Source organism: Cydia pomonella, chromosome 6 (genome assembly GCF_033807575.1).
Source record: "Cydia pomonella isolate Wapato2018A chromosome 6, ilCydPomo1, whole genome shotgun sequence".
NCBI classification, from domain to species: Eukaryota; Metazoa; Arthropoda; class Insecta; order Lepidoptera; family Tortricidae; genus Cydia; species Cydia pomonella.
Genome location: NC_084708.1, coordinates 21005358 through 21134753, shown reverse-complemented (window position 1 = coordinate 21134753; position 129396 = coordinate 21005358). Strand labels below are relative to the sequence as shown.

Genomic DNA, 129396 nt, shown 5'->3' with positions numbered 1-129396 from the left:
ATCGTAATATTGGCGGTAAGTAAACTTCGAATGATCGTTACCTCGAATGATATTATATAACTAGAGTGTCTAGAGTTATAATATCATTGGTTATGTCAACAATAAAAGCCCACAGCGAAAAAACACGAAAAACGCCCGCTTCTTGCGTAGTTAAACCAATATATACGTAATTATGCTAATACCGGTATACCGATTTCGGTTTTCGCGGTAGGCCCCCTGTTCCTGAGTTCCGTGACAGTTTTAAGACCATTTCAAAAGCAAACTAGTCAATAGAGATAATTAGCTTAATAGTCAATAACTAAACTACCAAGTCCAATAGGTTATACATATAAGTTGAATAATGATTAGATATTAGGTACTTGTATCCGCGCCGTGTCCCTTGCAAGTGGCTTAGTAATCGGACCACGCGTGGAGCGAGGTCAAGCGTCCTCGTCGGTGGCCCTGGATCCTGATAACGTTCAAGCTGTTTGTTAATACTTGCCGGTTCCTTGCCTTAGGGAGCAAACACCTGGAGACACTTGGAAACTACAATGTTGCGGTTCTTCCCACGTGATAAACTAAAATGATGTGCCGAAAATATATGTTACTATCAGAAGCAAACTTGGTACCTATTGATTAATAGAATCAGGCGTTACTTTGCGGAAATCCATGCTAATTAAAGCAAGAAATATTACTTTGCTTATCCGCGAGAAAATAACGTGTTAGTCAATCAGTGCTAACCCGTTATACTTACTTGCGTATTTTTACATGTAATTACTGTTACCACCCTCCCACCCACAAAAATAAATACGCAAATAAATATAACAACCCATCATAGACCAATAGTGGGACCGGATTTTTGCCCTATAAGTTTCGATAATTCTAAAGAGTGAAAAGTGATGTTTATCTGGTATGGGACATATTTTTAAGCATATTTGTAATATATGAAGAAAATTTAGAACGAGCGTTAGATATAAATAAGGTATTTATGTATTTTTATTGATGAATTTTGAATATTGAATTAAAGTACAAAATTTAAGCATCGTCTTTTATAATATGTATGAGGCTTTATGCTATCAAATTTTTAGAAAAAAAATCAACGTGCTACTTTGTCAAACTCAAATTTGCTTATTATTTTGTCAATATTGAATTAAAGTTTGAAAAATCCACAATATCATATCTAAATTCTTAAGTTAATAGGCAAGGCAAAAAATTAGAAGAATAGGATATGTGCTTTACAATTAATATGCGTTTTTTGTCCTGTAAGATCTAATATTGAATTAAAGTCCGTAGAGATAAGTCTATTACTATAAAATAATATATGCAGCCATTTTATGGAAAGGTAGAAATATCTGTGTGTAGCTTGCATTGTAATAGTAAAATCAACTTAAAAAGGCGCGAAATTCATAACCACGCCGCGCTGGTCCGTCAACATGTCGGCTCGGCGCGCGGGAGCCTATCGTAGCCGACCTAGTGAGCGATAGATACCTCGCCCCGCCCGCGCCCCCCGCTCAGCTTCGCAAGCGCTGTTTGTCTTTTCTTTCAAATCATTCATTTGTTTGTTTATCGTGCACATAAATTAGATGCGGACATTACATGAATTTAATTATAGAGTAAAAGTTATTATGACTTCAAAATGAGTGAAAAATGTTTGATATGTGTACTGTACTGTACTGACTTAGTAACAGAGAAAAAACGAGGAATTGAGCAGTTAATAACTGCGAGCAAATAATCTTTCTTGGTGATGGGAAAGTTAAATATTTCTACGGGAAGGAGGAACTAGGTTTCCATAAAAAGTGTAGATTATACATTGAGTCGAAGGCTATACCGGCGTACAAAAGACTAATGGAGGTGGCATCAGAGGGCTTACCGCGAACCACGTTCGACGCGTTGCCTCCCTGTCATACTTACGTACGAATTTACAAGTGCGACAAAGAGGTAACACGTCGAACGTGGTTCGCGATAGGCCCTCAAATGTACAGCCAAGTGACGATGATGAAATAGTACATTACGATACAAGTGCGAAAAATAGGAAATTCGAAACGAGTGGCGATAAATTAAAACACGACCGAAGGGAGTGTTTTAAATCGACACGAGTTGCGAATTACCTATTCGCACATGTATCGTACAAAGTTTTACAGTACATATGGGGCTACTTTATAGCACTAGTGCGAGAAGTAGCATATTACGTTACTGTGTCGAACATTTAAAGGGCCATATGTACTGTAAAACGTTGTACGATACATGTGCGAATAGGTAATTCGCAACTCGTGTCGATTTAAAACACTCCCTTCGGTCGTGTTTTAATTTATCGCCACTCGTTTCGAATTTCCTATTTTTCGCACTTGTATCGTAATGTACTATTACAGTACATATGGCCCTTTAAATGTTCGACACAGTAACGTAATATGCTACTTCTCGCACTAGTGCTATAAAGTAGCCCCATATGTACTGTAAATTACATTTTCAAAACTTTTGTCTTTTGTTACCATTGTGTTAGCCGCCTGTACTTACTTTCAACATATATTAGTAGTTTATGTTACTGCTACATAATAAAATGCATTAAAATACACGAGTGTGGGCTTAGGAAACGAACGAAGTGAGTTTCTTAAAAAGATCACACGAGTGTTTTAATGCCTAATTATCTTATACCTTTAAACGAGCAATTCTTGTATATATATATTTCCGGGATCTCGGAAACGGCTCTAACGATTTTGCTGAAATTTGGTATATGGGGGTTTTTGGGGGTAAACAATCGATCTAGATTAGTCTTATGTTTGGGAAAACGCGTGTTTTCGAGTTTTCATGCGTTTTTCTTTCGACGCAGAATATGGTCGCTAATTTCGTGTTGCCGGCCACTGTCCGTCTGGTCCAGCGGGTTAAGACGCGGACTGCTAAACGAGTGTTATGGGTTCGAATCTCGCCTGGTGACTAACTTTTGTTTTTTTTTATATGTTCAATTTTATATATAATTTTTTAATTTTTATTGTTTTAGACAAGTTTAATTTAGTAAAAGAATGTAGTTAAGATTATCACCTATACACCACCATATTACAATAAATAGTTAGTTATAACCGAGCAAAGCTCGGTCGCCCAGGTACTGTATAGTTATTGCAGGTAGTTCGCAATCACATTTTTAGCACAGGCATTATAAGAGAGGTATGGACATTGTAAATGTCATCTGGCTCTGTGTGGTAGGGCACAGCACAGCGGATGTCATTCCAGATCTAGAGCAGAACCCAACTGGGGAAGTACCTCCACCTTACAGAAAATCGCAGCCAAATAACACTAGACCCTACTCATAGTGTTGTGTTCCTGCCGGTGAGTAAGGTTGCCAGAGCTCAATGAGGGGTGGGAGGGTGTTAGGGTCGGCAACGCGCATGTAACTCCTCTGGAGTTGCAGGCGTACATAGGCTACGGATACTGCTTACCATCAGGCAGGCCGTATGCTTGTTTGCCACCGACGTAGTATAAAAAAAAAAAAAAAAAACACAGTTTAAATATTTCATACTACATGTGCTAATTATTTGTCTCAGTGTAAACAAAAATATATCATAATTATGATATCAATTTTCAAATTCAAAATGGCGGACATGTTTTATAACTTATTTTAAGAAATTATGAGTAGTTTAAGACTTTAAAAAGCAAGAAATTGTTTCTTGCTTCTGTTTGTATATGTATCATGTAGTATTTGATGTTTTCATTATTTTTGAAAGTCCTCAGGGTGCCGATTACGAAAATGACATCCATTATGGAACCCAAGATGGCGGACATTCATTTTTCTTAAAAATCGGTATGGGTGTCATCTCCGAGGTTCTTCGAGGTTCCGATTACGAAAATGACGTCCATTTTGCAATCCAAGATGGCGAACATTATTTTTTCTTAAAAATCGATATGGGTGTCATCTCCGAGGTTCCTCGGGGATCCGATTACGAAAATGACGTTCATTTTGAAATTCAAGATGGCGGAAATTATTTTTTCTTAAGTCGATATGGGTGTCATATCCGAGGTTCCTCGGGATTCCGATTACGAAAATGACGTCTATTTTGAAATCCAAGATGGCGGACATTAATTTTTCTTAAAAATCGATATGGGTGTCATCTCCGAGGTTCCTCGGGGTTCCGATTACGAAAATGACGTTCATTTTGAAATCCAAGATGGCGGACATTAATTTTTCTTAAAAATCGATATGGGTGTCATCTCCGAGGTTCCTCGGGGATCCGATTACGAAAATGACGTTCATTTTGAAATCCAACATGGCGGAAATTATTTTTTCTTAAAAGTCGATATGGGTGTCATATCCGAGGTTCCTCAGGATTCCGATTACGAAAATGACGTCTATTTTGAAATCCAAGATGGCGGACATTAATTTTTCTTAAAAATCGATATGGGTGTCATCTCCGAGGTTCCTCGGGGTTCCAATTACGAAAATGACGTCAATTTTGGCGGTTCTTGTTGGTGCAGATTTCAAAAATAGAGACCATTTTAGAATTAAAGGTGGTTTGGTTGATATCACGGCTACACACATCGACACCCATTTCAAAAAGTAGCGTCCGCCATATTTATTTTCAAAATAGATGCCATTTTTGAAATCCACACCCCTAAAAACCCAGAAAACAACACCCATGACGACTTTTTCAAAAAAGTGACGTCCGCCATCTTTATTTCCAAAATGGACGTCATTTGTAAAATTAGTACACATACATCATACAACATGAAAACTAAAAACATTTCCATCCTCTTTTGGGCAGTTGTGTAAGTCTGTGATAACCCTAGGTAGGTACGGAGACCTTGAGCGGTGTCGGCATTTACGCAAACATCAAAGGCGTCGGGCCACTGTTACTTTTTACACTGTGCTTTTAGTGTGTAAACGAAAACGTCACATGATATATCAAAAGAAAAGTTATTTTATCTTATACCTTTAAACGAGCAATTCTTGTATTGTATATATAATTATATTTCTGTGATCTCGGAAACGGCTCTAACGATTTCGCTGAAATTTGGTATATAGGGGTTTTGGGGGGTATACAATCTATCTAGATTAGTCTTATGTTTGGGAAAACGCGTGTTTTCGAGTTTTCATGCGTTTTTCTTTCGACGCAGAATATGGTCACTAATTTCGTGTTGCCGGCCACTGTCCGTCTGGTCCAGCGGGTTAAGACGCGGACTGCTAAACGAGTGTTACGGGTTCGAATCTCGCCCGGTGACTAACTTTTGTTTTTTTTTATATGTTCAAGTATATATATAATTTTTTAATTTTTATTGTTTTACACAAGTTTAATTTAGTAAAAAAAAAATGACCTATGTAATAAGAGAAATCGACAATAGATGGCGTTACTCTGTGACAAGTGCTGTAAGGTTAAAATCGATTGTAAATAATAATAATTGTCAGTTCACATTTTACTTTTTAAGTTTATGTACATTATCACCACCATATTACAATAAATAGTTATAACCGAGCAAAGCTCGGTCGCCCAGGTACTATATTACTAACTGTACTAGGTTGCCTTTTTAACAAGTTGGTCCAGGCCATGGTTGCCTACATTTTATATAAAAATCGGTTAATCTAGGCGACCATTAACTGTACCAATTTTTTTAATACGGCAACTTTCAAATAAGCTTTCATTTGATATATCATATGATGAAATAACAAACAAAAAAACTATCCGTACGCAATCTTACAAGGCAACCTACTTGAAATGTATCACTGTGAATTTTGTCTTACATTTATTTCTTATCAGAAATAAATAACATGAGGGTGCACATACCTTATAACGTATCTCTATATAACTATCGGTTATCAATATTAGCATTAGCGGTTAACAACAACATTCCCCTTAAAACAAATAACTATCGCGAGGAAAATACCAGGTCCAAACATCTGAAAAAAATCGGGAAAGAAAAGCTGCAACTGGCTTTTAAAATGGTACAAGGAAGGGTGGTCATCTGTATGAGAATGTGTTTTTTTTGTCTCTATTTGACCCAATGGTTGACTGGTAGAGAATGCCTTTTGGCATTAAGTCCGCCATTTGTGTTTTTTTTTTGTTTGTGCAATAAAGTTTAAATAAATAAATAATATTCATGTAACGCGATAACGAATTCTACGTGAACGAAACCGCGGGCAATACCTATTATAGTAACAACAAAATAACAATTTTCTATTGCTATTAATTTAAAACACGCTTTAGGATTTTTTTTGATGGACCGTAGACGCAGTCAAGGGCAGCCCGCTCCCCACTACCGTTGTTCGCTGCCTCCTGCCACAGCGCGCGGCGCGCGCAAACTTGCCGCGCGTTTGAAACGTAACGTATTTATATAAGCAAGGAATGCATACATATCAGTAATGAGTGTCGCCGTGATTTTATATTTCTAAATTTTTGTTTAGTAACTGAGATCATTGTTGATGATCGATTATTATTAACTCTACAAACTTTAATTCAATATTAGCTATACTGCTTAACCTGAAATCAATATCTAGACAAGCACATTGTCTACATGTCTAACTTTTTACTCGAATACTAAGTTGATCGATAATATCGTAATTTTGCAATATCAGCAACTCTAATTCTATATTTACAAAATAACTCGTGTTTTTACGTTTACCAGAAAGCAGCTGTTCCAGATTTCTAAAAACTGAAAATTGTACATAAATTGAAGTGTTATTCGATATGCTAAAGTTTTCTGTAACTTTAATTCTATATTTACTTAGTTATTAGCAAAAATTAAAATATTTAAATATAACCGAAAGCTCAACCTTAAAATTTCTAACTTTTTACCAAAGTATTATTTAACATACTCCCAATGACATATCAAAAAAGAAAAAACTTTAATATTATCGAAACCCATTTTTGTTCAACCGCTGGTCTATCACCAAAAGTACAAAACTCGACACGTGTTTCGCCTCTCTACGAGGTAGTTGTTGTTGTTTTTAAGCAAAGTAATATTTCTTGCTTTAATTGGTACCTATTGGACCCTGTAGAATCTGTCATATTTTTAACACTCAAAACAATAAGAGGTGTTATAAATAAAATGTCTATGGTATCGTAGCTCCCAAATCGAGGAGCCGATTTGATTGTGGTTTTATAAGTAGGTATTTGAATAATTATTTTCCTATAGGGATGTTTATATATGCAAGTAGTACTACTTGAATAATATTCTGGCTAGTCAGTAATGGCATTTTCACCACACCAGCTGGTAAAGGCTCCCTTGATTATTCAAAAACTCATAAGAAAGTTGCATTTTATCCACATGTGGGCAAAGTAATCAGACGCAAATTTTGAGTTGTTTCCTTATGTTAGCTGGTAGAATTGACTTTTACTGGTAGAATGATGATTTTGATACTTAATGAATTTAATTTGGATTTGATTGGATTTTGTTTAATATCTTACAGTTAAGAGGCTGTCAACACCCAATGTCCTTGAAATTGATGTTACTTAAACAGTTTTTTAAGAAAGACTATTAGTTTTAGTCAAGTAAGAAAAATATATGTTCATATTAATTATATTTCAAAGACCGTGGTTGTACTCGATACACGATTGAACGAAATCGGCTCGATAGAAAATAATTGCAAAGATTGGTCTTAACATCACAATTAAACGGTTTTATGTCTTTATTGTTTTGACTTATGGGTCTGCAATTAAAATCACAATTTCAAAACATTTATATCTAAACCGTGGTCGAGTTAAATATTACACTAATAATCCACTTTTTTTATTTAAATATTTTTCTTATTATTCCCTTGCCCAGGCTCAGTAACATGCGACAGTGCTATCTCATTTACTCCGATACAAATAGACAGTGTGCGCGCTTTAGGTATTGACAGCCTCTTAATATTTTCTTCGGGTTGGTTGTGATGAAAATTTTTGTTATTGGTACCTTTACTATTATTAGTAAGTAAGTACTTTTTTAAGCACCTACTCATACACTTCTTCTCTACTGCCAGTAATAAATATTTAAGACTGTTCCTCAGCAGCGATCCAGTCTACAATTGGTTTACAAGTACACAATAAAATTGTTTGAAACTATTTTAAACCTCGCGCCTATTTTCCACCACAAGTGGTTTAAAAAGCGTTTTGTTTCACCTTAAAACGGAAATGCTTCTTGCAAGAAATGTTTTTGTCCCATCTCTATTATAGGGCATTTGTGAATGAAAAATACGCTTCCTATTTTTTAATTAACAGAGAAAAAGGTACTTCCTCAGTGAAGTTATTGTTTAACTAAGATGGGTCGTATATTCACAATAGACCGCGATTTGCCTTCACCCTAGTTTTTGACATTGAAAGAAACTGTCGAACTTTTTCAAACGATTGTTGTCACGCGCCGTTAACACTGCCAGATGCGAATGTCCGTCCGCCCCCACAAATAGCAGTGGAGGGCAATGTCATCGTGAACTAGGTCGCATGCTATTGTTTTGTTCTGCCGCGCGACGTCTAGCAAAACGTTTGGTTTCACACACCGCACGTCAGTTCGCCCGCGCCAGCTGAGATTGACAGAACTGACGTAGTGCGTTGTTTGGTGCGAACTGCGAAATGTCATCTAATATAATTAGCGAAAAGTTGCAGATAGATACGAAACTGAACGGTTTGAGTGCTTCGTTTAGTGATAAAGGTCTGACGCCTCTGAACGGTCGGTATAAAGCTAAGAGTTTGTCGAGTGATAAGTTGAACGAGTCGAACGCGGATCGGGCGGCGATCCTGGACGATGTTGAGGCTCACCACGTCGCGGAGAAGTCAGAAACTCCTGGGTGTTTAGTGCAAAATAAAGTGATGGATCAGGAAAAACATAATGGGAACGGGTAAGTTTTCAGCCCTCTATTTCTAGACAGAACGGTTTTAGGTCACCTTGGACCTTTGACATTTTAAAAGTTAGAGTGAGTGACCGATAAAAACAAATAATAGTACTTACGTTTCGCGAGAGTCGAGATCGCATGGTGTGTGTAAATTTACTGCCTTTTTGTTGATTTATAAGGATCTTTGGTGTGTACTCATCATAAAAGACTACCTACTTTATTTTAGTATGTGCCAATTTGATTACTTAATTCTTAAATCATATCTGATAAGTTTATACGTTACTTAGAAGTACTACGTAAGGAAGGCTAACATATTGAGGGTAATATTTTGATGATGCTACATCAACATCATAAATCATAATTATTTTAGATTAAAAAAATTAACATATTATAACAGGTCACTCATATACTGTAAGTATATATTAGAACAATTTTAGAGTCAATCTTTGACTTAAAAATATGTGAGTGACCCATTGTAACATACATAATACTAGTGAACCACCCTGGCTTTCCACGGGTTACACAAAACCTTAACACATTGTACACCTAACCCTTCCCCAAGAATCACTGTATTGATAGGTGAAAACCGTATGAAAATCCATTCAGCAGTTTTTGAGTTTATAATGAACATACAGACAGACAGATGCCGCAGGGGACTTTGCTTTATAAGGTCTAGTGATATCCGGGCAACTGCACTATGCAAAAATATATTTTTCACTTGTCAATACCCCAAATATTATTACTTACAACTGATAAAATTACTAGCAATCACTACATAAGTCTGTACAGTATTTTTTTTAATAAGGACCTTTTTACTGCAGTATACTACGGGTAATATCAGCAAATTTATGAGCGCCGATGCAGTGGAGTTTGTCTAGCTATACACACATATTTTGTTTATTCTAACAAATCTTACACATGTAGATCAGACAACTCAGTAATGGGAACGACAATAGTAATGTTTAATCTAGTTTATTTTGATTGTGCAATAAAAATGTATGAGACTAGGCAAAAGTATATAATCTCTTCAAGTGACATGTGTAATTTTTGAGTTATTGGAATTTCAATCTTATTTCAAAGAATCAAATTTGAAATTTAAATGACATACAAGTAATTGGTCGGAAGTCGACGGTCTACCACTCCAAGGGATAATAAAAAAAATATCATAGGACATTCTCACACAAATCAACCTAGTCCCACAGTAACTCAATAAGGCTCATGTTGTGGGCACTAGACAACAACATATATAGGTAGATAAATATTTTAATACATAAAAAATGTCCATAACTTAGGAACAGATATTTGTGATAATGATAAACACCGATAAATAGGGTATATTTACTTCTGCTACATAGGCACGGTCACTGCTGACAAGGCTAGGCTGACAAACAAAATTATTTGTTTATCAAGTCGGGACCGTGGCTTAATAATTTTTTTTTTTTATATTAATGTTAATAATTATTTAAAATATTCATATGATTACATATTTAATTAATATGTAATGTTATATTATGTGTTGTTTGCTTGAGTCTTTATTTAGACACAAATAAACTATTTCTTTCTTTCACATAATATTCATTTCATCAAAAACTTATTGTTGAAGAAGTTGTCTTATTCGTTGAAAGACCTATCCAATGACACCTCGCACTATAAGGTTAATGCGAAAAAAAAACGTGACTCGCAATCTATGCTCATGGAATGACCCCTATCGACCCCTTTAAGACATGTGCTGTGTGTCTGTGTGCACACCGGATGCATGTCCATAGACGTGCACTTGCGCGTTGTAATATACAGATCTTCATGGGACGGCACAGCGCTTTTTTTGGGGTGTTTTATAGGAATTTAGACGGCTCCATCTATCATATCCTAAGAGTGACGCCGGGATGGCGCGGAGGGACATCCCGGGGGAACAACACACCGTTTGCATGACGTGTGCGTGCACGGCTCCAACATTTTAGCGCATTTCTGCATACCTCCGACGAGCTAAGCTTGATGCCCAAATACCTTTTGAAACACTGAAAGTCGTGCCATTGAACTGATTGCAAATAAATGTACTCTCCAAACAGTAACGTGTTTGATATGGGTCTGACATTCGCATCTCTGCAATGCAATAATGCATGAGAGCACAATTATTTGTAATTTGCATTATGATCAGTTTATTGCCTGTGGTTATTGTAAGCATAAGGCGGTAGCTGAGCGGTTACGCGTGTGGACTAATAGAGGAGGTCGTAGGTTCAAATACGTCTAATACGAGGCCAAATGAGTATCCCGAAACTTAATTAATTTAATTACTAAATGATTTTCGGTGATGTAAACACATATGTAACACATCAAATTTGCCAGCTTACTCTGTTTGATTTAGAACCTGAGATGTGATGATAACATTGATAACATACCCCACCGACTCGCTGCCGCTTGAGACTTTCATGAGAACTCGCATGAGACTTTCATTACATCGCGGTATTTGTTCGGTCAGCTGAACTGGATGTAACCTCAATAGTCCAATCCGCAATGTAACTACGTAAAAACTCGCATGCGAGTTCGCGCGCCGTCAATGAGCTCGAAGCAGAGTCATGCGAGCTCGCAGTGCTATTTTACCTCAACATCGCTTCTCCCTTATAGTCTTTTCTTTCTAGTCCTTGTTGCAGAAAATGCAGGCTGGAGCTGCCACAAGAATCAGAGGATCAGAATCAGCAATGGGAAGCGTTGTATTGTATGTTGGTGACGACTCTGTATTTGATCCCTGCTCGCGATGAACTGTAATGTAATATACAGTTGCATACGCTATTGTCTTAGATCGTTGCTGGTTTCAAAACAGTATATTAATGAGCAAACGTTGCACACGTCTACGCACGTCAAATGCATTCAAGTTAAACAATACAAAATATTGTGAAAACAGTTGAATGTATTTTAATATTTGTTTGTTAACATTTTATATTGTACTTTATATTTTATCTCCTATCACTTATGGCTCTGGTTATCATTTTGCGATCCCCCATGGATCCACTATATTGTAAATATTCCAAAAAGTGAATCGACAAAAACCCCATATATTTGTCAAAACTGCTCATAACACACACACACACACACACACACACACACACACACACACACACTAGAATCGGTTAAAGCTCATCAAGACGGAGCGATAATATACCAAAAGATTGCAAGGCATCTTACGATATAGTTTACGTTCCATTTGACAGAGTCCACACACGAATCTGTTATATATATTTTGGTATCTTCCGATATCTTATAGCAAGGCAAATGATCGTCAATTAAAGCTATTATATCTTCTTTTCATCCCGTTACCCTCTGCTGGGGTGTAGGGCTCGAATCATGTTGTTCCATTGACTCCGGTACTGGGCAGCTTGGGTAACCTCCTCCCACCCTCCCCAATACACGTAGCTCTTGCTCCACAGAACGGCGCCAAGTAAATTTAGCTCATCTTCATATTATTTTATGTAACATCCGAAGTCGTGTCAAATAATGAGGCATTTCTGTGAAAAGGTTTCTGTAGGTATTGATGAAGTTACCGCATAGGCCCTGTACCCCTAGTGTAAATATTTTCGACAGCGAAACGTGACGTACGCGTTTGCGTTAAGTGTCATTTTGTATGAGATTTTTGACTTTCCAAAACGTCCCGCTTGGCGCGCTGTTCAAAAACCCATACAAAATGAGACTTAACGCAAACGCGTACGTCACGTTTCGCTATCGACTAAATTTACACTAGGGGTACTGATAAACAGAAATTGTTCTATTTACCGTAAGTAATACGCCAAAATTGGTTAAAAGACTTAAAAGTGAGAATAAATTAACCATTTATTTATTAAAGATATTAAACTCACAAATTTTGGACACATTTTGGACCCGGGTATGTCCTTAAACTACGTCCAAAAGAGAGGCATGGGCATTATGAATGTCATCTCGCTTTGTGTGGTAGGGCACAGCACAGCAGATGTCATTCCAGATCTAGAGCAGAGCCCAACTGGGGAAGTACCTCCACCTTACAGAAAACCGCAGCCAAATAACACTTGACCCTACTCATAGTGTTGTGTTCCTGCCGGTGAGTAAGGTTGCCAGAGCTCAACGAGGGGGGTGGGGTTAGGGTCGGCAACGCGCATGTAACTCCTCTGGAGTTGCAGGTGTACATAGGCTACGGAGACTGCTTACCATCAGGCAGGCCGTATGCTTGTTTGCCACCGACGTAGTATAAAAAAAAATGTTACATTTAAAATCAGATCAAATGCTGCTATCCATTAGGGCAGGGGTCATCAAATGGCGGACCGCGGTCCGTAAACGCACTGCCGACCTATTACTTTACTTTTAAAATATTAACGTTTATAATTTATTTTTATTGTTTATGTTTAAATATATTTAATTTGATTAATTTAATAGCCATTAAAAATATTTTAACAGTATTTTCAATCGTGGTTGAATGCTGGATAGGCCTTCGATGCCTAACCTGTCAAATAATGACAATATGGCGGACGAATGTTTGAAAAGTCACCGTATTTAAGAATTATTTCGCTTTAATTAGTTTTTTCTTCGCAAGTGTGATGAAAAACATTGTGTGCAACTCCAGGGGTAAAAATATTGCAATTATTGGTCTTTAATTCCCTCCCTTCAATTACCGCCCTCGTTTCCAAAATTTCACTTACCCCCCTCGTTGCACAATGTACTATTAAAACTGTTATTTATTTACCTTGATTATTTTTAACCTACACATGCGTGAAATAATAAATTACATGTAAATGCTATACAAATAATTATTATCTTACTGTTCATGATAATATTTGACACTGAGACTGTATGACTTCATCATGTTTACCTGAATTACGACAGTAAGGTGTCCTTTTATGTTATGTTTAATATTGTAATATCACTACACGGTATTCGAATTCTTTAAATCGTTGATGAACATTGCAGGAAATATAAAACGTACTTTGTATCAGGTATTTCAGCCCAGTTCTGTACCCCTAGTGTAAATATTTTCGACAGCGAAACGTGACGTACGCGTTTGCGTTAAGTGTCATTTTGTATGAGGTTTTTGACTTTCCAAAACGTCCCGCTTGGCGCGCTGTTCAAAAACCCATACAAAATGAGACTTAACGCAAACGCGTACGTCACGTTTCGCTATCGACTAAAATTACACTAGGGGTACTGCATGTAGCATGTTAACCTGTCAACACAGTCAATCTGTAAAGGGTCGACATTGTCACCTTTGCCACCTTTCAAGTTACAAGTATCCATAGGCTACGGTATCAGCTCTCCATCAGATAGCCGTACGTTTGCTTGCTAACATCGTGGTTTAAAAAAAAACTTGTCGTGGGATCTATCAAAGTGTATGTATTGCTCATCTGGTATTGTGTAGTCCTAGCCCTAAGTATGCATGTTGCATGGTAGACTTTAGAAAATTGTAATAGTCTTAGTTTAACATTATTATTTAAGGCTGTTTTTATTAATAAGCGGTGGTGGCCGAGTGGATATGACGTCTGACTTTCAATCCGGAGGTCGTGGGTTCAAATCCTGGCTCGTACCAATGAGTTTTTCAGAATTTATGTACGAAATATCATTTGATATTTACCACTAGCTTTTCGGTGATGGAAAACATTGTGAGGAAACCTGCATACATCTGCGAAGAAATTCAAAGGTGTATGTGAAGTCCTCAATCCGCATTGGGCTAGCGTGGGGACTATAGCCCGAGCCCTCTCGAACATGAGAGGAGGCCTGTGCCCAACAGTGGGACGTATATAGGCTGAATTATTATTATTATATGTAAGGCTGTTACTAACACGTATATGGGTAGAAGCGCTGGTGGCCTAGCAGTAAGAGCGTGCGACTTGCAATCCGGAGGTTGCGGGTTCAAACCCCGGCTCGTACCAGTGAGTTTTTCGAAACTTAATGTACGAAATATCATTTCATATTTACCAGTCGCTTTTCGGTGAAGGAAAACATCGTGAGGAAACCGGACTAATCCCAACAAGTCCTAGTTTACCCTCTGGGTTAGAAGGTCAGATGGCGGTCGCTTTCGTAAAAACTAGTGCCTTCGCCAAATCTTGGGATTGGTTGTCAAACGGACCCCAGGCTTCCATGAGCCATGGTAAAAATGCCGGGACAACGCGAGGCAGAAGAAGACTAACACGTATATGGGTTATGCATGAATTAAATGATTATTTAATTATTTTTTTTTATTAAAAAAAAAAACACTAAACACGTGTGCACTGCCTGGGATTGAACTCGGTTATCATTTATCTAAACTAATCTACTAATCCTTATGTTAGCCATACTCGAACATGTAGTAGCCGTATCTAATCAGATAATGTGCTTATTATCGTGTAGTATTAATTAGTTTAATTACAAATCTTTCATCTTTTAAATGTACCTTAAATAATAATGTATTGTAAAAATAATTAACTAATTAGTACACGATCTTTTTAGGGTTCTGTCTATGAAAAAATAATGTAACATACAGATTATTAGGATCAAAAAAATTGCTCAAAACAAAAGCATAAAATACTAAACAATATGATATTATCGAATTACTCGTACTTAGTTGTCGTCAGATTTACGAAGGATTTAATAATAATCTTTCTGGATAATTTAGTAATATTAAAATATCGATGGAATAATTTAATGGTATAATATCAATTTTATTCAGATTAAAAACCCCTTTTTATTGATACTATGTTTAAATTTTGATCAATTAAAATCGACGAAAAAACGTAACCACATCAAATTTAGGTCTTAAACACGATTGATACGTATAGATGTCTATGTAAAGGACAGGAGGTACAGTCAGGAATAAAATCATATACCAAAATAATTAGAAATTTCTTATCCTATATTAAACGAATCTTTGCCCAACGTTTATCGCTACTCGCCCTATAATGAAAATGATGTACTTATTCTTTGAAACCAAACGACTTATTCTGCGAACGTCTCAATGTAAACAGACTAAGTTCAAAATGTTCAAATCCAGAAAGCGTTAACAGACATAAATTTTTCCAATAGGGGTTCCCATAATTCAAAAAAAGTTTTAAGAGGGAAGAATATCTTTGCGATCCTAACGAAATAACGGTACTTTTTATATGAAATGTTCATTTCTTTTTTTTTATACCACGTCGGTGGCAAACAAGCATACGGCCCGCCTGATGGTAAGCAGTCACCGTAGCCTATGGACGCCTGCAACACCAGAGGTATTACATGCGCGTTGCCGACCCTTTAAAAACCTGTACACTCCTTTTTTGAAGAACCTTGATTTTGATGTCGATGGCTTCAATAATGTTTCAGGTTTATAGGTTTCGCTTTAAAAATAATTGCAAATATTGGAAACATGAAACTTATAAACCTAGTTTTTCATTGTGTTAATAACATACTAAGATATCATGGAGAATAGAAAATACTTAGAAGTGGAAAAACATTTTCTATTTTTGTATTGGACGAGTTCATGGCATACTTCCCTCTTAATTGCTTTTACGCATAAGCTAAGCCTTATCTTTACGTATTTACTCTAGAAATAAAAACTTTAAATACCTATGCATCAAAAATGAAAGCAAATTTAAACGCAAGATTTTAGATAATGTACCCCTAATGTAAATTTATTCGATAGCGAAACGTAACGTACGCGTTTGCGTTAAGTCTCATTTAGTATGGGATTTAGAAACAGCGCGCCAAGCGGAACGTTTTGGTAACTCAAAATGAGACTTAACGCAAACGCGTACGTCACGTTACGCCATCGAATAAATTTACACTAGGGGTAATGACAACTGCAGGGGTATTATGGATGGGTTTATTCACAGTATTAAATAAGTACAATCGCATGACATGATGGTGTTACCGTAGGTATGTGTTTTCAGAAAAAAAGTTTACCATTTACTTTTTTCTAAAAAAAACGAGGACTATCGATTAAAACAAAGAAAAACGTCTCTAGTTTTTCATGCCAATTTTGGATATTCACACGTTTCGCATTTTAACATACACACCAAGTTATTGTATAGCATTAAGTTAAATTTGAATTCTTATTTTAAGTGAATATTGTATATTCTTATGAGAATAAATGTCTTAAACCATAAAATACGATATGTATCTGAAAATGCGTCACAAAATTATTTCGGTAAAATTTTTGCCATTTTAAATCGATAGTCTGCGTGATTCTGAGTAGAAATAACTTAAAAGTTGGTAGAAATAACTCAAAATGGTTTTCGGTTCGAAAAAAAAAAGTAAATGGTGCACTTTTTTCTGAATAAGTTCATGCGATTGAAAGAGACAAAATCTGTCCTTATCACGCTGACACGTAGACAAATAGGACCATCATATCCTTACTGGCGTCATTCAACTATTTTAATCCAAAACGAATTATGTACACAATTGGAAAGAATTTTAATAGGTACAGAAAAAAATACGATTTTCTATTTTAGTGACATCCGTTCTTGAATAAATGAGACGGTTATTGTTCAGAAATCATCAGAATTGAATTAAGCCCTAAAAATTTAACGTGTTTTCGATAAAGCGCCTAAGCAAACAGACGGGACCCTAATACAACATGTTTACAGTATAATCGGCTCCTATTTGCACATCGTAATGTTATCTCCAATGCGAAGGAGTGCCCGGTAGGTGATAACCACTCAAAGTATTCTAGATAACGACCCAGTAATGGTTGGAATTAGTTCCTATCGTGCGCTTAGACTAAAGTAGTAGTAAAATTCAAGCTGTATTAGTGATATACTACTGTTTTTCCCTATTTACTAGTTAAATAGTATTAGAACCTACGTTGGGTTGTGTTCAGTGTGTGTTCGAAGTGGCATTAGGATCCAAGGATGTCTGAAGATAGCAAGCCGTTGATACAGTGAGTTTGCCTAGCTTTTCTATGACACGTGTCTGTTGCAATAGATGTAATAGGAATGTAATATTTTTGGTTGTTACCGTAAATACTGAAATACAGAAGACGCTTAAAGTCAACAAATACTTTGAAAAAGAGGTTTCGCTAAAAAGTGTCTTAACTAGCTACCATGATCGAAAAGTAATTATTTGTTGAGTAGTATCTATATATTTGCAGACTTGATAGTAGTTTATTCGTGTCGATATGTATAAGTGAACTAGGTGACAAATAGTACCGCAACACGTGTTGGCAGCAAAGACCACGCGACTTTATTTGTAACGGAGACCCAAATTATTCTGACTTAGTGACATTTCGACGTATTTTCATTTTGTTGTTTTTTTTTTTTTTTTTTTTTGCTTGTTTGTTTCATTTTGCCTCGTGTTTCTCTTATTCTGTACAATGCAATCGTAATTTCACCGTATGGCCTAAAAATCTTGACATAAGAAAACATATGGTATTTTCGTAACTTCACGTAAAATTAAATATATTTTCTCTGTCCCAACATTTTGAGTTTTCGTATTTAATCCGCCGCATGATGAGCTCAATTCAAGAACGAAATAAAAATCGGCCCATTTAGGTTTCTTGATATTTTCATGTTCAGTGTCCTAAATGTTTTAATCAATACTAGATTAGGAGTATTCACCAACCAAATAAAATTCATGTACCAAATCGGTTGGGTTTTTTTTTTTAAATGGCGGCATCTGTTCAGTCAATGTTAGACGCCTGTAGAATAATGTGGATTGTACATTCGCGGCAGATTTTACGACACATACGCTATTGTCTTCTGATCTCTATGGATAGGTCTATGCATTGTGTATTATTAGTGCATGTTATCTAGTGAAAAGCATACTAATTATATATGCAGGTTACTTGTCATTGTACTAGATATGCGTTGGATCTAGGACCTAAATTGCCTTAATAGGAAAGATGTGTAACGGGGAGAGCTCCGAGGAATTGTTACGGTCATATCTTCCGTCGCACGTTTCGCGCGGCGCACCATATCTTTTATTTCCTTCAAATTTGCTGGCTATACGCCTTAAAGGTATCTTATAGACCGCGGGCCAGGAACTATATCGTCAGTCATCGCCTCCCGGGTGATACTTTATCAGAGGATAGTTTAGGTGTTATAATGAATTTAAAAAAGCGCCATTCGTTGATGTAAAAAAAACAGTCAGGAGGCGACTTCCGATTGATATTGTGTCAGATAAGTTTAGATGCTATTATAAAGTAAAAAAACCGTCAGCTGGTCACATGAACGTGTAATAAGTTTTTGGCAAAATTTTCATTTTTGATACAAGCTTTTATCGCTGACTGTACTTTTTTCCATAGGCAACTAATAGTCATCGAGACAATTCTAAAAACCCCAAACACAATAAGATTGCGTTGTTTTTTGGCTACTTCCTGTCTCCATCATCAGATCAGCTTGATGGTACCATAATATTGCATTGTCACCCGACTTACATATGGATGCAAATTTTCAGCTTCATCGGAAACCAGGAAGTGGGTCAAATTTAACTTGCAAGATTTGTCCTATACATACTAACAGGGCAAGTTAAATAAAAGCTTGTAAAAAATAAGCGCCTTACCACTTATGTACGCAAAGTAGGTAGGTAGGACTATGCGTAATGCGTAATCGGTGTATTGAAACGCCTGAGGGAATGCTTCATGCAAAGTTTCATGAATTTGTTATCACTACCATAAAAACGTAAAGCGCTTATTTTTACATGTTCATGCTTATGTTCTTTCTACCGCGACACAACCGGCGGACATAGCACAATAGCATCTAAACCATCATCTGACAAAGTATCAAACGGGAGGCGAAGACTAAATTTATTTTTTTACGTGTTTCGGTGGCTGTGATACCTCAACCCACCAACGGAGCGGCAGCTGACGTCCACGAAGGTTCATCATACATAGCCGTTAACCACTATACGAGTTATCGCCCGGGAGGCGATTGATCATGGAATTCTGTTCCTGACTCGCAGTATATTATAACAATTATAATTTTATAGCAAACATAGCTAGGACCACAGACCACCGTTACTTAAGACACTGCTTGGTCACTAAAAAGCACATTCACACACACATTTGTACGTATAAAGTACTTATACTGCATTATTTTGCTTGCTAGTGTAGTTAAACTAACGACGAGACGAGAAGAGACGAGATTGAAGGTGACTCGTGTCAATACTGTGGAAAAAGCCTCTGAATCTTGACAGAAGATAACTATCTAGTACCTGGGCGACCGAGCTTTGCTCGGTTATAACTATTGATTGTAATATGGTGGTGTATAGGTAATAATCTACATAAACTTAAAAAGTAAAATGTGAACTGACAATTATTATTATTTACAAGCGATTTTAACCTTACAGCACTTGTCACAGAGTAACGCCACCTATTGTCAATTTCTCTTATTACATAGGTATTTTTTTTACTAAATTAAACTTGTCTAAAACAATAAAAATTAAAAAATTATATATAAACTTGAACATATAAAAAAAAACATAAGTTAGTCACCGGGCGAGATTCGAACCCGTAACACTTCTTCGTTTAGCAGTCCGCGTCTTAACCCGCTGGACCAGACGGACAGTGGCCGGCAACACGAAATTAGCGACCATATTCTGCGTCGAAAGAAAAACGCATGAAAACTCGAAAACACGCGTTTTCCCAAACATAAGACTAATCTAGATAGATTGTATACCCCCAAAAACCCCCATATACCAAATTTCAGCGAAATCGTTAGAGCCGTTTCCGAGATCACAGAAATATATATATACAAGAATTGCTCGTTTAAAGGTATAAGATAAATCTAAATCTAAACAAAAGCCTGAAAAGCGCTGTAGCCACTGTGTAGTAACAAAACTAAATAGGTACCTACATTCTGAATGAAGAAACCTTTTAGTAGACCTTATATCATTGCTAGCATAAAGTTCAAAATGCTCACTACCTTCATTGGTACTCTTAGTTTTATATGAAACTGTAAGAAAACCCGTTGCAACGAATCGTAAATAAAAGAAAGACAGATGCGTGTTAAATCGTAGTCGTTAATATTCATTTCGTGTTGTGTTGGGTGTCGCGTGGTACATTACTAATACTCATGTAATACATTGTATTACATGTTTCAAATGATTTCTAATAAACTTTTCATTACAGACGCGAATTTTCGAGACGTACACTCAGCAAAGCAATTAGCTTGGCACCCCTGCATTATAGATGGTATGACCGTACCTATAGATGTGTTATACCGCATGCCCCCGTGAGGGACAGAACATACACAATATGACAAAATTAAAAATACGTTTTAATATTCCTAATAACACACTAAAAACAACCTACGTAATTGTTCGGGTAATTTGTTGCCCACTATAAACCATACTAAATTTTACGGTGGGGAATAAAAAATGAAACTGTGACAAGGACAAACAATAATAACGCTTTCTCTGCTACTCCTACTGAAAGATACATAGGAATAGGACTATCCCGGTCAGTTCCCCCCACCACTCAAGCCCAATCCATACTAAATACTAGATTCATGTCCTGCATTTTTATATATGTTTTTGCGGATTGTTGTCCACGAAAGCAGATTTCGGGGGGGTTTGTGAACTTCTAGTTTCAGAAGGTATTTATAACATGGCATTTACCCTTGATTAAAACGTACTTGATTAAATCAGTATAAAATCATACGAGTATATAGGCATTTTGAATTGTTTTGAAAAGTTTTCCTGATTCGTGAAACGTTGGACTTATTTCTGAGTGATCTGAGTAACGATTATGCAGTAGGTAACTAGGTACCTGCATATGCAGTTATCGATATTGCACATAAAGAATTTAAAATACCAATAAAAACAACAACCACACAGCTGAGTCTATTGTGACTAGTGTGAGTCATGATCATGATCAAACTTTAGATTAAGTCGAACAGCCAGACAAAGTTACGACGTCTACATTTTATACCTACATGAAATTTTCCTATGCCACTCTTATGCTGGTTTCACACGTGGACAGAAGAGTAAGTGAGCCAGTGTAGTGGACAGAACAGTATTAATACCATTTGAACGCGCTGACCGAAGCAGAACAGTACCTACTGTCAAGATAGCTATGACAGCCGGTCTGTTTCTTCGGGACAGTTGCCTTCTTCCAACACATTTTTGATTGACTGACTGCGGCTGGCCTAGTGTTTATTTTGCGTTTCAGACGACAGTATTTGTGCTCTGAGAAAATTAGTATAAATATTCACTATTTGTAACTAGATATAGCAAGCGAATCATAAAAATATTGACGTCGTCTGCTTCGGCGCGGTCCGTTTGTACTAATTGCCTGATCTAAGTTTGAACGTCCACCGTCTTCCTAATTGCTCTTCCCTATACTGGCCCCGTGTAAAATCGGTATTACATCTCTGATTTAGTGCATATCCTAAAGTAAAGAAGTTTAGGTAAGTATGTCACTTATAATAAAGAATTAAGCTTTCTTTACCCAAAGCTCGTAAAAAAGTATGGACTGCCTTACTTTCATGCTTCATCAACATCATCGTCATCATTTGAAAAATTGTGATCAAAGGCTTATATATTTTTTCCGTAAGTTAAATATTGCAAAAAACTGGCTTCTTGTTTCATCTTTAATTTTGATATCTGATTGGCGGCCTCGTTCATAACATAAATCAAGAATGCGAACGATGGTGCGGCTCGCCTGCTCGCCTCTTGTTCTTTTTGCCTCCTGCCGAATTTCTCCGAAGTATCGACCACCATCGGCGTGTAATTTATACCTTTTCCTCATGCTTGTAGGATAAAACGTTATCATATTTATATGCCGTGTTTAATAAGGCGCTTGTCACAAAGTTTTTTGAAATCTTTCTTATCAGTACCCCTAGTGTAACTGTGATCGACATCATAACGTGACGAACGCGTTTGCGTTAAGTCTCATTTTGTATAGGATTTTGAGTTTCCAAAACGTCCCGCTTGGCGCGCTCTTTCGAAATCCAATACAAAATGAGACTAAACGCAAACGCGTACGTCACGTTTGGAAATCGAATTTATTTACACTAGGGGTACAGAATCAAAAACTGACAATGTACTTTTGCTTGACGTCGACTAAAACATCAAAAGTCGAAACAGAGTGAAATATTCTAATGCCGCGCAAGACGACATACAAAATGTAGTTTTAGCCAATTAAAACTTTTATTGCCTAATTACAACCTTTTTTTAAATAGGAAATTTTGTAATGGATACTATTCAAAGCTGCGGGCGTTTTATATCTATGGAGAAGGGATGACTTTCGCGATATGCGTCAGGCATTGTCAGTCAGATGACCGTTTCTCGAAGTCAAAAAAGGAACTGTGAGAGCTTTGTCTATATGTCTTTGTCTATATATTCTGCCGCTGGTAATATGTACGACTTAGTACGACTTAGCCCAGAAGTGTAGGTCTTGACCTGTATTTATTATTTAATATAATGACAACGTACGATACTAATTATATAATCATAATCATTACCTTGGTGCGTGCACTTACGATAAAGAGTAAAGTCTATAATCTATGAATTATATGATAAACACTCTATACTTATTCATACTTATGATATAATATTATAAATGCGAAAGTGGACAGACACACTTTGTTACTTTTTCACACGTAAACGAAGGGCCGGATTTAGGGGAGGGCAACCGGAGCTACTGCCTCGGGGCCTCCATAAAAGAGATTTTTGGAAAATTTACCAATTTTACTTGGAAAATAATTTGGGCCCAGGGGGCCTCCACTCCTTTATTGCCCGAGGCCTCCAGACGTCTAAATCCGGCATTGCGTAAACGGCTGAACTGTTTTAGTTGAAATTTGGTATACATAGTTTGAGTCCCGGGACGGACATATTCGCATACAAAAAATCATCCTATAAGGGGGTTAAAAGGCGGATGTAAGTTTGTATGGGGAATCAATCCGCTGCTGTACCCGATTTAGATGAAATTCGGTCCGGAGATAGTTTGAGGCCCGGAGAAGGGCATAGGCCCCGTTCCATCGGCGGTAAAAAGTACCAACAGAATAGTAGGTAACATATTTATGACCGAAAGCTAAATTGTTTTCTATAAAATGTCTTCTTTTCTGATCTGCATTTCTGGGACTTGACTAATGGCTAACGGAGTACGCGGACTGGACAATACAATACCTATGCGGTATTTTGTTTGCGAAAAAACCTGCGTTTGGTCCTGCTCCGTTGACAGTTGACACCATTTTGTAATCAATGAACAAAAGCACGATCGTACAGTCGAGTACACAAACATCTTTACAAACCGACGTTGCAAAATATTTATTTGTTTTACAAGGATGCAAAGTTTTTGTTTAACCGCTCGTGCTAATATTGCTATCCGAGCAAGCGAAAGATCCCAAAATTGAACCACGAGCGTAGCGAGTTGTTTGAAATGTGGAATCTTGAGTAACTGTAAAATATCAAACAATCAATTCAAAATGATTGTTATTAAATATGTATCATTCACAATCGTCATTTAAAAGTCAATTCTACCAGCCAACATAACGAAACAACTCAAAATTTACATTTGATTACTTTGCCACACATGCGGATAAAATGGAGGGGGTAAGTGAAATTTTGGATACGAGGGTGGTAATTCTCGACAACCGCAGGCTGGAGGGAATTAGAGACCCGAGTTTGCAATATTAATGCTTCCGGAGTTACACACTATGTTTTTCATCACACTAACTTCAAATACTAAATTTGAAGCTAAATAATTCTTAAAAGCGGTGATATATCAAATATTCCTCCGCCATTTTGTAATTTCTTGACAGGTTAGGCATCGAAGGCACATACCTATTCGGCATTCAGCCACGATTGAAAATTATGTAAAAATATTTTAAACGGATGTTATATTAATCAAATAAAATAATTTTGATAGTTCAAGGGTTAATTTTATGGGTTTAGCCGCAGTTTGTCGACCCCTGCCCTAAGGCGTGTGAAGCGCTTCAAACGATGAACACATAGCACATATTTATCTCCGCGATAAGTGCTCAATCTCAAGAGGGTAGGCTGAGAGTTCGTTGACATGGCTCCGACCTTATTAAGGACATATACACTGCAACGTGTACTGATATCGATAAACAAATAATTGATAAGACATTCGGAATTTATCGAAATAGGTTTTTGTAGCGCATGATTTTGTTGAGTAATATTCAATTTTATGTGAATGCAGTAAGGTTAAAAGTGCTGTGACAGAAGTTGGGACATGTTTAAATCTAGCAGTGTAGACTCCATGTTACATGAACAAGCAATACAAACATCCGTTTTCTTTGTCACTTGCCAGAAATTTCAATATATGGTTAAAACTAATGTTCGCAGAGTAGCCGTGGTAAAGGCAGACCGAGAAAGAGATGGCGGGACGACCTGGATGCGTTCCAGCGGGACTGGCGGGATCTTGCTCAGCACTGGGAGGATTGGAAAGCGAGAGGGGAGGCCTTTGTCCAGCAGTGGGACATACAAATAGGCTAATAAAAAATATGTCTGCGAAAAACTTTTACATATTAGTAACGTATTTTTTTTAATTTAATTTTAGAGACGCTGAAAATAAAAAATAACCTTGTGTGATCTTGGAATTAATCATACTGACCTAATTATACATAGAGCAAGAAAGATAATCACAAAACAATGAATCTACACCTCACTGCATCTGAACGTTTTTTCTACCGTATCTACAAAACTTACTAAAAAAGTTTAGCTACCTACCCAATCATGTTTTTGCACATGCCTTATCGACTTAAGTAGGAAATAGGTACAGTCACTTGCAATAATATCGTACACAAAAAAGTATATATATATGGTAATATTGCATAGATCTAGTATTTTTCTACAGATATGTAACACGCGTGCGCTTCTGTGAGACAGAACATATCGCAGTGCGACGAAATTAAAAACACTAAGCTTCCTGACAACATACCAAACATAACCTACTTACGTAATTTGGTCGGGTTCATTGTTACCCACCATAAACCATTTATGGTTGGGAATTTAAAATAGTAAGACTGACAAAGAATAATAACGCTTTCTCTGCTACTCCTACTGAAAGATACATAAGACTATCCTGTTCGGTCATTTCCTCCCTCCACTCGTGTCTAACCCCGGTTTTCTGCGTATAATTCGTTGAAGTTGAACCGTTCTCTCTCATCAAGTCATAATCATCTCAAATTGCGACCACATTGCATTGCACCCCCTTAAGAGATGGATTCCCGAATAAAATGTCCTTTTCCGGGTTATAAACTATTTATTACACTAAGCGCCACTTGCACCATCCCACTAACCCTTGGTTAACCGGTTAAACCATTAACCCAGTGTCATATTATACTAGTAACCATGGTAAATCCAGGTTTAACTAGTTAACCCCGAGTTAGTGAGATGGTTCAAGTGTCCCTAAAGGTCACAGCTCATTAGAGCCACCCGGCACCCGACCCGCACCGCCTCACCTCGAGCGGTTAGTATTCTTTAAATGAATTTGTATGGCCATGCGCTCACTACATAAACTCAGAATTCATAGAACATAAGAGCGAGCGTGACATATATTTTTGGCCGCTTCATTTTGTTTTGTATTATTATTTATTATATTGACCGTACTTAATTACCTATTCGAACTGTTGCGTAGTTTTTAATCTTGACGCATTGGTAGGTAATTACCTACCAGTATAGGTATTAGCAATTAAAATAGGGCATGTGTATTCTAGGTCATATAACTAAGAATGCAATAGATTAGATTAGGAAAATGTTACGAAACTTGACGCTTTTAGTTGTAGAAGTAACTACATCACGAACGGAGTCCGTTTAAAGGGAATGCTTGTGTTAGTGCACAAAATAGATCGACCAATTTAGTTGCGGTTTTCTGTGAAAGATTTTCCATACACCGACGATACTTTAGTATGTTTTAAGTCGTCAGATTGTGCCGTTATCTTAGTACCTGTGGTACCTAGCCCTATTCGAAGGCAAAGTTTATGAGTGTGCAACTTTTTTTTTTAGTTGCTAGGTACCTATAGTTCGTTTTGTTAGCATTAGAAAAAAAGGTACTTAAAAAACCTTTACATGTCTTTTTTATTGAAAAACGTTTTTTTTTAATCACTAATTATTACTTATGAAGCAACAGAATGTATGTATATGATCGTATATGATTTATAATTGTTACAATTTCGCCGTGACTTATTTTAGAAAAATGTTTTTCAATTGAAAGACTCGTCAAAATCGCTTACCTTCTTTCTAATGTTAAAAAAATGGCCTGTACTCTAAACATTCTAAACTCAGTCCAGCCAACAATTGCGCACACAATTCATTCATACTTACCTACGAGTCAACTAGTTCTAAATAGCCCCCATTAAATGCAATAAACGAATTAATGATAGGACTAATAAAGCCTTTACCTATGTCCCTGATCGCACTGAAAAGCAACAACAACTTAACTGACATTGTTTTAAGCATAAAATACCACTGTGCCAGTTGTCAATATCGTATTTTCGTGGCAGCCGGTCGGGCGATTGCCTTAAGGGGGTCCCTAACGCCAATGACCTTCGATCTGAATCCCTTAGTTTTCTAATGTTTTTTTGTGGCTTATTATATTAACAGCAACAGCTGTAAGCAATATAGTAAACCATATTTACTTCAAAGTTCACTGTCTTCGAGATATTTGGCATCAAAGTTGAACAATTTTAGGCCAATAAACTGGTTTACTGACCATAACTTTTGTGTTAATTAGTTTAAAATTAAAATCTCTGAGGAGTTTTTAGAGACGTCAAAGACGAACCCAAATGTGTAGATTTTGTACATGTAAAATCCTCCACAGCAATCTAATAACGAAAAAGTGTTTTTTAGACAATGTTTAAAAAAATATATAAAACAATAAGTGTTCATTTCTTTCAAAATCCGGCAGACTAGAATGGAGATAAAAGATTGAAGAACCGATGGCCGTTTTTCTTATAATTCTATCTTTAGTGCAAATGTAGAAGCACAGATCATATGTAGAAGTAACGACTCAAAACTAGTCAAAAATCGATGAAAACCGCGGGGAGACCCTTAAACGGTTGTTTTATGCGATAAACGGCGCGTTAAACGCATGCGAATCGTGCGATCAACGGAATGTAGGAAAAAATACCTTTTACATTAGATAGGTAAGTAACTAAAGCTGGACATATGTACACACTAGGGTATGCCAGCGCAGTTTTGTCAACTGCACAGGTAAAAAGGAGCGTGTGTGGCATTCGACTGCAATTTCCTGTACAGCTTTACCTGTGCAGTTGAACTGGACATGCAAAACTGCGCAGGCATACCCTAGTGTGTATGGCCAGGGCACCCAACGCCGATGATCTAGGAGACGATATTATTTTTGATAGATCTTAAAAAAATATCTTTGTTAAGAAATCCCTAGAATTAAACTGATTAATTATTAAATGCTGGAATAATTAATTAAACTGATTAATTATGTAAGACGGCCCAATTCTTTAGTTTGACTACTTTCAAAATTTCATACTTTTATAAGTGTATATGGGTTCAAATTTTGCGTCTATATTCGCTCTAAGACCATAGACAAAACTACAAGGTCACAAACATAAGAAAAATAAAATTAACGATCTGCCGTGCAGATACCTTAGTCGTAAGTACTAACACATACAGAGCTCATAAACTTAAAAAAATGCCATTTTAATTGAGCTCGATCATCGCTTTTAGTTCCCCCACTACTCACTTACACACCAATGTCACGTGTATCGTTATTGTATTGCGTTACGTTACATTGTATTGTCAATATATTATCTGCATATCGTGCGGCCCACTGCTCTAATTAGAGTGAAAGCGAAGCCCGAGCGTAGCTAAAGGCTCGAAGGGTTCCGTGTTGTGAAATAAATTATGAAGCAAACCATAATATTTATTAACAGTACATTAAAAAAAAAAAACATATGTTTGTTTTATATTTTTCGCACTTGTATCGTAAATAACTATTAATATTTTGAAAAAATCTTGGGAAGTTGTTAGAAATGATAATAGTAAAATAGAGTCAGACCAAGATAAGTTAGCAGCGATTTTGAAGGCCCAGACTCTATGAAATTACGACATTTACTTGACACTTACTCCGTCTGGGCTTTCAAAATCGCTGCCAACTTATCTTGGTCTGACTCTATTTTACTATTATCATTTCATACAAATATATGATGAATACTGCAATAAAATACTGTGAATTACAATAGGAGATTCAGCGTACTACTAAAAAAGATCTAATACAAAAATGAAATTGACTATACATATATTTAAAAAAAACCTCTATAAGAAAACCATTGCATGACACAATTTTTTCTCATCGCTCGGTAAACTAGACTACATAAAGTATTTAGATGGGAATCACTTACAAATAAATAAACAAAGTTCTACCGTAAAAACATAGAGGTGATGTATTATTGGCCGGTACTGTACATACTCTACTGAAGGACAACAAAACTTAACTCTAGCAAACATTGTCTTTTGTACGCGGCCAGTTTTCATAATATATGTGACTCAAAATGTCACATATTTTACCAATTACCAAATATTCGGCAATTCGGCCGAGAGCGTAGCCGAATATTCGGTATTCGGCCAAAAACCTATTCGAGGCATCTCTACTCTTAGGCATTCTGGCCTGGGTTGGGCTAATTACACATGTCTTGAAATGTTCGGAATACATGTTTTTAAGGCATTTAAAATAGTGTTATGATGCATTTTTCTGTATAAAGATTTTTGTTATACTCAAGTAACTCACACTTTTTCCTCACGGGACCTTAAGAAACGCATAGAAAAACGTCGGATGCGCTCGAACGCGCGCATTATGGGTGCGCAAGGCTGTAACGTGATTATCACACTGATGCGGTTCCGCACGCCGCTCCGGTGTGCGAGGAAGACAGCGCTATGTGAGTATATAGCGACGTCCCGCTCGCACGCCAGAAGGGGTGTGCGGCACCGGATCTATACAGATTCCGATCTGAGTACTTAGTCAAAAAAGTGCATGTCAACATTGTCAACCTCGAGTTACTAGAGTACCCGTACCATGAGTCACTGACAGTGTCAAAACTGACATATACGATATCGAGAACGTAATTTACTTTCTATACGTCTCGCTCGCACTTATATGCGAGTACGAGCGAGATGTATAGAAAGTAAGTTACGTTCTCGATAGCGTTTATGTCAGTGCCGAACTGGTGGTAGTCACAGAGGATAGCATCTCGTTTTGAGTTAGGAAACTGATCATTTGACAATAAGTAAATATGACAATTTATGACAATACTGTAACTATAATAAATATTTACAGTTCGAGTAGGACTCGAAATTATCCAGATAATTATAGTATTTGATCAGGTATGGATGGAGCTTTATTTATTTTCTTTGGCTTCTTTGATGGTAAAAAATATGATAACCATTGAAATTAAAATTTTTGGTTATTAGCAAATCGATAATCAGGTATAAAAATCATGATAATTATCCTTTCGTACCCTGTGCGAGTGAGGCAATCCTCTGTATGATCTTCTCGCTCGGACCGTTCGGGCCTCCTATCACGGGTCTTGCTCATTTATAAGGGTCAATTTTATAAACAAATAGTGTCGTAGTAATATTTTTTTAAGCGTATTATTATTTTTAGCTAGGTCTTATCTCTGGGAAAACGTGCATGTTTGAGTTTTTATATGTTTTCCGAGCAAAGCTCGGTCTCCCAGATATTATTAAAGAAAAAGTGACCAAAAGCTGCAGTGGCTGAGCAGTGGGCCTCAGGCCACTACTAGTTAAGGCGTTAGCCACGTAAACGGCCACTGTACTGGAGGGCTTGATGACATCTATTGCAGTTTATAATTTGTGTTAAAGGTCCCACTTTCTCGCTTACCATAATTGATGAGGATGAGATTTGTTTGTATCTTTATACGAATAACCTGTCAACTTGTCAAGGGCCTTAAGCGACAACGTCGTCCCACGTTGTCGCTTAAGGCCCTTGACTTATGCTGGCCGCGGACACGTTTATATATAGTAGTGTGACTACTTAAAAACGAATCATAATTGTTAATTAGTGACAGTACTATCCGGTTCTAAGTATATGCCTGCATCTAACGTGAAGACCGAATTAAGGTTCGGCGACACCACCGCTCAATAAACGGTGACAGACGGAATGGCAGTGTCCTGCCGTCAGCGTACCGTTTTTTTTGCATGCCCTCCACATAGCTGCTCAAAATACGCTGACGGTGCCAAATCGCAGTGACGTGCAAGGCTCGGCAACCGGTTAAATTTCCAAACCGTTATCATGTACTTGGCGCAAAACCTTTTAATTTCGGTTTCACTTGAAAAACCGTTGTTTTTAAACCGGTTTTTAACAATAAAAACCGTTTTTAGGGTTCCGTAGCCAAATGGCAAAAAACGGAACCCTTATAGATTCGTCATGTCCGTCTGTCTGTCCGATTCTGTCACAGCCACTTTTTTCCGAAACTAAAAGCTATACTGTTCAAACTTGGTAAGTAGATGTATTCTATGAACCGCATCATGATGTTTACACAAAAATAGAAAAAAACAATAAATTTTGGGGGTTCCCCATAGAACTGAAACTCAAAAAATCTTTTTTCATCAAACCCATACGTGTGGGGTATCTATGGATAGGTCTTTAAAAAATGATATTGAGGTTTCTAATATCATTTTTTTCTAAACTGAATAGTTTGCGCGAGAGACACTTCCAAAGTGGTAAAAAGTGTGTCCCCCCCCCCGTAACTTCTAAAATAACAGAATGAAAAATCTAAAAAAAAAATATGATATACATTCCCATGCAAACTTCCACCGAAAATTGGTTTGAACGAGATCTAGTAAGTAGTTTTTTTTTCATACGTCATAAAAATTAAAAAAAATATTTTTTTCATCAAACCCATACGTGTGGGGTATCTAGGGATAGGTCTTCAAAAATGATATTTAGGTTTCTAATATCATTTTTTTCTAAACTGAATAGTTTGCGCGAGAGACACTTCCAAAGTGGTAAAAAGTGTGTCCCCCCCCCCGTAACTTCTAAAATAACAGAATGAAAAATCTAAAAAAAATATATGATATACATTCCCATGCAAACTTCCACCGAAAATTGGTTTGAACGAGATCTAGTAAGTAGTTTTTTTTTAATACGTCATAAAAATTAAAAAAAATTTTTTTTCATCAAACCCATACGTGTGGGGTATCTAGGGATAGGTCTTCAAAAATGATATTTAGGTTTCTATTATCATTTTTTTCTAAACTGAATAGTTTGCGCGAGAGACACTTCCAAAGTGAAAAAATGTGTGAACCAGATCTAGTAAGTAGTTTTTTTTAATACGTCATAAATGGTACGGAAACCTTCATGGGCGAGTCCGACTCGCACTTGTTTCCTATATCGGTGTCTATGTTTACATGGTACAACACCAGGCCTTTGCTGCAATTCCGTACCGTCACCGCGGATTTTTAAGCAGCGGTGTGGTCGATCCTTTATTGGTATGGGCGCGCGCACCGTTGTAAACATAGCAATCGGGCGCAATCAGCCAAACGTTTACGCGTCTACCTACCATCATGCAGTTAGCGTAATGGCCACGTGCGGGGTAATGGGGACCAATTTATATAAAATTTACAAATGTGTTGGAAAATTAATCGGTCGTAACTCATGTCTGTGTCGCGAATATCGCGAACCGGCTTACAGTTGCAAACGTCATGGAGTAGATGGCGCTAGTAGTCACGTTTAAATAGGCGGTTATCACACTGCCGCCGCATTTCGTTGCAAAGTGCGGAGCGACGAATTCACATGCAACGACGACGTTACGATGGTGCGATACGATATGTAATAAAATCCGTACGGTACCTACTGCGGAGCTTGTGTGACATACCCTGCGGCTCGCACCGCCTCTCCGTCCTAAAGCGCAAATCGTCGTGCGATTCGCACTTTCGTACGGAGGGGCGGAGCCAGTATGTTATACCATGCGGTTTTTGCATACAAATCAAGAGTCTACAGTACAAAGTTTAAAACCGCAGCACCGGACGTCGCTGCGAAGTGCGGAGCAGTAAATCGATGGGAGCTGTGTGATAATGATAACCGCCTTTTTCTAACTGTGCTTCTACCCTACTCAGCCAATAGCGGTATTCAAAATTCATTACAAACATTTACCTTGGGTAATTGCTTTGCTGAGTGTCATATAAGGTCCGACCGAGAACGCTTTTTTTGTCTCGGCCGAGACCGAGACCGAGACCGAGATTCAATTGGATTCTCGGCCGAGACCGAGACCGAGACCGAGAATTTATAAAATAGAAAAAAAAGACGAATTTTGCACCAAAAATGTTTTATAATTGAAATTCAACGATTTATCAGAAAAAAGTTATCATAATCAATCCTTAACGCTATTAAATATGTAGTATTTTTAGGGTTCCGTAGCCAAAATGGCAAAAATGTAACCCTTATAGTTTCGTCATGTCCTTATGTCTGTCTGTCTGTGCGTACGTCACAGCCATTTTACTCAAAAACTATACGATATATTTTATAACCTTTGGAACGTAGGTGTACATGTATTGTGTAAGTCGCTTCTTAGTTTCGAAAAAAAAATTGTAAAATATATTTTCAAATATATACTTCATATAAACGTAACAAAAATTAAAAAAAACATGTGGCTCATCATTAGATAGGTATTTAAAAATACATAGAGGTTGCTAAAAACGTTTTTTTTGATTAAGTAACTTTTGGAAATAATCGCTCCAAAAAAATTGTGTGATCCCCTCTAACTTTTGACGACGACAGGTCTGGCCTAATGGGTAGTGACCCTGCCTATGAAGCCGATGGTCCCGGGTTCAAATCCTGGTAAGGGCATTTATTCGTGTGATGAGCATGGATATTTGTTCCTCAGTCATGGGTGTTTTCTATGCATTTAAGTATTTATAAATATTTATATATTATATATATCGTTGTCTAAGTACCCTCAACACAAGCCTTATTGAGCTTACTGTGGGACTTAGTCCATTTTTTGTAATAATGTCCTATAATATTTATTTATTTTGAACTGGAAGAGCAAAACCATTTAAAAATATCTGAATAATAAAGCTTAATAAGCAAATAATTTTTCAGGAAAATTATTTTGAATATGGTCGGTTAAGACATTTAAGAGTCATAAAAAAACTGATCTTCTTATTAAAACGACGAAAGTGCCACTAACGGCTTTTTGTATTGTATGAAGGTACGGAACCTACCATTATGGGTCTGACACACACTTGGCCGGTTTTCAATACGGATGTGGACAAAGAGAGGTACAAATAACAATAATCAAAATAAAGAGTTCTATATTATAACCAAAATATCCGCCACAGGTGTCGTTTTGTACTTACCTACTGCTTTGCGTTTTGCCGTTAACACAAATATATTCAGTATCAAAATATCCAGTGTCATCTTCTACTCACAACAAAAAACATCCCGATAACAATATACACTTATTTATTCATCAATAACCACAAAACGAAAAGACCCAAATGAACTAGTCATTACTTGCAACCGCGCCTCTCCGATCCCAACACTTAGTATTTGATAAGTAATTGGCTTAAAATGTGGGTACGAAACCAATCAAAATCACAAAAAACGTCACACCGAGCGGGCGATGCAACCAACGGGTGGCTAAGCAACGGGCGCACGTGCGGGGAAAATTCAAATTCACCAATGATAACTCATTGCCTATTCTCGGTCTCGGCAAGAATCTCGGCCCATTTTGGCCGAGAGCCGAGACCGAGATCTCGGCTCGATTTTTGGCCGAGAATGCCGAGACCGAGACCGAGACCGAGATCTCGGTCGGACCTTAGTGTCATATCAGGTTGTCATGGAAAAGGCTAATAAAAGAACTACCTGAATATTGCTTCACAGACAAGAGCACAGCTCTTAAATTTATGATGATGATGCTTATGCTCGAAGTAGGAAGCAAGGCTCGGAAACAGTTTTTTAAAATACCGGTAAATACCGGTTTATTTCGGTTTTCTTTCGAACTTTTATAAGAACGCGAACGTTTTCAGAATTTTATTGTAACCTAAAACCCGGTTTATTCGACGAGCGACGCAATGGCTTGTCGGCCTGGTGGTGTGCCACGTAAACATAGACACCGACATATGAAGGAACCGGTTTTTATTGTTCTAAACCGGATAATTTGTCAAGAACTGTTATCATAAAAATATGATTCAAATATCATTCTGATGTCATTGTACGCTCGAATTGGCCAGTTAGTTGCTATGCTTGTCTGCCTAATTAACTTGTAGTTCCGGGTTCTGATCTGATCCGGGACACGTGATGAGTACGAATCTTTGTTAATGAGGTTTTGATGTTTTTCTGTGTTTGTTTACCTATTACATAATATAACCGGTGTTTTATCGAAATAACACTTGCTCTCAAATTTGCCTTAATATCATTTTGACCGAATGGTGCTACTATTCTCCGGAAATAATTTTTTCCAAGTTGCGAGTTCTGCCATTCGCAATTTTTACCACTTAATTTTTCCTGAATAGCTTTCTTTCCCGGAAGCATTTCTAACCATTCGTATAATTTCCTATTATATTTATTTTCCATTAGAAGGAAAATAAGCCATTGAAAAATAAATATAATAACAGGAAAATATACGAATGGTTGGAAATGCTTTGGGGAAAGGAAGGAGAAAAAATAAAGTGATAAATTTTGGGAATGGAAAAATCACTTGCAGTAAAATTCGATTTTCGGGAAATAATCGCCACTCTCCTTTGACCAACCAAGAATCCAGTTCATTCTTAAGTTCAATTCAATTTTAACGTTTTTGATATTGCTGGGTAATTCCAAGTAGGCCAAATGTTAAAATGCTCCGTACAAACTAAGAGATATATATAACTAAATACGTATAAGCGGTATGAGATAAATAAGGTCTCCGAAAAAAACGGGCCTCGAAAACTCAAGAAAAAAGAATATCGAATAGATGGCGACATACATTTGGCCTATACTCAAGTAGATTGTGACACCGTTTGATATTTTACAAATATCAGTGAAAGAACATGGGCTAAATAGCCATTCTAAGAGTTTTAGTCCTGTGTCTAAAGATTGCAGTAAATTGAGTTGACTACAAAATTTACTTTGACAATACGCCTGTATACTCAATTTTCTTTGGTACAAGTGTTACAACAATTGCTATATGCTATGTCCTAGTGCAGGGATCGGCAAAATTTTGAAAAGAAGAGCCAACCGCAGTAGAAATCACTAGTTTTGGGAACCTCAGATAGTCGCAAAACGTATTTTTTCTTGGTCTGGGAACGTCAAGTGTTAATATTTTGAGTAGCTTGAAGAGCCGCAATTGTTCCTCCAAAGAGCCACATGCGGCAAGCGAGCTGCGGTTTGCCGACCCCTGCCCTAGTGAAATATGTCAACACTTTCAGTTTCCTCGTTGCGCCACTAATGTTACGCGCCTACCTAGACACAGTGACCTCTTGTAGCCTTGAGTTCTATTAACAACGTGCGCGCCAGTGGGGCCAATGCGCCTTATTGGCTATTTAACAGGGCTCACTAAAGTTCTTCTCTTTTTTCTCCTCGCCACTACCCGTTATGCGGGTTCGGCTTACGGTAACAAGACATTTTTTTTAATGTTCATTGTTCATGTCATCAACTGACGGTCTTTCCACCGCGTGTAACTGGCTGACTATTTTTTTAATTCATAATAGCATCAAAACTATCATCTAACAAAGTGTCAGCCGGGTGGCGATGACTGACGATATATGCTCCTGGCCTGCGGTCTATGTACATAGTGTGATATCTATAAATTATTGTACATAAGTTGGTGTTTGGAAATACACATTCATTTAAAAGATTTAACCTACCATGTATGGCCGGATTTTATCGTGTACAATATCTAGAAGTATCTTAAAGGTACTATATTTCTAATGACTTCTAGCATCTTCACATGTAAATTACTTATTGTTATGTAATGTACGTTGCCAGCCGTTTGCCTTGCAAAGCGCACACAACTGTACTTATTTTACTAAAGTGGTTGGGGAAAACAGCTTGTGATGCTAGCCCTTAAACTGTATGAGGTTGTTTAAAAGAATCCAGTCAACCACCAAAGAAATTACACTAATTATTATACCTTTTCGCGTTGAATCCCTGTGACAGCTTATTTATGTATAAGTCAAAGTCAAAATATTCTTTATTCAAATAGGCCTAGCAACAAGCACTTTTAAATCGTCAAATTTTACAAATATCATCTTAATCTTAATATCAGAGCAATTTATTGATGCAGTTATTATTGTTCTAAAAAAAACATTGAACTATTATAGATATGGTAAACTTAATAATAAGAATTTCACAAAAGGATCGTCAAACATCAAAATTGTATAAAAATACTAGTCTAGAACCTTTCTAGAATAAAATCTAAATGTCAAAAAATACGGTATATATATACATTAAATTATCAATTTCATCATTAATAACATTATAGGCGTAGCTGTTACGTAAAATGATTGCAGTCATTTTTTGGATGTTTATCACACTAATTTATTTAAAATTAACATTGCATTGGACAAGTCGCATTCATTTATTTTCTAAAATAACATGTAATCAAAATACGCTAATAACATATTTTTCAATTTATTTTTCAAATAAACCTATCGAAAAGAGAGAAAGACTTGTCGTAGGAATCATCTTATCATGCGTGAGTCGCGAAACGTACTATAAAATACAATAGAAATATTATTTATGGCGTTAGTCATAAACCCGCTACAAGCCTCAATACGCTAATCTGCCATTTAGACATAAATTAACTAATTAAGACTTGTAAATGTAAAGTTTTATGAATAAGAGAGCAAAATTACAGGAAGGCAACAGGCGGTCTCGACGAACCGCGATCTTTTTCCGGCGTATTTGGGATAGCGGAAAACTAATCAGTAATCACTCACAACTAACATACTTTTTTTTGTCTTTTCAGATTCAAAGATGGCAAAGCGTCATACGGCACAGGCACAGGCACAGACAGTCCAGCGAGAGGCCGGCGGGTGATATTCTGTGTGCACGGGAACCCTTCGACAGGGTGCTGTGCTGTCATAGAGACTGAAGATGGAGGCGAGCCCCAGCGCAATGGAAGCATCGTGGAAGTTGAACGTAAGTACAGGGCTACGGGCTACTAGACCAGGAATTCTTCTGAACTAGGCTTAAGAAACAACAGTAACCTAACCTAAACACGGAGAATATCACCAAGAGACTATTTCAACGGAGAATCTTACTTATCCAGTACTAAAAGAGGGGGGTTGATGGGTGATCTGTGTACACGGGAACCCTTCAACAGGGTGCTGCGCGGTCGTAGATACTGAAGATGGAGGCGAGCCCCGGCGCAAAGGGACCATCGTAGAAATTGATCGTGAGTATAGGACTTAAGACCAGGGACTGTTCCGAACTACTTTTAGGGTCAGTATCTCTGAACACGGAGCTTATAACCAAAAGTCTTTAAATAAAGCGTCATACGGCACAGGCACAGACAGTCCAGCCTGAGGTCGGCGGGTGATATTCTGTGTGCACGGAAACCCTATAATAGGCTGCCCCGCGGTCAAAGAGACTGAAGATGTTGAACGTGTGTATTGATTGATTAGACAACTAATTTGGGAACCAAGCAAATGTCTTGACGATGAAATTGTCCTAAAACTGTTAGTGACCAGTCGGAATCCAGTCTGACAACTAAACTAAACTAAACACTGGCTGGCATTTATTCTATGTTTCTTTCTTTTGTATGTTATAGTTTATCACGAATAGTGCTATGATTTCTGATTTTACCATTGCTAAAGTAGAGAGTAGGTATTACTATAGAGAGAGAGTCGCTAACAAAGACAGGAAGAATATGGCCTTACTCCTTAAATATTCTACCTCAATGAATTCCGTCTCGTATACATGTACTAAACACATAAATGTGCGAATTATCATCGTAAAACCTAATTTCCATTATTCAGTACTATCAAAGTCATAATAATTATAAAATAAATTTGAATTATAAACAGTTTATTTGTTCATGCTTGGATATTTGTTTTGCTAATAGTCTACCCCGGTAGGTATTTTCATGGATATTGACTTGGTGGAATGTTCGTGAACAGTCTACTGATCACATATACATACATACTACTCCTATTATCGATCTGATGTTCTTCTAACTAAACCCAAACTGGCATTCATGAAGAGAGCCCAATACTCTACAGAGAACATCACCATAACTTAAGCAAACACCTATCTGTTCAACTTAATTACGTCTTTTAAATGTCAACCGTAATATATGCAACACAAGGTTGAAATTAGAATGAATGAACTCTTTTTGCATAAGTAAAATTTAATGTTGTCAAACATTGCAGTTCACACACTACTGGACTCGTTTGTTCGCACGGTGGTCAAATTTCGCACGGCGTTCAAATTTCGCATAAATGTTATGTCTTGAATGCAAACAATAATTATAATGTTAATTATTATGACTTACGAGTCATTGTAAATATATATATAAATGGTATTATGCAAGTACCTGTATACCTTGGAACTGTTGCCTTGAGGGTAAGAATGCCCATTTAACCAAGAAAATCATCAAGGGCAATAACAAGGTTTAAATCGATATACACCTATGATTATAATTGCATCCAACGCACCCATAATGGACACCATTACGTTAAAGAAGCGTCATTACTGTCATTAGCGCCATATTTATATGTACGCACCTACTTAGATATTTGACTATTTGACAACTTTTTTCAAAGCTAGCCCTTAATCCTTTATCGGGAACACTTATTATACGGCAAAAATGACTACAGTAAAACCTCATCTTTTTGCATCTGAACCATTAAAAGTAATGCAATAACCAGCCAACCAATTCATACCCAGTTTCAGTTATCGTTATGCCCGCAAAAAATTACGTAACCGGTTATTCGAGTTTCCAATAATCGGTTATGAATTTTTGACAAAATAATCGGTTATAATCGATTATAACCGATTTGCATTCCTTAGTTAAAGCCGTGGTAATAACCATTTTGAACATAATTTTTCGGTAGGTGTCAAATTTACTTGAGTTAAGTATTGTATGAAAATAACATTTAGGCACTTTGACTAGCGAATAATTGTATATTATCTGTTTCAGGACGATTACACTGTCACAGAACGAGGAACGAAGAGATAGACAAACGAGCGAGGAGAAAACTCATCATAGCCAGTATATTATGCGTCATATTTATGTTAGGAGAAATCATCGGTAAGTGCATTCAAATATAAACTTTGAATTTTAGAGGAAAATGGTTTACTGTGGCAATAACAGTTGAAAGTGTAAGAATTAGTTGTTGTTTGATAGGTGCGTGTGTCAGTGGCAAAGGTAAGAAGGAACATTCACTTGCAAACGATAATAAATTAGAGACTCTGTAAGCTGTAGACCTCGCCAATCCCCATGGCTCCGCCATTTTGTTTTTTTTTTTTTTTAAACTAATGCGACAAAAATATATACAGAGTGATTCATGAGACGTGGGCAAATCTTACTGTTTCAACAATTCAAATTTGATTAATATACCTTAGTTTTAAATTGTTTTTTCCTCGCAAGTCCGTTGAAAAACGTCGTATGAAACACATTGCAAGTGCATTGGTCATTACACACACGGCTTTCTTATTAGACAATATCGCCTCGCTTGTAATGACCAACGTAGCACATTTGTATCATGTCATTAACGGAGCTACGAGGATTGCGACTTTAGCTGCCGAGATGTGCGACATGCGATATAATGAAATTTGAATACAACTAGATTTTTTTGCGGAATAGTACGGCCCACTGTCACACAACAAACTACTAATCTGTATTATTTTGTTCCAGGTGGCTACTTATCGAACAGTCTCGCTATAGCCACGGACGCTGCCCACCTCCTCACGGATTTCGCCAGTTTTATGATATCGCTGTTTTCTATTTGGGTGGCCAGTAGGCCCGCTACTAGAAGGTATAACTCACTCTTATTGTAGTTATTATTTTTGCTCCAACCATCTATAATTTACGAAACAGTACTAATATTAAGATGAATGGTGGGTTGTACCAAACCAAACCGTGCGTAGCGTGGCCCCACGTTGGGCGCCAATTCGACAGTTTTGGCTATATCTGCTTCTTAGAGAAGTCAAACGAGGTTTTAGATTTAAGATTCTTAATTTTTTAGGTTTAAGATTCTTTTTTCTCACAACAGTTTAACAGTTCTCAGTTCAGTTCAGTTTTTTAACAGTTGACTTACCTGTATGAGAAATCAAACGAGTTATTATTTTTATACAAAAAATAATTGTTTCCGACTACGCTACGTTTTCTTGCCAAGCACTTATTATACATTAGCTTAGCTAAGTCGCTGCAAACTTATCGCAGACGGTTTAAAACCAAAACTAAAAGGCAATGCTTTTAACAATCGAGGCCAAGTAAGAAAAGATGATAGCTTCTTAATAGAACGCTTCTGCCTTATAATTCCATCTATACTTATACCCTTGACATTATTTTTCAGAATGCCCTTCGGCTGGTACAGAGCAGAAGTAATAGGTGCCCTTACTTCAGTCCTCCTCATCTGGGTGGTGACCGGTATCCTAGTGTACATGGCCGTGCAGAGGGTCATATATCGACAGTTCGAGATAGATGCTACGGTCATGTTGATCACTTCTGCTGTCGGCGTGCTGGTTAACCTCATGTGAGTTTTGACCTTATTTTTATAGATTTTCAGTTCAATTTGATACAAATACGCAAGGGACCAAAGCGCCCCGGTTTAACATTAAAACGCGTTATAGGAATTTGAGCTGTATTACTATAAGTACAAGATTGTTTTTTGAATGGCGTTGACTAGTGTGTAAGTGGTTACCGGCATGGCCGTACAGAGCGTCGTATCTTGGTAGTTTGAGATAGATCCTACCGTCATGTTGATCACTTTTGCATCACACACATCATATTAGAGTTCAATTTTCTTTAACAACCCGAACAAAAGCAACGGTTTAATTGTTTTCTTCAAACTTGCAATCAAATGTTGACATGACTTACTTCAAATTAGGTCCGGAAATACTACGTATCCGGTGCGATGAGTGAACATAATATGTAAAGGAATTTCATACAACCGTACATACCTGTAAAGCAACCTTTTTTTGTTTAAAACGTGTTGTATGTGACACAACATCTCAACGTCAATGTAATTTGTTTTTAACTGCATAAACCTACGATTAAACAGTTTTTTTGCATTGCAAGTTTGAGAAAAGCACTATATAAATCTCGGCGAGAAGCGAGGTTGCCGGCTACGTATCCCTATCCTACTTAGCCTGCAACCCTTCGTTTCCCGGCCTCTATAGTAAAGTACTATTATATGGACTGGCTATGTGTTTCAAATATAGACGTATCAGTATGGCTACAAGGTTGTTAATGTCGTTGATACGGTTGCAGCATGGGCCTGACGCTGCACCAGCACGGACACAGCCACGGCGGCGGCGGCCACGGACACTCGCACGGAGGCAGCAACCCTGTTCTTAATAATAAGGTACAGTCACGTCTGAAAATATTGATACGAAAAAAGGTGCCAAAAATATTTATTTTCATTATTTTTGCGCTACGACGCACTGTTTAGGAGATACAGCCCCAAAAAGTTTTATTTTTTTCAGTCATGCAGAAATCTTTATAGGGCTGTATCTCCTAAACCGTGCGTCGTAGCGTAAAAATAATCAAATTTTCGTTCCCCTTTCGCTAACAACAAAAAACACAAAAAAGAAAAAAAAAAAGAAAAGAAAAAAGCGTAGTGGCGTGCATGGTAGCGCCAAAAAAATTACATTTTGTTCCCCTTCAATACCCCACGCACTGAATAACCTATCACATTAGGACATGAAACAATCATCATCATCATCCTATTATTTTTTTTAATTATTTCATTGCAAGTTTGAGAAAAGCGCTATACAAATCTCGGCGGGAAACGGGGTTGCCGGCCGCGTCTCCCTAACCTACCTCGCTACGCTCGGCCGTCTATATCTACTTGGCCTGCAACCCTTCGTTTCCCGTCCTCTATAGTAATGTACTATTACTAAATGGAAATGCATGTGTCAGGATCGCAGCAGCGAGTCGGACGTCGAGAGCTCGTCGTCGCACCAGCACGACCGAGACAACCGAGAGAACATCAACGTGCGAGCTGCCTTCATCCACGTTTTAGGAGATTTCTTACAGAGCTTTGGCGTTCTGGTTGCTGCTATCGTCATTTACTTCAAGGTAAATACACAGTTTTTTTTTCTTTGGAGATCCAACAGTTGTGACATTAAGCCAATTATAGGAACTCACAGGTAGTGACATAATACTAAACTAAGGTTACGCACTATTGCAACCACATATGTGAACAAAGCGAACTGCAACAGATACATAATAAGGGTTTTTAAAATTTAAGGGCCGAAGTTACATAAATAAATAAATAAATATTATAGGACTTTATTACACAAATTGACTAAGTCCCACAGTAAGCTCAATAAGGCTTGTGTTGAGGGTACTTAGACAACGATATATATAATATATAAATATTTATAAATACTTAAATACATAGAAAACACCCATGACTCAGGAACAAATATCCATGCTCATCACACGAATACATGCCCTTACCAGTATTTGAACCCGGGACCATCAGCTTCGTAGGCAGGGTCACTACCCACTAGGCCAGACCGGTCGTCAAACATAACGAGACGAAGTTGAGTTTATAATTTTAGGTGTTTCCTGCTGTCTTAGAAAAATGTGTGATACTACGTGGTCGTCCATACAAAAAGAGAAAACGTTTTTCAACTTCTAAATATTTTCCATTCTCCATGATGTTATTGACACAATGAAAAACTAGGTTTATGGACTTTACATATTTTTAAAATTTGTAAATACTTTTTTTTTAACGCGAACTCTATAAACCAGCGGTAGCATCATGGTTCGATTTTTATCACTTGTCACTATGCTTGTCACTTTCGCGCTTACATATTTGTTAGATCGTGACAGGCATGGTGACAAATGATAAAAAGCCGACCATATTAGCCCTACTGGAGTATATTATGTTGAAGAAATCGACATCATAATCAAAGTGATTTGTTAAGATTTGGTTAGTGGAAAACGTTTTCTCCCAAAACGGACTTTCATAGCTAGGATCGCAAAGTTATTCTTCCCTTTTAAAATTCTCGGGCCAGTCCTTAGAAAACTCATCTGTTGCACAAAATAAACAACAACAAATAAACATTTCTAATTTCTAAATTTCTAAATACTATAATAGCACTGCTATTATGATCCTATAGCTAAGCGCCGGCTCGCCATACGCGCTGCGCTTCTAATAAAGTTTATTTCGATATCACTGGCAGTCGTATAATTGACGAATAGAAGTGCTGGATTAGAAAATTTCGTCCGGGGCCTAGCGCGGCCAATACTGCAAATCTGCCACTGATTGTCAAGGCGATGGAGTGCGTGTTCAGATTTTTTGAGCACCTTGGCCGCTCCGATATATCTGATGGCGACTGTATTAATTACTAATAGTAGCACCCTTCCTATTCCTTTCTTCACATACGTTATCCTAAACCTTGTCTCTGGATGATGAACCTCATTTGTCCCACAGCCGTCATGGGACCTGGTGGACCCGATCTGCACGTTCCTGTTCTCGGTGCTGGTGCTGCTCACGACCTTCAACATCATCAAGGAAACCCTGTTGGTGCTGATGGAGGGCTCCCCGAGAGGACTAGACTTCCAGGTATGTCCTCATATCAAACTACTGAACATAGGTTCCAATGATCTCTAACCGTTTCCTTCATCCAACGACCTTGAACAGATCAACTCTCCGCAAGGATCACTTCCAGGTATATGGTATATAAACACATCATCATATCATATGACAGACCATCGATTTATCATGTCCCCACATTGGACACTATCTGTTCTAGACTCTGCTGCTTTTTCCACCGTAAATGAAACTCATACCGTGTGCATGACCTTTAAATCCTAACGGGGGTTAGGTCTACTAAAGTTGACAAGCCGCTAATAATCGTCTGTCCCTTTCCATCTTACCAATACGTCGGAAAGAGAACGATTATTAGTGGCTTGTCAACTTTAGTTAGTTAGTGCTTCTGGGCATTTTCCGCAACTTGACAACCATTGTGCCTATTTTGCGTGAAACGAGGTAGCGCTACTCTAATCACCCCGGCTCCTCCACGAAGCCTAGCAATGTTTTCAGGTTGCTAACTGCATCCTTTAGTGTGCACGGAGTTCCTAGGTATTTGCTCCTTTATACTTCTACCTGTTTGCAGTCTAGAAGAATGTGTTTTGTTGTTTCCTCTTCTTCCATGCACGCTCTGCACATGCAGCTCTCTGTTTTTCCCATATTATGTAGGTGTTTGTTTAGTGTATTGTGTTTTGTTATTAATCCTACTATTTTACGTAGTTTGTGTCTGGGTATTTTCAATAGTATTTTGGTGAGCTTGTAGTTCAGTTCCGGTAAAATATCCTTGGTCTGCTTGCATGTGTCCATTTCATTCCAGTACTTGTTGTGCAGTCTTGTCAACTTTAGTAGACGTTTATGAATAAGGGGGTTAATGTCCCATTATCTTCTGCAGGAGGTGGCGAACACGTTCCTCACCCTCCCCGGCGTGGTGCGCGTGCACAACCTGCGCATGTGGGCGCTCTCGCTCGACAAGACGGCCCTGTCGGCGCATTTAGCTATCCGTAAGTACAATCTTCTTTAAGTGCTGATACCTATTGTATGCATTTTCTGAAATATTTCTTTACGCTTAACACCCTTATTTATTAAACTAAAGCCGTTGTTTCTTTTATGCGTCCGATCGGGTCCCGTGTTAGCACTTGGCAACAATGTCGTTTAAAAAGCAACTGTATCGTGGTAGTATTAAGTCTCAAATTTATGTAATAACTCATAAGAGATAACATGTTTTGGTAATGTAGGACGATCGACCACCTCTATATAGGTGAGCGCTCATAGTATTACATAGATTTGAAATTTAAAACTATAACGATACAGTTGCTTTTTAAATGACATTGTAGCTTTGCCACGTACCTAATACGGGAACTGACCGCTCGCGCAAAAGAAACAATGGTTTTTGTTTAACAGAGTAGGGTCTGAGGCCTAAAAATCGTTTTAGAAAATTCATGGTATACACTAGCGGTAAGAGAAGACTTTTAATCCAAAGGAGTTTTTCGGAACTTATTTATAAATGTCATTTGATATTTACCAATCGCTTCTCGGTGAAGGGAAACATAATGAGAAAATCGATATCTTCCTGATGTTCACATTTTCCCTCGCCGTGCGTTATCGTCGCTTATATTTCACTCATCACGCACGTATAGAGATGAAATGGGAGAACCGGCAGATGACCGAACGAGATGGTCTTATGGAACATTCAGCAGGAGTAGCAAAGAAAGCGCTATGATTGTTTGCCCTTATCACAGTCTCATTTTTATTCCCCACCGTAAATTTTTGTATGGCTTATGGTGAGCAACAAATAACCCGACCAAATTACATAGGTTGTTTTTGGTACGTTGTCAGGAATGTTAAAACGTGTTTTTAATTTGGCGTATTGCGCATGTTCTGTCCTTTACCATCTATGCGTGAGCCGGACGCCACGCTGCACGCTGCGCCGGACGAGCGTCCACTCAGGCTTCAGACTTAGAACGCACTGCAATTCATTTCTAGCGGTTTCAGTTTTGCAAGTGCGTGCGCTTATAAACAATGCCGTACGTTACAGTTCTTGCGATTCTGAAACCGGAAGAAATCAATCGCAGTGCGTTCTAAGCTTTACACTTAACCCTTCCAGGCACCGGAGTGAGCCCCCAGAAAGTCCTAGAGCAGGCGACGCGGCTCGTCCACGACAAATACAACTTCTTCGAGATGACGCTCCAAATCGAGGAGTTCAGCGACGGCATGGAGGCCTGCAGCCAGTGCAAGATGCCGCAGTCGTGAGTCCGTAGTGTTGTTGAGTCGTAGTGTTGTTGTTGTGCGTAGTGTTGAGGAGTTCAACGACGGATGGAGGCCTGCAGCAGTGCAAGGAGTCCGTGGTGTTGTTGTAATTAAGTAGAATTCCCTTTACCATTGCCGATGTTGGCTGATAACAATGATATTATAACTATGGATATGGCATACCCTAACACGACAAGCAAAAAATACTTCCAACATCTTGGCAGCATACACTCATTAGTAGTGCCGATGCTTGGAAGAGGTTACTTGTGCTTTTCTCAGAAATTGTGCAAGAAATATAAATCTGATATAAATATTTCACAGAAAAACGTTAAAACAATTTGCAATGCCGCCTTTTTATTTAATTTTTGATCAAAAAATAGAAGTGTATTTTTCTGCCGAAAATACGCTAAATAGTTGCGTTACCAACATTATAATAATAAGTACTGTTTGGCTGTTTAATGGACCCTAAGCCTTCATTTGATATGGCCATTTCAACTTAAAAGTTTGGAACTCGACAAATACAATACAACATTGCTGTCGAGATTGAAATGTTTTTAACTTTTTAATTTTTGACTGACCATAAACATGCCGTACACACTTCGCGACTTATTTTTTAAGCAGCAAAACCGACTTTGCCGTCTATTTTTGAGAAAAATATGTTTTTTTTTTTGTTCACATCTACGTAAGCAAAAGGCGTACAAGATACGTCATAATTGAAAAAAATACCTAAGTAATGAAGAAACGACTAGTGTTTGTCACTTGCACGTCATAAGAGCAAACAATCGTCACAAGTTAGGTGCTTCAATATTGGAGTGCTTAACTATCTATAGTTATAATATCATTGACTAACCATTCATAAATCTTCTTTAAGCCGTTAAAACGCACATGCGGTCAGTTAAGGATGTTAGTACTGTGCTGGCACAAAAACAAGTTCGTGGCTACGCTTGCAACTTCTGACATGTGCTCGATTTTTTTAACTGAAATGGAAATCTAGAAACTATCAGGTTTTCTTTTCTGGAACTCTTACAGATCACATAGCGGAATTTAAAGCGCAACGACGTAATATCAATTTAAAATGCCTTGGTCATAACCAGACTTAAGTTTTTATGGCACAAACGAGTGTTTGAGAAAATTAAACATCGATAAATCTGTTATCGATAAGTCAGTCATAGATTAATAATTCAAATATGTAACTACTTGTTGCAATTACAATTCGGTACATAATTTATTTATTACATATACTAACTACTTAGAAATAAAAACATACTGTAGTATACAGTGCCAAAATAATAGATAATCTAATATATTAAAGATATCGAACGATTGTGTATTTCGCGGTAGCTATCTTCTTATATAACGTTAAAAATATAACGTTAAGGTAACATCGATAACAGTATGTCGATATTTGATTTTGTCAATAGGCGGGTCCCCACAGAGCGAGCATACTCGGACGAGGAAAACGCGCGCGCTGCCTCGGCCGAGGCACGTCTACACAGGCCGTTTCGTACGCGAGGAAATTGCCTCGCATGTATGCTCTGTGTGAATCCGCCTAATCACTTTATTTTGCCACAGAGACTTCTATGTTGGTCATAACATAAGTCGAATCGAAAGTAAAGTAGATCGTATTATTTTTGAAATAATTTTGTGACCGCAGTTATTCGTCGAAGTACCTAAAGTTCTTATAGTCAAATCTAAAGGCAGCGTTTTTATGTAAATCCGAATTTATGAAAGTATTTAGTTTATAAATCAGTATTTATTATTACATAGATTATTGGTGTAATTGAAAGTACTTATTAGTATCAAAATTTTATTGTAGACTTGTAGCTCACAAGCTAGACCTATTCGTACTATGTTTTCTGCTTGTAAAATAAAAATCACAAATCAACATGAAGAAAAAATTATTCATGCTTTATTTATGTACGGATTTATATTTGCATGTAATTATTTAAAAAATCTAAAAATATTTGTATACCAACTACCCATCTAAAAACAATGGATGCCAAAAAATTTGAGCAATATTATACTCTTAGTGAGGGTATATTTTAGCGCAATTTTTATATTATGTGCACATAAGTGTGTGGGGTGCTATTAATGCTATTATAATGCCTTTGTTGATATTATAATGATTAGCAAAATTGCTCAAATACCTAAAAGCAATAAACACTTTATTATTATGTAGATAATATAGAAAAATGTATGAGATATAAATAATGCTAGTTATTATAGTAATAAACTAGTTCCTATCGATGTTATACAATGTAAATATACTATTTCTTACTAATTAAAGAACAGACCAGACTGTGCAATCAAATGAAAAGGCCTTTGTTAGTAATAATGATAATGTATACTTTAGTGAAAAATTATCTCTAAAGAGATACAGTGCAATCTCGATAACCCGGCACTTCGATAATCCGGCTCATCAGTAATCCGGCACTAAATAGAGGTGCAAGTGATGTATGTCCAAGATGACTATCTACGCGTACTTTATCTCAGAGCCTTCTCTTTAAAGTGACTTAAACCAGATAACGGTCGAATTTTCTTTGAACTTGTATTTCAGAATAGTATATTTATACGACATACTCATAACATATCAAAATATATGCAGATTTGTTATAATTTCAAGTAATCCGAATTTTCCACGAATTCGACTCTCTTCTGGCAGCGTTAGTGCCGGATTAACGGGATTGTACTGTATAAGTGTGTTTACAGAGCTCTTACAATGTAAAATGTGCCTTAAAATAGAATGCACGATTCAAACTATTTTCATCCTTTCCACAGATCGCTTACGCTTAAAGATAATTGAAGTGTGCAAAAGAGACGTGAAGACAAAACGTGACCACTTTTAAGCTTCACAGCGGCCGCGAACGGCCTAAAATACGTAAAACTGTAGTATATACAATAGAGGATACAGTGGGTGATTATAATTTGGAAAATACTGTTAGAAAAGCAAATTATTCACTCAACCATTATTTAATACCCCCAATGACACTTGACATTCCGATATTGGTCGCACTTTTGATATTTGCATTTAGACAGGAGTCGCCTTTAAGAGCGTCTACCGAAAACCTTGCACAATTGTACATACTTTTGTATGGACTGACGTTTATCTGACATGACTATATTTACGTTACGTACAAATAGCCATACATTTAACGTGCCCCTCCCCCGCAAAAATCGGCAGACCGTTCTATACAGAAAATGACAGACATGGCGTCTCCAGTCTAAATGCTCTAAGGCAATCTTGTACTACATCGTAGATCTGTGGTCCTTTCGCTCAATGATATCACCAAAGTGTTATTGATTGTAATAGAGAGCTAAAGTCTAACAAATCAATGGAGGAGTGTCTTTTCATAAGGCCTTATTTCTTTATGAAACCCACACAAATATCAGCCCTTTTAAAAATACATTCCCCAATGGATCTTTGACATCACAATATTTGTACAGAAAAAATAATATGTAAATTTCTAATAAAATATATTTTAAGCTGTTTTAACCACTCTCGCTACTCTATCTTAGTACGTAGGCGAGATACAGTGAGAATTTTTTTATTTGAAACACTGGTTTTTAAATTTTTAGAATTATTTTTCATATCAAGTCTGCGTCTTTGCATGTCTAGAACAAACGTTCTAACGTATTAATGCCTATTTTGAATGGATTGTATCAAACAGTAGTAAATAATCTAATTTATATGAATTTTAATTATAGTTATTATGTAAGTACCCTTAGAAGGAACTGAGTCTTCCAAATATGTTGCTTAAGCAAACTCGTTTAATGTATTTCAACGGAAAATATATTTTCTGAAGTTATTTACTCATCTTTCATTCAATTTCAAAAAAATACGTTCTCTGGGACGCATACAATTGTCAAGTATTTATTAGTCTCCCAAGCGTCGGCGTCTAGTCAACTGTATGCCTGCTGCTCGACGCAGTGTTGGCGCAACTGCGCAGCGACGCCATTTTCTATAGCGCTGTTTAGACGCTGACGCTAAAAAGACACTAGTGTGGGGTGGCCCTTAATCTTCCATATGTGTGTAGTCAAAAATCGTTGGATCAATCCGAAATTGTGCTATAGATAGAACAGAAAAATCACCTCTAAAAAATGCAAATTGATAACAAAACTTCAGTCAGGATCCATAATACACAGGTAAGATAGCCGTCTTTAACCCTTTGAACGCTTTATGTCCTTAACACAAACATCAGTCAAACGCCATCCTGGGCGCAAGGGAGCTAATCAAATGTAAAACCTTACTCGAAAGCTTACTTTGACAGCGTCCGCCATAATACCTATAGATGTCCTTGGTGCTGTGGGCACGACTGGCACGACACCTTTAGGGGTTCTTGGCGTTCAATGGGTTAAGAAATCCTTAATGAATATACTACATATATGTATATAAATATCTCCGTGAATAAAGTTTTCCAAAATCCCAACGAATCGAGAAATTCCTTAAAGAAGTAAAACAAGTGTAGTCGCGTATTCTGTACATTTAATAATCATAGTTATGCTTGTCGGGCAAGCACCCAGTCTTGGCAACGGTGGCGTAGTAGTGCGCAGAGCGGCGCGCCGAGCGCGTGCGGTCCGGGCTCGAATAGTCCACCTCGAACAGGCCGAAACGCTCTCTGGAAAATTATGTTTGAAACAGCTTGATACGATCTAAATACTAATATAATATCCCTAGCAGCTTTCTTTGTGATTGTCACCGTGTCAATGTACAGTCACGGACTTGTTGAGCCATTTAGGGCTCAAGCTAATTTGGTTTTGTTATCAAAAAGAAAAGTACATCTAACGTCAAATAGTGAACTCTCAGTACTGCTACTCGACAATAGATGTAGCGACAAAAACTCTAATGCTCAACGACTTTCAGCTAATATTATAACCAGAGTATGCGTAGGAGTTGAAAATTGAGTTCCGGTTACTCTAGTTATTATATTAGCGGAAAATCGTTGAGTAAGTAGCAGTACTGAGAGTTCCGCTACTAGATGTAGGCTAAAAAAATAATAGTATTTTTGGTAACAAAACCGTTGTATGGAGTGAGCACTCTTGGTCTTCTTAATTATCTTTGACCAAGGCTCAACAATTAAAGTCCGTGGCTGTACGAGCACGCAAATCAATATCCTTCCACAGGATGCCCGTAGTTACTTATACCAAGGACACACAGGAATTGACGTCTTTTAGTTCGGTAATCTTGTACTTACGAAAAGTTTGACAAGCGGACTAGGCGCACCCAGTGGCAAAATTGCATGGACACTCAACCCTCTGACCGCCAAAGACTAATAAATAAATAAATATTGGACATTCTTACACAAATTGACTAAGCCCCATAGTAAGCTTAAGAACATACTTAAATACGTAGAAAACATCCATGACTCAGGAAAAAATATCTGTGCTCATCACACGAATAAATGCCCTTACCGGGATTCGAACCTAGGGCCATCGGCTTCATAGGCAGGGTCATTACCCACTAGGCCAGACCGGTCGTCAAACTAATATATAAAAAAACTATTTCTACAGATGTGCGCGGCTAAAGCCCAATATAAAGCTATGTGCATTATTCCGACAAGATACACGTTGACGCGCCGCACACGAAGTGTCCATGCAATTTTGTAGCTCACTGTAAATTTTATAATTCGATCGTGAATACATTATTGTTTACGCATTTATAAGTATAATTTTAATTATTGTTTACATTGGTTATCATGGCAAATATTAACGTACCTAATTGGAGTAAAGTTCAATAACAAAGACCACATTGAAATCTGCAGAGCAGATAACTACATTAGGTCAACGTAGATAAACGTCTGTCAATCCAAGACCTTCTATATTTACCTGCTCTTAATATTATTGTAGGTTCCGAACGCAGAATAATTAAAAATAAAACCTGGGGGTCTAGCCAAGATGCCAATCATTTGCCCCTATCTGTCTCTCTATAGCGAGAGTTATAGAGACGGGAAAGCGTTTTGTTGTCGTAGCACATCTTGGCTAGGCACCTTGAAAATAGTGGGCGTTTATTTCATGAGATTACCGAGCTATCACATAATTCGTATACTTTTATGACTTTAAGTTACTTTTATTTACGTTTCTCCATAGCTCCTCGATCTCATTTTTAATTTAAAAAAAAACAACGGGTTGCACTCCGGGAGTGCTGGCAGAAGTGAAAACTAGAATATTAACGTTGCGCATTTTTGATATTTTGGAATGGTTAGGGAATAAATTTGCACGAATTGCTTTAATTATCAGTATAAAAGTACTATCATTTAAGTGGTAAAATAAAATATTCATTTATGCTATCGTACACAAATTATATATCGTAAACAATTTAACACTTCAGAACTACGAGTATTACAATTATTTAACATTAAAAAGTTTATCTCTCATAAAAATCAATTTCCATCCATAATTTCAACGACTCTTACACCATCATCATTATTAATTACTAGAACCATCATGGAGTTTATCGATCAGGTCACGTGTCCGTCTTACGAATTTTCAGTCTGGCGAATCTGTCGGTCACGTAACCTGTCGCGAGCTTAACATTTTTTCCCCATCACAAAAAGTGCACAGCGCCGCTAAAGAAGTTTTCACTTCAAAAAAAAGCTACTGCCAGTTAACTCCTTCTAATTTTGGATTTGCCTTGAATATAAACCCCGCAAAACCTACGAGGTGACGGAAAAAAAATTGAACTTAGACGCAGTAACTTCGTGTCTGTGTGAAAGAGAAAAAATACTTACGAGAATCCTCTCATCCACTCATAGTTGTCTAGCAGCGACCAATGCGTGTATCCCTCTACGTTACAACCATCTTTATAAATCGCGGCATGTAGCGACCTCAGGTAGCTGTCGATATAATTAACCCGTTTGGCGTCGTCTAAACCCTTCTCGAGGGATACGCCGTTCTCTGTGACGACCACGGGGGGGTTGTTATAGGTGTTTTTGATCCAGTTCAGAGTCTTGCGGAAACCCCAAGGTACAACCTGGAGAATTGTTTAAGTAAGTTAAGTCCAAAATAAGTCACTGGTGTCGATGTGCATGGCACAATTTTTTATCGGTTAAAATTTACATTGTATTAAAACTAAAAAAACTGCATCGTGAGGATTTGAATTCAATGATGTCTGTGAGGATTGAGTAAACCTTGTTAGGGCATAAAGATGTATTAGCAATAGCATAGATAAGATACCTATCACGCAGTGGTGTCTGTAAGGAGAATTTTTAATCTTAAATCATTTGCATACCTCCCTTCAAAATTTATTCCTTATGGAACTCTTAAATCCAACCTAGATTTTTAAACAATGGGACCAGTCTAGACGTATAGTATATCCGTTCAAATAAGAAAATAATTTTCCAGTTAAGAAGCTCAGAATTAGAGTTTTGTAGTAAAAAACAACAAGGCACAAAATCTACCTCAGAATAAATATAAGTATCGTGCTTTGCGCCTAGAATGAGTTAGGTACTTACCTGGTTATATAAGATACAACTTTTCTAAACTCACCCTCAACCACGTAGAATTAGTTTTCGGCCATTTCGGGTTCACCGTCAACTTCACTCCCATATCGTCATCATAGTTAGGCTTCAAACTAATCTTCCCAGAACCAGGTTTGGCCAAGTTCGTTGTATAGTGGTTGAGACCCAGAAAGTCGTACGATCCTCGTATGTTCAGGATCTCTTCTTCAGTGAAGGAGGGAAGTCGGGAGCGGGCGAATTTCTGGCGTCGGGAGATGGTGTCGATTCGTTGACGCATTATTGGGGGGTAGTCGCCGTGGCTGGAGAAGATCGGGTGCGCGAACCAGCCGAACTATGAAGGGGAAAAGAACGATGCAATAATGTATTAATGTTATAATGAAAATTTATATTAATGTTATGATTTAAATGTATAATTATGGACCTGGTCTGAAATAAAGAATATAAATATGAAGAACTGCCTACACATTCCATGACTGTATTGCTCAACCGAGACATGTGTAGGGTGAGTGGATTGGAGACTAAAGTATTTTTCAAACAGCTTGGCGTGACAGATCTCATCTCAATACAATTTTGTGAGATTTATAAATTGTATAAAGATATTGACATATATATCCAAGGACGGGCCTTACGAGCACTAAGAATGGCGCTAGTTCAGTGGTGTCTCCCTCGAATCCGAGCCAGTCGTGCAGTCTAACGGAGCTAGTCGCGACCAATCGCGCGCGTGTTGCGAACTCATCAACCAATCGCGTTGCGGCGTTAGACTACACGATTGGCTTGAATTCCTGGGCGTGACACCGCTGTACTGGCCCCATTCTTATTGTCCGTAAGGCCCGTCCATAGTTATATATGTCAATGTATGAAGATGACATCTGTCACCGTATCGAGTGGAGTCGGATGACCAATTGACCAAGCCAACTCCGCGCAGACTTTGCAATGAAAAAGTTAAAAATATCACCTAATAGCTCAAATTTCTTTGGAAATATTTCACTGACACAGTGACACTCCACGTCCACACTGTTACATCAAACTCATTGAAGAGTTAGCTTAGAATGACTATGTGATACTGGTGATACTATTTTGTCCTTTGTTGAGGAAACTTTGTCAAAGGACAAAATCTATGTTTGTTATTAAGTACTAACGTAGGCCAGGATCAACTAACACTGATTGGACCATTTGGTATTGTCTTTAATAGAATATTATTAAATAAATAAGGCAGAGTAGTTACGTAACTTATCATTTGACGATAGGTTATGGCCTCTATAATAGTTTTTTAATACTTTCCATAACTCTTATTGAAAGAGGTCTTAAACTGACTTTATTGTTATTTATTATTTAGAAATACAATAGTAATAATCTTACTAACTAGGAATTGCCTTGCAGTTTCAGCAGCAGCCTTGTCCGCAGCAGACGGAGAGGCTGGCTCTATCCACGGCATGTCCAGAGCGATCCCCAAATGGCCTGGAACCAATTTTTACCTTTATCACAAAATCATGAATCCGTTCATAGACTGGACTCAAATGAGCCAGAACTTGGCCCTAATTTTTCCAAAGTATTGAGTTTAATTTAAGCGTCTTTGGCACTCAAAAGTCACGAAAACGCAAAAAGAGTTTCAAGAACTCCGTACAAACTGCATAAAGAACATATACCACATATGAGCATAATACTTCAGTTAATCAAACTTCTTACTTTCGGGAGGTGTTATTAATAAAACGGTCTGACTCAAAACTCACCTTGATGATCCTTATCAAACTCTTCTTTGTACATCCTGTACACCATCCCATGCGCTCGCAGTACAGTGTGGGCGCACAAATAGTCCTCAAGTCCACTAGCGTGTCCACCGGGCGCGTCCCAACCGCCGTAGCCGTCGTGGCAGAAGGTTAGGGGTTCGTTGAAGGTTATCCATGACTTTACGCGGTCGCCGAAGGTCTGGAAGAGGACCTTGGGAAAAGGAAATTTTAAAACATGATGGAATGTAGCTGCCAAAAAATATCCGAATTTAGTGGAAAATCCTGAAGTTTCATTCCATTAGTTGATGAGGGGCGGGTAACTAGTACTTGGTAAGGATTACCGGGTCTAGAACATGGGGACGAAAACTTAATAGGCAGTATTTCTGCCATCTAAGGCAGCTTCTGCAAGGAAATGTCAAAGTAGAATCGTTATTGATCATCTTATAGTAGGTTCTTCAATAGTAAAACAGATCTTCAAGAATTCACGCCACTTTTCTAGTCCCTTCTCGTCCAGGAGTTTATCCAGTTACGAGAGTGTCACCATGTGTGTAGAAGATAAATAGTATTATGTCCACCATAAATAAGGGCAGTATAGTAGTAGCATATAATCATACATAAGAGCAATTATAGCTTCTATATACCCTAGAGTAGTCAACGAAGTAATCAGCCATGATGGGATTGGTCCAGCCTCCAAGGTCCTGGAGAGATTGCGGTAGATCCCAGTGGTACATGGTCACTAGGGCTCCAATCTTGTTCTTCTCCAACTCGTCGAGAAGCTCATTGTAGTAACGGACGCCATCCTCATTGATTTTACTGTGAGAAAATGAAAATTATAGAAAATGGTAGATGGACGTCAGTATGAAGTTGTGAAATTTAATATAATGGCAGGATTGAGAATAGCTATATGTTATTGTTGAATTCATATACATTCCAAGCTATTGTTGTGTTATCCTTAAATACTTTAATCAATCTGATATGACGGCTCAGTTTTATCGTAACATTCATCACTGCACATTTACATACCTACTTGCAAATATGACAGACGACAAAAGCATGGCCATCGTAGGCACGCATGTATAAGTAAGTCATAAGTATTCTTCCATTCATAGGTTTACTGAGGAAAAATGTTTACTTATTGAATCCTGCCGGCAGTACCTATCCGTGGGCAGGAGATAGAGAACCGGTAGAACTGCAAATTGCACGCCCAGGGTCATCATCAGCAGCACGTCCTCCTTGAGCATGTGGTACGAGTCCTGGAGTTAAGGTGGTCGTTCTTACTTATTGAATCCTTCCGGCAGTATCCGTGGCCAGGAGATAGAGAACCGGTAGAACTGCACGCCCAGGGTCCGCATCAGCCGCACGTCCTCCTTGAGCCTGTGGTACGAGTCCGCGGCCACGTCGGCATTCTGGTGGTCGTAGACCCTCTCTGGGTAGGTGTGGGTATAGCGGTCCCAGATGCTTTCACTCTTGCCTACAAAATTATCAGTAAAAACAATATCATCATCATTCGCTTGCCCTGTTCCCATTTACCTGGGGTCGGCGCAGCATGTTTTTTTCTTCCATCCGTCGTTCGTAATTTCATCATTCACCTGCTTTCTTTTCATATGATCTCTCACACAGTTCATTGATCTTTTCCTTTCCTCTTTCATCCCTTCTCATACATTCCTAATTTAAACTGAAATAGGTGTCTATTATTTATATGAGGTATATTGGAGTACCTTCGAAAGCGGGTTAGTTTTAAATATATTCTATTTAAATCAGAAGTACTTCATACTATGACAAAACGAAGGTTACTGCAGGCACCCTTACAGTTGAAATTGCTTCTAGTTGGGTAGACGTTTACAATTTTCAAAACTAGGCCCCTTAGCTCCATAACCTCTTGATCGATCCTTTTCTTGTTAGAACTTGAAAAAATGTATGTTCCCCGAGCACGTTGTTACCCAATTTTATTTTAGATCAAAATTATTAGAGTTATCGCTAAACATACTCGAAAAAAAAATACTTAAAAATGCTGCATTCCAATCTGAATGTAAGAACTGCACTTCGCTTGCTCGTTGGATACGAAAGACATCAAGTGCGTAGGGCTGGCCCATTCTGAGGGAGAGAACCAAGCACCTAGCCTGATTTGCGAAATTGGAGAGGCGTAGGCGTAGGTTTCGTCAACAGTCGGCGCGTACTCGGTGAAGAAGAGAGAGAAAATGGCCACTAAATCCTATAAAATGGAAAAGTTAAGTACCTGAAGCATTCCATCCGCCCTCTATCTGATAAGCTGCGGTGGCCACTCCGAATGCAAAGCTTCTGTTGAAGAAACATAGCTGCGCAGGGCTGCATAGACAAGATAGATTCATTTAAAATAACTGTAGACAGGACAGATTTCTGATATAGGAATAGGTAAGACAGTTGAGGTAAATGATTAGTTGATTACACACTTGGGAGTGCTTAACTAATAAAAACTGGTAGTGAATTGATGTATGAGTGAATGTGAGTTAAGTGCATGATATTTAAGCTAAATCTATTCGAATAGATGAAGAAGCTTTTTGGTTATTCTTGCAATTAGCTGTTAATAATAGTTACTATAGTTTTCACCACACCAATTGGTAAAGGCTCTCTTGATTGTTCCAAAACGATTGAGAATGTTGCATTTTATCCACATGTGCGGGAAAGTAATCTGTTTCAAATTTTGAGTTGTTTCCTTATTTTGGCTGGTAGAATTGATATTTAAATGATATTGAATTATTATATTGAATGATATATGTATATTTAATAACGTTCTTTGGATTTTGATTTGGTTTAAGTTGGTTTGATATATTACTGTTAGTATTTTAGTCACACTGGTGTGGTGAAAATTTTTGTCACTTGGTGGTAAAAATTGTTTAGCCCTCGTGCTTTGAAACCCTCGCAACGCACAAGATTCCACTTTTTGGACTCCCCGCTACGCTCATGGTTCAACTTTGGAACTATTATTAGGTCCGGTACACAAAAAACTAGTACTTACTTGTAGCTTATAATATTCTCGCTTTTCTGCAGTCTAACGAGTTCACCTGGATTCCTGTATCAGACAGATTTTATAGATATATATAAATATCAATTATTTTACTACAACCTCTAAAAAAGTGACTGGAACTTAGGTTAGACAGACCCTAGAGAGAGAGAGAGAGAGATTCTAGTGGGAGAGCCCCAGAGTAATTTTTTTGTTCAATAGTTATAAATTCGATGTGACTTTGTCCGTATTAAAGGACCTCCGGACTTAGAAGAGTTAGAAGGCTAAGTCAAGTCTATCAATGACAAAATCCTTCTTAATATTTAGCAAACACATTTGTGGACTAAATACACTCAAGAACAACGAAAACGGGTCATAACTATTTTTTTATACAGAATTATGATGCCATGCCAGCCGATGCATACGAGTGCCCATAACTTACTTGACAGGTTCGTCTCACTTAGGCACAGGCGAGGCGTCCTCACTTAACGAAAAGGAAAGTCTTACTTAATACGGTAAAATGTTCTGTGTCATGTGCACAGCGGTGGCATCATGGTTCCATTTATATCACTTGTCACTATGTCCGTCACTTTCGCACTTACATTCTTGTTAGAACGTGACAGGCATGGTGACAAATGATAAAGAGCCGGCCATCATAGCCCTACAGGACCAGTAATATTCAGGACTTCTTTTTAAATTGTTATAATCTTTAACAAAAAAACAAGAACCGACTTCATATTTTTTTTTTTGTATTTAGGACTCCACAAAAAAGCAATAGGTATGTGGTCTTCATCAGCGTTTCTACTTTACCAAATGGTGCTCTCCAGGAGCAAAGCCTACCTATGAATTAAATACACAAATGTCATCATTTAAAATTTTAATTTAAAATTTAGTTACATAAACAGAAAATAAGCAACTATAACACGATTAAATGGACACAAAAAAAATAAAGAAAATGATTAAGGAAGGAAGGAACAATTTCGGGTGTAGAGTAGGATTTGCTGACTGACTGTAATTTTTGACTTTTGTACTGCTTTTGTATTGCTTTAATCATATGGGTTCCTTATAGGCATTTGATCCTCAATACAAACATGGTTGATTGATACCGTTACCTAATAAAAACTTGTCATAATTATAGTCTATTATCCCTATATGTGACCGCGGCCAGCAAAACATCCCACTTTCTCGCTCACCATAAGGACGCCTTGTGAAGTTATGCGTAAAGCAAATCTCGTCTTTATGGCAAACGACAAAGTGGGACGTTTTACCAGCCGCGGTCACATATAGGGGTGCCTATAATATTTGAAAAATTGATGACAATGTACAATGGGTACTGTAAATAAGACCATTTCAAATAAAAAACGAATAGTCTAGCCGTCCTACAAAATGACAACCATTTAATTTTTGAAATCCGTTAAAAAAAAAGTAATTTGGTTTCTTATTGAGTTACAGAGTACACCAACGTTACGTCAGTTACGGTTATCAGTAGAGTTCTGAGCTTATCAAATATAGTAGTTATGGCATCGCGGTCACTGGTAATTAGGTCGTTGACCTTGACTTGTTGTCTGCAGTCCTCACCCCTAAGTAATTTAATCCTTTACTTGTTAGGTACACGCGTTACATCGCAAGAAAAAAACGGTCATACGGTTAGGCAACGAACAAACGGTTTAAGTTTTTTTCTTCACTCGACCCTGTCATTTGCATTTTCCCACCATTTTGGATAGGATAGAATGCGTCCAAGTCGTTCCGCTATTGCTCTCTCCTTTTCGGTCTGCCTGCACCCCGTCCTACACCGACTATGGTGTTACGTGCGTCGTGGGTAAAGTTAAATAAATAAAACCCAATCCAGAGACATTGCATACCTACCATGCCAAAGCTCTAATAGTTTTATATCGCAGTAGTGCATCACAGCAATAATGTGTGATTTTAGTTTTTAAAATATATTTCAGAATATCTTAATGACTGGCCGGAGATTGCTCAAAACCGAGACGAATGGAGATGGAGGGGGAGGGCTTTGCCCAGCAGTGGGACACCATATAGGCTAGTGATAATAATTTCATAATATGTATGCTAGTGTTAAGGTGGTGTTAAGGTATTTTTAAATATTATAGGACATTATTACACAAATTGACTAAGTCCCACAGTAAGCTCAATAAGGCTTGTGGTGAGGGTACTTGGACAACGATATATATAATATATAAATATTTATAAATACTTAAATACATAGAAAACACCCATGACTCAGGAACAAATATCCATGCTCATCACAAGAATAAATGCCCTTACCAGGATTTGAACCAGGGACCATCAGCTTCGTAGGCAGGGTCACTACCCACTAGGCCAAACCGGTCGTCAAAAATTCAAAAAAGGTATATCAATAGTTGCCTGAAAATGTTTTTTTTTTATTTCATAATAATACTCCGCATGGCATTTTCGATCCGGGGGGCCGGATATCCGCCTAGCTAGGCCCATTAAACTTTCCGACAGCACATTAGTAAACACTAAACACAAATAGGTATGATACGTGAAATTACCACACTATTCTATATAAACTTTTCTCGTTCGATACCTCTTAACACAACTTAAAGGTTTTAACCTGCTTCATAATAAACAATTAGGGCCTCCGCTAGCTGACGCGGATTATCCGGAACGGACGCCCCGTCTAATAAGAAATTGTATGAACACTTGAACAGCGCTAACTGGCGCGGGCGCGTGCGACGGATTTGGCCTGGGAGCAGAGGGCCTACCTCGAACCACGTATGACGTGTTGCCTCTCTGTCGCACTTGTAACTTCGCACGTAAATGTGACAGGGAGGCAACACGTCGAACGTGGTTCGCGGTAGGCCCTCTAACCCGCGAGCGTGCGCACGCGGCGGGCGTCCGCGTCAGCTAGCGGAAGTCCTAAGACACTTTCAAAGCAAAGAAAAATAATCTCACCCGATCCAAATGACCGCCAAACTGAGTATCACACCGTATCGCGACATGTCCGTCCGTCTGTCGTCGCGACCGACCGAACAGTGAACGATAACTTATGACATTATTTATACTTACAATAACAACGCTATACTAGTGAGTCTGAGAGCTGTATACCTCGCGATAAGATTGATAAGCTTAAAAAATGAAAAAACAAATAAGACTTTGTTGAGTCATTAATATCATTATCATAGCGTACTCACAATTGTCTTAAGTGCAATACGGCCCGATTCGAAGAATGATTAAGACACGTTTAAGATCTTTAAAGATGGATAACTAAACGTCATGTCAAAATTGACGTTTATTTCGATTCCGCTGTGATCCCAATAAGATCTATCTACGATATTTCTAACGTCAAAGTGACATTGGTTGCCCGAATCGAGCTGCTTTTCTCAATTATACGACATACAATAAAACCGATTTCTAAATGAGAACTTATACTCAATACTCAATATCTTTATTGCTCATAAGGAAAAATCCATGCAGTAGTGGATACACAGTATAAAATCATATCTAAACAAAACAAAAAAAAATTATAATAACATGTCAATAATATTGATAATAAAATTAATAAATAACACAAAATTAAAATGTATGAGGTCATTCCCATTAAAATAATAATGAATAATTACAATAAATTAATTAATACGTGTTGTATTAGTAAAGTCAACAAATAATAATAATAGTCCAAAACAATAAAAATTAAAATAAAATGAGCGTGATTATTCGTCTAAATTAATCAAATATCTTACCAAAGTATTCGTCCAGGTTAGAATGGTCTACTTATTAAATACGTCTTAAGATTTGTACTGAACTCCTTAACATACTGGAAAGACCTTTCCTTAACATTATTATCTATAAAGAACTTATCGTTATCGTATCTCATTCTTCGAATCGGGCCGTAGGTCTTAATTTATGGCATTTTCCACCATTTTGAACGTTTTCTAAAAAACTAAACGACAGAAAATTTCTATATAACTTCTGAACCTGTTCATAAAATATCACGCGAATCGGTTGAGAATTACGACCTGTAGAGGAGAACATCCGGACATAAGAAAACAGTTTTCCCGAGTCAAAACGGAGATCTTCACTAACGCTACGGTCAACTACGGTCTACAATAGAAGTAGCAGTGCGATACTATATTGAAGTGTTTTAACCCCTCGTGCAAAAAGGGGCGTTATACGTTAGACCGCTATGTGAGTATGCCTGTTGGTGGCACCGTAACTCTTAAACCGGTAGAAAATAACTCACGCTAGAACGGTCCGGGTCTGGGCCGAGGCTTCTGACGTTTCAGTTTTCTACGGAAGGCATCACGTGATCACCGATAATATATACCCTAATTCATAATTAAATTCCATCAAATCTACCACTGTATTGCCAATAACATGAAACGTTTCATAAATAGTAAATATATTTTTGGCGAAAGAATGCACGTAAGTAAATCATTTACTACAAATTAATAAAAAAAAAAAACATTTAGATGCTTAGTTTAAATAATCAGACTTATAACAAGTAACCGTCAAAAATATTTATGACACACACTTTTATTGCCAACTGCACTTTCTCTTTGTAGGGTTCCGTAGCCAAATGGCAAAACACGGAACCCTTATAGATTCGTCATATCCGTCTGTCTGTCCGATTATGTCACAGCCACTTTTTTCCGAAACTATAAGAGCTATACTGTTCAAACTTAGTAAGTGGATGTATTCTATGAATCGCATTAAGATGTTCATACAAAAATAGAAAAAAAAAACAATAAATTTTGGGGGTTCCCCATACTTAGAACTGAAACTCAAAAAATATTTTTTCATTAAACCCATACGTGTGGGGTATCTATGGATAGGTCTTCAAAAATGATATTTAGGTTTCTAATATCATTTTTTTCTAAACTGAATAGTTTGCGCGAGAGACACTTCCAAAGTGAAAAAATGTGTCCCCCCCCTGTAACTTCTAAAATAACAGAATGAAAAATCTAAAAAAAATATATGATATACATTACCATGCAAACTTCCACCGAAAATTGGTTTGAACGAGATCTAGTGAGTAGTTTTTTTGAATACGTCATAAAATAAAAATAAAAAAATTTCATCAAACCCATACGTGTGGGGTATCTATGGATAGGTTTTCAAAAATGATATTTAGGTTCCTAATATAATTTTTTACTAAACTGAATAGTTTGCGCGAGAGACACTTCCAAAGTGGTAAAATGTTGAACAAGATCTAGCAAGTAGATTTTTTTTAATACGTCTTTAATGGTACGGAAGTCTTCATGCGCGAGTCCGACTCGCACTTGGGCGCTTTTTTATTATTTGTATGTCTATCAAGTACTTCTCGAGACCTTTCAAATGAGCCTAAACTCAATGTGTTTAAGTTTTCCGATCGAGAGTTCCTTTGGCTACGTTCCGACTGCATCATCAGATCAGCTCCATTTTAGTATACTATTGCATTGTCATCGGAAATACAGAAGTATACCAAAATTTCAACTCGAACAGACACCAGGAAGTGGTTCAAATTTAAGTTACAAGATTTGGAGCACATATACTTATATATATATATATGTAGATGTATACAAAGAAGATACGCGGTGAAGCTAAATAAAAGTGTGTAAAAAAAGCAGTCTCATTAATTAATATTGAATTAAAACTATTTTGAGGTAGAAATGTTCGTTTTGAAATGGTAATACTTCAGGTCTAAACAACATTTGGTATTCCGTTTCAATACAATTACATTATCGTCTTAAGATGTGTGTATTATTATTATACCTTGAAACGTAAATTCGAAAACGACAAGAACAGGATAGCACTCTTCTGGGTACCATAATGGATTTATAGCGGAAATGAAACTCACTTGTCAAGTTGTCACTTAATTCGGCATTTGACGTCGGTCACTTATAGTATTTTTCAAACAAAAAGGGGTAATCAGAAAAGAACCGATGAGTACACTTTGGCATTTTAAGATTATAAATTGTATGGAGATGACACTTGTCACCGTACCCAGCATATTTTAAAAATACTCTAGTCCCCAATTGAGCAAGGCTTGTACTGTATACATTATAAGTGCGTAAAGACCTAACCTTAACCTTTGAAAGTTATTTTGTATGTATAGGTAGTGAATACATATTTGCTTATATACATAACAATCATCTAAGAGTCGAAGTATAAGCGACACATTTAACAAAAACCCTGTATTTATGTAGTTGGCACTTGGCAGCGTTTCATTAGGGGTACCGTAAAACGCTGCAACTTTGCCTGGATTTTGACGTTTTTTTCTTATATCTGTGAACCTATTTTTCATTATGAGTTTCATGAGTATTAGTCGGAAAACATACCCTATGCCTTACCAGATAACACTCAAATCTCATTACCTAATCATACTGTATTTCCGATTTACAAGCAATCAAAGTGGCAGGCAAAGTTGTAGGCCTAAGACGTAACTTTGCCTAGACGGATATCTCCATAAATAATGTGTTGCTATTTGCAATAATATTTACTCTTGTGCATGAGACATTATGCTTGTCCCTGACAGTCAAATTATGGCCATAAGCTTAATACTTTTTTTTTTCACATGCAATAGGTAAAGTTGTAGCAGGTTCCACAAACTTTCTATACAAAAATATCGTTAACTGTAGGGTTGTGCCAAAAAAATATTATTATTAAAAAAATCTATTTATATTGTTAGTTACAAAATAATCAACAAACAAATGTAATATATTTTTGTTTGATTTCTTTTTCTTTTAGTATTTAATAATTTGAACTTATTTTAATTTTTTTATTACAAGTTGCATTGCAGATACACTATTTTGCTAATTTTCAGTGCATTATTATAGTGTAAAGTTCTATTTCATTGTAAAGTTCTAATCACCCATCACCTTTGAACTCCAATTGTAATCGACCTGACACCTGACAACCCAGATTTCGATAAGAAAGATAACTGCAAGACAAATCAAATGAGCCTAAACACAGTGGGTTTATTATGTGTAGTTTAGAAGTTGCTATTTTCGGTCTCCATCATCAGACCATCTCGATGGTACCATAAACATTGCATTGTCACCCAAGTTACATAAGTATGTCAAACACCTCAATTGGTCGCTAATAAGTGGTTGAAAATTGATTGTAAACATACAACATAATTATAATACAATAAATATACAATTGCAAGTAACTACAATAAAAATATAATAACAGATTGCAATAAGTTTTTTTTATAATTTTCATTTTAATACCCATAAGTTTTTTTTGTTAACGTTAGTTTATTATTGCATTGTCAGCAGATCTACATAGGTACCCACACAGAAAGTCGGTGAAAATCGACTTGCAAAATTTGACTTAAACAAACAAACATTGCAAGTTAATAAAAAGCTTGTTATAAATAAACTTATTTAAGCAGTTTAGGCAAGCTTATTTTTACTCTTTTCTGTACATTTATAAAATTCAGCTAGTGACAGCCCTAGACCCAGGCAAAATTGTGTCATTCAAGTTTCCAAAACACTGCCCAATATTGCCTAGTACGTTATTATGCTGAAATCATGTCCTTTTCTTGAAAATATTAAACTTACGGGAAATAGACAGTCTTTACTTACCCTGGGACGTTACCACTTCTCAAAAAACACCTTTTTCGTAGATAAAAATTCAAAAGTTGCGAGACACTAAAAAAATGTTGCCACTCACGCCGACTTATGATACGTAACTGGCGGAGCAACAATGGAGTTACCATTGTAAAAATATGAAATATGTGTTGCCAGAATAATGAAAATTACTATCTAATGGTAAAAAACAAGAAAAAACTAAGCAAATTCGAGAGATCGTAATTGAAATGAAATAGGCAAAATTGAGCTTAAATGGCAAAGTTGCAGCATTTTACGGTATAGAAAATGGAAGATTTTCTTTTATCTGTATACGAATAACCTGTCAAGGCGTAATTATGGTAAGCGACAAAGTGGGACGTTTTGCCGGTTTCGGTCACATTCCATACAAAAACGGATTTTATTGAAGAGTTCCACTATCTGGTTCCATCATCCGGTCAGGGTGTTTAGCCAATATGGCAACGTGAACGCTCCTTAGCGTTGCGTAGTCATCTCTCTCTATCACTCTTCCATATTAGTGCGATAGAAAGACAGATAGCGTCTCGCTGTCGTAGCGTAAACGTTTGGTATGTTGGCTACGCACCCAGGATGCCTAGCCAAGCTAAAGTTCTTAATACTCGTACGCTCGTACCTATCTGAATTACATAATTTAAATTAAGTAGGTTAAATAATTCTGGGACACGGCGAGGACAATTCACTTTGTTGTTTAAAATGATCACAATTAAAATATTTTGGGTTCCTCGGGAACTCAAATATAATGCCGGCTGTGCACACTCGCCCAGAGCCTATCTAAGAGAGGTATTTGGCGTACCCTGTTGATATATATGGCTACATATAGCAACAATCTGCTTAGTAGGTTGTCTGGCATCCAGGCATCTGAGCAAAGTTACGAGCGCCCACTAGGCGGGTTCCGGGCAAGTATTCACTGCCAGAAACGCCCACAAAAACTGGTAAAAATCTAAAAAATCGGATATATCTATTGCAAAAATCGTCTTACGTAATCAATAACGCTTTATGACTTATGACATACGTCTATTTGATGACAACAAATAACGGTGGCGCCAATTTTATTACGAATTTACGAGCGACAACGGCAACTTTCAAGATAAGTCGAGCAGCAGCGAGAATTTTCTAAATTACTTATGTATCTTATAACGCAGTTCCGCTATTCAACACGAGATGGCGTTAAACTCAAAAAAAGGAACAATAAACAACTAAATCGAGAAGGTGCGTGTATATAAGCACTCTATACTTATCGTGAATATTCTCGATGCGGCCGGATAAGGACCTTGCACTTGAACCTTCTAGCATTTTCCGGACGAGCAAACTAGGTGGCGCTGTAAGCGGGGCCTATAAATACAGCGGAACGCCGATTTGCCGCCAGTCAGTTGCAATCTGAATAGCACAAGTGTGAACTTGAGAATAATATTAAATTGAATAAAAGCGTCTAGTCAAAATGTCGATCATTCCGCATTTTTACGATTGGGAACGGCCTCTTCGCAGGATGGAGAGGGATATCTTCAGATCGGATCCTTACATCGATTTTCCCTACGGGACAATGGTGCCACGGACCTTCATGGACCCCGAGTTCTTCTTTAAACCCTGGAACAATATGCTGCAACCATTTGAACAGCTGATGAAACCCTTGGAGCAGTTATCCTCAGCCATGAATCAATTGGCGCTGTGTGACGGCTCAATAACTTCGGATAACGAGAAATTCCAAATCAATGTGGATGTGCAGCATTTCAAACCCGAGGAAATAAACGTCAAAGTGATCAACAGACATGTTATTGTGGAAGGTAAACACGAGGAAAAGCAAGATGAACACGGGTACGTTTCCCGGCAGTTTGTGAGAAGATACGCTTTGCCTGAAGGATGTTTGCCTGACACAGTGCAGTCTAACCTGTCTTCAGATGGTGTTCTAACGGTTACGGCTCCAAAAGTTCTAGCATTGCCATCTACCGGCGAAAGGATCGTGCCAATAGCTCACACGGGCCCCGTGCAGAAGCAAATTGGATCTTAATAGGTGCTTTGTGTTTCCAAAATGTGATTATTTTCTAAGACTGAATTATTTCAAGCTGTAAATTTAACCGCCTCTATTTTATGTTGTAAAATAAAAAATATATAAAAAGTGATTTGAGGTGTTTGTATTAATTAATTTACCTTCTTAATTAGGCCTTACAGAAGTAAGCAAATGTTCACTCCGTACATAGTTAAAAACCCATTTAAAGTTTGCGAACTTTGCGAAAACTTAACGACGATTACGATTTCATACCTCTCATCAGTCCTCTCATACAACTTAAAGTGATATTATGTAAATAAATTATCTTGTATGCATATCTGTAGTTAGGTTATAGATCATAAATATACTCGTTTTGTCTGCAAATGTATTCAAATGGAAAGGATATTGGTGGAACAATCGTCTCAGGAGCTACGTATAAGTCACAACTTCAAATATTTTCGTGACACTTTACTCTCATTATGTTCTCTTTTATGTCTGTCTATTACTGTTTGTGTGTTTATGAATAAAACAAATTCTATTCTATTCTAAATATAAGGCTCCATTGACTGTAAACTTTAAGAAACAAAATATAAAACATTTTATGACCAATATCAATCTAAATGCATGAACTTTTCTTTCACGATATTAAGAAGTAGGTAAGCTGTCGGCTTGTTCAAGATATGATATTGCTCTAGATTGTACTAGAATATTAGTCACGCTTTAATTAAATCAACAATTAATATATTAAGCCTACGCATACACAGTGGATGTTCAAATATAGGCTGTTGACTATAATTATAGGCCCACGCGATATAAATGTATATAAATAATTTATTTCTAATACGTTACATATTATTTCAAGTGCAGCGCAATGCAATCTCTTGGCTTGGATGATGTTGATGGGTGCGTTCTATTTGTGATCAAGGGGCCTAGCCAAGGTAACAATAATCGTTTGCGCTACGACAGCGAAACGCTTTCTGTCTCTCTATCACTCTTCCATATTAGTGCGATAGAGAGGCAGACACCGTGCACCGTTTCGTTTTCGTAGCGCAAATGATTGTCATCTTGGCTAGGCCCCCCTGGCATGGCACCAAATCTTTCGATACTTTCATTAGTCATAATCATTTCTGACACCCTTTTTTATCCGAGATACTAAAATAAGACTGGTTGCCTCAATTTGTCCAACTGATTTGTCATTTAACACAAAAACTGGGACTTTGAAATTTTCAAATATGACTGAAATTTTGAAATATTTCCAAAAACTGTGTCGAGTAAAGAAGTCGGTCAAGAATTGCGAGATTCACTAACGCTCGGTCAAAAAATACAATGTCTACATGAATTACACATTAATACAACCCACGGCAAATCTTAAATTTTGGTAGCTGCAAATTTAAATCATTTACATAGGGTTATTGCACTAGTTTCCGTCCAGCTAGTTTTCGTCCACTTGACTATTATGAGTAGCAACTAATATTTTTTTATTAGATTAATATTATAGGACAATATTACACAAATTGACTAAGTCCCACGTTAAGCTCAATAAGGCTCGTGTTGTGGTTATAGGGAATGCAATAACCGGGCGTTTTTCATTACCGGTAATTTACCGACGCGAGGTCCCACTAACCGGTTAACCGGTAAATTACCGGTTATACGTTTATGAAGTAAAAAACATTGATTTTGCATTATTATTTATTGTGTCCTTATTTTCGTCAGTAACCTTTAAAAGTAATCAAGCAACAAAAAGTAATAGTAAGTAGTTGTCAAGCGGACCCCAGGCTCCCATGAGCCGTGGCAAAATGCCGGGACAACGCGAGGAAGAAGAGAGAACCTTTAAAAGTAATCAACAGCACGTTATAGAAACATCGACAAAACAAAATAATGAAAATCAACTATAAACATTAAACAAGATATATTTACCAATCATATTAAATTTAAAAAAAATTTAAATAAAAAATCAAACATGTATCATTTCAAAGCGAAATGAACTTGTACATTAAATAAGCAACATTAAACTTTTTTAATTCTTTAAAATTCGCAGTAAAGGTAACAAAAATTATAACTAAAGAGTGACAGTCGTCATTTAAATGTCATAACAAGTTTGCATTTACACATCTATCAATATAATATTGTTATTAAAGTAACTAAAACCGTAATCAACATTCATTAAAATCTAGTAAATATAAGAAAAAAAATATTTAGCAGCAAGATTAGTTTCATATCATTTTAACACTAGTTACTTTAAAATTGCCCTTTAAGAGGCCGTTATCGATTTTAGTCGCAAAAATGTCATATTGATAGATTAAGGGCATGAAATTGTACACCTTTTGTTAACTATTAAAAATAACAAGTACTGGTTTCTATTAGCACGTCTTGTTATCTTTCATTATAATAATTTTTTTTTATAACAGACTCATTTAATTAGTAATGATTTTTTTTCTGATGGACGTTTAGGTAAACGCGCGTAGAGCAGTGATTTTGTCGATCTTATTTGTAAATTTCGTAATGTTCGTAATTTGTAAAAAATGGTAATTTTGTATTACACATATCCTGTAAATCAACTTTAATAAACTACATTTTTGTTACTATAAATTTAAAGTAGTGTAAATGAAAGTTAGACGAAATAAATTTTTGCCAGAAATTACTTCAAAACGACTGACAATTTCTCTGAAACTTTAATTTCAACGTAATTTTGATACTTAAACAATCTACAACATTTGCTGAAACTGTTCTTATACATCATTTTGTATAATTTACTACCATAATTTTTTGATGAATTTTTAAAAACTATCCCTTCTGGTCACCTCATCTATTACCGGGGACGCACGCTTGCGACCTCATTATTAAAAGGCAAGATGAAAAAACGTGCTAATAGAAACCAATACTTGTTATTTAGATATTACGTAACAAAAGGTGTACAATTCCAACGACTAAATCTATCAATTTAAAATTTTTGCTCTAAAATCGTTACCGGGCTCTTAAGATAGGAGTTGGAATCAGGAACATGCCATCATCAGATCATTCTGTTAATTATATATAAAATAATTGTGTTTGTTAAATATCTAGGCGATTAATTAGAACGTTGCTTAGACATTCGTGAACGATATCTTGAACACAAGTAACCAGCGGTAGAAAATGTTCTTTCGCATTCCACACTTGTCGGACACTACAGACTAAAACAAAGGACACTGAACATAGTAAGGCGGGTCGGGTAGGGGTGGCGAGAAGGGAAAGGGCGAGGGATTAGCGACCACTCATTTGTCACAAAACATTGCTTCCTATTTCCTACTCCAACGAGATCATAAGATGCAGAAAAGTAAGTATTTTAAGTGTCTCTTCGTAATCGTAAACCGTAGTGATTGTTTTTTTTTTTGTAAGTACGAAGACATAGATGGGCTAATTCAACAGGTTGTTACATTTTTATTTGCCTATACAACGTTCGGTAAATTCCCGGTTACGGCTGGAAATTACCGGTATTTTACCGACTGTAATATTGGTCAAATTACCGGGTAACCGGTTAACCGGGTAACCGGTTAACCGGTTAACCGGTTAGCATTCCCTATGTGGTTACCACAGAACTGGATGAACAAGAATCAAGAACGACTGTCAAACTTCAAAAATGCGACCAAAAAATGAAACGCAAGTGTGTGCGTAAATTGTCTATTATGTGATGTGACATCAAAAATAGTGATGTCATGTTTCAACATATTAATAATCTATCGGTGTTTGATTGCTTTATCGATTACTTTTTCAAATGTGTTTGTTTTTATATTAAAAAAAATGTATATGAGTATTATTACTAACTATTAGACCCTATTAGCGCTTATAGTACCTCGCTTTTTTTTCGTTTATCTTTCTACCTTCATACGTTATGGCTTCCTTTTCGCACACTTCATCTGTTGTGATTGTGTCCCCTGTCCCCCCCCCCCCTGTAACATCTAAAATAACAGAATGAAAAATCTAAAAAATATATATGATATACATTACCATGCAAACTTCCATCGAAAATTGGTTTGAACGAGATCTAGTAAGTAGTTTTTTTTGTAATAGGTACGTCATAAAATTTAAAAAAAAATTTTTTTTCATCAAACTCATACGTGTGGGGTATCTATGGATAGGTCTTCAAAAATGATATTTAGGTTCCTAATATCATTTTTTTCTAAACTGAATAGTTTGCGCGAGAGACACTTCCAAAGTGAAAAAATGTGTCCCCCCCCCCCTGTAACTTCTAAAATAACAGAATGAAAAATCTAAAAAAAATATATGATATACATTACCATGCAAACTTCCACCGAAAATTTGTTTGAACGAGATCTAGTAAGTAGTTTTTTTAATACGTCATAAATGGTACGGAATGTTTCAACATATTAATAATCTATCGGTGTTTGATTGCTTTATCGATTACTTTTTCAAATGTGTTTGTTTTTATATTAAAAAAATGTATATGAGTATTATTACTAACTATTAGACCCTATTAGCGCTTATAGTACCTCGCTTTTTTTTCGTCAATCTTTCTACCTTCATACGTTATGGCTTCCTTTTCGCACACTTCATCTGTTGTGATTGAGTCCCCTGTCCCCCCCCCCTGTAACATCTAAAATAACAGAATGAAAAATCTAAAAAATATATATGATATACATTACCATGCAAACTTCCATCGAAAATTGGTTTGAACGAGATCTAGTAAGTAGTTTTTTTTGTAATAGGTACGTCATAAAATTAAAAAAAAAAATTTTTTTCATCAAACTCATACGTGTGGGGTATCTATGGATAGGTCTTCAAAAATGATATTTAGGTTCCTAATATCATTTTTTTCTAAACTGAATAGTTTGCGCGAGAGACACTTCCAAAGTGAAAAAATGTGTCCCCCCCCCCCTGTAACTTCTAAAATAACAGAATGAAAAATCTAAAAAAAATATATGATTTACATTACCATGCAAACTTCCACCGAAAATTTGTTTGAACGAGATCTAGTAAGTAGTTTTTTTAATACGTCATAAATGGTACGGAACCCTTCATGGGCGAGTCCGACTCGCACTTGGCCGCTTTTTTTGAAGATAGATCTAATGTTTAGACATTATAAATTTTACGAGTAATAAGTCCAAATTTGTGCGGCAAGGTTTATAAGTAAGTATTCAAATTTTGCGAAGTGGACGAAAACGACTAAAACTAGAGCTGGATGGAAACTAACGCAATGACCCTAGAGCGGCAAATAGACGTTTTATTAGGTTTATATCCCATAAGTATTGGCTGTATTAAGCTTGGCGTTCGTTTTTGCAAATAGTAACTAACCCGTACCACTCATAAGATGAGTAGTTCAATTGTGAACAAGGATTACAAATACACTGGCTATCAAAAGGGCGTCCCGTGGCAGATTTCCAATTCAAAAATTAAGAGGGAAGAAATCTAAGCTTCGTAATTTTTTCTATGAAATTCTATTTCAGGAGAAAACGGATTCCACTAATTAAATCTTAAACAATCAATTTCATTTTGATGGCGATCGCTTCAGCACAAATTATTATTTAGATTTATATGTTTAGCTCTTTTGAAAAAAAAAATTGTTTTTTGCAAATTTTGAAAAAAAAAAAAACGCCAAGTCGTGCAAGAAAACGGCACGGCCGTACCATCCTCTCCTCGAAGCAGTTCAGGCTATTTTTGACCAAAGGGGTACCCCCCAAACCTATAAATCTAAATAATAATTTGTGCTGAAGCGATCGATCTGTAACAGACTGTAACCCTTTGTAACTTCGTTGTAGATAAAACTAGAAGCCTGAATTTTATACCCCAACTGCATAAATAACGTTGTAATCCCATATAAATGTATAGGATTACAAAGTGACATTTGCATTGAATGAATCAGTGTAAGAAGTAGAAGGTACCGGAAAGGAAAAAAAGTAGGACTATATACTACAAATGACTATATACTTGGTTTTTTTTACAAGTTATGTTTTTGACGGCATATTTTCTTTTACCCTATTCGACAAATTAATTCAAGAACGGGAAGAGCACATTGTTCACACCGAGATCGGATGTAGGATCCTAGGTACATAGATTTATAACTAACCTAGATGCCTAGTCTGTACATCCCTAGTGAAGCCATTTCGAGTACGACATTATGTCGCCCTCGTGTCTCGTATCCGAACGGCCCTCGCAGTACTCAAGGTCGAGTTGGTTTGTGTACACCTCCCGGTTATAAATTAAAAAATACAAGAAAGATGGTTGTTTGTGCGGTGAATTGGTGTCACAACACATCAGTGAATAAAAACAAACCGCCTGATATAACATTTCATGCGTAAGTATCCAGTTTAATGTGATATTTTTACGTAATTGTAAATACAAAAATCCAAATTTTCGTCAGCCGCCATTACTTATAAATGTTGCCAGGTGATAAAATCTTTTTACCTCCAAATGAGGCATGACGATTACATTGATAAAATTAATATGCTTACTTTAAGTTCCTTGTATGACTATAGAAAATATTCTTTTTTAGTTTTTCATTCTTTTATTTCAAATTATGTTTTGTCTTTTATAAAATTACAGTTTAAATTCATATTTTTATTTTGTGTGATATTCGTTTTAGATTTCCGACTGATCCGCTTCTGTCTGCGAGATGGACGGAAAAAATTAGATTAAATAGGAACGATGCAATATGGAAACCGACTAAACATAGTCGAATATGCTCTCGCCATTTTGATGAGCAAGTAAAGTAAATTTTATTTGTGGAACACAGGTGTTACAGTTAAGGTCTGTAAAAACGAAACGCAACTGTCACTGTCGCACTTATATGGAAGACTGATAGAGAGACACAAAGCGTTTCGTTGTTCGAAGCAATACCGATTGCCACCTTGGCTAGGCCTGCAGGTACAATTACTAGTACTGACGATAAATAGTTATTTGTTTTACAAGTGGAAAAGTTGTTGTTTAACCGCTCGTGCTAATATTGCTACTCGAGCTAAATAAAGATCCAAAATGTCGAAAAATGGAATCTTGAGCGTTGCGAGGGTTTCAAGTTACGAGAGTTAAACAAATTTTGCCCCAAGTGAAACACAAAACTTTTCACCACACTAACCCGACGAAAATATTAGTCAAATAAAATCAAACCAAATCAAATCCAAATGATCGCCATTAAATATTTATCATTTAAAATCATTATTCCAAAGTCAATTCTACCAGCTATTATCTGTGCACATTTGTAAAATAAAAAATAAACGATTTTTTATTTAAACATTATTTCACAAAGTACAGAAATGCAAAGTCCTTAAAAGAAACCTTGAAAGCTTTTGCTACAAATTTAATATCTACATACACACTCCCAAATGATTGATAGCCAAGTATAAGGATGTGGTTAAAATCCATCTACTTTAAGGGGAATAAATGAACTCTGGCAACCCGTTTTTGTATATATGTTTGTGTCGCTGAGCGTAAGACACGAGCGTCGCACGCACACATCGATCGAGTTTCGGCTTCACTTTTGGCAGATTAGCCTTATGAGGACTAACTGTCTATGTGTGATAGGTCAGTGCCTAGGTACATCAACAATATCGGGCCGCGGGGTGTAGGTAGGTACTATAGGTACTGGGGCGCGCCGTCCCTCCTTCAGAATCAGAGGTCACGCACACTACAATACAAAGATTCTACACGTATACGAACGTAAACCATGTCGGCTGAAGCCGTACATAACTTCCGAAAACGGAAAACTCCGCGACCTCCAGATTGAAAGTCGGACGTCATATCTACTAGTCCAACACCGCTCCTTACTGTAGCCACTTACTAATCAATCAATCTAATCATAATCATAGTCATTTATTCGTTGCAACTATGGTATTACAATATAAAAGTCGGGCGAATTTTTTGGCGCGTAGTTCTATTCGATTTTGTAAACAACTCGTCTGAAGCCCCCCGCCAGCGCGGCGGGAGGCAAGTTAAGGTCATTCAGTATTGATCTTACAGCATCACATTCTGCACGCATGTTGTTGTTTCTCAAACTTACAACGTGGTGTCGTAGCGTACGGCGCCAAGCAGTAACCTCGTAACTATATCTACCTGTAGGCCCTGTAAGTCTACCTGTGGGTGGACTGGGTGGTTACCTACCTATGGCCGTTATGGGAATCTGCGCAATGCTTAACTGCGTGATAACGTCTATTTACTATTCAGATGCCATTATGTACTGATCTTTTTTTATCAAAGTTACAGTGTAGAATGATTCTGATTTATGCTATATAGCTTTAGACACTTTTAGTCAAACCCGTGTAAACCTCACTAATAAAAGTAGACCCGAAGTAGAAACAACTACACGCGATTGAAGGTTAGAGTTTCAGTAGGAAATTGTAAAGCTGCTCACTGTTTGGATAGGTACTTTGATTTATCTACATGGTACACCATGATACGGCCTTCGGGTAATCGCTCCTCTGACAATCCTCTGAGTATCAAATTTCATCTGTATTGTACTCGTATTTGTTCGTATAGGTATACAATGCCGCAGAATTGTTAAGAGACACTTAAGTCTCGATTCTTGCCCGTTATAGATATAATTAGGGTTTCCATAATTATTCGGAACTGATACGGGACAATGGGGCAATCCGATTTGTTAGACCTGTACCCCAAAAGCATACAATTGTTATTATTGTTTTAATTTGCTCTGTTAGTTACATAATATCTGGGAAACCGAGCTTTGCTCGGAAAACATATAAAAACTCAGAAATGCGCGTTTTCCCTGAGACAAGACCTAGCTAGATCGATTTTTCGCCCTCGAAAACCTCCATATAGAAATTTCATCGAAATCGTTAGAGCCGTTTCCGAGATCTCCGAAATATATATAAGTATATATATATATATATTTCGGGGATCTCGGAAATTATATATATACAAGAATTGCTCGTTTAAAGGTATAAGATATAGGTAAAAAAACTTGTTGCGCACAGATGATTGTCACTAATTCTCTATTAAGTAGGTTTTCTACAGCGGTATCGATATACGGGACAAAAAAGGGGACTGGCACAAATACGGGACGCGATCCTTCTTACGGTGACAGCCCCGTACAATACGGGACGTATGGCAACCCTAAATATAATGGGTACGTATTATGGGGTTCAAAATACGAAGTAATATATAGGTCTATGCTTCAAAACTAACAATTGCGCACTTCTGCCTCTTCTGAGTGTAGGTACCATTACGGTGGAACACACAACTCTATAGACGCTATACCTACCTAAATCAAAATACATTTCTACTTATCTAAACACTAGACCCTACTCATGGTGTTGTGTTCCTGCCGGTGAGTAAGGTTGCCAGAGAGCTCTACGAGGTTGCGGAGTGTTAGGGTCGGCAACGCGCATGTAACTCCTTTGGAGTTGCAGACGTACATAGGCTACGGAGACTGCTTACCATCAGGCGGGCCGTATGCTTGTTTGCTACCGACGTAACGTAGTATACTTAAACAACAAAAAACTTCAAGTCATTGCACGTATCTAGTTATGTACCTACCTGTGTAACTGAACTAAAGGTATCAAATTCGCATTCATATGAAATGCGCTTGTATTGCTCTAAAATGGCTACTTCTAGGCTCTACAACTCTGCGTTGCTATTAGCTAGGTATTCTTTGATCTAGATAATCCAGAGTATACCGACCGACTGTACTTCACATTTAATAATTATAATATTAATATTAAAACATACTTACTACAACTAGACGCGACACCTATCGAGCGTTTAAAAAAACAAGCTCTATAGGTATTTCGTTTTAAAATTATCATAACAAAAACATATTAATATCAATTAATAGAAAAAAATATCGTTACGAAACAATCGAAATAAATTATAGATATTTATCGAACTTCTCCAAATATAAATGGACTATGGGTGAACTTTCTCGAAAATTGTATCGTCCCTTCTGCCATCTAGTGTCGAGTAGCACTAGTTAAAATATCAACACCGCGACGCAGGGCGTGTCAACCTTTTGTTCGAGATTTTAAATAATCATGTTTATGATAATTTACAATTGTACCGTACTTTAGATAATTTTAATAAAAATTCAAAGACATTAATCATTTATTAATTTTGTTATTTTTAATTAGGGTACTTGAATACAAAGTGTGCCCATGTGAAATTGAATTGAAAATTTATTACAGACACCTTAGGTATCCATATCTTGGTTAGTAACAGTGTAACAAAACAATAAAAATAATGTTAGATTTACATCTTAAAACAAAAACTAAAAATAATTTTCTATCCTAATTGCGCAGTCTAGATAGATGCATGCTTATTTCATTGTATGGTATTAATGAATTATGAATATCATCCAACTAGATATACATACTACATACCTACTTATTATCAAATAATAAGGATTGAGGTCAAGGCACGTGTGAATGACACGATCTATACCAATCTACAACTATTTAACATTGAATTTTAATGGATAGAGATAATAATTATTTGCTGGAGGTATAACGATAGTTTGCAATCCTATAAATTAGTCCCATATTCTGCCGCCTTATATTAAGCAATTAATGTACACAACTACACAGCAAGTATAAATAATACCCAATTCCAGGGGTGTTACATGCGCACTGTAGACCCTTTAAAACCTGTCCATCATTGGTTTCTTGAAATATCACATAGTGCACTGATTATGATTGTGTCATTCACGACGCGTGCCTTGACTTGTAATGTCGTGTTATTAAAGGTTAGATTTGACAAAACAAAGTCATCGTGGATGACACGAACTATACACTTAATTCAGTCGTTCTAAAATAAGCTAGGATACGGAAAAAATAATTTTTAAGTTATTTCGGTAAGGCTGCAATACTTACTTTCTAAACACTATTACACCTGGTGACTAAGTCATTAAGGAAAGCGTGTAAGCGTTTAAGCAAAATGAGAATCATTTCAAAATGTTGCTACCAATGTTACCATTTTATTAAATCTGTAATATTTATAAGCTTAGTAATTACTTCGTAGACTTGTACATACGTACTTCTAGCAACGAAAGATCCAGATGCATATATGTAATACGGAAAAGGTTACGAACCCCTGACTTCAATTCTATTGAACGCTGAATTTTCTGGAATGTGTACGAACGGCGCGAGTTTCTAGAAATATCTAGTAACTGATAGATGGCGCTGTAACCAACCATATAAATACGCGAACCAGTCTGTTGACAGCTGTCATTCCGAAAAACAAAATTGTTCGAAACATATCAAAGCGCTACCGGTGAGCTTATAAAGAAAATAAGTCTGCTTTTACCTGGAATTGTGATTGAATACTACAATCATCAGTGAAAAATGGCTTTCTGTCCTCTTTACTTGGAATACGAGCGTCCCCGACGACCTCGTCAACTGGTAGATCAACACTTCGGACTGGGGCTGACTCCTCAAGACTACCTGACCATCATCGCTTTGCCGCAGAACAAGGAATACCACAGACCGTGGCGAAACCTCCAGGCGGCGGCCCGTGACGTCGGCTCAACTATCAGGGAAGAAAAGGATAAGTTTCAAGTCAATTTGGACGTTCAACATTTCGCACCCGAAGAGATCTCGGTCAAGACTGTTGACGGTTACCTAGTCGTAGAAGCTAAGCACGAAGAAAAACAAGACGAGCATGGATATATTTCGAGAAGTTTCTGTAGAAGATATGCTCTCCCGGAAGGCATTGAGGCTGATGCAGTGATCTCAAAATTGTCGTCCGATGGTGTGTTGACTATCACTGCGCCTTTGAAAGCGCCTCCTAAAGCTTCTAACGAGAGAATAGTGCCTATTGTGCAGACGGGTCCAGTGAAGAAGCAAGTGGAAGGAACGGAGGAGCAGGGATAAATTAAATTAGAAAATTAGGACTTTAAAATTTTGGTTGTACATTCCTATATTGTGTACCAGTGCCAGGGTTGTGTTGAAGTGAATAAATGTTTTGTGTTGTACCTACTTTAATTTGTTGTTTAATTTATTTGTAAGTTTATTGTCCAGGTATATTTCAATACTTTGATTAATAAGTTGTTAACGCATTCACTGCCACCGACACATATATGCGTTCACCGTCATACAAGTTTGTTCCTAGGCCACGCCCCCTGGCAGTGAATACAAGATACAAGAAATTTATTGGTAAAAGTCAATGTTTTACAGGTCATTTTGAGTTAGGTACATATTCAACTAATACTAGTAGGTACACAGCATTTTTTGGATAAATGTCACTTATTTATTATAAAATAAAAAATATGTTTAAAGCAGAACAAATACATAATCAGTATTCAATAGATCGCATATGTCTTTCAAGTCATGTTATTTATAAGGTAAAAAATTAAAAACGTGTTTATATATAAATTACCTACTTAGGGTTAGTACACGATTCAACAAATGCGTTAACAGTTACAAAAAAAAGATAAATGTAGAATTAATCCATAGAAGCATGTTAATTCCATTGGGTTGAGAATATTTTCTTCTCATAATTTACCTGGACAATCTGTATGGGTTAAAAGTCCTTACGTGCTGGCCACAACATTGCGGGACTGGCTTAGTCTAAGGCAACCATAGGTTGGAGTGAGACAGAAATTGGACTTTTCGTTCCCATCTACCGTTGTCACCTTGCATAACCTAAGCCAGTCACACAATATCTTGGCCATTGTGTTAAAGGCACAAGTAGTGGGGCTACACTCCTTCTTTCGGGTATCTTTGGCTCTGTCCGGCTCAACATTGCTCTGAGCAATTATTAGGGTTGGCACAACTTGAAGGGTGGGTGTTGTGCTGAGGGTGTGTGAGGGGTGTGGGGGGGGGGGGGGGGGGGGTTAAAGGTACCTTTCTTTGAATATCTGTACAAATAGTATTATACTTGTTTCGGACAAAAGTTTTACCATAAAATTCCCTATAAGGTCCGACCGAGAACGCTTTTTTTGTCTCGGCCGAGACCGAGACCGAGATTCAATAGGATTCTCGGCCGCGACCGAGACCGAGACCGAGAATTTATAAAATAGAGAAAAAATACGAATTTTGCACTAAAATTGTTTTTATAATCGAAATTCGACGATTAGGGTTGCCATCCGTCCGGGTTTCCCCGGATTTGTCCTAGTTTAGAAGGCGTCCGGGGAGCGTCCGGGGGGGGGGGGGGGGGCTTCTTTTGTAGTCAAGGTTGAAATTTTTAAAGTTTTAGGCTGCCCGCGATACACGCACAACCTGTTTAAAAAAACCTGTTAACATGTCCGAGTTCTGGACTCTAAAATTCGGGTTTTCACGCGTCTTGCCCTGGTTTCCAAATTTTAGAGATGGCAACCGTACTCAAAAAACTATACGGTATATTTTATAAACAAAGTTGGAACGTAGGTGTAGATGTATTATGTAAGTTATGTAAGTCGCTTCTTAGTTTCGAAAAAAAATTTGTAAAATATGTTTTCAAATATAATTATACTCCGTATAAATGTAACAAAAAGTATAAATGTAACAAAAAAAACATGTGGCTCATCATTAGATAGGTCTTTAAAAATACAGAAAGGTTGCTAAAAACGTTTTTTTGATTAAGTTAAATACTTTTGACAATAATCGCTTTAAAAAATAATTGTTTGATCTCCTCTAATTTTTGAACCGGGAGAGCAAAACGATAAAAAAAATTCGAAATAAGCAAATAAATTTTCAGGGAAATTATTTTGAATATGGTCGGTTAAGCCATTTAAGAGATATAAAAAAACTGATCTTATTAAAACGACGAAAGTGCCACTAACATACGCTCTTTTGCTTGTACGGTTTTTTTGTATTGTATGAAGGTACGGAACCTTCCATTATGCGTGGTCCGACACGCACTTGGCCGGTTTTTTCAGTACGGATGTGCACAAAAGGAGGTAAAATAACAATAATCAAAATAAAGAGTTCTATATTGTAACCCAAAATATCCGCCACAGGTGTCGTTTTGTACTTACCTACTGCTTTGCTTTTTCCCGTTAACACAAATATATTTAGTATCAAAATATTCAGTGTCATCTTCCACTCACAACAAGTTAATCTAAGTTACATCCCGATAACAATATACACTCATTTATTCATCAATAACAACAACCACAAAACGAAAAAAAACCAAATGAACAAGTCATTACTTGCAACCGCGCCTATCCGATCCCAACACTTAGTATTTCATAAGTAATTGGCTTAAAATGTGGCTATGAAACCAATTTAAATCACAAAAAACGTCACAACAACCGGGCGATGCAACCAACGAGTGGCTTAGACCCCGGCGCTCGTGCGCGGAAAATTCAAATTCTCCAACGATAACTCGTTGCTTATTCTCGGTCTCGGCAAGAATCTCGGCCCATTTTGGCCGAGAGCCGAGACCGAGATCTCGGCTCGATTTTTGGCCGAGAATGCCGAGACCGAGACCGAGACCGAGATCTCGGTCGGACCTTAATTCCCTACAACTTTGGTTATGTTTATTTCTAGTCTACGATCAATACTTAAGGAGCTACAGGGTGTTTAAGAGGCTGTCAATACCTAAAGCGCGCACACTGTCTATTTGTATCGGACTAAATGAGATAGCACTGTCGCATGTTACTGGGCCTGGGCAAGGGAATAATAAGAAAAATATTTAAATAAAAAAAAGTGGATAATTAGTGTAATATTTTACTCAATAGCGGTTTAGATATAAATGTTTTGAAATTGTGATTTTAATTGCAGACCCGTAAGTCAAAACAATAAAGACATAAAACCGTTTAATTGTGATTTTAAGACCAATCTTTGCAATTATTTTCTATCGAGCCGATTCCGTTCAATCATGTATCGAGTACAACCACGGTCTTTGAAATATAATTAATATGAACATAATATTTTTCTTACTTGACTAAAACAAATAGTCTTTCTTAAAAAACTGTTTAAGTAACATCAATTTCAAGGACATTGGGTGTTGACAGCCTCTTAAGTTAACAAAGAGACAAGAATAGGCGATTTAAGTAAATGTCGTTTTTTCGTAACTGTTCAGTTTTTGCCAAAACTCAAGAGGCGAGAGAGATATTTACCGAGCTATGATATCGCAAGGTATATAGGTATATCGCAAAATGCTCTCAGGGGTTCTAGTACGGTTTAAGGCCTATGTCACTGTATTACACCTATGCCTTCATAGAAAGGCCTTGAAGGCAAAATATTGGCTATCAAAAGAAACTAATAGGTACCTACACCTAACACTACCACTAATTCCAATAGGCCTCGTTTCTCCGATAGATTTTGATTTTGAAGGTCTGCATTACTTTTGTAAAAAATAGTGCCCTCGCCAATTCTTGAGTTTAGTTGCCAAGCGAACTCCACTCCAGATGGGAACCCATGACATGGCAAAAAGCCGAGAAAACGCTAGGAATATATTGATGATGACCCCCTACTACCACTTGCCTAGTAGTGACATCTAGTAGTGAAATTGGAAAGTGCTAGGACAGCAACCATAGCTAACTGCCATGGATACCTTGTTTTCTAGGCACTGCTTATATATTGTGATAAAAGTTCTTATAATCTGCGCTAGATGGCGCTATTACAAAGATTACCATTTAATTAAGTCAGAAAAAAAAATTAACAATATTAACGGGAAATTGTAAAACAACGACGTAGTTACGGATCTTTAATTAGTCTTAAGTTAATTGATTCCATTGTGTTGCGAAAATTAACTATGTAAATTGTATTGGATTGTATTTATTGTATTTTATTCATACATTGACATCACATTCAGCATACACTGACAGACTTTCATGCAAATAACTTATTTTCATACAAACGTAGTCTCCATTTTCTTCTCTGGATATTAACATTATTGAAAATATTTTCACACAATTTGTTGTATATCAGTTTTCGCACCTATTTTTTACAATAATCAACAAATCGAAAAAAGTCAATCGTAGGGCATATTAGCTATGGTTAATATACATCAAATTATGAAAACATATTTTGAATTTTCCATAATGTCAATATCCAGAAAAGAATTAAGAAAATGGGGACTACGATGGGATTACGTTTGTATGGAGAAACGGCCGTCCCCTTTCCTCTTAAATAGAAACGGTTTAGCTATCGTAACACAATGGAATCAATTAACTTTAGACTAATTACACCCTAACAATAAAAAAACAAAGATGATCAGGGTTTTGTAGAGGAACGCCAATACGAAGAGAAGAGAGAACACGCCGAGCGTGTCCCCGACACTCAATGTGTTAAATTAAAAGAAGTGATTTTTTTTAAAGTGTTGCAGGGAACACATTTTACCACTTTGGAAGTGTCTGTCGCGCAAACTATTCAGTTTAGAAAAAAAATTATATTAGAAACCTCAATATCATTTTTGAAGACGTACATACCCGACACGTATGGGTTTGATGAAAAAAAAAATTTGAGTTCAGTTCTGAGTATGGGGAACCCCCAAAATGTATTGTTTTTTTTTTCCTATTTTTGTGTGAAAGTCTTAATGCGGTTTACAGAATACATCTACTTACCAAGTTTCAACAGTATAGTTTCGGTAAAAAGTGGCTGTGACATACGGATGGACAGACAGACAGACAGACAGACAGACATGACGAATCCATAAGGGTTCCGTTTTTTGCCATTTGGCTACGGAACCCTAAAAAGAGTATATATAGCCTAAGACTATGTGTAAAACGCCTATTATGAAAAGTTAAATAAACCGATCATAAAAAATTTAATCACCACAGCTAAAACAGTGGTAATAACCTGGTGGCCTATTCGTAATTACAATTCAACTGAAACTCATAAAAAATTTAAAACCGATATTAATCAAACTGAAATGGGAGTTTCGTTTCGATTTGATCAAAATGCTGATATACACCGAAATCAATATAAGGAAGATAGAGATGTAGTGGAGATAAACTCAAGGATATAGTTCTCCTACTGTTTTATTTTTTACTATTACCTACGTTTACGTATACCTTACGAGCAATTTTAGTTGGGTCAATAAAACATTTTAGTTTAAACAAGTTTAAACTTAACCTAAGTATACTATATGAATTTTGTTCTGTACCCCTAGTGTAAATTTAATCGACATCATAACGTGACGAACGCGTTTGCGTTAAGTCTCATTTTGTATAGGATTTTGAGTTTCCAAAACGTCCCGCTTGGCGCGCTCTTTCTAAATCCAATACAAAATGAGACTAAACGCAAACGCGTACGTCACGTTTCGAAATCCAAATTATTTACACTAGGGGTACTGTACCCTGTAGGTACCTAATATAAGGCATATTAATAATAATAATAATAATTGAGAGCGCACTATTCTCCAACAAACTGTCTTCAGTTTGGCGAAGCTTTTGTACGAGTATGTATAGTCATAAGTATTTTTGAAATATATATTTTTTTATTTCTAAAGGCCTCAGTAAAGGAAATAAATAATAATTTATATATTTGACCTTGACTTATTGTCATATGTCCCCTAGATGGGGCAGAGGGCGGCACAGTCCGCCGCCATCTTGAGCTTCGTGCAGTTCGTGCTTGAGTTCGTTCAGAGTCTTCCCGACAGCCTTCACATATGTAATCCTCCGGCGCCAGGTCTTTGGACGGCAACGTTTCCTCTTCCCTTGAGGATTCCATTCTAGAATGTGCCTTGGTGTGGTCAGGATCTCTTTGGAGTGTATGCCCAATGCGCAGTGTGATGGTGTGTGATGATCTGTGGAGCTTGCTCTCTTTCGGGTACAAAACAGACGACTTTTGTTTTTCTGATTTTTGTTATTAGGAACAACGATCATCGGAATTTGCGTAAAGTATTAAGAGGGAGGTATAATACGTACTCGCCCATACAAAAAGAAAAAAATATAATAATAAAAAAGCGGCCAAGTGCGAGTCGGACTCGCCCAGGAAGGGTTCCGTACCATTTATGACGTATTAAAAAAACTACTTACTAGATCTCGTTCAAACCAATTTTCGGTGGAAGTTTGTGTGGTAATGTATATCATATATTTTTTTAGATTTTTCATTCTCTTATTTTAGAAGTTACAGGGCCCGGGACACACATTTTTTCACTTTGGAAGTGTCTGTCGCGCAAACTATTCAGTTTAGAAAAAAATGATATTAGAAACCTAAATATGATTTTTGAAGACCTATCCATAGATACCCCACACGTATGGGTTTGATGAAAAAAATTTTTATTTTAATTTTATGACGTATTAAATAAAAACTACTTACTAGATTTCGTTCAAACCAATTTTCAGTGGAAGTTTGCATGATAATGTATATCATATATTTTTTTTAGATTTTTCATTCTGTTATTTTAGAAGTTACAGGGGGGGGGGGGGACACACATTTTTTCACTTTGGAAGTGTCTCGCGCAAACTATTCTGTTTAGAAAAATATGATATTAGGAACCTAAAAATCATTTTTGAAGACCTATCCATAGATACCCCACACGTATGGGTTTGATGAAAAAAAAAATGTTTTTTAATTTGATAACATATTAAAAAAAAACTTCTTACTAGATCTCGTTCAAACCAATTTTCGGTGGAAGTTTGCATGGCAATGTATATCATATATTTTGTTAAGATTTTTTTTTTTGTACTACGTCGGTGGCAAACAAGTATGCTTGTTTGCCACCGCCTGCCTGATGGTAAGCAGTCTCCGTAGCCTATGTACACCTGCAACTCCAGAGGAGTTACATGCGCGTTGCCGACCCTAACCCCACCCCCCTCGTTGAGCTCTAGCAACCTTCCTCACCGGCAGGAACACAACACTATGAGTAGGGTCACGCTCTCACTAAAACATACATAAAATAAACGGACATACCGTTTAGTTAAGTCCGTTTATTTTATGTATGTTTTAGTGAGAGCGTTTAAGGAAGTAAGTGTTCATCTCTGTATTGTTTGTACCTAACAATGTAACCTATTATCCTGTCGCATGCTTCTGTTGTTTCTCCAATAAAAAGAAGTGTTATTTGGCTGCGGTTTTCTGTAAGGTGGAGGTACTTCCCCAGTTGGGCTCTGCTCTAGATCTGGAATGACATCTGCTGTGCTGTGCCCTACCACACAAGGCGAGATGACATTCACATTGCCCATACCTCTCTTTTTCCAAAAGATTTAGTTCGTGGACACCGTTTTCTCCCGAAATGGAATTTCATAGAAAAAGTACTCTTATTCCGTTAGCTTCGAAGCTATTCTTCTCTTTTAAAGTCACAAAACTTAATAAGTTATAGGCACTTACTATGTATTTATATTTCTGTTTCCCTGTTATTGATCACAACAGTCTCATTAATTCCACGAACTACAATTAGGTACCTACTTTGATATTCGTGCTTTTAAACAAATATTATCACAAATTGATACCCGCTGTCGCAGCAGTGAAGCGACAATGATATTATATAACTATAGATAGGTTATACTCATACATAAAGAGCACAATAATGCATATTAAAAGTATAGGGCCACCTTACCAAGACTCGGAATCCGGTTAAATTTCTAGACCGTTATCATGTACTGGGCGCAAAACCTTTTAATTTCGATTTCGCTTGAAAAACCGGTATTTTTAAACCATTATGTATGAGAACAGTTCTTGTCAAATTAACCGGTTTAAAACAATATTTATTTATTTAATCGTATGGCATAACATAATACAGAAGCATATAATAACTATTTTTTTATTTTTTTTTAAATGTCAACACAAAGACCAGTCAGCCATTTGATGGCTTCGTCGCACAGGGATATCAGGTCTTCTGGAGGACCGGCAATATAGCGCAATATGGGGCAGTCTTCAATTATGTGCTGGATAGTCTGGGTTTCAGCACCGCAAGCGCAAGCAGGAGAGTCCACCCATCCACAGCGGTATTTATATTGAGCGCAACGTCCGTGGCCGGTACGAAGACTGTTGAGTTTGCACCAGTATCGCCTCGGAAGGTCCGATCCTTTTACTTTGGAGCCAGGTGTAATTCCGGAGCCTAGTTTTTCCGCCATTAAGGAGTACCACGTCCTGGACCATTAATGTTTCAAATCGAATTGGCCATCCACTAGTTCCTTAGCGATGTTGTACGGGGGCTTCCTTGATTTTAGGCGGTGGTAAGCGGGTGCTATAAACTCTGCATAATCATAAATAGGGAGACGAGGGTCGTTTCGAATCTTGGCAGCTTCCCTAAGAAGGGCATCTTTCCTCCTTAAGTCCGGTGGCGCAATCCGAGAGAGCACTGGCAGCCAGTGGCAAGGAGTTGATTGGAGCGTTCCGGTGATAACTCGCATGGCTTTGTTCAGCTCGACATCCACTTTGGTGGCATGGGCACTGCCAAGCCAGGCCGCTGCACAATATTCTCCCGTGGAAAACACCAGAGATAGCGCCGAGGTTCGTAATACTTCGGTATTTGCTCCCCAGGAGGTGCCACTAAGTTTTTGGATGATGTTGTTACGAGTCTGGAGCTTACGAGCCGTTGTGGACAGATGTTGATTGTACGTCAAGGAGCGGTCGAGGATGACGCCGAGATATTTAGGGGAGAAATTGTGTCTAACAAGGGACCCATTCAAATGAGCTTTGAGCTCACGCTTTGCGAATTGATTGTGCAGGTGAAAACAGCACACTTCTGTTTTGCTTACACTTGGTGTTAGTCGCCGTTAAAACAATAAAAACCGGTTTATTCCTATGCCGGTGTTTATGTTTACGTGGTAAACCACCAAGCTGGCCGGCCGTTTCGTCGTTCGTCAAATAAACCGGTTTGATTAGGTTACAATAAAGTTCCTTAAACATTCGCGTCCTTATGAAAGTTCGGAGGAAAACCGAAATAAACCGGTATTTTATAAACCGGTTCCGAGCCTTGCACCTACGAAGAAATCTGTTATTTTTGATTAATTTTCGCATTCGATTCATCTTTGTCATACTCGTTGTTAAACATGAGTTGGTCTCTTTCTCTATCGGTGACCGGGAGCTCGTTACGAGTATTTACTACTACACTATGAATAGTCGTCGTTCTCGCTCGCCCAGGAGCAATTAAAAGCAACTTGTACAATTGGTCACAAGGTAAGCGCTTCAATTTTGGAACGCCTATAACCTATCTTGAATTATAATAAATCTTGTATAGCGATTTGTCCATTGAAGTGACGTTTGGTTTGTGGGGACCTACATTTATCTAATGTGCTCTAATGTAGGCCAGGCGCTATCTGTGATACCTTTTAAAAAATCGTTTAAGGAATAATAGCATTTTTGTTATGAAAAAACCTCGATTTCCTGAACAGAAACAATCAAGAAGAGATAAGTAAAGCAAAAATAGACGATTAAAAACAGAAGTGTTACCATACATGCTTGAGCTTGAGAACCGTATTCCATGATTTTCTATCGTGAGGTTAATAAAAACATTGATATTATCCTCATTCCGCTTATTGCGTCCTAAAAAACTATAAAATTATCGTCGCAACAACTTTCTCACGTTTACCTACCCCTATATATTACGTAAGGCATATTCACATAATTAAAATCAAGGAACGTACGAGCGTAAGCCAAAATCAAACAGGATATCAATATGCGTCGAAAAGTGTCGCTCCAGATTCCGTACCCTTTCATGTGTATTAGGCTTTGCAAATAAACAAACCGATGACAGCTATACGAGTGCAAACTGCAAACAGTATCACTCCAAATGTAACTGTGACAAGTTAGAAACAAGGTACTTAATCGCATGACAGAAAGCTTAAAGAAATTTCACGAACGTCGTCTCTGACCGGAGTGATAAGAAATGAACTTTAACCCAAAGCAGCTAGCTATAAACTGGCCAGGATGCTGTCGAGCCGCTGTATAGAATCGACTACAGAAGTGTTCTGTCGCATTCACAATGTACGCGCTTGTGTGTTTAAGTTTCCTAGCTTGCGCCCTTGCGGCACCCAAATATCATTTCCAGCCACCGCCGCCGCCTCATTACCACCATCATGATCACTACTACCACGGCTCCGACTTGGACGACTTCATGACCGATGATGTTTTCGACACCGGAAGATTCTTCAACGCTTTCAACAGAGAAATGGAACAGCTAGAAAAGGCGATCGAAGAACTCGTGAAACACTACCCCAGTCAAACGACATGTGGTCTTCAAGGAAACCAATACAAAATCAATATAAACCTCAACGGTTTCCACGAGAAGGAGATCTCCGTTAAAGCTAGAGAAGGCTTGTTGATGGTCCAGGCCGTTCACAAGACTGAAGAAGGTAGCGAGAAGAGCTACTTGGACGTAAGGACGCTTCCATCCTTCGTTAAAACTGATAGCGGTAGCTGGACTTACGGTGAAGACCTTTTGAAGATCGTGTTTGATGTTAAAGAGGGTGCGAGTACAACTGAAGTTGCGGGTACAACTGAAGTTGCGGGAACCACCGAGGCCGATGAAGCGACACAGGCCCCCGATCGTGAGGAGATGGAGAGCCACGAGAGTGACAACACGGATCAGGATGCTGACGTCGGCGCGCGAGGGGACACCGAACTTATCACCAACGAGATCCCTAAGGGACAGGAGACGGTGGAAGCTACCACGTACGCGGTTGACTTTAACAATGAGGTAGAATTTGTGCCTGTGCGTTTGAATCCAATTAAGCAATAATTCGAAATTTGTTTACAATAATAGTTTGCATCTTTATTGAACAGGATAACTTAATTTTCTGAAAACCAAACCAGAACAGATGTAGTGGCGTATTTATAATTGTATAACAATAAATTTGCCATTCATGTTTAAGTTATTAAATGTAAATAACAAGTAAAATATGCCTATTTACTTAATTTTTATTTAGTTTATTTTATAACTGGTAGGTATTCAGTGACTCTACGACTATATAATTTGTTTTTAACATGCAACATTTCAAAGTAGGCACCTACCCGAGCTGCTGAGCTCCCTCGAGGCACCAGAGCTCCAGACCAGATTAATTTCGTGTAAGTTTCTTTGTTTAAGGGCCTACTAAAGCCGTGAATACCGGTTCGTAAGCCACGCCCGCTAGCTTCCTCACTCCCCGCTAGCACGCACACATGGAAGCGCTCCGCGGAGTCCGCGGCGCACGTGAAGGTGAAAGCTCCATCTAGCGTTAAAAAAGTTAACTACGATTATACGCGGTCGGTCAGAAACTTAATTCTTAGAAAATAAAAAAGATGGCGTTATTACTTCCTACTAGAAAATAAAAAAATATATTGTTGTAAATTGTAATAAATCTGAGACTACAATATAGCCAATTTTTATTGTTGATTTTTGGAAGATGTTAATAGTACAGTTAATTGTAAGTATAAAACTACCTATCTTTTTAAATTCGATGTGATAACTTACAATGTAATCTTACATTGTTAGTTATCATATTTTATTTAGTAATATATTGTTGAGGCAGGAAATACAGGGTGCCGTTTTCCGACGACCAATTTTACGGATGATAGTGAATCACAGTTGTCAGTGGTAACTACCTACATATAAAAAAGAAAAAAGTAAGTAATATGGTAACAACGAAAACTACCAAAAAAAGTGAAGTAAGTATTTTTATTACGCTGAAATATGTAATAGTCTATCTTTTATACGTTATATAAGTAGTAGTATTTAACTATTTATATATTTTTAATATTATTTGACTTCACGTTTAATTTTTTCCTTATTATTTGTTATTATTTTTTCCTGCACCAACATACACAAATGTCTCTGTTTGACCCAATGGTTGACTGGTAGAGAATGCCTTTTGGCATTAAGTTCGCCATTTGTACATTTTTCTTTATGTGTGCAATAAAGTTTAAATAAATAAATAAATAAATAATATTCAACTAATAACTTTTAAACAATTACTCAAACAATCAGGGTGATTCTTAAATTGTGTCCAGAAAAATATTTTTTCATAAAAGATTTTTATTTTTCACATATTGTTACGTATAAAAAGCATTTTTTGATGCATATGGTCAAGCTTAATACCCTCAGGAAAGGTAAATAAAATGAGTACATAATCACGGTTGTCACAAAGTGTCCCTCAGTCGTGACGTTTCGGCATTTTGGCGGCCAACTCCACTATTTTGAATTATACAATATTTTTAATATAGCCTAAGTTACTCCCATGACTACGACACATCGAATGACAGCTCATACGTTGAAATTCGTCATACTAGCGCTGTAGAGCGTGACAAAGAATCGGATACACATCATACATCCACATACACGCGGAAACCAATTTTCTGCTTTGAGCAGTTGGGCAATAATAACAAATGAACGTAGCTAATAAAATCCATTTCTAAAGAGTGAATATGCCTCTAAATTAATCAAACGAATTGAGAATGTCACGACCACGTGTCTATATGACACGAACGTGGATTCAATAGTCCGTGGCGGGGACAGAATTTTGAGGCCACTGTCGTGACAATTTGAAACATGTTCGGTATTACCTAAAAATTACCTTTGACTTTGCAAATATTAAATAATTAGCTCAATCTCGAATGTATTAGGTATATCTTATGTTACAAACAATAACGTGAAATGAGTACTGACTTTTAAAACTCAAACACGGCGGTGACGCGTTAAGGTTGACCTTTTTTTTAATTAACACAAATAAAAAAAATTCGGTAACACTTCTCCCTTCAGCCATTTGCAAATCTGACAACAACACAGTATTGCTGTTCTAAAAAAAAGCGTTAAAACGGCTGCCAGACGTAAAGGTAACTTTCTACCGAGTACTGCATGTTTATATTACCACGCGCGCCGGTGACACGAAAACTGATCACAAGATGTATGTTATTAAAATTGTTATAAAGTCGTTATATATCCATACAATTTTTAAACCGTATTGTGGAATAGGTGTAAATGTTAACATTTGATATAAAATTCTCCCAAAAACACTTTCAAAGAAAAATAAAATATCATAAAATCCGAGGAAGTCACACTACACGTTCCGTGACATTTAGAACTTCTTAATATGTTTCTAATAAATGCTCTTAGGATATTAGGTTGACATAAAACTAGAGGTAAATTACTAAGTATATTGATATTTAGTTTACTTATTTTCTTAAAAATATATGCTATTCTTACAGGTAACACAATTGTTATTTTGACTGTTTTTAATTTAAGTTAATTTGTATTGTATTTTCGATTGTTTGTGATGTAATTATGGGTCTTTCACCTGAAATAAACGATTTCATAATATCGTTCCCCTGGCTTTGGTTCACTGTGATTTTCATTCCCGTGTGTTTTGATATAAAATGTATTCTTCATGGGCATGTACAATGTTAAATCATATGTCAAGTAAATGATTATTTACTTTCATGGATTAAGTAAAAATTATCGTAATCATAACAGTTGATCAAAGACATACTTATTTCTTTTCCCCTGGTTCTCATTCCATGCCTTTGGACTGGGGTTTCAACTAAAATCAACGTGTGGTACTTCGTTCTATAGATCTTAAAAATAACATTAAGTTGCTAAGGGTGTTCTATGATTCAGTGTATTATTTTGGAACGAATTGTTCCGAAATTCATTGTCATTATGTCATTCCTTGTCATTCCCTTATCGGTTTTTTTCATTCCCTCGTCGCTTTTACATTCTTTTTATCGATTTTATTATTCCCCTGATAGGTAATAAATTGACCAAAATGTATGCCTATTCGATTGATGGGCTTATATTGAAATTATATTTAATAATCTGATTTCAAAGAACGACCCTTCAATGCCCGCCATAAGCTAATTGGTTGGCTAATGGTTTCAAGAGCATGGACAAATAAAGTATAGACTAACATTATCAACACAGAATCGCGTTCCTCTAAAATGAAAAGTTTGATCGGGATATCCATAATTGCACAACGCGCTCTATTAGGAACTACTTTAATTATCAGACAGACAAGAGGTTGAAGCACCGAACCAAGTGTAATGAACTGATACTGCTGTTAAATGGCTATAGCAGTTGCCTAAACTTACAGGAAAGCAATTTTGTAAAGACATTGTTAGTAAGCGATTTTGCTAAGTATAAAACTTTAATCGTCTTTGTCAAGACTAAGATATATTATTAAGGTATAAAAGTAGAGCGGTATAATTTTAAAATCTGAAAAAAAAAAGAAATTAAAAACAGTTTAAGTTCTAAGATGTACATTATCAAAAACCATCCTGTATATGTTAACATTATAGTATTTTTCAAACTCGATGGGTAGGGCGACAGGTGTTATCTCTATATAATTTTTAACCTGAAAAAGGCCAAATCTCGCAAAATCGTATTGAAACGACAGCTGTCAGCGTACCCATATAAAAAAAAATAGATAGCACCACACACGAGCTGAAGAGTTACATGCGCGTTGCCGACCCTAAACTCCCCCCCCCCCCTCGTTGAGCTCTGGCAACCTTACTCACCGGCAGGAACACAATACTTCCCCAGTTGGGCTCTGCTCTAGATCTGGAATGACATCCACTAACTGTGCCCTACCACACAAAGCGAGATGAAATTCACAATGCCCATACCTCTCTTATCACAATGCCCATCTCTCTCTTTGAACGGCAATTTTAAGAAAGGGACGATTCGGTACGTTTTTCTTATTGCTCCTTGTCAAGTAAAATCAAACTGAAAAGCATACTTACTTTACTCTTTGCTGAAAAGTCATATTAGTCATTGACGTTTTGACAGTATCCTGTTAAATAAATTATGTGAATTGTTCTTAAGGCATGCGGATTACAAATCAGAGGTCGCTGGTTCAAACCCCGGCCCGTGCAAACGAGTTTTTTTTTCTAATAAACGTGTTGAATTTTTTAGTTTTTTTTTTATATAATAAGTATATTTGTTTTACATAAAGATTACCTAGGCTATACAAAAATTGGTATGAATAAAATAAAATTATTCGTGTCATTAAAATATGCTTTTAATACACATATTTAAAAGAATAACTTGATTTCTGTATAAGACAGACAAGATTTACTTTTACAATAAAATAGAAAATAAGCAATATAGATATTATATAGGAACAAAAAAATAAAACAAAAAGTTACGATTAGATTCGATGGGTCTATAGATGACTCGCATTTTTTCTTTGGTGTCTACACGACCACACAGCTACCGATACATTACAGAAGCTATCGAAATTTCCTTACCCGTTGTAATTGTTCAAAGAGTATTAGACTTTGGCGTAGCTAAGCAAACACGCACACATGCGTAACGTATAAACCTGTAAAGATAGCTCCATTCGTAGTAGACCTCGGATTCCGTTACTAGTTAATAGAGCTACGACTCAACGTTTATTGGATATGTCGATTTTACGTAATTTGGAGCGCTGCGCGATTTGACATAGGTCTTACCTCTTTGAGGCACCACGGCCATCTAACATTACTGGCATAAAGGACGCATTTATGACTTTGACGCATGACAGAAAGAGAAGCCGAACTGCGTAAAATGGGCGTTTTCTGTTGAATTCATAAAATCAAAATCGAGAATAAATCCGTTTGTATAAGATAATAAGTTAATATTTAGTTGAATGATGTTTAAGACGAGATGAAAACCTTTACTTTAAAGTGGATTATGCTGGATGAAGATGTGTTTTCTAGTTGCACTGAGGTAAACACTAAAAATGTAGATGTAACTTTGGATTTATATTCTATCGAGAAAATTTTAAGCCTTTTTGTTTCGACTAGTATCATACCTCTTATCATATAGTCAAGATACATATATCCGAAAATCACGTCTGTTTGTTTCCGGGGCTAGCCACTGCCACGCTTCAAAGATCCCGTTATTTTTCGATGCAGGGCCTTAAATCGATTTTAGGCGTTCTAGAAGAATCACTATGTAAACAATGACACACATTAAGATCAGAGTTGAGCGTGGCGTGACGCGTGACTGTGGTAGGTAGTCATTTGGCGATAAACATACAGATACAAATAGTCTTTGTTGTTTTTAATACAAAGAACCTAACAAATATAGTATTTTTACCTAATTACCGAGGACAATTCACTAGGTGTCCACGACAAAACTGTAGGATGTATAGGTAGGACAATACATACTTAAGTATATCGTATCGTCTGTAAGAAATGGGCCTAAATAACAGTTTTGATTTGGTAGTTCAGAAAAACTGAGAGAGAATGAAAACTCCAGAATGGTTTTGTGTCGGCGACAAATGAGATTTTGGAAAAAAGGGTTAGCATTCGAAAAGTAGCCAAAAATTTCGACATATGTTGCGCATGCCTTGCATGTGGAGGGCCTTACAGTAAATCCAAGGAAAAATGGATCCAATGCATAAATTGCAACCTATGGGCCGCCATGAAATCTGCGAAGGGAGAAAAATATTCGTTTGTGTCCCTAATAATAAAGGGTCTTGACATACAGACGGACAACGAAATGATTCATATGAGGGTTCCGTTATTTTTCTTTTACGTACCGTACCGTACGGAACTCTAAAAAGACTCAAAGATGGATGCATTTTTGAACGTTTCACAATATTTAAGTGATGTTTTATTTAGTCAACACATGACACTGAGGTTTAAGGGGCCCACTGATTACCAGTTCGCCGGACGATATCAGCCTGTCAGTTATTCGCGATTGTCAGCTTTTGCGAATAACTGACACGCTCACGCTGATATCATCCGAAGAACTGGTAATCAGTGGGCCCCTCACGCTACACCGGCCCGAGCCCGGGCCGAGGCGTCCAACACGTCATTTTCTATGACGGCTGATCGGTGATCAAGTGGTGCTTTCCAATAGAATACGAAGCGCCGGAAGCTCCGGCCCGGCCCCGGCCCGGGCTAGCGTGAGAAGTAGAAAAGTAGATAAATAGTTATTTGTTTTACAAGGGGGGGCAACCGAGCAAAGCGAAATTTCGTGAAGTGGAATCTTGAGCGTTGCCAGGGTTAAACAAGCTTTGCCTCCGAGTGAAACACATAATTTCTCACCACGCCAATGCGGGGAAAATACTAATTTAATTATGAAATATACATAATGGATATATACAGATGATTACTATAACTAGCTTATATCTAAAATAGGCCCTTGAGGCAATGTAACAAGGATGCTAGCGGCATTTCCTCGTTGTATCACAATACTGACACGTTGTGTGAGGAAGCCGCCAGCTCTTTGGTCACCAATTACGTCAACCAGACGTTTCGCGATTTCTCCAAAAAACTTGTGCGCACTGGGACCCCATGGACCTAGAGTTTCAACGCCAAATTGTACAAAATGGTACTCTCTACCGAGGCTCTTATATTTATTACGTTTCAAAATTTCGGCGCTTTTCGCCGCTGCTTCCGCTTTTAAATTAGTCCGTTGGAGGTGGGACGGTGCCAGTGTAACTACGCAGGTAGCATCCCACACTAACATTCGTCCCAAGCTCCAAGGAACTAACGACACCCCATCAGGCCTTTTGCCATCATCCCTGATAATGCCAGTCGGCTCAAGAAGAGCAGGCACATTGATGGTGGCAAGAGATCGACGGATTATGTCAATAAGCGACGCATGTCTTGAAAAACGACCTGCACTTTTTTAACAAGATAATCCATGGTGTCATTGGTCTCCCAGTCGGTCCACGTCCGTGCCACAAGAGCATATATGTGGCGTACATACCGAAACCCCGAGTCGCAAACCAGTCGCCAGTCTTAGGGAGGTCGGATCCAAAAAAGAATTATGAAATACAAAAAAAAAACAAATGAATGTAATAAAAAATATCATTCAGCATCATCATTTAAATAAATAAATATTGTAGGGACATTATTACACAAATTGACTAATTCCCACGGCAAGCCAAGAAAGCTTGAGTTATGGGTAGTGGGTACTCAGGCAACGTTATACTATATAATATACAAATACTTAAATACATAGAAAAGCTCCAGGACTCAGGAACAAATATAGGATTCGAACTCAGGACCATCGGTTTCATAGGCAGGGTCACTATTACCTACTAGGCCAGACCGGACTTATGTTTTATAACTAACTATAATCCGAGTTCCGAACACGCCGTGAGTCCGAACAGGGGTTGTTTTTTTGAAGTACGAATTATCGAGGCCCCACTGTACTTCTACAGATCGCTTTCATATCACAATATGATTGTTCTAGATATACTTAGATATACTAGATATAATTTCTTTACTACATATATTTAGTACTTACAAATAACAAGATTGAATGTATTATACAGTGTTAAAAGAATAGAAAACTACCAGTATATTAAAGAAGATATGTTATACGTTGTGCATTTGACGTAGCTATCTTCTTATACAATATTTAAAATATCTATAGTTAACGTTAAGGTAACATAGATATTATGTCGATATTTAATTTTGTCAATCACTTTATTTTGCCACAAAAACTTCTGTCTGCTCATGGTACTATCGCATCCGCTGTCTTCCTACCTAGTATAAGTGGGAAGTACCGCAAGGCTCCAAAGCATCCAACTAACTTGTGTTCGTTCGTCGCAATACCAGATAACCTCTGAACCGGACACCAGCCACCGAATGAAACACTCTTGACTGCCTGTTCCTAAATAACTTGACACCTGGGTTTAAAACAACTCTACGTGATTAGAGATCAATCTTAAACTGGACCTTTAAAGGCGTCGTTCTGTGTTGTAGAATTGTTTAAACGCCTGTGAGGGGCAAAGATGGCCGCTCCGTTATCGTTACCGTGGATGTCAGTAACAAGTAGATACTGTAAGTGAGAGAGTAAGCACGCAAGTCACGATAGGCGATAAAAGCGTGGCCATCCTACAATACAATACAATACAATACAAATAGTGTTAGAAATACTTAGGTACAATGTAGTAAGTAGGTATAAGGTACAAATATACAATTACAAGGTAAAATTTGAAAATGGTAATGGTTATATTTTTTTCGCATTTTCCTTCATAATTATTTTTGGGTTTGGTACAATTTGAACTCTTTCAAATGATACCTCACTTGACCCAGTCACTAGACTTTGAATTTTTACCTCCTCTTCATATTGGGCATTTTCCATGGTTAAAAAAAATACATTTAATGTTCTGGGTTAGCGTTGTTCATCCGTCCTAAATTCATATTTTACATAATTTTCCGTGTATTTATAACACCTTGAGCAAGCCCGGTGAGACTTCAACGCGGATATCCTCCTTTCTGAAAGAGCGGGAGAACAATTTGTTCAAATTAATGTTGATTTTGTGCTGTCCGTTCTCATAGACTGGTTGTTCCGTGTCCCTGTGGGCATTATCAGACGTGAAGATCGTGTTGTCATCGCTGGAAGCGACGCACGTGAAATAAAATCCCTATGGCAAGCAGCCACAGAGCGATATTAGTCGCCAACTCTCACGGAGTACTCGTTGCCTTGGTTACCGGTATTCAATTTTAATTTCATTTATTTAATTCGAGTAATATGATCCCACAATTTTTTTGTATACAATATTAATTCTTATATCTAATGTTAGCATATAATTCATAAATTATACATAATATGGGCTGTAGGAAACATGCATCTCACAGCAGCGCCTCAAGATTGTAGAAGAATGTAGCGATTATTACCGCCAATGTAGATTTCCGGCGCGGGGTAGCCGTTGCTACTGGAGGTTTCTCGGTGCATCGTGGAGTAACCGTTACCAATAGAAATTCTCTGGTGCGCCGCGTTGTCACCGTAGCCAATGGAAATTCTCTGGGGCTCTATCGTGGAATTGGACACTTTTGTACTGTGCCGTCTTATACCGTGCTACCCGTTTTTAGAGTCGAATCATGCACGTAAGGGAAGTCTTATTACCAGAGATCGGACAAATTTGCGTCATTGCTCGCAATAATGTGGACATGACTCCAAAATTAATCAAATATGTAATCATTTATTTAATTTCTTACTTGACTTAAATTTTAATTCCTAGTCAATAAATACAAAAGTTGTGGGCGATAACCTCAAAATCGGGATAAACTAAACAAAGAACAGAAAATAAACTCTGAATTATACTGGAATAATAATATTCCTATAAAACTACTTAAGTTTGCCCCATTAACATCAGTGGAGTGCGAGCGGAGTTTTTCAGCACTTAAGTATATTTTTGATGTAAAAAGAAATAGACTGACTGCAGAAAATTTGGAAAAAATACTGATTACTTTCTTTAATAAATCTATACTTTAACAAACTTTTGTATTTATTGACTAGGAATTAAAATTTAAGTCAAGTAAGAAATTAATTAAATGATTACATATTTGATTAATTTTGGAGTCATGTCCACATTCTTGCGAGCAATGACGCAAATTTGTCCGATCTCTGCTTATTACTCTGGATAGACGAACGGACAGGAATTTTCTATATGATGCAGTAGCACCAATTAAATTTGGTATTTTAAAGCATAGAAACTTTTTTTGAGAAATTACCAACTGAGAAACTCTGAAGGTTCTCTATCCTTTGATAATTCTGATGTTATTAAGGAATATCTAAGTATTAATTTTCGCGTCTACCTTAAACCGGATTTTTAGTTAAACGGTTGTTTAATCAGGAAATTCATTATTTTTCCGGCGGAGATTAAGGATTTGCCTGGAATGATTTCATTTTCCTTGCCCAAATTATTTATTTAACGTTTTCTTTGATTTGGTTTTTATAACTGTTTAAAATACCTATTAAAAGATACGATTCTAAAGTTTTTTCAGTTCAAGTTGTTTTTTCAACTAATGTAGTAGCTTCAATTAAATATACAAGGTGTAACATTAATAGTGGGGATCCGAGGCTGCCCAAGTCGGTCAACCCGCTAGACAAATTACACACAAATAAACATTATTCGCCGGTGCTACAAGACTACAACCGGGCGGCGATGATTGACGAAATTTGCACCCCGAGGCTGATTCTCATTTAACTATTTGAAAACGTTTGATCTTGTTTTTCCACGACCTTGATGATCACTCACACTGATTTCTGTGCGTGAATTGCAATCAGAATCATGTCATTAGGTATCTTATTATTTGCGAGCCTATTTGTGTCCCATTGCTGGGCAAAGGCCTCCCCCCTCTTCATCCACGTCTCGGTTTTGAGTTACAACTGGCCAGTCTCTTAAAAAGGAGTCTAAGTTATCCCGCCATCGCCGACGAGGTCTGCCGGATCCCCGCTTTGATTAGGTATCTTGCTCTCACTTATTGTTAGAGTCAAACCCAGATAAGTTTGCAGCGATTTTGATACCCCAGACGGTGTACAGTAGGGCTAAGATGGTCGGCTCTTTATCATTTGTCGCCATGCCTGTCACGTTCTAACAAGTATGTAAGCGCGAAAATGACGGGCATAGTGACAAGTGATAAAAATCGAACCATGATGCCACCGCAGGTTATTTTAAACGTCATACTTCTATGAAATTATGACGTTTACTTGACACTTGCACCGTCTGGGCTATCAAAATCGCTGCCAACTTATCTAGGTCCGACTCTAAATCTGAATAAGTTATGCTATATCTTGAGACGGAATCCTGTATAAGTCATAACTAAGTTGTAATGTCGTCTCACAAAAAAATCCTAATACTAATTTTAGAAAGCGAAAGTGTGTCCGTTTGTCTGTTACCTCTTTACGTTTAAATCGCTCAACCGATTTAAATGAAATTTGGTAGGAAGACAGTTTGAGGATCGCGGAAGGACAGTTAGTTTAGTTTTTATTGACCTTTTGAACGCCAAGAATACTTAAAGACGTCGTCGTTATGGCGGACGCTGTCAAAGTAACCTTCACGATATGGAAGGTAGAGTTAAGGAATAGAATCTCCATATACCAAAAAGTGTCCGATAAAAAACCATAAATACGTGGCCCTACAAAACCTAGAATACTTGAGAAAAAAATCTAATCATAGACAGCGCACTTCACTCCGTCAATAATGCCTAGGTTCTTAGCTACTCTAACGCTACTCTGGAGAGATTTGGAACTATTATTTATAGCTGACAGCTGGACACTTTTGCAACAGTTCTGCCTATGGAGATTCTGTTCCTTGCCTCTACCTTCCATACTTCACGAATAAGGTTTACATTAGCTCCCGGGAGTTGTCGTTGAGATTCAAGATGGCGAAGATGTCTCGTGATTATTTTTTTGTGTTTTGCTATATCATGTTGTTTAAAGTTTAATATTGATAGCTTATTATGCAGTGAACTATCGTGTAAGTGTGCAATGAAAAACTAATCTTGAAACGCGTTTAACCATATTTTAATCAACACCCGGCAATCCATCGTGGCTTTTAGTAAAGTCCAACTATTTCTTTACTGAAAACAAATACTGAACAACGTCATGCTCTACGAGCACACTTAAAACTTACGACGAAACATGAAATTGGCAAAATCATCATAGATTTGATGGAAGATATATTTAAAAAAAAGAAGAAGACATTAGCTCCCTTGCGCTTGTGATCCTGATGTTTGAGTGATGCTTGTATTTATGTCATAAAGCGTTCAAAAGCTTAATCATCATCTTCATCATTCCACGGAGACAAAGTCGCGGGCAGAAGCTAGTATTTTTCATATCCATATAAGAGGAAAATTCATTACCAACGTTCCCTTACAAGATTTATCTCATTTCTCATGCAGGATGCATTTAAATCGATATGAATACCCGCTTAGCAGCTGGGATGCACCGGGACGTGCGTTGCATTAAGTGCATATTGCAACTGCACGAGTTAAAAGATAAAATTTATATTCTAAACACTGTAACATATGTGAACACTAAAATCATGCCAGAGATCGTTAATAATTTAAATTATTAACGATCTCTGGCATGCGTTATAAAACTCAGATGCTATGTAGCAAAAAAAAAACTGTTTAAAATCTAGCACTCTTATATTTAATTAAGGAAACCGTAGGTCTAGCTTTAAAATGCAATAGTTAATAATACCGCATATTGTAAACGACCGTTTGTTTCTTAATAAAAGGAAAAAAAAAAAAAAACCTTCCCTAGCAGGCCGCATGTCGCAGTCTTCTAAAATTGGTTTCTTAGATTTTACCTCTCTATTGCAATCAATTCTCTTTGATTTGACTAGCGTAGACGATCGTTGGAATTGCCCGTACAAATAATTCAGGCGTTATGTAGTTCTGCAAAATAAAAATATAAATTTTCTTGCCCTTCGTCAAGTTTTTAAATTAAAGCTATTTTCGAGAAATCATTTACAAATATAGGTAATTTATTAATAGTGGCGGGGCGTCAATAGGACATGTTTTCTAAATAAAACATTTTTTTTTCTTTACTTATTGTAATTATAGGCTATACAATATTATAAAGGACTATCATCAGACGTAATGCATGCTTGTCGCCACCGACATTGTACAGTGACCAGCAATAATATGTTAAACAACTTAGTCCGCAAAAATATCTGACACGATCTAATTTGTAGAGCCATAAGAGCGTGTCACATATTTTTGCGGCCTTCGAAGAGTGACATATTATTGCAGGACTGTACTAAAAAAATCGCGCCATCTTGTAACTTATTGCTACGTCGTGAGATAAACCAAGATCAAAGTCTGATAAGGAGGCAGCTTGCCGTGATTAAATGCTAAAATTGTATGCAAAGCCGGGCTCAGAACTTTATATTGTAGATGGTTATCTTGAAATACTACACGAAACGTTTCTTATTTACCTACTTATATTTATTTGCTTATATTTTTTCGTGGAAATACTATTTTATCGTTCCATGAATAAAAAGATACGCGTCAATAATATGCATATAGGTAATAATATTATGCTTATTTATCACTTTCATTTTTCATAACAATACATAACTTTAATTAAGCAAATTTAAATACAGTAACACCGCACGAAATTTTCTGTAATTATATTTTAAAAAATAGAATTACAAAATTAATGTTTCAAAAAAGCCCATAGGACTTGGACGAGACTTGAATTCGCGGGACATCGTCCACCGCTCAACCAACTGAGCTAACCGAAGCATGGTAAATGGTAACCCGACTGAGGCAAATGTTTCCATTAATAATTTTATAAAACTGACGTCTTATTAGAGGGTTTTTTCATACCAATTTTTAAGTTATCCAGGTTTTTCACGTAAACGAAAAATAGGTGATCGGGGGCCTTCCCAAGATGACAAACGTTGATAGGAAATGTAATCGAAACTTAAGTAATGTATGTAAAATGGTATCCTAACCTAAAATTTTATGCGAATTGATTTTATGACTGTAAAAATTATGACATAACTCATTTATGACATAAAACCAGTTATACCATTTTATGACTTACAATTTTATGCATAAAGTGTTATGACAATTAATAATATGACAAAAGTTGTTCTGCGACCAGAGGGATTCCCCTAGACATGCTATCGATAGCAAATTTCGTCCGCCGTTTTCAGCGTTTGACGTAGAGTCTGTCACTAAGCTAAAGAATAAGCGTAGCTAGCCAGAAGCGAAACTGTTATGACACCTGTTCATTTTCTGCCTACATACGCACTGCAAAGAATCTAGATAAAATGTATTTATTTCCTTACAAGTGTAAGTATAGATTTTTTTTACATATGTGGTTCGAACGATATTAGAATTTATTCAAATAGTCACAAAACTCTTTTTATTTGACTCTACATACTTTATTGTACATAGAAATAAAGTATATCAAATCGTGCTTATAGCAAAACATACTCTTTAAATATAAGAAAAACACTACAAAAATTACGAGATAAAGAGTAATATATCATTATTGTGTACATATTCTGCAAACTGCAGGTAATCATTAGTACCTACGTGTTATATCTACGAAATGTAATGTATGCGCCAAAGAAAATGGCGTAACACCGCTAGTGTTTAAAGTGACGTTTCAAAATAATCAAAAATGAGCTTAAATAAAACAAGACTTTTTTGCAGTGGATTTTCATTATATTGCTATTATTATGTTTCTTGTTATTATTAGAATACATTTTCATAACGCACAAAGGAAATTTAATTTTTAGAAATATTTTTAATCCTCGTTACATGCCATCTCGCCAGTAGTCGGAGAGGTACTAAACGCAATGAAATACCGGCACTTCATTGGGGTGCGGAAACATTTTGTTAAAGATGCCGACTCTAGTATATACCTCAATGGGATATAAAGAAGGCGTGCGTTGAGCCGTAGAATCATTGACATATATATCTAAGGACGGGCCTTACGGGCACTAAGAAAGGTCTTAGTACAGTGGTGTCACTCACGAATTCGAGCCAATGCAGTCTAACGGAACTAGTTGCGACCAATCGCGCGCGTGGTGCATACTCATCAACCAATCGCGTTGCGGGGCGTTAGACTGCACGATTGGCTCGAATTCGTGTGCGTGACACCGCTGCACTGGCCCCATTCTTATTGTCCGTAAGGCCCACACTAATGTACCTAAGGGGTAACTAATAGGTATCGAGCGAAAACGCAGAGGCAACAGCCAGTATGTAAAGTACAGACTATTGTGTTAATAGAATCTCAGATGTACTGGCTATTAGGTAAACAGAATGGACAAAACACTGAACTTTTCAAAGGACGCCATTAAAACGGTAACCTATTTTACGAGTATTTGATCTATATACAAAATATTGCTGTCGGACAAAACTCAGTTAAATAAATGGCACTACAACAAAATTCACAAAATTGCCAGTTATCCTGCGAAAAATGTATTGTATAATTCCCTTGGGAAATCTGCAAATTGAGGGTTTCGGCCAAAATACATAAAGTATCGAAATTATGATGACAACTAGATACGCTTTTGGACATAAAAAGTGCTAAAAGATGCTGATACACAAAATCAAACCACAGAGTAGATTATAAAGGTTACATTCGTATGGTGACCGCAGCTGACTGCAGCAATGTTTTCAGATCACGTTGGGGGACGGGGAGGGGGGTTGGGTATATAGAGACCTCACGTGTATTTTTCTATAGTGAACGAAAGTAAGAAAAAATATCTACTACACACTTTTTATCGGTTTCGTTAAACATAAATCTTAAGAGGCTGTCAATACCTAAAGCGCGCACACTGTCTATTTGTATCGAAGTAAATGAGATAGCACTGTCGCATGTTACTGGGCCTGGGCAAGGGAATAATAAGAAAAATATTTAAATAAAAAAAAGTGGATTATTAGTGTAATGTTTTGAAATTGTGATTTTAATTGCAGACCCATAAGTCAAAACAATAAAGACATAAAACCGTTTAATTGTGATTTTAAGACCAATCTTTGCAATTATTTTCTATCGAGCCGATTTCGTTCAATCGTGTATCGAGTACAACCACGGCATTTGAAATATAATTAATATGAACATATATTTTTCTTACTTGACTAAAACAAATAGTCTTTCTTAAAAAACTGTTTAAGTAACATCAATTTCAAGGACATTGGGTGTTGACAGCCTCTTAACTTGGCACTTCAAAATAGCGAGTATAAACAAGATTTACTCTATTTATCTTAAAATTAGGTCGAATGAAAAAAATTAAATAAAGTAGAGGGGGGGTTAGCCAAGGAACCTCACCAAATATGATATTATACCACCAAGGGGCATCTCGCCAGTAGTCTGAGAGGTACTAAACGCAATGAAGTGCCGGCACTTCATTGAGGTGCGGAAACATTTTGTTAGAGATGCCGACTAACACTATACCTCAATGGTCAAATGTGTGAACTTAGATCGCTCGGACAATAGTTATATGTAACATGAAATACTCATCATATTGCTAGCTTCTTTTTATCAGGCGTTCATTTCTTTACGCTGATAATACGAGAGAATATACAATAAATTCTATTCGTAGTACGTTCGTTCTTAGATATCTACCTATGGCGTTGTTATTGTACAGACGAGCGTAAGTTTTTGAGTTGTGAGCTCCATAATTTCAACTGCAGAAATTCTAAGGGGGCGTCCATTAACTGCGCGAGGGGTTTTTGAAGAGTTAGTGAGATTCGGTTTGACACCCTCCCCCCTCCTGAAGCCCACACGTAATAAATGGATGCCCGTCGATGTAAGTATGTCGGCACTCGGCAGACAACTAATTTTGCGTCACCGTGATTAAAAATAGTTTTTCTCGCATCTCTGACATACTTTTTTGGAATATTTGTGGCAAAATCGTACATGATTGCGCAATGTTTTCTTCTTATCGGTGATATTCGATGACTTCCAACGTCTGTTGCCAAAGAGTCTACTTGCCAGTTACCTATATAAATTAGTACCACCAAAAATCCGCAGCTCCGCGCTTGTCAGGGCATAACAGGCGCATGGTTCAGTTTCTTAGAATCCAGACAATCGTTTAGGCATTATACGCCTGAATCACTCCACTTTGCATAACAAATAATTCAATAATGAGGCACTTGTCAGTGACTCAGTAAATATGAGTCAGGTACTGTAAAGATTAACCCCCTTATTCATAAACGTCTACTAAAGTTAACAAGCCGCTAAATCGTTTGTCTCTTTCCATCACACCAGTACGTCGGAAAGGGACAAACGATTATTATCGGCTTGTCAACTTTAGTAGACGTTTATGAATAAGGGGGTAAGTTTTTACCTATACGTATATAATGTTTTTACAGTCTCGTTATTTGGTATTTAAGGAATTAAGGTAGGCTTATACCCACGATTTTTGCCAAAATCTTTATGCAGATACTTTAAGATTTAAGTAAAGCCCATATAATATATAGGGTGACAGTTCAGTTTAGTATGAAAAATTTAGTTCCAATGAAATTCCGCAATATGGCGCGTGATCATATATTACTGGTCAGGCTTTAGGCACCAATAGGACTAAAATAAAGGATAGTTGGAATTTTAGAATATTTCCGAAAGTTACTTAAAAGATGTGCATACTTAACACCCGGACTAGAATCAAAAGTTTCGAGAAACCGACATATTCAACATGTTAAAACGCATCACTCACAAATTTTAAGTCGAAGATCACTTGACATGTTGCGCTCTACAATAAGAAGCTTCAACAGGGACCACACGCGTTGGCGGACCGACATGGAGTGACCGAGGGCGGCAGGAAAGGGGAAAAACTACCCTCGATTTCGGCATTATTGGTTCTCGTGGAGCGAAACATGAGCAATCTTCACTTTGAAAAGGTGAGACCTGTATAAATACATTCGGAAATTTAAAAATGTAACTACACCAAATATTGTTATGAATATTCCGTAGGAGGTACAATATTTCGTTTAGTTGTATTCTTCGTAAAACAGAATACCTACAATTATTATTTACAACAAAACGAATTAGATTGAAACAAAAATCCTGAGGGAAAAATAAACAATAAACATCTCGATTTCACTATTATTACACATATTAAAATGTAAATAGCAATATTTGCTCGAGCTTTCGAAAATTTTTCATTAACATATAACAGTTGTTCACGAAAATACAAACAGACCAGTAATAATAATCGTTAAGAGCCCGGTAACGATTTTAGAGGAAAAATTTTAAATTGATAGATTTAGTCGTTGAAACGGTGTACAAACACCTTTTGTTACGTAATATGTAAATAACAAGTATTGGTTTCTATTAGCACAGAATAACTAATAGTACTACCCTATTAGCACGTTTTTTCATCTTGCCTTTTAATAATGAGGTCGCAAGCGTGCGTCCCCGGTAATAGGTGACGGGAAGGCACAGTTTTTAAAAATTCATCAAAAAATTATGGTAGTAAATTATACAAAATGATGTATAAGAACAGTTTCAGCAAATGTTGTAGATTGTTCAAGTATCAAAATTACGTTGAAATTAAGTCAATTTTCAGAGAAATTGTCACTTGTTTTGAAGTAATTTCTGGAGAAAATTGATTTCGTCTAACTTTCATTTACACTACTTCAAATTTATAATAACAAAAATGTAGTTTATTAAAGTTGAAGTACAGGATATGTGTAATACAAAATTACCATTTTTAGCAGTCCAAACTTTACGAAATTTACAAATAAGATCGACAAAATCAGTGCTTTACGCGCGTTTAGCTAAACGTCCATCAGAAAAAAAATCATTACTAATTAAGTGAGCCTGTTTTCAAAAAAATTATTAGTTCTAATGAAAGATAACAAGGCGTGCTAATAGAACCTAGTACTTGTTATTTTTAATAGTTAACAAAATGTGTACAATTTCATGTGCTAAATCTATCAATTTGACATTTTTGCGACTAAAATCGATAACGGCCTCTTAAGTATTTCAATCCAAACATTCAAGAGCACAAAGTCTGGCTGCATTCAATACGGCGAATGCAAACGGGAGAGGTAGAAATTGGAAAGTTTGTCGTTATGTGCACTCTGGTAACTGTAATGAAATGTCGATACAACCTGGTTCAAGTGAGCTCTTTTATAGTAAAGCACGGTACACACGACATTTCTATTTAAGTTTAGGTCACAACTTCAATAACACCTTCGCTACTTTACGGGAAGCATTTGTACAATATGACTGCTCAGCTAGTTGCATATGCAATTATCCATCCATTGGTGTAGCGGTGGTATTAGGTACCTGTGTAATTTTGTATATTTTAAACGTAATTCTTATTCTGTGCGCATCTTTTTTGTCGCGCGCATGCCGTGGTTGCTGCAGGAAATTATCACGAGAGCCGATCTGAGCCGAGCCTAGGCAAATAATCTTCTTTGAATACCACAACGGTGCAAACAATCCCACAAGCTTACACGGATTCAGCCTTGGGAGCACTGCAGTGCTATTATGGCAGCGATATTCGATATTCTGTAAGTCTTTTGGTAGGTAACTGGCAACGATTATATGTATACTATTAGAAGTATTAGAATAAATTAAATTATTTTTAGAAAATATTTTAATTCACTATTTAATAATATAATAATAATATATTAATTTGTTTTTTATTTCAAGTAGAAACACTACTATATAAATTATAAATTTATATTCTTAGTATATGAAATTTATTTCAGTTTATGATTATATGTATATTTGAATTCAGAACTATCGCCCTACTTGATGATTAAAGATCTGCAGACGGTCATTCGTTGACAACAGCTGAGCTGCTGCAGATTCGAGCGAGATGACATTTCACTGTGCCTTACCTTTTTTGGTTGAATCACTCGATGGGACTTCGACTGCCTAAAATACTCTACCTAAATGTGTTTTCTGGAAATGTACAAGTTTAATCTTATTTCATAGTTCGCGGATCCAAACGGAGAGGAAGTATATTATTAACATGAACTGCCATCGTTTAGGTAACTGTAGGCTGTACCTCCTCAAACAGACCCGAGATTTGTTCAGCGACTTAAGAAAAAAACTTGTTTTAATTTTTATTACTCTTTAAAGTTTGTTCTAAGACGAAATGTATTGCGAATTTTGTCATCTTTAAAGTGTAACAAGTAACGTCAATCACAACGATGATGACATAAATTGAAGGTTATATTTATTTGTATGAAAAATAAGAAATCTAAACCCTGCATAATTTGTTAAAAGTTATGAACAAAAGTCAAAAGTTCGTTTGAGGAGTACAATCTATGTTTTAATTATTTGCTCATGTTACAGGTAACACCCGGTGTATAAAACGTCTAATTAGATATGTTTACTCAATTTCACGGTAGATGTAGCTTTTTATTTCTACAACTAGTGAACGGTTGTCTATCGTGGATTTTATAATATATTAATATTGTTTTGTGTTTTAAGAAACAATTTGTGTGGTTAATAGTTCAACCGAATTAAACATACTACTGTTTATATTATTAAACCAGATGTTTGATTTTAAGCTTCCCCTTCGAGACCAAAGTCTAGATTATACACCCGGTATAACATATTTTTCACCTCACCAGTTCTTAAAGGCTCTATTTGTGCTTCAAAAACGGATAAGAATGTTGCATTTTATCCATATGTGTGGCAAATTAATCTGATGCAAATTTTGAGCTATACAGTTCAAAACAAAAAAAACGAAATTTAATTTAATTTTTAGCAAACGCTCAGCTAATGGAATTGACTTTTAAGTGATGAATTTGAATAATCATTTTGAGTAATACTGAACAAAATTCTTAGAATTTGTAGTGTAATGTTTTATAGTTAGAATTTTCCTGTGGTGAAAAAATTGTTTCACTCGGGCAAGCAGTCGGAGCAGTTTGTTTGTTGTTGCTGTTGCCTTGAAACCCTCGCAACGCTTAAGATACCGCTTTCAATTTTGGAATTTTTCGCTTGCTCAACATATATACAATATTAACAACAGGGGTTAAACAACATCTTTGCTCCCTTGTAAAACAAATAATTGTTGTTTGTTCCGAGTGAGTATTGCGATTTGATAAAGTATGTATATCCGCCCGCTCAGCATATTCTCAGATTCAAATATATCATCATTTTAATGGAGTATATACTTACATGACTGATAGAATATCTATAATAACAGAGTTTTGGAATGAAAAAGTATCTAAAAGTAGTATCAACAATGAAGAAAAAAAAAGCAGCGTATTTTGAACATATATCTTCTTTTTCCTCGCGTTGTCCCGGCATTTTACCACGGCTCATGGGAGCCCGGGGCCGCTTGACAACTAATCCCAAGATTTGGCGTAGGTACAAGTTTTTACGAACGCGACTGCCATCTGACTTTCCAAGCCAGAGGGTAAACTAGGCCTTGTTGGTATTAGTTTGGTTTCCTTACGATGTTTTCCTTCACCGAAAAGCGACCGGTAAATATCAAATGATATTTCGTACATAAGTATTTTTGACAAATATATAGAAACAATAAATACAACCTACTGAAAATAATAATTGAAGGAAAAAATTAAGAGAAGCGTGGCCGTGGTAGAAGGCGCACATCATGGACTAAAAATATAAAAGACTGGTTAAAAGTGAAGAGCATAGGTAGCACTAATTCGCATGATTGAACATAGAGTCACATATGGTCAGAGACATATGGTCGCCGACCTACCGGACGGAGGTGGCACGTGAAGAAGAAGAAGATATAGGTACTTACATACATATACGGCCCGGTTCGAAGAATGAGATACGATAACGATAAGTTCTGGTTTAGATAAGTTCTCATTTAGATATCGTTTGTATGTCGTATAATTGACAGAAGCAGCTCGATTCAGGCAACCGATGTTACTTTGACGTTAGAAATATCGTAGATAGATCTTATTGGGATCACAGCGGAATCGAAATAAACGTCAATTTTGACATGTCGTTTAGTTATCCATCTTTCCAAAATCTTAAACGTGTCTTAATCATTCTTCGAATCGGGCCGTAATTACTACATAGTAAATTTGTACAAGTATATTTTATGAATATAAAAAATTATATTCCACTGGGTACTCAAATTTAGCCTGTATACTCCAAGAGTAACAATAAAATAATATTAACTCCATATTTTGAGTACATTCGAAACTAATCTCTTCTATCTCTCACACACTTTTTAAGCCCTTCGTTTAAGAGCAATTCCTAGCTGAGCAACTTTTCAAGTCTCGAATTTTTGAAGCTGTATTTTTGTCGCGCTGCGGTGGGCGGGAGTGCGTGCGTGAGATAAGGACAATTGCAGCTCGGATTAAAATTCCCACGCAAAAAACTCAAAAATCGAGGTTTCGCTCTCGACTGTTTCCTCCTCCAAAACGCAACCAATCATTATGAAATTTTGGAAACTGCAAGAGGAAGAAATAATCTATGCCGCTATGTTTTGATTTTTTTTTGATATTTGTATACTGCGTCTTTTTTTGCAGCAAATTCAATTGAGCCGTTTTTGCGATTTTCGAGGCGCTGTAAGTTTCTTCAAAATAAAATAATCCAAAAAAGCAAAACATAGCGGCATAGATATTGATGATATTGATCTTATTTGAAAAAATCATTGCTCTATGTTAAAAATCCATGTAGGAAACAGTCGAGAGCGTTTGTATGGAAAAATCGCAACTAGGCTAAAATCGAGTTTATTAAAGTTTTGTCTTGGATTGGTGCATATTATGCAGGTGTGGGCTAGGTGAAATGTTCTCTTTCGATTTAAAAAAGAATTGTGCTGCATTTAAAAGTTTAAAACATTAATGCTATTTAAATAAACGATATTGGATTTGGCGGATGAAGTGTAGTTGAGTGGTTTTTACCATGCCAGTGCATTTGCGGTTTTAAGTTTTAAAATGTTTTAGCGATTTTAGCGTAGGTAGGTAAAGTACTACATTTCTTAGAAGAAAATAATATTTGGCTATTTCGTACATTTTGGCTGGTCTGAGATTGAGATTTTCTATGGGACATTTAATTCTTTTTCGTGATTTTGGGGTTGGCCCCATAATAAAAGTTGCTCAGTACGACCTAAATATTAACGCGTTTGAGTAAATCGTTTTAGTTAATAAACATACCTACTGTATATACCTAAATCAAAGGGTAGTTTATTTGTCTTTGGGAAAGAGTCGTAGGTAAGTTAATATTGTAATAACCAAAATTTATACAAATTGTATTTTAATAGGTGGTATTTACATATATAACCTTACTTGGGAAGACCGACTGGTGGCCGCCTGGTGGGTCGACCCACATACCGCTGGGAGACAGCATTGAAGCGGACCTGCGGCAGCTCCAACCCGATAATTGTCAGGAAGCGGCGCAGGATCGGGAAAAGTGGCGTGCTCTTGTCTTAGAGGCCAAGATCCTCTCTGGGTCGCTGAGCCGCATTAGTTAGTTGAGTTGGAATGAAGTCGCGTGTTCGTTCACAGCGCACACTCGCCCAAAAAAATCCACGGTTTTAGTGTTGGTTAATTTGTGAAGTTAACAGCGCCATCTATTCTACTTTAGCGAATCCTAAATTGCTTGTCGATTAATCGACATTATAGCCATCCAATAAGGGCAACACTCGAAAGCTCTAATCAAAGGGTTCAACAGCAAAACTGCTAGGGAGCTTCTAGGGCTCAAAAGACACAAAGCCTGCGCGGTGACCAGAATTTTGACTGGACACTGTAAATTGAACAAACACATGTTTCAAATTGGAAAGAAACAAGACGCGACATGCAGGTTCTGCCATGAGTCAGAGGAGACTGCAATGCATATTCTACTCGCTATGCTCGTGAATCTATTATAGAATCTTTCGCTTGCACGGGACTCAAAACAAGCACTCGAAGAAATATCAAACTTTGCTCTCTTGTTGTACAAATAACTATTTCAACACAGATTATTATTATTAATACCTGAGCCGGACTGTTTTGCTTTTTTGATATTTTTGTTTCTGAAGGCGTTAGTGCAATTGCAAATATTCGGAAAAACGGCCTAATTTACTAGGCCGCAAAGAGAAACATAGTATTCAAAACTGACATCAATTAGCCAAAATAGCAAAACAGTCTGACACAGATAATTTACCATTACCATTTAGATCTCAAAATATCGTTACATTTGGTTAAGTTATAAAGGAGGAAACAGTCGAGTACGAGACATCGGATTTTTACGCAGGATAATATATTTCGCCTAAATTAGCGTTGTCCTTAACGCAATAGTTTGAGAAGCCGCTTCCGTTAGCAAGACGGATATATTCACCTAAAATATTTCAATCTCAGCTCCCGTATCCTCTTGATATTACAGCAAACACTTACATACTTGTTCAAACGTGACAGGCGAAGGGGCGTCCATCTTAACCTGTCTGGCCATGTAACATTACTTTTCAGTAGATTACCTAGCAAATTTTCCGGAAAATAAAATACCTAATAGATTGCCTAGTAGCAACGGTTTTGATTTAGAGCCGAGTGTAAGCCTACGACGTCCGATAATAATGCAAGAAAATCTATTGCCGGTACCTAGGTTCAGAATGCATTGAATGCAGGTTGAATCTCTGTGGCTTATAAACCGTGATTTGTAGTGACCGAAAAGTAGGATGCAAATGTTTAAATGGAGGGGTTCATCAAATGACAGCCCTGCGCATACGAATTTCTCCAGTCACGGGTTTCTTCGATGATAAGTACGTCGTAATTCTAAATCGATTCTCGTCAAATTTTGTGACCAGATTCTATGATTAAATAGATTTTTTGTCGATCCTGTTTTTGGAAAAAAATTCAAAATGCGAAAATTGGCATAAAGGACTTAGCGTCTATGGCGCATAAGACCACTGTGAGTTCACTGTTATAACGACTCAATAAATTATGTAACTAACTGTAACGGACTATTGTGGCGCAGTGATCCAAAGAGGGTCTTGGCCTCCAATAGGAGAAAACGCCACCTGTCCCGATCCTGTGCCATTTCCTGCCTTTCAATAAATTATGTATATTTCACTTTTACATTTTCTAAGTTTAAAGCGAGGTCTACAGCTCATAGAGCCAATAGTGTTAACCGTAATACATTCGTTTACAAATAATTAATTGAATGTATGTTACGTATTTGAACACGATTAGCTTAACAATAGGTGATAAATAGTTTTTATTACTTAAGTAGTAAATATGTCGTTACCTTTATGAAATACGGTATAATAAATTATATCATTGGCATTGTTGCTACTAGTTATAATTGTCTGCTTTATATAATTAATATTATTTAGTGTTGAGCATTACCTATTTATAAACTGAAGCTGAAATAGAGAAAAAAGTGAACAAGGCCAACCAGTCTCTTCAAACTGGCTGGTTTTTCTCCATTAAAAAAATATTAATATTTTAAATAGCTTTTCATTCCGCATGCTCTGAAAGTGGGTCGTTGGTGGGTCGTTGTTGTTCTAAAAGGTGTGCAGAAAATGATACGTTTCTGCTCTACTAATTTAGCCAACTTTTTACTAATTTAGCGATTCACGTCTCTAGAAATGTTAGGGCGGGACGATCTACAAATAGTTGAGTAAAGCCACACTTAAGCGAACTATAAACCATACGATTTAATGGCGCAGATAATACCGATAAACACAAGTAAACCCTAACTTTACGAGCCCTAAAATGGAGTGAGCGTAAATAACTCTGTTTACGTATTGCGACTATTTTATTGTGTTTTGTATGAGGAATATTCCATTTCATGCTTTTGTTTTGCTTGGGTTTACGTTAGGAATATTCAGTTAACACTTTTAAAGGTTGCAATTGGGTTTGCGAGAAACTTTAGTGGCTTTGGCAAAATGACTGACAGTGTTAAATGTTGGAGTAATACGGCAGCGATAACAACTTAATTTATCAGAAATATTGACATACACATTTTTATTTATTTGTTACCTGTTGTATTCCATGTGCATATTTGCCCAGCAGTGGAATACAGCAATAGGCCTTTCTCTCTTTCCACGCATTTCTGTCTATAACAATACATATATTAAGTCAAACAGAAATGGTTATTTCTGTGCCGCCATTTTCTTCAAGGTCTGCCTTGACGCCGCTGTTTGATGTCCACTGGGTAGTTTTCTTGAGCCATAAGTCGTTTGGCATACGGAACGAGTTTCCTGCCCAGTTCCATTTAACCTCAGCGGCTGTCGGGGCTACGTTGTCTGCTTTGGTTTTGGAGCGCAAGTTGGAGTTCCTGATTCTGTAAGTCAGTTTGTCCCTAAGAATACTGCGCTCCATAGCTCTCTAGCAAACCTTGAGGGTAAACATTTGAGCACTAGTCAAAGACCAAGTCTAAGCGCCGTAGGTGAGGACGAAAAGAAGCACACGTCCATGAGTTTGCGATTCTGCGATATGGAAAGATTGGAAAAGTGAACTTCCTGTATATCTTTATAGATCAATAGCTCTTTCATGCATTTTCGGTACGTCTTGCGACTTCCATGCCTTGTCACGCTTGTAAAGAGACTGTTTGGTCAAAGTACATAAATTTACTCATAGACATATTCAATTAATTAGATATTTCGCCGTGAACTTGAATCCTATGTTTGACTAAGACACAAATTTACCCTCCTACTTACATAATTATACTGCGGAAATAATAACCGTTAAACCTTACTAAAATCAATGTTGGCATCCAACATCACAATTTGTCCACAAAATATTTAAAAATGATATTTTTGCTTCATACCCTTGAAAAATAATTTGTAATACGTGTGCATTTCATTAATGAACAACGGTCAAGCGTATTTCAATAATAATACGATGACAATTTAATTATGCAACGCATTATTATAATACACACATTGCATTGTCATGCGTTTGTAACAATGTTACCTAGCATTATATTATTACTATATTACACTCTTGTTTACGTTGTAATAATATTAACCATATTATGTACAGGACGGGGTGGAGTGGTGCGATGACCTCCCCGAGCGGGCGACAGGGGGAAGTTTGGGTGGGCTTCGGCCTGCCCAAAGATCCGTCTGTCTCCCCTGGTCCACCCTGGGCAACGTCACTAGCGACTGGCATTCGTGCCTCTTTCTAGTGACGGCAAACATCCACACGGGCGTCGTCAGTAGGTGTGGGTAACTACTGATGACCTATACACAACCCACCTGTGCTAGGACCTGCACAGTTGAGCGCCGTAAGCAAGGATGACGGGATCCTGGGGATTGAGCCATAGCCAACCCGCGTGGTAACACGTCTGCTTCGGCCCTAATTTCGGGCAAAACGGTAGCCCGGACTACTAGCCACAGTCCGGGAAATGGTCATGTGAGGAACCGTAGGTGGGCTCACGGCGAGAAGTGGTATATTAACCATATATGTATTTCTCTCTATATAAGTATATCGTCGCCTCGTACCCATAGTACAGTCAAGGTATTAAATATCGACACGGACAAAGTTCCAAAAATATGTATACACGACCTTATTGACTATATATTAAAGTAGTGTGTACATATTTTTGGCACTTTGTCCGAGTCGATATTTAATACCTTGACTGTACAAGCTTTGCTTAGTTTGGGGCTCGATTTGTGTAAGATTGTTCCCAAATATTTATTAATATTTTATTGAATATATAAATCAAAACTATGTAACAAAATAATGTAAATGCGGATTAAATTTTTTGAAAATAACAGTTTCTAATTGTCAATCTTCGCTGTGTACGTAGTCCTCCAACCTTTTCCGCATATTCCGAAATTAAAGGAAATCTTATGCCTCGCCTTGCTAAAATATAATATAGCACGCTGCTCTGCTGGCCAGTGATCCAATTCATCCAATATCATTATTACTTATCAATCCGCAATACTTACGAAACTAAAACACCTCGTGTTTCCCCTGCACTTTGATTTGATAAATATTTTAATTTAAAATAGGGAATCTAATCCCAACTATCTCCGTCGATGTTGCCCTTGAACCAGGTTACGTTTTAACCTAATAGCTTAGTATATTTTTAGGTCAATTCTCAATAGTCTTTACACCCCGGTGAGGACTGACTGACTAACGCGGGCAAGGGCAGCATCCGCTCGGGGTGTATATGTTAGCTACTACTACCAGTACTACCCTAGTTAACAATCGTACTGATTACGAACACATATATTTTTTGAATTAGTACCATAGTGCACAAACATAAAGTTATTACGAGTCAATACTCGCGGAAAACTTGGTTGTAATCAACCAAGTTTTAGTAGAGTCTATGCAAAAAGAGAAGAGTCGTAGTATGTATGGGATCCCTTACATTCCACGACTCTTCTCTTTTCGCACACACTTTATGACTGAACTAGGCTATCGATAGATACATTACATTTCATTAAATTGACGAAGGGGGATTTGTTGGCTTTGGCTCCGCGCACGCCTTCTGAATGTCATACTATTGTTGATATACGGGAAAGATTAGACTGATTCACATTCATTAACAATACGGAGCCTATTTGCTTGGAAATGAAGATTCGGTATCGATTACGGGCGTTTTCCCATCTAGGTTATAAAATTAGGTAGCAATCAAAAAATACTAAGACGATGATTATAAAATGGCGGACGAATGTTTTGATATGTCACCGTATTTATTGGGTTCGGTTCGGTTCGGTTTCGGTTTAAATATTTATTCTCATAAGAACAAAATAAATGGTTTTCAGTCAAATAACTTGCACCTACTTAAAATTGTATTAAATATTCATGAATTCTCCTTCAAATCACCTCCCAGACGCAAACCGTCCTTGCGGCCAAGCAATGCGATTTCATAAAAAGATTCCACTGACAAATGTCTTTTATTTGAGGGAACCTGATAACATCTAAATGCTGAGCGTGCTAGCCTGTGCATATTCTGATTTAACAATATGTATGGTTTTGATCTTATTTTAATTCAACCTTGAAGATCGTTTACGACTACGCTGATTTATGCATGTAATATGTAAGACGGTCGTCAAGGTATTAACAATACCAAAACCATAACAAATGGTTACATCAGAATCGGCCTGCGTCTCCTCGCAGCCGTTTCACTTCAATTTTACGACGCCCCTTAAGATGTTTTTCCTTGGACTAAGTTTCTTTTATTATACGTTGTGACAATTTTTCTGAGTATGATAATCAGGTTCTGTTTTTGTCACTTTCGACGGGAATCATTTTGACAAGATTAAAGAAATGCTGTATCAGAAAAGTTGGGTGTACACAGCGTGAAAAATTGGAAACTAAAACACTCGGATAGCATAAGATCGGCAATAGGTATACATAGCCCTCGATACTCTAGTCTATGAGTCCTCTATAATAACATGTTAAGGGTCTTGAATGGATTTCCTAGATTCTGCAGCGCATTCCGGCACCCACGTAGACGATTTACACGTCAATGCGCAAAATAATCTTGTTCATAAGAAACAGAATCCAGGGTAGTCCCAACAGCATACTAAGTATGTTAGCGGATAGGCCAGACAGTCTTTTGCAAAAGCATTGGATATCTATATATATATATTATTATTTAAATTAGAAAGTGTACGATTTTGTAAGAGTTTTTATTTTTATTTTATCTTTTGTACAAAGACAAATAACCTAGCTTATAAGATACACACTAACAATTGTGGACCACTGAGTGTCTGAATAAAGAAAATAAAATAAATAAATAAATAGCCAATAAAGTGCAATGGCTTGCATGCCGAAATGAAATAAGGTAAAAATGTAATAATGGAAAATATTAACACGAAAAGAAATGTGTATGGCAAATATGAATGGATGGAGTAGTTATTTACTAACCGCTGGGTGGACATTGTAAAGGCCTGCCAGGAATCTACACAAGCGCATTATTAGGAAGGCGGAATGGAGAGCTTTGGTGCACAAATAACGATCGGATGTGATCGCGACCATCAGTCATGAGGAAACGAGGAAGAAAAAGTTATTATCTGATGGTAAATTGTTTAAAAAATCTCTATCACACAAAAAATAATTAGATAGGTGAAAAAGGTACTAGATCAACAGGAGAAAATATATGTAATCGCAGTCACAGATATTTCAGTATCCCAAGTATAGTCGAACTTCCTATCTATACAACCGATTAAATTTGATAGCTTCTTGTCTCCCAACGAGAATTTTATACTGGAACAAAGTGATCACATTGTAATAGATTAATATTGTAATTAGATTTAACACACAAACTATTAATTGAATTAAACTTAGCAAGCACCCTTAATAATATGACAAGGATGCACTTCGTTGGTGGTGACGCGACTGTTTTATTTGTCCCTAATTGATGGCAACACAGTAAGGGTCGGCAATTGAACACGGTCATGATCAACACACTTATGGAGTTGCAAGCGTCTTTAGGTTATCTGCTTACACTGGCGTTAGACGACTTAGACGTTACGTTTACACGTTCGTTTGTTTGCCACACGTTTGTCGTCCTGACCGTCAATATCTGCAAGGGTTTAGGTTATAATTGTAAAATGGTATTAGTAGCAATATTTATAACTTTGAAGAACACTTTAGTAACGGCACCCATTTTGGCGGTACCGGATTTTGAGATAAAGTTTCATACAAGTGTCATAGTTAAGAACTAAAGCCAAGATTAAGTTATTAAAAAAGTTTGTAGACTATAATTTTGTTTTAAATTTACTCTCCTCAATTTATGCCCACTGCAAGTTGTTCGACACCACATTTTTAAATACATACATATGTATGTGATTATATAATCACGCCTATTTACCGGAGGGGTACGCAGAGACCACGGATTTCCACTTGCTACGATCTTGGTATACCTCTTTCGCTTCCTTCACTTTCATAACATTCCTCATTCACGCTCGCCGGTTTAGGGTGACTCATGACTGGCCCTTCTTCAGGATTTCCCCGATTTCATCTGAGAAAGTCCGCCGAGATCTACTCCTTCCAGCTCCCTCTTCTACTTCTTTCTTATACACCCTCTTTTTAAGCTTTCTTTCACTCATTCTCTCCACGTGCCCAAACCATCTCCACATACCTTTTGTCAATTTTTGTCACTTTTCCCTTAACACACTGTTCCTAATTCTATCTTGTAATTTCAAACCACACACACTTCTCAACGCTCTCATTTCCATTGCATTCACTTGGCTCTGATGCCTCTTCTTCCATAACCAAATTTCGCTACCATACATAAGTGTATGCACCAACCTCTATGCATAGCCAACCGTGCTTTTTTCGACACCTTCTGGCTGTTCATAAAAGCGTTAAGTGCCACATTCACACGATTTCCAGCATTCACTATCCTTTCAATGTCCTTATCATGCTTACCGCTCTCCTAGTAGTAAACTTTTTTAGCTTTTTTTGTGTAAACGTTTGCTTTGGCCTTTTTGGAACAAGCCGGAGCTTTAATTCATTTATTCTACTCTTTAAATATAGCACGTTTTACATAACTATTAGCGCTTCTAGAGCGCCATTAAAATCTTAATTTAAAATAGATTTGACATAAGTCACAGGAATATCAAATTAAAGGCAGACGTTTAATGTTCAAATGTCGCTCCTAGTCCGGTATCATTCTAATTCCAGCTCAACCGGAAGTGACTGGGATTATTCGTAAATTGAAACCGAGTTCCTGATGGCGTAGATTAATTGAATGAGGCAAAAAACCTCCGTTGATTGAGAGTCAACCATTCGGAAACTTAATGAATCGCATAAAATCATTAAAAGATATCTTCGTTGTATTTTTTTGGGAGAACGCACAGCCGTTGGCGAGCGGTATGTTGATAGAAAGCAGTCGTAGGCATATCAATTGTTGGAGTTCATATAAATAAATTTTAGTAAAAAAGTTTTAACTTAAACGGTTTTATTTCAATCAGATTTTGTACCAAAAACTAGAAAATAAAAATTTACACGAATTTGAGTCCCACATTGCATTGCTTTCTGGAGAGTAATGATGTAGGACGGGTTGCAGTGAAGTCTTCTCGAGTTGGATGCTAAAGGCCCTATTTGTCTCTATGTCAGTGGATGAACTTAAAACTTTTTTACTTAAAATACTTATTGATGATAACAAATTTAATAAGTCATGACTATGGAACGTGGAAGTAAGGAATACAATCTCCATAGGCAGAACTGTTGCAAAAGTGTCCAGCTGTCAGCTATAAATAATAGTTCCAAATCTCTCCAGAGTAGCGCTAGAGTAGCTAAGAACCTAGGCGTTATTGACGGAGTGAAGTGCGCTGTCTATAATTAGATTTTTTTCAAGTATTCTAGGTATTGTAGCGCCACCGATTTAAGATTTTTTGACGGACACTTTTGGTACATGGCGATTGTATTCCTTACCTCCAAGTCATCACATTACGTTGTTTACATTGCTATTAAGTCACGTGAGTAGTATTCCGACTTTGAATGTTTAGTTTATAGGGAGATTTGAAATTGATAATTAATTGATAAAGATTTAGATTTAGTTAGACGACTGGTCTGGCCTAGTGGGTAGTGACCCTGCCTATGAAGCCGATGGTCTCGGGTTGGAATCCCGGTAAGGGCATATATTTAGGGGTTTGGGCATGAAATTAAAAATGCCAGAATTTAAGACATTACACAATAAAATACAGAAGTTTAAAAAAACTAGATTTTTTGGCTTAATTCGTTTTTTTGGAAGTATTGCAACTGAAATTTTCATTGCTTTTTCGAAAGAAACTTGAAAGAAAACGAGTCGTTTGGAAATTTTCCCGTAATTTCCGGATTTTTTCAACGCTATTCACTACTTTAGAATCATCCTCTACTACGCATCTGCATACCTACTTTCTATACATATATATTGATGTATGTATAGGTATCCAAACCACATTGTAATGTGTAATATCCATTAAAACTTTTATCCCTCACGTGCGAAAACACGTTTATTTCGTAAGGAAATTTAGCCCAGTTCCTTTTAATCCGGAACCGTTCCACTCAAACGGGGTATTTTTCATTTATATTAAAATTTCCCCTATGGGAGCAATTTTCAACCCTTTCTGAAGTTCCTTCTTTGATGAATGTGCGGCTTCTTTGATATATGAGCGAGGAAGTTTATATTCATCGCGCACTGTTCTTAATAAGTAAGGTAAGAAAATAAGGAATTTATTTAATTAATTTTATTAATATTTAATTAACAATAAATGAGGAATTACCTATCTATAAAATTATGTCGAGTGATATCGGAATTTGAGGAGCAAAAACAAATGACGCGTAGGGCAGCCAGCAACAGAAGTACCAGCAGAATAGGTGATCATGATCTTTACACGCTCTTATGTCCTTAATTAACAACAAAGTTGTTCTCAGATAATAGGGATGATAACACGTTGAATTTCACAACAAAATGTAGTAAAATAGATAGCGAATATGCAATTTATCATAATAATGTGGATATTAACATAATATATGGAAATGATAACAAATACAGGACTTGAAAGTTTCAATATTTAAGTTTTTTTTTTAACTTTCAAAAAGGTAAAAAGTAATGGTAATCATTCGATTCCTTATTTATCAAAAAAACAAACTCGCAATTTTTTTGTTTTCCATACAGATGGGTTCTCAGTTGGACCGTGACGTCACGTTCACTTATCGTTTTGTTAGGAACGTTTCGTGAGTGAGGTACGACTGTCGGACTTTGACTATCATTTCTGATTTTTGTATTGCTTTAATGCAAATGGGTCCCATATAGACATTTGATACTAAAAACAAACCTAATCGACTGATATCAAGTAAAATTGCTATCAAGCCTGGTAATTTTGTAATTTACACCTATGTAGTAGTGTGCAGTGTGCCTACTTAGAGCTCCACCAACAACGCTATGGAAAATGGAGTTGTTGCGCAGTTGCACCAACGTTGCGTCGAGCAGCAGCCATAGAGTTGACTAGACGCCGACGCTGGGGAGACGCTAGATGTGAGGTGGTCCTTAAAAACACAAATAAAAAAATATTTAATAAAATATAGTTCGTGTCATCCACGATGACGCGCAGATTTGTCAAATCTAACCTTTAATAATATGACAATACGGCTCAAGGCACGCGTCGTCGTGAACGACACTATCCATAGTTTGATTTGTTCCCTAATTGTCCTCAGATCATTTACCTTACCTTATTTAGTTGCTAAGCGAACTATTCATTAAGAATAAGAACTTTGACCTTGACTCATTGTAAACAATCTATCGTAAGTCCCTTCAAATATTATCGACTTTACCGCAAACTATTTTAGGAAACCAATTACTATTGACCTCTCAACGGTAAGTAGTTGGGAGGATTTAGGCGGGTAAGTAATTTCCTATTTCATAACCGAGTTTCCTGTCTGTAAGAGGTTCCTTGTTTTGTTTTACCTTGAATATCTTAGTTATTATGCTTTAAGGCCCAATTCGAACTTAAGATACGTCAAATATTAGGTCTAGTAAATAATACTACCGTACAGAAAAGAAACTTCCTACAAAACCGAAGTTTGACAGCGACTCGGGGACGAATCATGTTGTCCCCTTATATGGCACTATCCCTTTCGGCTATTAAGGGTTGTCAAAATTAAAGTGATTATCTTATCTGTGACTATGCACGCAAAGGAACATCAAGTTCTGCCAACCCTAATAATTGCTCGTAGCAATGGTGAGCCGAACGGAGTCGAGAATGCGCAAACGCTGCAATTCCCCCCCACTGGTCTAGTCTAGTAGTCTAGATACGATATGCATCGGATATGTCAGTGTCGAAATTGACGTTTTTGTTTGAAGAAACGTCACTTTTGATAGCGACATATCCGATCTATATCGTAATAACGATGAATATTGATCTAGGCAGACGTATATTTCAGAGAATTTCATTGTATCTGTTTAACCACAGTGCTCAGTGGCTCGGCAGAGAATCTCAAGCATATTTCTATTCTACGCTTTATGCCAAGAAAAATACGCCTACGTCTGATTTTACTAAAAACTGGAGACAGTTGAAGCATAAGTGTATTCACAAACATGATGAACAGCAGGATTCTGGCAATAAAACATACAAGCATTTTCCCTAAAAAAACGTTCCAACTCACAAAAAACTCTTTGGTACTTACTTCTATTTAGTCTGCGGCGGAGAAGCGATGTTTCGTCGTGTTTGTTCGTGTAGGTAAACAAGACAATGTGTTTTGTTATGTAAGGAGTCGGCAAGTCTTTTATTAGATTAAGGTAGACCGAGATGCTCACTAAAACCGGAAGATATAGTTGGTTATTGCCAGCCATCGGATTCTAGGAGGCAAAATTTAATGACAGGTAGTCTTATATCGATAAATAAAATAATTGACACATTTCCTTCATACTAGTTATTGGCCCTAGCTTCGTTTGTAACTGTATAAGTAAGTATTATTTTGTGTTTGTGTTAGTAAGATTTATTTTTGTGTTTGTGTTAGTAAGTATTATTTCAGTGCTTGTGTTAGTAAGTATTATTTTTGGGGTCAATGATAAAGCATAGGTACATAAAGCAAATTTTATAAAAAAAAACATGAGTGATATTTCAAGAATCCCTTTATAATAAAGAAGGAGGCAATTTAATATGTACATATAATTAAATTTTTAATAAAAGCATTTTTTTGCGATATTGAGGATGGCTGCATAGAAAACATGACCATAACATAACCTAAATATTCACCGGTCAGGATATGGTTAGACATTATATAATAATCCTGTATATAAGATTTTTTATGTAGGTATATCAAAGTTTGTCGCTGCAGGCCAGACGTAAGGCCAATTCCAACAATATAATGTGATACTGATCTAACATGGATATGTTATCATTCCAATATGAGATGGTTCCAATCTCCTTTAGAGGACCTGCTGAATTGCACATTATGTCCACCTTCAACCAAAAACTTCACTTTTGACATGACAGATCAGTATCAAATCAGTGAACGAATGTGATTGACTTCCGGTTCGAGCGCAATCTTTACAGTCACGCCTCGTGAATTCCTTTGTTTTTTGCTCAGTACTATTGTTTAAAGTGTTATATCGATAGCTTATCAAACAGTCAACTAATGTGGTGCAGTGAATGGATAATCAATCTTGAAACGCGTCTAACCACTTTACAAGTAGCCGGTAGTCCACGTGCTACTTGTAAAGTCCAGCTACCGCCTTACAAGAGCTGATAAAATCACCGTACACTGTTTTGTACTGATCGTACAATTTTATTCGTATTTAAAGCTCCTAATATCTTGATCCTGGCGAAATAGTCCCACTGGACTGAAGCCATAAGAATGAATGAATGAGATTTAATAACTAGAAGTCGAATTGGCCTCTTAGATGAACATTTAATTTTCAGAAACTGCATTGAAGTTAAATTTACCTACGCGGCTGAGATGACAACTTCTGAGAAGAGAATATTGCCTTTCAATATACTGTAACATGATAAAAAAAGTTAATTAAATCCCGTGGGTCATAAATCTGGCAGTAAAGTATCTTAATTGTCCAATTAACCAGCCCGCCATGTTGATGTGCCGATATATTAATGTTATTAACCAATCGGGGAGTGTGTCTGACAGATTTATGTCACCAGCCTACATAATATACTTATGTATATACTTCATTCCAGATAACATTTGACTCTAGAAGATCACAAAATAAGAGATTGCAAACCTTTTCGGTGACGTTGAACAGTAAAATACTTCCATTTTGATATAACTTGAGTGCTTCTGTATAATAAGTTATTCTGTGTAATTCTATCTGGAATGGAGTAAGGACAGTAAGGTACAAATTGGAACTCGGCGACGTGTAGCGACCGCAGTCGACAACTGCAGACTTCGTGTCGCGTCATGTCGCTGTGTTAGTTTCATACCGCAGCGCCGTATCTAGGTTGGTTCAGAGTGTTTCGTCACGCCAGCGGCACTACTCATCTGCCGTTGGGCTCGGCGACGAGTAGCTGGATTCGTGTCGCTAGCTTCGTATTGCTGAGTTCGAATGGTATTTCATAGGAATACATAGAAATCAGTCGCGACGCGGCGGCGTAGCGTCTGCAGTGGCCTCACGTCGCCGGGTTTCAATTTTTTTTTTTTTTTTTTTTTTATTTATTATCACAAATAGTATGGTACATTTTAAAATTGTGTTAGGTTCGCCAAACTTGCGTTTAACGGCGAAATGTGGCACTCATTTTCAACGTTAGTACCTTAATCTAAATTATATGATTAACTTATAATACTACGGTTAATACATATTTATATCATATTAACACAGTATAAGTAGTTGTAGTATATTTACCTATCCTATTTATTTATTCAGACATGCGTTGTACCTATTAGCAACTTCTTAATTTTTGATTTAAAGATGTTTTTACTAGCACATTCGTCTTCTACTGATAACTCATTAAATATTCGCGGTGTGATATAGCTACGCGTCCTTTTACCATAGTAGTTGCTAGCGGTTGGTTCCACGTATTTACGACGCTTTAACCCTCTTGGCGCTCGGGTATATACTCGCGGAGTTTTAAATTTGGGATTATTAAATTGCTCAGCTGCTATTAAGTACTTAACTTTATCATGCACTGGCAGGATGTTCAGTTTCTTAAATAAGACCGTGTAATCGTTTCTACAGTTTGCTTTAGTTTTTTTATCAATTATGTTTTTTAATAGCCGTAGTTGTAAGTTTAATATTTTGTCCAAATAAGTTTTGAAGGTGCGTCCATAAGCTATTAAACCGTATCCAATTATAGCATCCGCCAGCGCATGGTATAACATTCGTAATATTTTATTATTAACTATATTTTTTAAACTAATAATTTTACACAGTATAGATCTTAATCTATTACATACAGAATCTATGTGTATTTTCCAGTTAATGTGTTTATCTATAGTTAGGCCTAGGTATTTAAATTTATCAACTACTTCTATTGATTTACATTTACAATCTCGTTTCTCGATATGCAAACAATCGTATGTGTGACCAATAATTTTAATAGGCTCCTGGGTTGGTTTTATGTATGGTGAATGTATGAGTAGAAATTTGGTTTTTTCAGTGTTCAATATTAAACCATTATCGTGAGACCATTTAAGTATATTTTCGAAGTCCTGCTGTATATAAGTCTGTACGTTAATAAGGTCTTTATCAGCAAATAGTAAGCAAGTGTCATCCGCATACATGTATGTGGAACAGTTCCGTACAACATTAGTTACGCTGTTCACATGCATTATGTACCCGAGTGGGCCATACACCGAGCCGGTCGGCACCCCGGTCTGCACCTCTGCCTCGTCACCGCTGACACCGTCCACGGAGACACGCAGGGTTCGTCGCGACAAATATGTACGGAACCATTCCAACACCGGACCACGAACCCCACATTCGTCCATCGCCTGCAATAGTTGTTCGTGGTCCAAGGTATCGAAGGCTTTTTTAAAATCAATAAAAAGCACCCCTATGTACTTTTTATTATTTAAATTACTATAAACTTCATCTGTAAATTGAGCCAGGGCCGTAGACGTACTTCTTGATTGCCTAAAACCATGCTGCGCATCCGAGATAATGTTATATTTCTCAAGGAAAGTACTTATCTGGTTCACAATTACTTTTTCCATGATTTTATTGATGACAGGTAAAATCGCTATAGGCCTATAGTTTGAGTACTCGGAATGACTCCCCTGTTTATGTATTGGCCTTATAATAGATTTTTTTAATTCGTCTGGATACTTTCCGTTTTGGATACACATATTTACAAAATTTGCCAATACTGTACTAATTTCTTTCTGTACATATTTTAATTCTTGTACTCTTATTTCATCTACGCCCGGAGATTTTTTGCTAAGTTTGCCGATAATTTTTTCAATGTATAGGTTATTAACTTTTTGATACCTAAAGCTTAAGTTACACTGCTTAATATACGCTTGCCGGTCCATAAATTTGATATTGCATTTATGTTTTATTTGACATATTTCTTCCGTAAAAGTATTTGCAAATTTTGTACATATGTTAGGCAGCGAGTCTGTTTTACCTAAATATTTTAATATAGTAGTATCAACGGTGGGTTTAGGAGCTCCTAACCAGCTATTAATAGTATTCCATAACTTTCTAGAATTATTTTCACAATTTTTTATTTCATTTTGTTTGTATTTTTGCTTAGACATATAAATATATTTTGTTGTTAAGTTTCTAAAATTGGTATAGTTTAATCTATTGGTAACACTTTTAGGGTTATTCTTCCACACTCGAAACAATTTATCCCGTCTTACAATCATTTTATTAATAGTGTTATTCATCCACGGTTGTGATTTTCGCTTTTGTTTACAG

General features: G+C 37.0%; 5 protein-coding genes across 7 annotated transcripts; 4 read left to right on the top strand and 1 right to left on the bottom strand.

The window, feature by feature from the left end:
• The first annotated feature begins 8434 nt into the window (after positions 1 to 8434).
• On the top strand, positions 8435 to 46890 carry LOC133519260 (proton-coupled zinc antiporter SLC30A2-like). 2 transcript variants are annotated; one of them, XM_061853253.1, is made up of 10 exons: positions 8435 to 8773; positions 37579 to 37751; positions 39754 to 39864; positions 40471 to 40591; positions 41132 to 41311; positions 42049 to 42142; positions 42700 to 42858; positions 44225 to 44356; positions 45216 to 45324; positions 46428 to 46890. In XM_061853253.1, exons 1-10 carry the CDS (start codon positions 8508 to 8510, stop codon positions 46571 to 46573), a joined length of 1491 nt encoding a protein of 496 aa, XP_061709237.1. In that variant the 5' UTR covers positions 8435 to 8507; the 3' UTR covers positions 46574 to 46890. The 2 variants fall into 2 exon arrangements, with proteins under 2 accessions (XP_061709237.1, XP_061709238.1); XM_061853254.1 differs by lacking the exon at positions 8435 to 8773 and adding an exon at positions 17421 to 17615.
• A 4146-nt stretch (positions 46891 to 51036) lies between these two features.
• On the bottom strand, positions 51037 to 61804 carry LOC133519259 (myrosinase 1-like). Of its 2 annotated transcripts, XM_061853251.1 has the most exons (10): positions 61669 to 61804; positions 58747 to 58800; positions 57988 to 58076; positions 57030 to 57222; positions 56393 to 56564; positions 55755 to 55962; positions 55388 to 55482; positions 54053 to 54355; positions 53296 to 53537; positions 51037 to 51186 (listed from the first exon to the last, which is right to left on the bottom strand). In XM_061853251.1, exons 1-10 carry the CDS (start codon positions 61713 to 61715, stop codon positions 51054 to 51056), a joined length of 1536 nt encoding a protein of 511 aa, XP_061709235.1. In that variant the 5' UTR covers positions 61716 to 61804; the 3' UTR covers positions 51037 to 51053. The 2 variants fall into 2 exon arrangements, with proteins under 2 accessions (XP_061709235.1, XP_061709236.1); XM_061853252.1 differs by lacking the exon at positions 58747 to 58800 and having other exon boundaries at positions 61669 to 61793.
• A 5852-nt stretch (positions 61805 to 67656) lies between these two features.
• On the top strand, positions 67657 to 68427 carry LOC133519257 (alpha-crystallin A chain-like). The gene has a single exon (XM_061853250.1). It carries the CDS (start codon positions 67744 to 67746, stop codon positions 68308 to 68310), a length of 567 nt encoding a protein of 188 aa, XP_061709234.1. The 5' UTR covers positions 67657 to 67743; the 3' UTR covers positions 68311 to 68427.
• An 11011-nt stretch (positions 68428 to 79438) lies between these two features.
• LOC133519256 (protein lethal(2)essential for life-like) lies at positions 79439 to 80207 on the top strand. Its single transcript, XM_061853249.1, has one exon. The coding sequence runs from the start codon at positions 79569 to 79571 to the stop codon at positions 80094 to 80096; it is 528 nt and encodes a 175-aa protein (XP_061709233.1). The 5' UTR covers positions 79439 to 79568; the 3' UTR covers positions 80097 to 80207.
• A 9759-nt stretch (positions 80208 to 89966) lies between these two features.
• LOC133519255 (uncharacterized) lies at positions 89967 to 90936 on the top strand. The gene has a single exon (XM_061853248.1). The coding sequence runs from the start codon at positions 90022 to 90024 to the stop codon at positions 90775 to 90777; it is 756 nt and encodes a 251-aa protein (XP_061709232.1). The 5' UTR covers positions 89967 to 90021; the 3' UTR covers positions 90778 to 90936.
• The last annotated feature ends 38460 nt before the right edge of the window (positions 90937 to 129396 follow it).

Bases quoted from the DNA above. Each gene is read 5' to 3' on its own strand.
- LOC133519260 (XM_061853253.1), top strand. From the start codon at position 8,508: ATGTCATCTAATATAATTAGCGAAAAGTTGCAGATAGATACGAAACTG. The intron at 37,752-39,753 runs GTAAGTACAGGG...TATCTGTTTCAG, and splicing joins AAGCATCGTGGAAGTTGAAC to GACGATTACACTGTCACAGA. The intron at 44,357-45,215 runs GTATGTCCTCAT...TATCTTCTGCAG, and splicing joins CGAGAGGACTAGACTTCCAG to GAGGTGGCGAACACGTTCCT.
- LOC133519259 (XM_061853251.1), bottom strand. From the start codon at position 61,715: ATGTCGCGATACGGTGTGATACTCAGTTTGGCGGTCATTTGGATCGG. The intron at 55,483-55,754 runs GTGAGTTTTGAG...AATTGGTTCCAG, and splicing joins GTTTGATAAGGATCATCAAG to GCCATTTGGGGATCGCTCTG. The intron at 53,538-54,052 runs GTGAGTTTAGAA...ACAATTCTCCAG, and splicing joins CTAATTCTACGTGGTTGAGG to GTTGTACCTTGGGGTTTCCG.
- LOC133519257 (XM_061853250.1), top strand. From the start codon at position 67,744: ATGTCGATCATTCCGCATTTTTACGATTGGGAACGGCCTCTTCGCAGG.
- LOC133519256 (XM_061853249.1), top strand. From the start codon at position 79,569: ATGGCTTTCTGTCCTCTTTACTTGGAATACGAGCGTCCCCGACGACCT.
- LOC133519255 (XM_061853248.1), top strand. From the start codon at position 90,022: ATGTACGCGCTTGTGTGTTTAAGTTTCCTAGCTTGCGCCCTTGCGGCA.